The sequence below is a fragment of the Malania oleifera genome, chromosome 5 (assembly GCF_029873635.1).
Source record: "Malania oleifera isolate guangnan ecotype guangnan chromosome 5, ASM2987363v1, whole genome shotgun sequence".
Classification (NCBI taxonomy): domain Eukaryota; kingdom Viridiplantae; phylum Streptophyta; class Magnoliopsida; order Santalales; family Ximeniaceae; genus Malania; species Malania oleifera.
This window is the reverse complement of record NC_080421.1, coordinates 74,709,021-74,853,199: the sequence shown is the minus strand read 5'-3', so window position 1 is coordinate 74,853,199 and position 144,179 is coordinate 74,709,021. Positions and strand designations below refer to the sequence as shown.

At 36.9% G+C, this 144,179-nt stretch overlaps 2 protein-coding genes and 1 non-coding gene across 3 annotated transcripts; 1 reads left to right on the top strand and 2 right to left on the bottom strand.

Moving 5' to 3' along the window:
* Positions 1–27,475: 27,475 nt before the first annotated feature.
* LOC131156007 (scarecrow-like protein 14) lies at positions 27,476–29,476 on the bottom strand. The gene has a single exon (XM_058109462.1). It carries the CDS (start codon positions 29,474–29,476, stop codon positions 27,476–27,478), a length of 2,001 nt encoding a protein of 666 aa, XP_057965445.1.
* A 17,131-nt stretch (positions 29,477–46,607) lies between these two features.
* On the top strand, positions 46,608–46,715 carry LOC131156847 (small nucleolar RNA R71). The gene has a single exon (XR_009137116.1). It is a non-coding gene; the product is annotated as a small nucleolar RNA R71 (small nucleolar RNA).
* A 29,117-nt stretch (positions 46,716–75,832) lies between these two features.
* LOC131156264 (iron-sulfur protein required for NADH dehydrogenase, mitochondrial-like) lies at positions 75,833–134,791 on the bottom strand. The gene is made up of 8 exons (XM_058109804.1): positions 134,609–134,791; positions 134,350–134,470; positions 133,284–133,406; positions 132,618–132,715; positions 120,253–120,379; positions 85,277–85,362; positions 76,289–76,414; positions 75,833–76,159 (listed from the first exon to the last, which is right to left on the bottom strand). Exons 1-8 carry the CDS (start codon positions 134,633–134,635, stop codon positions 75,989–75,991), a joined length of 879 nt encoding a protein of 292 aa, XP_057965787.1. The 5' UTR covers positions 134,636–134,791; the 3' UTR covers positions 75,833–75,988.
* Between the last annotated feature and the right edge of the window lie 9,388 nt (positions 134,792–144,179).

Below are 144,179 nucleotides of genomic sequence, written 5' to 3'. Positions count from 1 at the left end.
TTTTTGTACGCATAGAAAGACCCTAGGTTTTGTAATACTTTTTGTGACTTGGATTCAACCTAGGAAGAATTTTAAAATACCTAATTCACCCCCCCCCCCTTCTTGGGATTACACTAATTACATTAGCTTCTTACCCCGTTAACATGATTTCTAAGCCTTTTTCTACACCATAATCTAACACTTATAATGTAGGTTGGAGAAATTAGCCTTACTTCAGTTGGAGAAATGATCATCCCACGTGTTTAGCACATCCCAGAGCTGATGCACCTCAATATTCAGTTCATACCCAACAAAATGCACCACCTCTAGCCTGAGAATTAAGGTGTACTCCAAAGAGGGGGGTGAATTAGGTTTAAAAATTTTCTTTGTAAACTCTTTAGTTGAGTGTTATCCCTTTTCAAATTAATTCCCAACAATCACATAATCACAATAATATTAATCAACAACCTCACAATAACAAGCAACAATCCATAGTATGTAAGTATATTACCACAAACCAAATTCAATCTCCTATGAATAAACAATGTTCAAGATCAACTATAAATTTCAATGAGAAATATCAAGATAGAATTTCAGAGGATTGATCTCAAATATCTTGCAATATACCTTCAATGGGATATTCAAATTCACAAGGTCTAGTTTAGCTATTTTCTCAAAATTTTCAATATTTAGAATTTTTCAAATCATATAACCAATCAATTACTTGATCCAAATACCAATTAAAATCAAGATTTTAGTAAACTCCCAATATTCAGCAATTTAGTATTCAAGTATAATCTGATTTTTGTTGACTTTTTGGGTCCGTCTTCTGTTTTGATCATGACAAACCACAATATCTCATTTGTGTGCTTTAAATATTTGAACAGGTTTATTTTTCTAAGCACGAATGACAGATGAGAAATGGAAGCCAAGAAGCACTTAAACAAGCATACCCCAGCTTTTTCCATGGAATTGCAATGGAGCAGCGCATGAAGGCCAATCTTTATTTTCAGTTGTATTATTATATTTTCTTTTATTCATGTTGGGTCTCTAATAATTCAAAGGACTGTAATAATGAATGCATGGCATGCATGGTTGGGACTATAAGCTCGAGATTGTAGTTTGACCATAGGGATCACCTTGCCGTCGATCGACACCGGATTTTTTTGGTGTCTTCAAAAAGACCTGAAATGACCCTAGGACACTCATACATGCATAAGAATAATGTGTTTATAAGGATAGAGTGATTTCATAAGAGAAAATAACTGAAATGCATCAAAAATGCATGTTTGATCGATCGTACCTTCACAATGAAAACCTATCGATCGACTGAACCGGTCACCAGGTCAACAATTTGACCACTACATGGTCGATTGAACCCTACCCAGTTCAAATAATCCAGTCGACCGAACTCTCTCTCGGTCAAATGTTTGACCATACAGTCGACCGCACCTAAAGCTTAAGCCACCACCTGGTCGACTGAGTTCCCACGTGTGTTTAGCCAACCACCCGGTCGACCAAACCACTCAATACAAATCTACACGGTCGACTGAACCACGCTAAAATGGAAAAATTGCCTTAGAACCCCTAGTCTGGTCGACTGAACCTTCAGTTCAAATTTCACTTGATCGACTGAACTTGGACACTTGGTCAACCGAATCTCACCTTTGGTCGACTAGTGCTCTCAGGTTGCCATATTATTTTTACCGCAGTTAAAGGTTTTAAACAGGGTTAATTTTCTTAATGATTTTTAAAACAAACCTAATAATACCCTGTGCATCCCCAACGACTATAATTTACCCCTCTCCTATATATATGTCTTCATTTGTCCTGATTAGAGAGAGATTAGGAAAAAGATTAAGAAAAATATTCTCTCAATTCTCCAAGCCTATTTTTCACATACTACTTCCACACACTTTCATACTCTGAATTTCCTGATTAATCAATATTTGTGAGAATTTCTATTATGTCTATTGTAGCTTGCTTAATACTCTCAATATTGTGCTTGTAGTTTTTTGTTGATTTTTTTAGAGTTTAGCAAAGAGTTATCCCACTGATTTAATTCGATAAATCTAGTGTTGGGAAAAACTCATAAGCTTGAGGATCTTTGCATCGTCATTGCAAGACTCCTATAGCTATAATTTTTGGTGTGCAATTATTTTTCCAAGCTATAATATTTTCAAACTACTCTTGTGCTTATTTCATTGAAGGAAAATATTTTGAGTTATTTTGAATGTTTAATTGGCATCTTTGAAACTATGATTTGTTATTGAGATTTATTATAACTTGTTTCAAAGAAATAGCTTGATAGAACACTCTTGAGCATATACATGATTATACATTGGTGAGTGTTTGCTTGCACAAAGATCATTACACACATACTCTCACATACTACTTGATATATTGATATTGTTTAGAGAGTAGTCACATTAAACTTCAATGAGCTTATAGTTCTTATCTCTTGGAAATGCATTGGTTATTGCATGCGTGTATTGGTACAAATCTGCTTATTGGAGATGCACTGAAAATGTACACTAAATTTATATTGAAAATTTTTTGTATTCCACGCGTGGCCTAAGGGGGTGGTAATCTAGCCCAATAATGATTGTGTAAAGGTTGGGTTCAGCCCTATGAATTTGACCTAGGGCATTCTCCGCCCTGCAAGGAGAATTTGTAAAGGTTGAGGTCAGCCCTATGCTAATTAACCTGGTTGTAATAGGTGTCGCTCGACCCGTTAAGTGAGTTTTAGTGGAATCCTCAGGCTTGTGAGTTAGAGGCAGGAACATAGGCACAATTGGCTGAACCACAATAACATTTCTTGTGCATGCTTTTAATTTCCGCATTTTAAATTCCACCACATGAATGTTTATATTTTACTATTGTGAATGATTAGGTTTATAATTGCATAGAGAGACCCTAGGTCACGTAATACTACTAATCTAGTTCAACTTAGAAGGAATAAATTTTAAATACCCAATTCACCTCCCTCTTGGGAAATACACCAAGGCAAACATTTTTCAATCCAACAACAAACAATTAATACAATTCCTTGATCAATATTTCAGCAATTCCCCAATATTCAATAAGTTCTCAACAATCAAATAACCATACACAAAGTTGATATACTTGCAATAATTTAAAGATATTAAGGGAAGAAGAGAGGAACACAAGATTTTTTACAAGGTTCAGCCAATGGCCTACATCCTTGCCTCAAGCAACACACTGTAAGGATTCCTTTCCAACTTCATTACCAGGTGAAGTTACAACCTATCTCCCTTAAAGTTGAAGTTTGCCTCTTTAAGGTGGATAATTCAATCTAGGGTGGTCTTCGTTAGATGTGGCGAGTAGGTCAGAAGGCACTACAGTGAATGACCTGACAACTCATGAATAGGATGGATTCCATTCCTATGAGACTAGTTCACTCCATTTTTAGTGTTAGTTCTTCAAAATATGTGGAATGTTTGATTATGACATTCTTCCTCATATATGAGAGTAAACCTTTCTTCTTGACTGTTTTTGAGAGTATGCCCATGAGGCTGAGTCAAGATGACCATTTTGTAGGTGTCCAAGAGTAACCTTAGTGTTGGAATTGGTGTAATCCCAGGAGTGGGGTGAATTGAAATTTTAAACTTTTTCCTGGGTTAAACCATATATCAGTAATACACAATCTAGGGTCTTTCTAAGCATATACCAATTACACAGATAAAAATAATATGCAGCGATTAAATAATGCGCAACATTCACAGTATACCAAATATAACATACATGTGCATCAATGTAAAGTACTAGAGATTAAAAGTAGACACACAATATGTTATCGGGGTTCGGCCAATACTGCCTACGTCCCCGCCTCAAGCTAACAAGCAAGAAGATTTCACTAAGTTTCTCACTTCATGGGTGGAGCAACACCGTTTGCAACACCTTACCAGGATGGTACACCTAGTTCTCTTAACCGGGTCTGAACTAGTCCGGGACTATTCACAGGGCTAGTCTCCTTCTTCTGACCATACATCAGGAATGTAATAGATAATCAAATAATTTTTTTGTATACATAAATGCTTCTACTACAAGCAGGTATGTACAACAATTACAGCTCAAAATACACTCACGTATGATATGAAAATAAGCTCAGTGTGAGTATGGTGATTTTTCTCAAAATAAATTTTTAGAATCTTTAAGTAAAATATATATAGTGATTATTTCAAAGATTCAACCCCAAAATATCTCTTTCCAAAATATTTTCAGAAGCTTGTTCAAAGGAAGCTAGGATTTTTGCTTTCTAATGATCTTGCAAAATGATATGCATTAATGTGAGCACAGATGCAAGAAGACTTTCCCAGCACAAAATATATGTGCTCAAGTCTTTCAAAGTAACAAATATAAATTTTCCCTAATAATATTTATCAATAAAATATATGGATGATTCAAGATGCTTACTCTAAAAAAGAATGATATTCAAGGTATAAATATTTTGAGTAAATGCTTTGAATAAAAAATGCCCTAAATAAAACCTCTCTTCCAAAATAAATTTTTCAAATGAATAATGAAAAGAGAGTTAAATGATTTGTAAAAATAAATTCCCAAGTGATTCAATGCTTTCTTGTAAGATTTATCAATAGAATAATAAAAGAGAGTAAAAAATTTAGTATAAACTTTGAGAGAATTTTTGGGCTAATCTTATTGCTAATTATGAATAATGAGGGGGTATAAATAGATTGGGTGAAAATGTGACTGTTGGGGATACACTGGGTATTTTGGAAAAAGATTAAACAAGTTTAACAAAAATTAACCCTGTTTAACTGTGGTAAAAATTTTGTCAACCCGAGAGGTTCAGTCAACCAGATTTAAGGTTCGGTTGACTAGATTGCTAAGTTTTGTCGACGAGGTCCTTTTTGAACTAAGGTATTTATTGACCAAATTAAGGCGATTTTGAACCCTCTGAGGTTCAGTCAACCAAGCCAAGTTCAGTTGACCTAATTCTGAGGTTTGGTCGACCAGGTCGAATTTGAACTAAGATTTCGGTCGACTAGAGTGTTGGGAATTCTGCACGTGCCAATTTAGTTGACCAGAGCGTTGGAGTTCGTTTTAAAATGGTCGACCAACCAAAGTCAAAATGTTAACTTCAGTTTGGTTCAGTCAACTGGGGCATTAAAAATGCTAAGGGTTCAGTCAACTGAAGCTTTGACTTTGGTCAACTTCTTAGTTCGGTTGACCAAGGTCAAATGACCTTGTGATGTTTGGTCGACTGAGGCAAGTGAAATTCCAATTTTTCCCCTAAGGTCAGCTATGGTCCTCATTCGGTTCGCTATGGTCAAAGCTTTTGAATTATGCCCAAAAACCTGGCGTTGGTTGACCGAGTTTTTGTAAACTTCGTTTTAGCCCTACTCTTTAACCCTAACCAGTTCGTTATTTAAAAAATGAGTTTTGGTGTAAAGTGTTGGTCCCTAGGGTCTGTCTATGGTCATTCTGAGCTATCCATTCACATTATGCATGCAATGCATTATTACAAATCAAAATATAAAAACAAATGCAAGTACAATAGAAAGTGTACGTCATCTTCTGTCTTGCTCTTTAGTTCAATGGAATGCACCAAATTGATGTGAGTTTTAAGTTCCTACTGGCTTCCGTTTTATAGTATCTTATGTTTGTGCTAAAATGAAAACCTATTCACCCACTAAATGCACACATAAGACACTGGTGGTTTTTCAGCATCAAAACAGAGATCGGACTCAAAAAGCCAACACTTAGTGTGATGAATCATTCACTTTACACAAGCCTTGTGATGTTGCCTATCTATACTTGAATTTAAATGATGATATTAACTCTAAATTGCAATTGCTGGTTGATTTTCTATGAGTTATGCTTTTCATGATGGGTATACACTATTGAGACTTGCATAAGTAATTTGTTGCAGAGTGTCTGTATAATGAAGTTATGTATGGAGGAGCCTACTTGTAACTAGGTTATATTCCTATATGTGAAATGATATAATTGTGTTACATGTGATCTAATTTGATGTTTACTGAAATTGGTGTTTGTGGGTATTGCCCTAGAAACCCTTACGAGACTACAACTCGTCCACTAGGGTCACCTACGGGTTTAAAGCCTTGTTGAAAATGGCAAATACAACTTGTATTTACATATCTCATATGATGTAGTTGGAAGCTCAAAAGACCCTAGACTGGCCTTATGTAGTGGTTCCAAAAAAATAAATAAATAAATAATTAATTAATTAAATTACCATTAATTAAATAATATAATATAATATTATATTATGTTTCATATATATATATATAAAAGGTATCCTGAAGCTTCTTGAAGCTTCAGGAATTAGAATCCCTGAGAGCAGCCTGCGCTGTGATGCCCCAATTTTCATACGAATTTTTTTTTTTTTTATATAAACAATATATATAACCACATATCGGCCACGTCAACCACTGATACCATAATACATAACCCGGCCCAAAAATAGGTACCGAGTATACAATCATACTCATATATACAACCCTAGCAGCGGAAGTCATTTCATATATACATACACATACCATAACGAATACACATACCATAGTACTACCATCCATATATACAAGTCAACCACAGAACTCTAAGGGAATCAAACCTCCCTAACTCAAAATACTCACCCTATCTACTCAGGGTATCTTCTCCCCTCTATCTCGGAGCTTTATCACCAAGTGTAGGTCGGTTTCCTAAAATATTTAAATGATTGGGTAAGACACATCTCAGTAAGACACAGTGTGTGGCAGTATGAGATTCATTATATCATAACATATATTTGTTTCAATAATAACATTTTCTAAGAAAATATACCATTTCCACAATCATAATCATACAAGTATAAAACACAAGCTTTCATAAGATTTCACTTCCATTTCAAAAATCATTCATTCGCAACCCAAGTTTACCAGTGAAGTTCCTGAGAATAGGGAAGCTTACCCGCCCATACAAGTAGCTTCCCTCTGCCCTGATATCGTTTGCATCCTAGACCGAATAACATGGGTTCAACTACAACTAATACTTATCAGAGCAATCACTTTACTCAGTAAGCCCTTAGGCGGTGTGCTTTACTCCGTTTAATTATATATATATATATATATATATTATTAAATCATGCTATTTCATTTCTCATTTTCTTTTTTGTTTCCATTCTTATTTCATTTCCATTTCTATTTCCATTTTCATTTCCTTTTCAATCCAATTTCAATTTCTAGCCTATGAGTGTCACTAGTTTCCAATACGTCCGTGCATGTACTCATGGCTGCCTAGAGGATATCTCTTCATGTCATCATTTCCCCCATAAATAGAGTTGTGCAGCCCGAAGGCTGGACCTAATTGCGGTTGGCCGACCCGGTTAGGTCAAATATCATTATATATCCTGTGTCTATAGTACGATTGGCCGGCCAAAAGCTTTGATCCAGACTTAAGGGGCACAACAACTCTACTATACAACTTAGACTACTATCACGCCACACACTCCACGAGCCCCTGTGGTTGCACTAACTCTACTAGCAATGGTACTGTGTTCTCAATATCACAACCCATCATAAGGATTTCCATATCCATTCATCGTGGTTATCATTGCCACATACCAAGAATCATTATGTGGTGTTGGCATTTTATCAATCACATGTCTGTATTCAATTTCATAATTTCACATTTCAATTCTCACAATTCAATATTCATATTGTAGAATTAACGGTGCAATATTCACATTTCTCATGTCTATATTTCAATATATATATATATTGTATTATTAGCAATACAATACACCCATTCACATATTCTCAATTTCATATTTTCATATTAATATTCACATATCATTATTCCCATTGCAACATTATCCTTGCAATGTTCACATTTTTAGTATACTCATATCATATTCATATTGCAGTATTTACATTGCAATATTTTCATTTCTCTTTTTGACATTTCAAAGTCTGCATTATAATATTAACATTGAAATATTCAAAAAATTAGTATTCTCAACTCAGTTTTCACAATATAGTATTTACAACTCATTTCATCTCATATTACAATATACATTTCTTATATTCATCATTTCTCAAAAAATATACATTTTTAGTACATTTCACTTTCATCATTTTTCCCCCATTTCAAAACTCATATCTCAATGCACATTTCATAATCTCATATTCTCAGGGTAAATCATTTAACCCAGTTTTAAACAATTTTCAATATTAATCATATGCCGCACAAATTTTATCTGATATTTATATCATAAATAAAGTTTAGGTAAAATATCATAATACCATTTCTCATATTTCTCAACTCATAATTTTCAGAAATAGACTACTATAATTACCTGGCTTACTGAGAGGTGCACTAACACCCTAAATTTGACACTCCTCGGCGTTCACATCTCAAAAGCCTAAAAATCATATTTTTACCAAATTAAACAACCCAACTCGCTGAACATTTATCATTCAAAAATCTCTAAACTCTATATACTCCAAGTTAACTTTTAAGCCCTTAAAGTATCCTACTTACCCTAGTTTTGGGATGGTGCCCCAAAACTCCAATCCAAAAATCTACTCCCCCAAAGATGTAGAGAATCTTCCTATGAACCTCATAGCGGTTCCTGATCGTCAAACCGAGCTGTAACAAAGCTGAAAATGAAGAGAGAAGTGAGAGAGAGTTGTGGATCTAGAGAGCGAAAGTGAGAGAGAGAGAGTGAGTGAGAGAGAGAGAGAGAGAGAGAGAGAGAGAGAGAGAGAGAGATAGAGATAATGCACGCTGAAATGACAAATTTGCACATTTATACCCCAACATTCATCGATGAATTCAAGTTGCTCTTCGACGAACCCATAAAGGAACTTCATCGACAAGGAGGCTATTTCATTGACGAACTTGAAATTCCCAAAACTCTCTCAATAATCTCTTTTCAATGAGACACGTGTACCCCGTCACCAAAATCTGTGGGAAATTTGTCGACGAAACCCTATTTTCTCCCTTTTTAAAATTTCCTTCCCTTTACTCTTTCCCTTATTATTATTATTATTATTATTATTATTATTATTATTATTATTATTATTATTATTATTATTATTATCCATGAATAAATTTTCCAGATCTCTACATTCTCCCCTCCTTATAAAATTTCGTCCTAAAAATTTGGCATTCATCACATTTCCAATGTTAAAGAAAAACACCACCATTTTATTAATCACCCTCATTTGTGGCGGAGGAATACCGAGGTTACATAGGGTTCTAGAAGATTACAACCATTGAAAGAAAATTATCCCCAAAACAATTCTTATCAAAACCAAAACTCTAACTATCCTACACTATACAAATTAAAACACATACCTTAACCTTGGTTCTCACCGAACAGGTGTGGGTATCTTGAGCGCATCTACTCCTCTAATTCCCAAGAAGCTTCCTGTACTGCATGGTTGCACCACAAAACTTTAACCAATGGTATGATTTTCATGCGTAAATCCTATTCTTTCCAATTGAGAATCTGCACTAGCATTTCTTCATAAGATAAGGCATCACTGAGCTCTAGTGCCTCATATCTGATCACATGGGAGCGATCTGGGACATATTTCCTCTATATGGAAACATAAAATATGTCTTAAATTCTAGTCAAAACTGGCGGTAATGCCAACCTTTAAGCAACTAGACCCACTTTTTCAAGAATCTCGAATAATCAATTATACGTAGGGCTCCGCTTGCCCTTTCTCCCAAATCTCATAACTCCTTTTAACTGTGCCACCCTAAAAAATATGTGATCTCCAATGTCAAATTCTAACTCTCATCAGCGAGTATCTACATAGCTCTTCTGCTAACTCTGTGCTGTTCTGATCCTGTCCCTGGTGAGTCTGACTTTATCCTCGGTCTTTAGTATCAGCTCTGGCTCTACCTCTCCCCAATCTCATCACAGTACAATGGGGATCAACATTTACACATAACTTAGTATGGAATCTCAAGGCTCCATCCTTTGAGATACTGAAATCCTCTTCCAGACCATTTTGTACTTTCTCTATAAGCTCTACTAGCTCTGCATCGCCCCTTTGTGCTACTTTAATTCTTTTCTATAGAGTCGGTTGTAACACCTTATTGGCTATAAATACCTAATGATTACCCTCTTCAAATTTATCCCCAGCCTCTCCAGATCCATCTGAATTGGATGCTATATTGCCACTGCAGACACTGATGCACGTACTGATTTCTAGCTCAAGGCATCAGCTACCACATTAGCCTTTCCCGAGTGGTAACTAATGGTGCAGCCATAATATTTTATCATCTCTAACCACTTCCTCTGCCTCATGTTCAATTCTTTCGGTGTGGAAAATTATTTCAAACTCTTGTGATTAGTAAAAATATCACACCTACAACCATAAAGATAATGTATCCAAATCTTTAGTGTGTATACCACTACACCTCAAACTTCCTCACTTTCCTCTCCTCATCAAGTACTAAATACAGAGCAAACCAAGACAACTCAATAAATCTAACCATATACTGTTGTATTGTCATCAGTCCCTGCATCAGATGCAGAAACTCTACTACCTTCGCACTCTTGATAATAGTAGGAAAGTACCTCTAGAAAAAGATCTCCCTAAAGTGGCCCCATGTCACCGTTACAACATCCAATCTCTGCTCCTTCAACAGTTTTGTTGATCTCCACCAGTGCTTTGCCTCCCCGGTCAGCTTAAATGCCGCAAATAAAACTTTTTTCTCATTTATACATGGAAGAACTGCCAGCATGTCCTCTATATCTTGGACCCAATTCTCAGCCACAAATGGGTCAGCACCTTTAGAAAAAATGGGGGTCTCATCCGCGTGAACTACTCAATCATGCAGCTCTGCTCCCCTGAACCTCTAGCCATCTCTACCATCACCAGCTGAGTGACACTACATAACACAACATCTGGGTCTCCTCCGCCCATACTAGAAGGCCCTGCATCATCCCTTCCAACTTGTGCACTACTACTCCCTGGATCCATCATGCAAAGGATATAAAACCTTTTTAGAACTCTAATATCATATCTCACTAATACACCCAGTATACTCAAACTCAACAATTATTCGGCTACAAACGTTGCTCTTATCATTCTCAATTCTCATTTAAGATTCAATCCTACCACACAGAAACACGATCCAGCGATAGTATCTATGGTTTTCCAAAGGTTGTCATCCTAGGAAAAACACAGAAACAACCACGAAACTTTTGCTTCCAGGTTGTAAGACAGAACCCTAAATTATAATCTCATCCTCTAACAACAACTAATTCATATCTCATCAATATCCACTCCTATACTCTGGTATTGTATTCCTATGTTTACCAAAATCTGCAGAACCTAGCAAACCTAGTCTCTGATACCAAACTGTGATGCCCCGATTTTCATACTGATTTTTTCCCATGTAAACAACATATATAACCATATATCGGTCACGTCAACCACTGATACCATGATACATAACCCAACCAAAAAGTAGGTACCGGGTATACAACCATACTCATATACAAAACCCTAACTGCGGAAGTGATTTCATATATACATATACATACCACAACAAATACGCACACCAGAGTACTGTCATCCATATGTACAATTCAACCACATAACTCTAGGGGAATCAAACCTCCCTAGCTCAAAATACTCACCTTGTCTACTCAGGGTATATGCTCCCCTCTATCTTGGAGCTCTATCACTAAGTCTAGCTTGGTTTCCTGAAATATTTAAATGATTGGGTGAGACACATCTTAGTAAGATGGAATAAATTATCTACATTGTGTGGCAGTATGATATTCTTTATATCATAACATATATTCATTTCAATAATAATATTTTATGAGAAAATATACCATTTCAACAATCATAATCATATTGGTAGAAAACACAAGCTTTCATAAACTTTCACTTCCATTTAAAAAATCATTCATTTGTAACCCAAGTTTATCGGCGAAGTTCATGAGAATAGGGAAGCTTACCCGCCCATACAAGTAGCTTCCCTCTACCCTGATATTGTTTGCATCCTAGCCCAAATAACTCAGGCTCTGTCATAACTGATATTTATCAGAGCACTCTCCTTACTCAGTAAGCTCAAGTGGTGTGTTTTACTTGGCTTTAATTATATATATATATATATATATATATATATATTTATATTATTAACTCATGCTATTTCATTTCTCATTTTCTTTCTTGTTTCCATTCTCATTTCATTTCCATTTTCATTTCATTTCCATTCCTATTTTCATTTCCTTTTCATTTCCATTTCCATTTCTAGCCCATGAGTGTCACTAGTTACCAATACATCTGTGTCTGTACTCATGGCTGCCCTACGGATATCTCTCCACATCATGCTTCCCCCCACTAATAGGGTTGTGCGGCCTGAAGGCTGAACCTAACAATGGTTAGCCGACCCGGTTAGGTCAAATATCATTATATATCTCATATCTGTAGTAGGACTAGCTGACCAAAAGCCCTGATCCAGACACAGGGAGCACGACAACTCTACTACACAGCTCAATCTTCTATCATGCCACACGCTCCATGAGCCTGTGTGGTTGCACTAACACCACTAGCAATGGTACCGTGTTCTCAATATCACAACCCATCATAAGTGTTCCATATACATCCATCAAGGTTATCACTGTCACATACCAACAATCATTATGTGGTGTTGGCATTTCATCAATCACATGTTTGTATTCATATTCCATAATTTCACATTTCAATTCTCATAGTTCAATATTCATATTGCATAATTAATGGTGCAATATTCACATTTCTCATGTTCATATTTCAATATATGTATTGTAGTATTAACATTACAATACACCCATTCACATATTCTCAATTTCATATTCTCATATCAATATTCACATATCATTATTCCCATTGCATCATTATTCGTGCAATGTTCACATTTTTAGTATACTCATATCATATATGTATTGCAGTATGTACGTTGCAATATTTTCATTTCTCTTTTTCACATTTCAAAGTTAGCATTGCAATATTAACATTGAAATGTTCACAAAATTAGTATTCTCAACTTAGTTTTCACAATATTGTATTTACAACTCATTTCATCTCATATTACCATATAAATTTCTTATATTCATCATTTCTTAGAAAATATACATTTTTCAGTACATTTCACTTTCATCATTCTTCCCCCATTTCAAAACTCATATCTCAATGCACATTTCATAATCTCATATCCTCAGGGTAAATCATTTAACCCAGTTTTAAACAATTCTCAATATTAATCATATGCCACACAAATTTCATCTGAAATTTATATCATAAATAAACTTCAGGTAAAATATCATAATACCATTACTCATATTTCTCAATTCAAAATTTTTAGAAATAGACTGCTATAATTTATTTCCCTTACCTGGCTTACTGAGAGATGCACTAACACCCCAAATCTGACACTCCTCGGCATTCATGGCTCAAAAGCCTAAAAATCATATTTTTACCAAATTAAACAATCCAACTCACAGAACATTTATCATTCAAAAATCTCTAAACTCTATATACTCCAAGTTAACATTAAAACCCTTAAAGTATCCTACTTACCATAGTTTTGGGATGGTGCCCCAAAACTCCAATCTGAAAATCTACTCCCCCTAAGATGTAGAGAATCTTCCTAGGATCCTTGTGGCAGTTCCCGATCATCAAATCAGGCTATAACGAAGCCGAAAACAAAGAGAGAAGTGAGAGAGAGAGTCATGGGTCTAGAGAGTGAAAGAGAGAGAGAGAGAAAGAGAAATGCACGCTGAAATGACAAATTTGTACATTTATATCCCAACATTCGTTGACGAATTCAAGTGGTTCGTCGACGAACCCATAAAGGAACTTCGTCGATGAAGAGGCTATTTTGTCGATGAACCTAAAGTTCCCTAAACTCTCTCAGTAATCTCTCATCAACGAGACACGTGTACCCCGTTGCCAAAATCTATAGGACATTCATCGACGAAGACCCTGGATTCATTGACGAAGCCCTATTTTCTCCCTTTTTAAAATGTCCTTCACTTTACTCTTTCCTTTATTATTATTATTATTATTATCCATGAATATTTTTTTTTTGGTCTCAACATTTGCCATCTCTCCACTCTCTCTAGCCATCTCTTAACTCTCTCTCTCTCTCTCTCTCTCTCTCTCTCCTCACTCTCTCTCTCTCTCTCTCTCTCCCTCCTCAATTTTTCGACGATACATGCCTCGATTGAAGAACGGAAAATGTCCCTAGGTTTCATTTCTAGTCACCAACATTTTAACTGGAGTGGCTTCATCGTTAGAGCGTTGTAGACACCACTCTTGGTATAAGGTAAGGGGAATAGGTTATGTCAGTTTATTTTGAAAATGCTCCCAATTAAATTGTAGGAATTGGTTTCAAGAATAATATACATGATTTTCTGAGTATTTAGGCTTATGAGAATGGTAATTTTGAATTATTATACGTATGTTTTGGGGAATAAATTTTAATTAAATTAAACTGCAGTGTTTCGATCAGATTGGGATTTTTGGGAACATATTCTAATTAAGTTAAATTCCATGGATTTGATCAAATCATTTTTTTTTTTTTGGAATATTTTGGAGTTAAATTAAATTGCAAGGATATGATCATATTCAGGTTTTTTTATAATATATTGGGGATTAAATTTTAAAATGAGGAAATGATCATACCTGCGTTATAATTAAATTTACCAATTATATATTTTGAAAATTCTGCAGGCAATTGATGAAAATATAATTATTAAATAAATTGTGTGGTATGAGATGTAATTATATTTTACTGCATAATTGAATCTGAGTATTTTTGTGGTATTGTCTTGGAAAAAAAAAATGTGATTTGTATTGATTGATGAAAATACTGGAAATGTGGGAAATGGTGAAACTTTGAAAATGACAGTTGAATGCCAAGATTGACTTGATGGCTAAGTGTCGGGTTTTGATATAACAGTTGTATACCGAAGGTTTGATATAATGGCTGAATGCTGGGATTTTATATGACATATTTTATACTGAATGACGAAATGAGTTTAAATAATAGTTTTTATTACTTAAATTGCATTATGTGGTCTGAGAACCCTGAGCACTAGTTGTGATGAGAGCACGGTACCGTAGCTAGTGATTGAGATAGTGCAATCACACTATTCTGGATAGAAGTATTGGTATTAACAAGTTGATTTTGCTATGGAAGGGTTGAGTACCCCCCTGGAGTTTAGACTAGGATGGGTAGACAAATTGAACTTTTAGACATAAGGTTTGACTTAGCCTGGTACCCCAGCTAGGGCTAGGTCCAGTCTTTGGACCGCACAACCCGATCATGGGTGTTTATGCATGATGATATTGTATGTCCAAAAGGGGGTAGCCCAGCTAGGGCTAGGTCCAATCTTCGGACCGCACAACCCGATCATAGGGGTTTATGCATGATGATGTTGTATGTCCAAAAGGGGGTTTCTTCTACGCATATATGTGAATTTATGTAAATGGAGTTATTTAATGAACTATTTTATATTCTGAAAGAAATGTGTTTTTTCAACTGTGTAGGTGTGAGTATGTTGTACAAATACCATATCTGTCAAATAAATTAAATTAAAGAATGTGTTTAAATTCATGAGAACTCATCTCAGCCACACATTAGCAACAATCTATCCGTCTTATTGAGAAGTGTCTCCCCCCATTAAATATATAATTTTTTTAGGACCTTTAAGAAACTGAGTCTAGGAGCTTCAGTGCAGGACCAAGATGAGCTAGCTGAGAGTGAGTAGTGTTGGGACAATATTTTTTTTATATCTAGTTGTTTTGGTTATTCGGTGTTGTAATATGTTTTTGGGGAGATGTTGATATTAAGGTTAAGAGGTAGTACTCTCGTATGCATGGTTGTAAAAGTTTTTTTTTTTTTCTCTGTTTGTCTATTTAAATTAATTATAGGATGGTAGTACTTTGGACCCCACTGGGTCCGAGGATATGGTGTGGGTGTGTGTGTGTGTGTGTGTGTGTGTGTGTGTGGTATCAAAAATAGCATTGATGATGTCATTATTATGATTATTTATGGATAAATTTCAGGCGAGTTATAGTTATGGTATCAGAGCCTATGTTGCTAGGTTCTGCAGACTCTAAAGGAATTATACTACCAGATTATAGGAATGAGTGGTGATAAGAGTAGGAAAGGGGTAGCCTAGGTAAGGTAAAGTGGGTCGTGTATAAGGGGGATAGTGGATCAGAGTACTTGAGATGTTGGGGTTTGTCGTATAGCCTGGAGGCAGAATTCCATTGATGGTCTTCTGTGGTTTTCCTGAGGCAACAATCTCAGAAAAATCATGGCAAACCATCGATGATTTGTTTCTGAGCTGTAAGGCTGACCCTTGGATTGGGTGTTAGAGGTCAAATGATTTATTTGTGTGGGAAAAGTCTATCATGGAAAGTCAAATTATTCTAGTGCAGGATGTAAGGGAAATTTATAGTTATAGTTACTTAATTTTACAAGTAGTGTTTCACCACTAAAATTCTAAGAAACTATTCTTTACTTTGTTTTTAGGATGGATTCCAAGGATAAGGGCATAGACGCCAAAGGTAATAATAATATGGATACTTCTAGCGAGGTGGATGTAGATGCCTCGAGGGTGTTGCGAGGTTTAGCCCGACAAGTTTGGAAGGAAATTCGGCGTGACCCCCGAGGGAGATCGGGGCTGCACTATTGAGCAATTCATCCATATGAGTCTGCCGAAATTTGCAGGAGGAGCAGACCTAATCATGGCTGAGGATTGGGTTCAAAAGATAAAGGAACTTTTGGCTGTTCTACATTGCACCAATGAGCAGAGGGCGCAGTACGCTACTTTCAAGTTGGTTAGGGAGGCTAAGTGGTGGTGGAGAGCAATGAAGCTAGTGGAGGATCGGAGGCCAGGACCTGCAGTTACTACCTATAGTCGATTTAGAGAGATATTCTTCGACAGGTATTTCCCTACTTCCACTAGGGAAGCTAAGGCAGTGGAGTTTTTGAATCTGACATAGGGGCACTTGACCGTACAACAATACGTGACCAAATTCATGGAGCTATCTTGCTTTGCCCCGAGCATGGTCCGGAATGAGCCAAAGAAAGCCCAAAGGTTTGAGAAAGGTCTGAGGCAAGGAAAACGGGCGCAGGCGGTGGTATTGCAGGCCCAAAGTTTCTCTGATCTAGTGGACAAGGTTGTGGTAGTGGAGGCCAGTATACATGAGTGTGAGGGGGTAGTGAACTAGAGGAAGAGACCCTTGCCTCATGGGTTTCAAACCAGCACCAGTCGGAATACATGGAGGGGCCTGGTGACTACACGGGTCAATGACAAGAGGTGGGACCTCGAGCTTGTCAGGGAACTCAGTCACGCCCTCCTTGCCCTAGGTGTCATTGGAAGCATTGGAGCGAGTGCCAGGGTAGATTCTCTGGTTGTTATCGAAGCTGCAAACTTGGCCATATGGCACGAGACTACAATGCACCGTTCAGTGATGCGCCCACACCTCATCAGTTTCAGGGACATAATCAGGCACCCCGTGGTGGCCACCAGAGGGGTACCGCCCAAGCCTGGGTGTATTCACTTACACCAAAATATGCAAAGAACATCGGTGACATGATAAGTACTATTTTATTCTTGTCACATAAAACTATTGTGTTGTTTGATTCAGGGGTGACATATTCATTTGTGGCTCAAGAGTTCATTAAATTGTGTGTGATAGAGGCTCAATCACTAGGCATCGATTTATCAATGGCTACACTGACAGGGACCGTAGTAACGTGTAGAAGGATACTAAAAAAAATTTTGATCGGTATTTAGGGAAAAATGTTGCCTGCAAATCTAGTGGTTTTTGACATGGTTTTGAGGTAATTTTTGGAATGGACTAGCTAGCTTTCAGCTATACCAACATTGACTGCTAAAAGAAGGAGGTGGTGTTTAGACCTCCAAGAGAACAGGAGTACAAATTCTTGGGGTCGTGCAAGTTCACCTCGGCACCGATTGTGTCAGCCATATAGGCTAATAGGTTACTTGTATAAGGATGTCAGGGTTACTTGGCTTATGTGAAAGACGCATCAAAGGAAGAACTAAAGCTGGAAGACATCTTGATAGTGAGGGATTTTCTAGACGTATTTCCGTAAGATTTTCTGGGGTTACCTCCCGAGCACAAGGTGGAGTTTGCTATTGACCTATCTTTGGGAATGGCACCGATCTCTAAGGCTCCATATAGGATGGCTCTAGCAAAGTTGAAAGAATTAAAGGAACATCTACAAGAGTTGTTCGATAAGAGGTTCATCAGGCCTAGTGTATCTTCGTAGGATGCACTAGTAATCCTTTTTAAGAATAAATATGGGTCAATAAGGATGTACATCGACTATCGGGAGATAAATAAAGTGACGTTAAAGAATAGGTACCCACTACTCCGTATTGATGATTTATTTGACCAACTCTAGGGAACGCATTTTTTCTCGAAAATTGATCTCCTGTCCGGGTATCATCAAGTGAACTTTAAATCAAAGGATGTACCGAAAACCACTTTCCAAACCAGGTATGGCCATTATGAATTTTTGGTTATGCCGTTCTGACTAATGAATGCACCTGCTACATTTGTGGACCTGATGAACAAGGTCTTCCATCGGTACCTGGATCAGTTTGTGGTAGTGTTCATTGATGACATATTGGTGTATTCAAAGAGTTCTGAGGAGCATGAGGATCATCTGAGGATAGTGCTTTAGGTGTCAAGGGAAAGGAGGTTGTATGCCAAATTCAAGAAATGTGAGTTATGGCTGGGACATGTGGCATTCCTAGGGTACATGATATCTAGGGATAGTATTTTTTTGGATCCGAGCAAGATAAAGCTTGTAGTGGACTGGGCAAGATCAAAAAATGTCCACGAGGTCAGGAGTTTCTTGGGATTGGTAGGATACTACCACCAATTTGTAAAGGGTATCTCCAAGTTATTAGGTCCTCTAACAAAGTTGACGAGGAAGAATATAAGATATGAGTGGACATATGAGTTCAAGCAGAGTTTTAAAGAGTTAAAGCAGTGACTTATCATTGCGCCAGTACTAACAATCCCTTCAAGAGAAGGGGTTTTTGTGATTTACAGTGATGCATCTCGAAAAGGGCTCGGGTGCATACTGATGCAACAGGGAAAGGTTATTGCATATGCTTATCAGCACCTTAAGGAGTACAAGAAGAAGTATCATATGCATGACTTGGAGTTGGCAGCAGTGATATTTGCAATAAAAGCCTAGAGGCACTATTTGTACAGTGAAAGGTGTGAATTTTCACAAATCATAAAATCCTTAAGTATATTTTCACAAAAAGGAGTTGAATGTGAGATAGAGAAGATGACTTGAACTCATAAAAGACTATGATTGCACCATTAGTTATCACTTAGGGAAAGCTAATATGGTAGCTGATACTTTGAGTTGGATGTCAGTGGATGCGTCAATTTTGGCAGTAGTGGCCCACCATCATATCAGGATGGACCTGCAGAGGTTTGGCATTGAAATGGTGGATGGGAATAACTCGAATTTTATTGCAAGTCTGGTAATCCAGCTGACCTTGTAGGAAAGGATTAAAGCTACTCAGATGAAAGATCCAGAATTGGTGAAAATTGTGGAGAAAGTATGGAGTGGGCAACAAATAGAGTTCAATATCTTAGATGATGGGGTTCTTAGATTTCACACTAGACTATGTGTACCTAATGACACAAAGATAAAAAGGTCGATTTTGGAAGAGGCTCATCGTTTTCTTTATATCGTACATCCAGGGAGTACAAAGATGTATAGAGATTTGCGAAAATCCTTCTAGTGGAACAATATAAAAAGGAGATTGATCAATTTGTGGAACAATGTCTGATATGCCATCGAGTGAAAATGAAACATCAGAGACCAGCGAGATCAATGCAACCACTTCACATTCCTAAGTGGAAGTGGGAGCACTTTTCTATAGACTTTGTCACAAGGTTACCGTCAGCATTGCATGGACAAAATGTTATCTAGGTAATTGTGGATCAGTTGACAAATACTGCACATTTTGTTCTGATTAGAGTCAGTTACTCCATGAATAGGCTGGAAAAACTTTACGTGCAAGTGATAGTTACTCTCTATGGCATGCCTGTGTCCATTGTTTTAGATCGAGATCCACGGTTCACCTCTTGGCTTTGGAAAAGTTTGCAGGAAGCTTTGGGATCTCAACTTACTTTCAGTGTCGCATATCATCTGTAGACTTACAGATAGTTGGAGGGGATAATTCAAATTTTAGAAGATATGTTGCGGGCTTGTGTATTAGATTTTGGAGAAAGTTGGATCTAATTTTCGCCACTAGTGGAATTCGCCTACAATAACAGCTATCAGGCTAGTATTGAGATGGCACCATATGAAGCATTGTATGATCGAAGGTGTCGATCTTCGCTGTATTGAGACGAGGATGGTTAATGATTGGTTTTGGGGTCCAAACTCTTGTAGCAAATTTTCAAGAAGATTAAACTAATCAAGGATAGGATCAAGATAGCTCAGAGTTGGTAGAAGGGTTACGCTGATACTTGCCGACGGAAACTAGAATTTGATGTTGGGGCTATGATTTTCCTAAGGGTTGCCCCAATGAAGGGAGTTATGAGGTTTGGGAAGAAAAGCAAGCTGAGCCCTAGGTACATTGGGTCGTTCGAGAATCTAAAGAGAATTGGTCCAGTTGCCTACCGAGTAGCTTTACCCCCAGCACTATCTAGAATCCATGCCGTATTTCATATGTCTATTCTAAGGAAATACATCCTAGATCCTTTGCACATAATAAGTTATGAATTCTTGGAATTCAGAGATACCTTATCCTATGAGGAAGTGCTGGTTCAGATCCTAGATTGGAAGGAACAAAAACTGCATACTAAAATAATACTATTGGTGAAAGTACTGTGGTGAAATCATGTGGTTGAGGAAGCTTCTTGGGAATTGGAAGAGGAAATACAACGAAAATATCCACAACTATTCAACGACATTCAACGTTAGACAGGTAAGGGTAACAGGTCAGGTAGGTGGCTAATTTTGAATATAATTGTGTTTTGTGCAAGTTGTATGGTTATGTTTGATTGTGCAAGTATACGTGTTGGGATTTTTGTGTTATGCGCAATTTCATGGAAAGGTTTAGTTGGCTATTTGTAATCTCCCAAAGACCGATATTGTAACCATGACATTGAAGGTAATTAATAAATTTAGGATGGGACAGCTATGTGGGTGGCTGCCGGCTCTTTCTAGTGCCAAGTAAACAATTCAACGATTTTTAGAGAAGATTGCAATAAGTAACGATTAGAAAATTTCAAGGAAGAAATTTTTATAAGGAGTGGAGAATGTAGTGGTTCCAAAAAACTAAATAAATTAATTAATTAATTATTAATTGTTACTAATTAAATAATACAATATATTAATATAATATTATAATATGTTATATATATATATATATATATATATATATATATATATATATAAGGTATCCTGAAGATTCAAAAGAAGCTTTAGGAATTTAAATTCCTAAGAGCAGCCTATGCCATCTCTCCACCCTCTCCAACCGTCTCTCAACTCTCTCTCTCTCTCCTTAATTTTTCGGCAATATGTTCGCCGATTCAAGAATAGAAAATATCTTTGGGTTCCATTTCCAGTCACCAATGTTTAAACCGGGGTGATTTCATCGTTACGGCATCATAGGCACCACTCCTGAAATAAGGTAAGGGGAATAGATTATGTCATTTAATTTTGAAAATAATCCCGATTAAATTGTAGTAATTGGTTTTAAGAATAACATACATGATTTTCTGAGTATTTAGGCTTATGGGAATGGTAATTGTGAATTATTATAAGTATGTTTTGGGGAATAAATTTTAATTGAATTAAATTGAATGCTTTTGATCAGATCGGGATTTTTGGGAATATATTCTAATTATGTTAAATTCCATGGATTTGATCAAATCAGATTTTTTGGGGAATATTTTGGAGTTAAATTAAATTGCGGGGATTTGATCATATTCGATTTTTTTTTTAAATATATTGGGGATTAAATTTAAAAAGGAGGAATTGATCATACCTGAGTTATAATTAAATTTACCAATTATATATTTTAAAAATTCTGCAGGCAATTGGTGAAATTATAATTATAGAATAAATCGCGTGGTATGATATTTAATTATATTTTACTAAATAATTGAATATGAGTATTTTTGTGGTATTATCGTGGAAAAAATGGGATTTATACTAATTGATGAAAATACTAGAACTGTTGGAAATGGTGAAACTTGGAAAATGACAGCTGAATACCGAGATTGATTTGATGACTAAGTGTTGGGTTTTGATATGACGGTTGTATGTCGAGGGTTTGATATGACGGCTGAATGCAGGGTTTTTATATGACAGATTTTATACTGAATGATGAAATGAGTTTAAATAACAGTTTTTATTACTTAAATTGCATTATATGGTTTAAGAACCCTAAGGACCAGTTGTGAGAAGAGCACGGTATCGTAGCTAGTGATTGAAATAGTGCAACGACACTGTTTTGGATAGAAGTGTTGGTATTGACAAGTTGATTTGGCCACGGAAGGGTTGTGTATCCCCCCTAGAGTTTAGACCAGGCTGGGTAGGCAAATCGGACATTCGGACTTGAGGTTTGACCTAACATGGTAAGCTAATCAAAGCTAGGTCCAGTCTTCCAACTGCACAACCCGATCATGGGGGTTTATACATGATGATGTCGTATGTCCAAAAGGGGGTTTCTTCTACATATATATGTGAATTTATGCAAATGGGGTTATTTAACGAACTGTTTTATATTCTGAAAGAAATGTGTATTTTCAACTGTATAGGTGTAAGTTATGTTGTACAAATACCATATCTGTCAAATAAATTAAATTGAAGAATGTGTTTAAATTCATGAGAACTCATATTAGCCACATATTGACAATAATCTATTTTATCTTATTGAGAAGTGTCTCGCCCCATTAAATATACAAATTTTTCAGGACCTTTAGGAAACCGAGTCTAGGAGCTTCAGGGTGGGACCTAGACGAGCTAGCTGAAAGTGAGTAGTGTTAGGACAATATTTTGTTTATATCTAGTTGTTTTGGTTATCCTGGGTTGTAATATGATTTTTGGGAGATGTTGATATTAAGGTTGAGAGGTAGTACTCTCGCATGCATGGCTGTAAAAGTATATTTTGTTTCCACTGTTTATTTGTTTAAATTAATTATAGGATGGTATTACTTTTGGACCCCACTGGGTCTGAGGATATGGTGTGTGTGTGTGTGTGTGTGTGGGGTATCAAAAATAGCATTGATGATGTCATTATTATGATTATTTGTGGATGAATTTCAGGGGCGTTACATCTTAGGACTCATGCATTTCATGAAAATTTATTTACATAAGTTCTAGGTTGGATGGACACGTTAGACGCAAAATAACTCTAAAAAATAGAGGTCTTATCAACGATTCCCCTTGTCTCGTTGACGAATGACTAAAGACCACTCGTAGTTGAATGCTTGTTCTCGTCGATGAGAAAATACCGAGAGCTCAAAAATCTCAAACAGTCCACCCGTCGACGAACCAATGTTCTCGTCGATGAACAAGTGTTGAACACTTGTCGACGAGTCTATTGGGCAGACTAACGCTCTAGGACACAAGGGGCTGAATTTTCTTAATTAAAATATATCTTGATTGATCCAATGGTCAAGATGCACCTATCTGCCGAACATGCTTATAAATATTAAACCTAAAAACCCTAAAATAGTTTTAGCACAACTCTTGAACACTCTTGCCTACACTCTATTAGATTAAAAACTCTTTTGGGGTGTTCGCTATGTTGATTTTAAAGATCAAAGGGCATTCATTCATATTGTTGCAGTCAAGATCATGTTCTTGGAGGTTTGTAAACAAAGTATCGTATCTTGATATTCAATCTTTACTCTCAAAGCGTTCATCTTCTCACAAACTTATTGTTAAATATTCTTTGAGAGCAAGAACATAGTTTTTCATATGTATACATTGCTTGAAGATTTTCTTTGAATCTTTGAAAGTTATCACGTCTATTCTTTATTCAAAGATTTCATCTCAGCTTTATTATTGCAAAACATATTAGATTTAAATCTTTGAAGCAAACTTGTCGTTCAAATATTTTTATAAAGATCAAATATTTGATTAGATCTTTGAAGCAAACTTGCCGTTCAAGTATTTTTATAAAGACCATACATTTGATTAGACATTTGGAACATATTTGTCATACATATTTTTATATAATGATTATTCATCATTTATTGCAAAAGATTTCATTGAACATATTACATACACTCAACTGAGCTTCAAGTTATATCATCTGAGTATGTATTAGGATTTTATTGTACTCATTAGTTTTTGAGAAGTATCTGAGTTTTTCAGGAATCTTAATTTGTCTATTGTATTGACAATTCGGGTTGTGAACCGGGGTGAAGAGGAAGCTACGCCTCTTGTAAGTAGCAGACTGTAAAGGGAAGCTCCGTCCCAGTTAAAGGAGTGGATCAGTGGAATCCTTGAGTGCGTTGCTCAAGGCAAAGACGTAGACCGGAGTAGGCCAAACCTCGTAAAAATCTGTGTTTGCATCTTTCTTCCCTCATCTCCTTTTAATTTCCACTTGCATTTAATTGTCAATCTTACATGTATGTATGTTGCTAAATATTAAGTGCATTTGAGGATTAATTGGGTATCACGGAGTTTGTTAAGATATTAATTTTAATTAATTTTATTACAAAGCGTAATAAATTGAAATCTAAGTATTCCCTAACTTGTGATTATTTTGTTAAATCTTAAATTAGGAATTAAGTGATAAAATATTCTTAAGTAATTTTTAATAACCCAATTCATCCCCTCTTAGGATTACACCTAAATTAAGAAGCATAGTTCCTTTGAAAAACTACTCTTGAAGCTGTTCAATCCATTGTTTTGATAAAAATACTCATTCTTTGTTTTCAAGTGGTGTAATTTACGCCACAAAACATTAGAAGTCTTGTAAAGGTTTGTCCTTCACAAAACGGGGATACACCAATATGAGGCATAAGATTTTTATACAAATACTGTTAAGTTTATTGTAAGCGGGCTCTGATACAAATTGTTAGAAATGGTGTAATCCAAAAAAGGGGGGGGGGGGTGAATTGGGTATTTAAAAAATTTTGGCAAATACTTAAACAATTTTAACCACAATCTAATCAATGCAAATCCAATCAATATTCACAACAAATATAAATTCACTTTATGCTTGTGTTCTTAGTATGTGGAGGCAATCCCAAAATGTATAAAAGTAAATGTGCGGAAATAAAAGAGTATAGGGAAGAAAGAATAAAACCCGAATTTTGTAAGGTTCCTTGCCTTAAGAAAACCACTTGATGATTGCACTATCCACTCCTTTCAATAGGCAGAGCCACCTCCCTTCTTCACTTGGTAGAGATACATTTACAATCCCTCCTTATAGGCGGAGATGCCTTTACAATCCCTTCTTGTAGGCGGAGATACCTCTCCAAGCAATATCCCCTTTCTTGGCATGATTCACACTCGAACCATTGTTTGTGGAAAGAAAAATAGAAGTTGTACAATGAATGCTCCTTGATTGAGCAAATGAGTACACTGGAAACACAAATCTAAAACACTCCCAAATGAATATGAATGAACCTAAAAGGAGACTCTAGAAGGTGAGTACTTGAAGGATATACAAAAAAATTTCAAAGTGCTTAAGAAAGATTTTCAACAAAAGATCAAAAACTTGGATTTTTATGATGGATGAGTATCTCTCTTTTTCTTCTTGTTAAAATAAGTTAGAAACGTTATATTTATAACCGAAATGGCATACTAGTCATTTCATGACTGTTGGGGGTTGAAAATAATTGTTTAGTTTGAAAACTAGCGGTTTTTCGGTTGTTACACAGCTTTTTGTGAGAGATATGGTTGCCTAGGCCAAGGGTTCGGTCGACTAGATTCTGGATTTTTTGCTTCAAACACCCTTTTGTATTTCAGGCATAACTTTTTCTATAAAACTTAAAATTGGCCATTCATGGTATCCAAATAAAGTTAAGAGAAACTCCCACAACTTTTGAATTGAATATATTTTAAGATGAGAATCGATTGAGTAAGAAAATTGCTAATCAATGCGAGGGCAGAAACATGAAGGGAATTTTGAAAAACTTGCTTTTGTGTTTTCATTCCCAAGGTGATTTTAACACTTTGAAATAATTTTTACACGTTTATAAAATAATTTTCAACACTTTGAAATAATTTTTTTGAATATCTTAAAAATGATTTTCAATAGAATATATAGTGCCTAGGGTCCAACTAAGGTCACCGATGAGCTTCTTCACATAATTATCAATGAAAGTGTACTTACATAGGTCCTATTTGCAAAATACGTGAAATATGCTCTTTAAAATTTTCAAGCTTGGACATCATGAGCTCCATAAATATCTTTATAGTCTTCAAACTTGGTCTTAATATGCTCCATGTTCGTAACCAAATATCATCGTCTTGTACGCTTCATGACTTTCTAATTTGCATCTGCTATTGTGCTTAATACCTGTGTACACTCTTAGTAGCACAATTAGATGTCATGGTTTGTCTTTATCAAAACGGGATGAAACGTAGAAAAAATCAACAACATAGGTTTGACATCAAAACTGAACCACGTTATATCTTGTGTTCATTGTGCGTTTGTGTTTGCTTCCTTTTTTTTTTTTTTTTTTTTCATTGTTCTTGATTAAATTCGACAATTCAATCTTAACAATCATCATCTTTGAATAAAGAAAAAAAAAAAAAAAAGGAGTCCTCCATAGGATTACATGCGCTACATACCATCATTTTTAACCATGCGCAATGAAGATCATTGTTTTTGTTATCTATCTTAATATGTTAGGAGTTGTGCTTGAATACTAAACATTGAAATATTATATAAAATGCTAAAATGAGCTTTGGGATGATGTTATTGAATTTAATTGGTCATGTACAAACATGGATTAGTATGTTGCGTATTTTTTTTTTGTAAATATTTTTTCCAATTGTGGTAGAGCCATATGAGGAAATTTGTGAATTTTTTTTGTCTAAATTACCAATGCTCGACAGAAATGACAAACAATTCTCTTAATGCCATTACATTGTTTGCAGTAGTTGCCAAATGCAAATTCAAGGCAAAAGGCAATGATAGAGTTAGACTAGTCTTAAGTGGTAAAAGGGTAGATGCTTTATATAAAATAAAAATCAAACTTAGTGTATCCAAGCAACCACAAGGCTACTTCTAGCTACAAAAATCATAATCCCAACTCTATTCTTTATAATGAATACTTCTTTCTAGGTGATGAGAAATTTCTCCACAAAGAGAGCATAAAAACAACAATGTCATATTTTCAACAAAACCACTAGCAACAATGGGACATAAGGCATGAATTCAATCAAGTTTTAGAAAAACTTCTAGCTTAGTTAACTGATTATGAGTTTTTGAAAAACACCATCAAGAATCATTTGAAACCCAACAAGAGAGAGCATTCAAAACTCGTCCTTTCCATCCTTGCAGCACCCATTGGTCATCTTTATCAATCAAGAAATCTTTGTGGTAGTTAGATTTTACCTTTGCCCTCAATGTATTCATAAGTTCTGTGCCTAGTCGGAGCTGCCTAAACCCAGCTTTCATAATTTGAACATTCCATTGCTTGTATGTTTGGGGTCTGCAAAACCTCATTGAACCCTCACATGCTATGATATTCATAATTACCATCCCATAAAACTCTCTTTCAAATATCAATCTGTCTTGACTTTCACGGGGTAAATTTGTTTCCATCATGTCAAACACTGTCAAGTAGTAGAAGAGTGTCTCTCGAAACCTCGTAACAAAGAAAGGGACATTATAATTTCCATTACAAATACCATAAATGAATATATTTGGGTTTATCTTTCGGATTACGTTTAGAATAACATTCCTCGGACTGTTTAATGTAATTGTCTCGTCAAATACATACTCTAGTCGGAACAGACAGTTAACAATGATGACCTCATTTTTGTCAATCTTGAGGTCATTAGCTTGGATAGTTTCCCATTTCTTTACTATAGAATTATATTCAAATGGGACATTAAAGCGCTTACAATAAGTTGCTAGACGGCGGCCAGTGTCCTCAACTATTCTTGCTGAGCAAAAACCTTGTCTAGGAAACTCTATACCTGTAACACGAAGCATGGGAGGCCCACCAACCAAGGTTGAGAGATCTTGGATAATCATGGGCCATTGGAACCCATAATGGATACCATAATCTATAATATGAATCACCCTAGCCTTTTTGGCTAAATTCAAAATGTGGTGATGTGCCAAATAAAAAGAGATCTTTTTAATTGGACTGACCGAAGCAATAGATCGGTAAGCTTTCAGCATGGCCGCAGCTGATGGCATCTTAGATAACAAAGCAGCATAAATTTGATTACCAGTGCCCGCCAAGCGTGCTTCGAGGGCATTGGCAAAATAGTGGGCACACCTCTGAAACCCATTTCCGAAGGGAGAAGAGTGCTGCCGAATCTGCTTCAGTCGTTGGTTTGCGGTTCTCCAATCTTCAGCAGCGATATCCTGAGCACACAGAACAAGATAAGCCCTCAAATCAACTAGCTCTTCATTTCCTGTTCTCCTTGCTCCCTTCCCAAGGTTAAAACCACATGCTTCCACATTCTGCACCAGCAACGACTCGCTTGCACTACTGTCCGGCAACGACTCAACAGTATTCTTAGTTTCTTCAGCTGGAAAGAGAAAAACATTGCCAAGCATCTCTGATAACTCGTCCTCTTCGCCCGAAACCGCCAACTGCTTTCTTCTCCTCCCTTCTTCTTCTTCATCCGTATCCTCCCTTTGATGATTCTTCTTTCCCCTCACGACAGCAGGCGAATAGTCCCTGTCATCCTCCTTTGCATCAGGACTGTCATCGTCCTTGGACGACTTTGGAGTTAACTTGGTGTTAGAGTTTTCCAAATTAACAAGTAGAAGATTTTCACGAGGAAGGAACTTGCTAGCTTCCTCTTGGCCTCTTTGAAACTGCAATTTGTACTCGTCCCCGCTAATAGTATTCAAAAAATTAAGTGTACTTAGAAAAGGCGGATGCATTTCGAAACTCCCACTGAGCCCGCCTTTCATTTCTGAAGTATTGGACTGAGAAACAGAACAATTGCTAGTGGTACCATTACAATCAGGGCAAATATTATTAGGACAGCCGAGAGTGCGTGGGTGGGCAGGGGAGGGAGGATACTTCTTACCCATAGCTTCGTACAACGGTTTCTCGACAGCTCGGCGAGCCACAGGGTCGAGCAACAAGCTCCCCTCCTCGTCCAGGTCGTCTTCCATAAGCATTTGCTCTATGTATTGGAAAACTGAATCAGAAAAGCCATCGTCGACGGCGGAATCTACATCCGGATTCGCAGTCGACGTCGGAGCCAAATACTCCGGGGCTTGCTCCGGTGGAAGGGAAGACAAACCCATGAAGTTGGTATCAAATAGTAGTCACTGAAAGTGAGTCTGTTCGTGAAAAAACCAGGGCAATGGTCAGCCGGCGTAGGCTCTGCCATCATTCATTTTGAACCTGTTTATGCAATTGCAGAAAATAATTAATAAAGCACTCCCCAGAGTTTGATTGCAAACTCTTTCGAAAAGAGTTAGAAGACTTGTTTATGAATCAAAGTAGAGAGAGAAGGAGAAAAATGAGCAAAGAGGAAGACGAACGAACTTCTTTCGAAAAGAGTTAGAAGACTTCTTTCCAAAAGGATGAGAATATGGACGAAGGTTGCGGCAGGGGAGGAGAGAGTTTCAAAATCACAGATCTTGTTTGTCCCCCTGCGCTGCTTTCAAGGTTCAACGGGCCGTAGTGGTTGCCGGGCAAAAGTTAATTGAGTACTTTTGTCGTACTGTAATTAATAAAAGGGTTAAAATTTAGTAAAATGACAATCTACTCTCATATTTTTCTAAAACTATAAAAAAAAAAATCTCTTATAATTTAAATTTAGTAACAAGGTAAACTTTAAGTTAATTAACTATTAGTCTTATGTATATATGAAAAAATAAATAAAATGGTAATTTTATTCTTAGAAATTAAACTTGTAAATAAATTGGACATCTATCTTTAGATATTTTATCAACAGTATTATTTTGTTCTTGATATAAATATGTCAACATAATTCAATTATTATTTTTTAAAAAAGTAAAAATATATGTAAAATAAATAATTTAATAATTCAAAAAAATATATACTTAAATAATTTTATTGTTTCAAAAGTTATATACAATTTACATGCAAATTAAATGACCAAATCTATCTTTAAAATTAAAATATAGTTTTAAAAACAATTCAAATCAACCAGTTAGTCGAATTGTATTATTGTTTCGCTCACCGGATACATGCAGCAGAAACACACAATCACACACAAATCAATAAACAACCACCAATGCAACCAGTCAATGATGAAATATGTTCAAGAATCAAGCAAATAATAATAAGAAGAATAAAAAACACAATTAGAACGCACAAGATTTACATGGTTCGGTAATAGCCTACGTCCACGGGAGTAGTACTTCGATTTTCACTATGAATAATGTCAAGTCTACAATCTTTTGGTTATTGATTAAGTATCAAAGTTGCATAATTAGGTATTTAAATGCGTTAATTTGGTATTATAAAATGAATTAAATGCGTAGGTATGCACATTATTTTAACATTTAGCTTGATTGGTAACATTAGGACCATTATTCTATATTTGTTGTAAAATTACGAGCACTTGTGCTTAATTATTATAGGGTATGAATGGGAATTAAAGGAGAAACAATAACGGAATAAAGATGCAGCCGTGAATACCATTGAAATAAATACATGCAGAATGTGACCCAAAAATAAACACAAATTAAAGGAGAAAAAGTCATCCACTGGAGGTCTTTTGCACACAAAAAAACTCTCTTTGATTTATTGCTTGATTGATTTTTATTAAGAGTTTTAGCTTATAGTTCCCCCTCCCCCGGTTTATTTAATAACTTCATTGTGTGGGGAATACTTTGAAGCTTGTGAGTCTTGACACTTGCATTGCAAGACTCTAAGACTTGTATTTTGATTGTGATAAAATTATTTTTGACAAGCTTATATTTCAAATATCTCTTTGTGCTAAAATCTTGAGAAAATATTTTTAGAGATATTTTGATTACTATTGTTGGAAATCTTTGAAACCCTAATTTGTGATTGAAATATACTTTGGTTTATTGTTTCAAAGATTGTTTGAAAATACACTCTTATGCTTGATTGAATATTGACATATGATTGAGAGTTTAACACACGTATAACACAGAGCTTATAATTCATATCTTGTTGATGTGCATTGATTGATATTGGTACAAATTTGCTTGTGTTTAGAGGTAACTTTGTTTGTACACAAAATTTATATTGAATATTTGTTTTATTCCAAGTGTGGGCCTGAAAAGGGAGGCTAGCCCTGTTGAATAGTCTCGGATTAACTTAGACCCAATTAGGAAAGTAAGGTGCACCATCCTGGTAAAGTGCGATGTAGGTTGAGATCAACCCCGTTAATTGAACTGGTTGTAAACGGTGTCACTCCACCCATTAAGTGAGCATTAGTGACATTCTCGGACTTGAGAGCTAGAGGCGGGGACGTAGGCAGTATTAGCCAAACCCCGATAACATATCGTGTGTGCACTTTACATTTTCGCAATTTATTTACTACACGTGTATGTTATATTGTGAATGCTACGCATGATTTAATTTTCGCATATTATTATTTGCGCAATGGGTATATGAATAGAAAGACCCTAGGTTGTGTTACACTGTTATCTCATTTAACCTAGGAAAAAGTTTAAATTTCCAATTCACCCCGCTCTTGAGAATACACCAATTCCAACACTAGTCTTAAGTGGTGAAAGGTAGATGCTTTATATAAAATAAAAATCAAACTTAGTGTATCCAAGCAACCACAAGCCAACTTCTAACTACAAAAATCATAGTCCCAACTCTCTTCTTTATAGTGAATACTTCTTTCTATGTGAGAATTTTCTCCACAAACAGAGCATAAAAACAACAATGTCATATTTTCAACAAAACCACTAGCAACAATGGGACATAAGGCATGAATTCAATCAAGTTTTAGAAAAATTTCTAGCTTAGTTCATTGATTATGAGTTTTTGAAAAGCGCCCTCAAGAATCATTTGAAACCCAACAAGAGAGAGCATTCAAAACTCGACCTTTCCATCCTTACAGCACCCATTAGCCATCTTTATCAATCAAGAAATCTTTGTGGTAGCTAGATTTTACCTTAACCCTCAATGTGTTCATTGTTAGATTGTAAAGTCATTTGTAGCATTCAAAGTCTAACATAGGGGTTGTACTATTCATACGGTGGCTGTACTATTTATATGGTACTTGCACTATTCATTTGGTGCCTGCACAAGTCCACAAAGGTGGCTGCACTATTCATTTTGTGGTTGCACAAGTCTACAAAGGTGGCTGCACTATTCATTTGACGGCTTTGAAAATGAGGCTTACAAAACCCCTATAAATAGGGAAGTGATGGTGAAGGAAGATATCCATCCCAAGCATCTCCAATTCCACCTTTAGAGAGAGAAACCAAGTACTCTCCTACAAAGTGTCTCTGTTGTAGGCTGTGTTTCTAGTTTCTCCTAATTTGAGAGAAGTTGTATCTTTATTTTTCATAGTAGATTCCTTCTACTCTTGCCCGTGGTTTTTCCCTCAATTTGTTTGGGGGTTTTCCACATAAATCTTGGTGTCAATTCCTATTTCATCATTTCTTATTTTAGCTGTGTGATACTGTTCCTACCCATTCAATTTCCTAACAGTGGTATCAAAGCCTTGGGTTACGGCCTTTGGGTTGGGGTTATTATTCACGATTACTATTCACACGTGTCACCAGATACTTTTACAGTATTGTGAACGTATATGAGATTTGTTCAAGTATACAGTTCTATTCATTTACGATACTATTCACGTATATGGTATTGATCACGGTGAAAAAGTGGGAGTCGGTTTAGTGGAGGAGCAGATCTTATCTACTACAATGGTAGCAAAGTACGAAATTGAGAGTTCAATGGGGGTAATTTCTCCTTATGGAAATTGAAGATGAAGGCGGTCCTAAGAAAGGACAATTGCTTAGCGGAAATTGGAGACAGACCAACAGGGATAATTAACGAAAAATGGAATGATATGGATGACAATGCTGTCGCTAATCTTCATCTAGCATTAGCAGATTCGGTGTTATCAAGCATTCCAGAGAAGAAATCAGCAAAAGAAATTTGGGATGCGCTGACAAAGCTCTATGAGGTAAAGTCACTTCACAATAAGATCTTCTTAAAGAAGCGACTCTACACTCTTCGAATGAATGAGTCCACATCGGTTACGGACCACATCAACAATCTTAATACGTTGTTCTCTTAACTGACAACGTTAGGCCATAAGATTGAGCCAAACGAACAAGCGAAGCTTCTACTCCAAAGTCTGCTAGATTCGTATGATCAACTCATCCTCAACATTACAAATAATATTTAGTCAGATAATCTAGTCTTTGATGATGTTGCGGCGGCTGTTCTGGAAGAGCAATCTAGACACAAAAACAAGGAACACAGATCGTCCAGTTCTTAACAAGTTGAGGCACTACCGATGACGAGAGGAAGATAAATAGAACATGGCCCTAGTGGGAGTCACAATCATGGTAGGTCAAAGTCAAGGAGTAAGAAGAATTTTAAATGCTACAATTGTGGAAGAAGGGGGCACATCTCGAACGATTTTTGGCATAAGAAGAAGAATGCAGGGAAAGCTCCTAAGGAGAACACTTCTCAAGGATGCACTGCGAGTACTTTCAGTGATGGCGAAATCATGTACAGCGAAGCGGAAACTATCTCTAAAGGTGGTAAGAAACTTACTGATGTATGGATCATGGATTCAGGAGCAACTTGGCACATGACCTCTCGCTGAGACTAGTTCCACTCTTATGAACCTATTTCAGGCGGATCTGTATTCATGGGTAATGATCATGCCTTAGAAATCACTGGTGTCAATAATATCAAACTGAAGATGTACGACGGTACAATTTGCACTATTCAAGGGGTACGACATGTGAAGGGCTTGAAGAAAAATTTACTGTCTCTCGGACAGTTAGATGACCTCAACTGTAAGACCCTTATTGAAAATGGGATATTGAAGGTTGTCAAAGGCGCGCTTGTATTGATGAAAGCAGAAAAAATCGTGGAAAATCTATACACATTGCTGGGAAATACTATACAATAGGGTGACGCATCAGTTGTATCAACCCAGGAAGAATCAACGATAATGTGGCATCGTAAACTTGGCCACATGTCTGAACATAATCTGAAGATTCTTTCATAACATAGTCTTCTTCCCGGGCTCAAATCAGTAAGTCTATCTTCTTGTGAGCATTGTGTTACAAGTAAGCAACATAGATTAAAATTTGAAAGATCTATTGCCAAAAGCAAACACATTCTAGACTTGATTCATTTTGATGTATGGGAATCACCAGTTCCATCCCTAGGAGGAGCGCATTATTTTGTATCATTTATTGATGACTACTCCAAGACATTATGGGTGTATCCAATCAAGAGGAAGTCCTATGTGTTGCTAGTGTTCAAAGAATTCAAAGTGCAGGTGGAACTTGAATCTGGAAAAAGAATCAAGTGCTTAAGGATAGATAATGGAGGAGAATATAAAGACAGCAATTTTATTTCATTTTGCAAGCAAGAGGGTATTCAAAGGCAGTTCACTGTTGTGCATACACCTCAGCAAAATGGCATAGCAGAGTGGATGAACAGAACCATATTGGAAAGGACTAAAGCCATGTTAAAGACTGCAGATCTAGCCAAGTCATTCTGGGCTGAAGCAGTCAGAACCGCTTGTTGTGTGATAAATCGATCACCGTCAACAACAATTGGTTTGAAGACATTGATGGAGATGTGGATTGGTAAGCCAGCCTAATATTCTTCTCTTCACATATTTGGATGTCCTGCATATGTAATGTATAATGCCCAGGAAAGAACTAAACTAGACCCAAAGTCCAGGAAATGCATATTCTTGGGTTATGCTGACGGAGTCAAGGGGTATCACCTGTGGGATCCCACTGCCCGCAAGGTAGTAGTCAGCAGGGATGTGATATTTGTAGAAAATGAAATGCAAAATAAAGAAAACAACAGCACTTCGTAAACGACTACTATTCAGATAGAAGAAAATAAGGATTCTTTTGAAGCCGCACCAGAGGATGAGGAACAAGAACCAAATGAGGCCAATGATACAAAAGTTCGACACTCAGTACGTGAAACAAGGAAACCATCATGGCACTCAGATTATGTCATGGCAAGCAATACTTCATATTGTCTTCTAACAAAAGATGGAGAACCATCAACTTTCCATGAGGCTATTAGTAGCACTGATGTTTCTTTGTGGATGGCAGCAATGCAAGAAGAAATTGAAGCCTTATATAGAAATAATACATGGGAGCTTACTCCATTACCACATGGACGTAAAGTCATTAGAAATAAATGGGTCTACAAGATCAAATGAGATGATAACGATCAGGTGGAACAATATCGTGCAAGACTAGTAGTGAAAGGGTATGCTCAAAAAGAAGGTATTGATTTTAAGATACTTTCTCCAGTTGTTAGACTTACTACTATCAGAATTATATTGGTTATGTGTGCTGTGTTTGATTTATATCTAAAGCAGTTAGATGTGAAAATTTCTTTTCTTCATGGAGAACTTGAAGAAGAAATTTACATGCTCCAACTAGAAGGTTTTGAAGAAAAAGGAAAAGAAAACTTGGTTTGCAGGTTAACCAAATCTCAGTATGGCTTAAAGCAGGCACCAAGATATTGGTACAAGAGATTTGATTCCTTCATAATTAGCCTCAGATACAACAAACTTAGTGCAGACCATTGTACGTATTATAAGAGGTTTGGTAATAATGATTTCATTATTTTATTGTTGTATGTGGATGATATGTTGGTTGTAGGCCCCAACAAAGAAAAAGTCCAAGAATTGAAGGCACAATTGGCTAGGGAGTTTGATGTAGAAACCCAAACTGTAATAGCTAGGTTCGTCGACGAAGTGTCACATTCGTCAACGAATTCCTTCAGAACCTCGTCAATGAAATTCAGAGCCTCGTCGACGAGGAAATACCGAGCGGATCAGAGAAATATCCAAAACTTGGACTCGGCGACGAAGGGATGGCCTCGTCGACGAGCTGTGTGGTGGACCCGTCGACGAGGATGCCACCTCATTGACGAGTTGGAATTGGTCAAAGGCCCTATAAATATCCATTCTAGTTGCTTAGGAGCTAAGTTTCTCCCAACAGCTCTCTCTCTCTCTCTCTCTAGCCTGCGATTTTCTCTTTCTCTCTAAGGATCTTCGCCGTTTGACGCCCGTTTGTAAAAGCGGAAGTTCCTGCGGGGATTAGAAGGAGAAGTTTTACAACTTTAGCAAATCGGATTGTTATTTCAGAGATTTTCGGGTTTTCCCAAAAATCGAGGTAAGGATCTGATTTCAATTTTTATTGGATATTTGGATAGTAGTCAAAAATATAGTAAGGTTATGTTTTGTGGTTTTAGGTTTTCAAGATCTCGGGTTGTCGGTTTGGATTGTTTTCATACGAAGTTTCGTTTCGAGTTTGGGTAAGGGGATTTTGATTACAACAACATTTTTTTGGAAAACTAAACCACTAAAAAGCTAGTTTATACTTATATGTATGATTTAACTACTTATTTTCTAAATTCTACCGAGTAGAAATGTCGGTTTTACGATTTTACGATTTTTGGTAAAAACGAGGATTTTGGCGTACGATCTCCAAACTTTACAAAAAATCACTTATTTGCATTTAAACTGTAGTAGGAGATGCCTAAATCTATTACTTTGCATTTAAATGAAGTTTAATGAACTTTTTATCATTTAGCGGATTTTTGGATTAAACTCGTGTGATATATGTTGAAATGGAAATGTATGAATTTTCTATACTATTGATATAGATTATGGGAACGGAGTTCCAATTTGTTATACTGAAAATTTGGAAAACAGAGGTCGGTTATACACCGAGCTGTATATATGTAAAAAGGGGAAACCGAGTGGATAAGCGCCGGTTTGAACCCGATATGATTAATTGAATTTGTGAAAATACTGGAATTGCACATGTTACTATATTTTGCTATAAATTGTATATATGATAAATGGAACCACAAATTGCTACTAAAGGAGTTGAAAGATACTCTAGTAATAGGAGTTGAAAGATACTCCAACGTAAGAAGTTGAAAAAAGCTTCAGTAATGGAGGTGAAAGAAACTCCAATGGCAGGGAATTCCTTAGCTGGAAGGGTACAGTGCAACCACTCATGTTTAAAATCAGTGTGGGTACATAGATAGTCGGCTAGCAGGTGTAATGAAACCACTGGTAAAATAATAAACCAGATGGGGGTAGTCAGACTATATATAGATACTTGACACATGCCTGCACGAACAGGGCATTGTTGGAGATATTAGTGCACAACCTATGCCATAGGGTAAATAGGCAATACATGTATGACAAGCTAGTCGTTGTTCTAATAATCATATGCATGATTTAAATACTTGACGTGTAGATAAATGTTATATGTTACAGTATTATAAACAAATGTTTCAAATGCATGAGTTGTATGAAAATGTGCATATATGTAGTCACACACTATTGTAACACTTTCTTCCTTACTGAGAGGTGTCTCACCCTATTATACAACCTTTATTTTTAGGTCCATCAGTACATAGATCCTAATAGAAAAAAGTATTGGGGAGATTATTTTTTGTTTGCTTATGTAAGCGTTTGAATCTTGTATTAAACTTCGATGATTTTCCTTTTTGGAGGGTTGTAATAACATGATTTATTCTATGTCTGAATTTATGTAAATGGTGTGGATGTATTAGTAAACTCTGGTATAAGAATGATATAAATCCCAATGGATGTTTATGTTTTTTCGCGACATTTACATCGGAATCATGTATGATTTATACTCGTATGTCCCTGGTTAGGGCGAGTTTTACGTATCTTGAATAGGTATAGGTATTTTGTATAAGTGAGTGACTGACTCACTCGAAAAAATGAGCAGCTCGAAAGCTATCCCAAGTATAGGAGTTACGTCGTGTAATATTAAGCCCAAAGGCTAGATCGTCTCCTCAGGGAATGCGGTTTAATCTCAGATTTTACGTTCTTCCAATCGAAATTAAAATGCACTGAACTCAGTTCAGATTCGGGTTTTCAAGATTGTTGAATTCCACTTTGAATTAAATGACATGTAATTTAAACCCCTAAAACTAACATTCACTAAATTAAAAAGCAAGAATGGAAACCCTATCCTACTTAAGGAAACATTAAAAACGAACCTTTAACAAGAAGAACCTTGAATTAAAACTAAATTATTAATGAATTAAACAAAAACAAGACACGATAAAAACACAGACTTTAATAAAAACCGACCCTAAACTAAATCAAGTTTCGAAAAATAAAAATTAAATCTTGAAAAGATGACTATTCTAATTCCGTTAAAAACAAAACACTTCCTTTTTTTTTCTTTTCGTATTTTATTATTATTATTATTATTATTATTTTTTTAAGAAACAAAATCAAAATGTAAAGTAAGCGAAGATAAATAAAACAGGACTAATTTAAATACCTTAGATCTAATACTAACTTTAATTAAGTACAATAAGAGTAAACAAAAAATTACACTTCACCAAAAAAATTAAGTCCCTTAACAAATACTCAAATCCCAAGTCTCAAATAAACTTAAACAAATAAAAAAAAAAAAAACATCATTCGTTGCAACATAAAAAAAAACAAAGAAAAGAAAAGATGAGAGTGAGAGAGAGAGAAAAACAGAGCATGGTTGTTGGAGAATGGCCGGGTTGCAGCAGAGGAACCCAAGAGGGCTGTGTTGGAGCTGTGCAGCTGCTGTGGAGTAGAAGGGGCTGCTGTGAAGTTGCTGGCCGAAGGTACTTCTCACAGGTTGCTGGCGGTGGAGGAGAAGATCTGCTGGTATTGTGGTAGCCGGCTGCTGCTGGACAGTGGTTGGTACAAGGTTCTGCTGTCCTCTACTCGGTTGGTGTGGCCTCTGCTGGAGACGCTGCTGTCCTCTGCTGGAGACGCTGCTGGATGCTGAAAAATTACAGCAAGTTGCAGAGGAAGACTTGCTGCCGCTGGTGTTGGCCAAGAGAGAGGAGGAGCCTCTGCTGTGTTGGGTTTGGTGTGTTGCCGGTTGGGAAACAAAAGGGACAGAGGGACACAGGGGAAGAGGAAGAAGGAAAGGGAAAAGAACAGAGGGAGAAAGAAGGAAGGAGAAGAGAGAACGAGAAGGAGAAGAACAACAACTAAAAAAAACCAAACCAAAGAAGAAGAAGAAGAAGAAGAAGAAGAAGAAGAAGAAGAAGAAGAAGAAGAAGGAGAAGAAGAACAAGGCAGCATGAGAGGGCTTGATGGAAGCAGCGCTCGGGGGTTTAAAACGAGAAAAAAAAAAAGAAGAAGCCCTACCCAATTAGCCAACCCGACCCGGCTATGCATGGCCGGGTCACATCAACTATCCAATTCTTTTAATTTTTTTTTTCAGTTTATTTATTCTCTGTTCGTCACAAATTCTGCTCTTCTGGAGCCTGTATCTCACAAAGCTCAAAACACAAAAGTTGTCTATGATCCTTTTCTCTTTCTCTAGAAATTTGAATTGTCTCAATCGGAGCTCGGACGAAAAAGTTATGCATGAAATACAAACAGGTGTCGGTTTTGATTCCCGAGAATTTTCCTGCGACAAAAAATTACCAAAACTATATGAATAGTGCAATAAAGTTCAAGATTGATAATTTTGGCACTTTATTAAAATATTGAACAATTTTAGACATTTAATTAAAAATATAAACCGTAAAGCCTGAGTTAAACGCCCAATTACGCAGTTTTGGTGCGTAATCACACCCCCCAACTAACGTTTTGCTAGTCTCTAGCAAATGACGTGAATGAATCTCTGGGCAGTGCCTACAACTACAAACTCCAGTAATCATGAAATCAATGCACATGTGACAATATTATACCACTTCACATACAAACATAACTGAATTTCACACAAGCTCGTTCATATTGAATGCACATGACTCCAAAGCACGTCACTCATGCAAGTTTCATCATTTATATGTCATTTAAGAGTAGTATACTCACATGAAGTTAATCAGTGGCACATTCAGAGTTAATACAATCATATAAGTTCGAGTATAAATAGGTAAACTCTCGAGGTGTGTGTGATGTGTGTGACTCAGTACACCTAGGACGCCAGTGGACACCTACAGAACGGTCGCTTTGACTCGGCCTAACTGGTATACCATCAAAAACAGTCAAAGAAAATGGGTTCACTCATCATATGTGAGGAGGAGTGTTGCAATCAAACATCCCACATATTAAAAGGAACAACGCTGAGTATATGGAGTGGACTAGTCAGGAAAGGATCTAGCCTATCTATGAGGTGTCGGGTCCTTCACCCTAGCATCTTCTCACCTACTCGCCATATCCAACTGAGACCACCCTAGATCAACTTACTCACAAACTTGTCGTGAATACATCTGAGGCATTAACCGGTTGAAGCATCTTCATATGTGGAAAATATGTGTCGTCCTTGACTTTTTGTGATATGTATTTGGGCCGGCATTACTTTTCATTTCATGCGCATGTGTATTGTTTATTCTTTCTTCTACTCATTCTTCATTTTTTTTTTTTTTTTTTTGAGCAATAAGGACAATCATAACACTTCTTTTGTAATCTTCATACCATCAATGGGAATTGAGCTCGAATAGGAGTTCATGAACTAAGTCTATCTCTAGGGGTGGCTCAGCCTTCACATCTTAAGTAGGCTACAAGACCTAGGTTTCTATCTCCCCACTAGGTGTCACCTCTAGGCTAGCAAATCAAAAACAGAGACTAGTGTACAAAGGAATCATCCAAAAAAAGAGAATTGAGTTCTATGAACTCTGATTTGATATTAAGGCTCAAAAGGACGATAAATAGCTCAAGGATATCTCACAAGGTGTCATAGTCTCCATGGATGTTCTCTCAATGCTCACAGGAAACCCTAAGTGCAATGAATCACGTGAATGTGTTTATTCAGCCTCGTGAGATGCCGTGTAAATACAGGAAATTATATAGTCAAATTAACACGAATGTATTACCAATCGATTCTTCATGGAGTCATAAGATTATATAAAGAGAAAACTATGCATGATTGACTCAAGTGTGTCATTCTTAAGTTATACGCAAGTATGTAAAGGGTATACAAAGTGTTAAGCATGACATAGTGCAGTGTAATTCCTCAGTGCTCCTCCTTTCTTTTTCTTTCTTTTTGAATTTTTTTTCTTTTTTGTTTTTTTGTTTTTTTGTTTTTTTTTTTAAATTAAAAACCCAGTACGTGTACGTGCACAGTGTCACATGCAAATGCTCACCCCCCCCCCCAACTAAAGTGGAACATTGTCCTAAATGTGAAAGCGCAGGGGAAATAAAATTGTGCACGGTAAACAACTAATGGAAAAGTACTATTGACTAAGGTAACAAGAAAGAAAAGGGAAAAACACAACTAAAACAAATAAACGAAAAAATAAAAATAAAAATAAAATAAAATAAAAACAGTAGCATAGAAAGGTCAGAGGACTCCTCTAGGGTCTTGCAGAGGCAAGACCTCTTTGTCAACATCGAATGGGGTCATGAAAGGCTTTAGGCGCTGTCCATTGACTGTGAAACGGTTGCCATTCTTCGGATTTACAATCTCTACCGCACCATGAGAATGAACTTTTTCAACAATATATGGACCACCCCATCGGGATTTCAATTTCCCAGGAAACACATGCAGTCGGGAGTCATAGAGTAGCACTTGTTGAGAAGGGAAAAGTTGCTTTTCCTTGATGTTCCTATCATGTAGCAACTTCATCCGCTCCTTAGCCAAACGAGCATTATCATAAGCGTCCCTGCGAGATTCTTCAAGCTCGCATACCTGCAATTTTCTTAAACTTGTGGCATCATCAAGTGAAAGGTTAATCTGTTTGATAGCCCATAATGCACGATGCTGAATTTCAACAGGTAAATGACATGCCTTACCGTATACTAACTTGTAGGGAGACATCCCTAAGTTTGTCTTGAAAGCTGTTCGGTAGGCCCAAAGTGCGTCAACAAGTTTTTCTGACCAGTCCTTACGGTTAGGACGCACGGTTTTCTCAAGTATCGTTTTGATCTCTCTATTGGCCAATTCAGCTTGACCATTGGTCTGAGGGTGGTAAGGGGCAGAGACTTTGTGGGTTACACCATATTTTTGCATGAGTTTTTCAAAAGGTTTGTTACAGAAATGGGACCCTCCATCACTAATGATTGCCTTGGGCATGCCAAAGCGTGCAAATAACTCTTTAAGAAAGCGTATGACAACCTTGTGGTCATTGGTTCGACAAGGTATTGCCTCCACCCATTTAGACACATAGTCCACAGCGACCAAAATGTAAGAATGCCCAAAAGAAATGGGAAAAGGTCCCATAAAATCAATACCCCAACAATCAAAAATCTCAAGAGTCAATATGGGGGACATAGGCATTTCATTCTTGGCAGTAATTTTTCCTAATTTTTGATAGGCCTCACATGCTTTACAAAAATTTTCAACATCTTTAAACATGGTGGGCCAGTAGAGTCCACTTTGTAATATTTTTGAAACAGTTTTCTTAGCAGCAAAGTGGCCTCCACATATCCCACTATGGCAAAAATGTATCACAGAATTAAATTCATCATCTGGAACACATCTACGCACTAATTGGTCAGAACAATATTTGAACAGGTATGGATTATCAAAATAATAATGCCCTACCTCGGCTAGGAACTTACGCTTGTCCTGGGTGAGCCAATGGTCTGGCATCCGGTCGGTGATGAAATAATTCACAATGTCGGCGAACCATGGAGCGCGTGACACAGCAAAGAGACGTTCATCAGGAAATTCGTCATTCAAGGGAGGGGACACCAGTACCTCGGGTAGCTGCAACCGAGAAAGATGGTCAGCTACAACGTTTTCCACGCCCTTTTTATCCCGTATGGTGATATTGAATTCCTGGAGGAGTAGAATCCACCTGATCAATCTGGGCTTGGAGTCCTTCTTTGCTAATAAATATTTCAAAGTAGAGTGATCAGTAAAAATAATGACAGGTGCACCAATGACATAAGAACGAAATTTTTCTAAAGCAAAAACAACAGCTAGCAATTCCTTCTCAGTGGTAGTATAATTTCGCTGAGCATCATTCAAAGTTCGACTAGCATAATAAATAACCGACGGCTTGTTATCAATTCGTTGACCTAGAACAGCACCAAGAGCGTAGTCACTAGCGTCGGTCATGATCTCAAACGGCAAGTCCCACCGAGGAGGTTGCATGATAGGCGCAATAGTCAAATGTCGCTTGAGCATTTCAAAGGCCTGTTGACAATCATCAGTCCACACAAATTCAGTTTCATTTTGCAACAAGGTACATAATGGTTTAGCAATACTACTGAAACCCTCAATAAAATGTCTATAGAACCCAGTATGACCAAGGAAGGAGCGAATATCCCGGACTGTCTTAGGGATAGGTAACTGAGAAATCAGCTCTACCTTGGCCCTGTCAACTTCTATACCACGCAAGTACTAAACCACTACGTACCATAAATTGACATTTTTCCCAGTTTAGAAGTAAATTCTTTTCCTCACATCTTTTCAAAATTGCAATTAAATGTGTCAAACAATGTTCAAAAGACTTACCGAACACAGAAAAGTCATCCATAAAAATTTCGCACATATCATCTAACATATCAGAGAAAATACCCATCATACAGCGTTGGAAAGTAGCAGGGGCATTACATAGACCGAATGGCATTCTGCGGAAAGCAAAGGTACCAAAGGGACATGTGAAGGTAGTCTTCTCTTGGTCCTCAGGTGCTACGGCAATTTGATAGTAACCAGAAAATCCATCCAAGAAACAATAAAAAGAATTACCAGCTACTTTCTCTAATATTTGATCTAGGAAGGGTAACGGGAAATGATCTTTTCGGCTAGCCGAATTCAATTTACGATAATCAATGCACATTCTCCAACCCGTTACTTTCCTAGATGGGATCAATTCTCCATTAGCATTTTCAATTACAGTCAAACCAGATTTTTTTGGAACTACCTGTGTTGGGCTTACCCATTTGCTGTCAGAGATTGGATAGATGATGTCTGCAGCTAATAATTTCAGCACTTCGTTTTTTACCACCTCTTTCATGGCTAGATTCAGCCTCCTTTGTGCATCTCGAACTGGTTTAGCGTCTCCTTCGAGGAAGATGTTATGAGTGCAAATGGAAGGGTCGATACCCTTGATGTCAGCAATGGTCCATCCAATCGCTCCTCGATGCTCTCGAAGTACCTGCAATAATTTAGTTTCCTGTTCATGAGTAAGGTGTGAAGAAATTACCACAGGGAATGTGCTGTCTACTGGACCCAAGAAAGCATATTTCAGCTCGGCAGGCAATGGTTTCAACTCAAGGGTTGGAATTTCTTCTGCGGATGACTTCAGAATTTCTGGTAGGTCAATGGCCTCAAATGTAGGCTTACGCCAACTACTTGTATAACTCGCATCAAACATATGAGGACCACTATCTGGGATCTGCTCCTCTGATTCTAGCAATAATTCATCAGTCCCTTCAAACTGCGCAAAAGAGTCATTTTCAAGTGCGACATCGACATCGAGTACCGACAGTAGCTCTGAAGTGTCTAAGTCATCTATCACATCGACTGCATGAGTATCTGTGTCATCACACCCACTTGACATCCTATGAGCATTAAAAACATTCATTTCCAGTGTCATGTTCCCAAATGTGAGCTTCAGGACTCCGCTCCGACAGTTAATTAGGGCATTTGAAGTAGCAAGGAATCGTCGCCCCAAAATGACAGGAGCCTGATAAATGGTGGAAAAAGGCTGCTGCATATCCAAAACAACGAAATCCACGGGATAGTAAAATCTGTCAACCTGAACCAAAACATCCTCAACAATACCTCGTGGAGCCTTTACAGATCTGTCTGCCAACTGTAGCATCATAGTAGTACTCTTCAATTCACCTAAACCCAGCTGGTCATATAATGAAAATGGAAGCAGATTCACACTACTCCCTAGGTCAAGTAGAGCCCTCCCAATACGAGATTCACCAATCATAATGGGTATTGTGGGGGAGCCAGGATCTCTAAGTTTCTATGGAGTCTGACTAAGAATCAATGCACTGGCCTGCTCAGTTAAAAAAGCCTTTTTCTTCACGTTTAGTTTCCTTTTTACGGTGCATAGGTCTTTCAGAAATTTTGCATATGCAGGGATCTGCTGTATGGCATCTAAGAGTGGTATATTGATTTTTACCTGCTTGAATATCTCTTGAATCTCTGTATGATACTTGTTCTTTTGTCCAGATGTCAAACGCTGAGGGTATGGGACCACCGGCTGGTATTCCTTAACTGGCTCATCCTCTTTATTATCTGTCTTTTTTAAACTTGAGCTGGCCTCGTCTGATTTTTCTTTTCCTTTATCTGTCTCATTTGTCACCTCAAGTGTCGGTGTGGTTGTTTGTTGGTCTGTTGCCATTTCAGGATGGGAACTTCCTTTCCACTTCGCAAAGTAATAACTGCTTTTGCTGACTCAAATGTATCCCCTGAAACAGTGTGCACTGACTGTTGTGACTGTCTATATACCTGGGGATTAGGTTGAGGTTGTGCAGGGAATTTTCCTTTTTCCAGGGTATTAAGCTGTGTACTCATCTTGCTTACGGCATCTTTAAGTTCTCCATTGGTCGTAACTTGCATTTGCATGAATTGCTGGAGCATGGTTGCCACCTGCGCTACACTATCATTTGAAGCTTTCTTTACTGGAATGGGGACTAACGGTGGTTGGAATCCTGGTGGTGTATAGCTCCGAGAAAACTGTTGCAATTGATACTGCGGTGGAGGAGCTACGACTGGATTGTATGTTGGTTGCGGAGGCGGTGCATATGATTGAGGTGCCTGCTGATATCGTGAAGATGATGGACCCGGCTGATCATTTCTCCATTGGAGGTTTGGATGATTTCGCCACCCCGGATTGTAAGTATTTGAGATCGACTGATTCTGCGTCTTGTTAACCCAATTTGCCGATGACACCTGATCAGATCTGCTTTCTTGCAACACAGGTAAGAATTGACAATCCTGAGGTCTGTGGTCTGAAGTCTCACAAATCGTGCAAATCTCAGCTTTCGACTTTTCGGATTCCATGACTTCCAATTTTTTAGATAACGCAGCTACAAGGGCCTGTAAGCTAGTATCCTCTTTAAGCTCATATCTTCCCCCGCCACTGATTGCTTGAATAGGTTGGGCAGCTATCGGCACCCGTTCAGGTCGTGCGTTCCACTGCTGGGCACTCTCAGCGAGATAGTCTAAAAATGATAAGCCCTCGTCTGGTTCCTTACGGAAGAACATCCCATTGCACATAGACTGGACAAATTGTTTGCACACAGGGGTTAAAGCAGTAAAAAAATAATTCGCTAACCTCCACGATTCGAAACCATGGTGCGGGCATATGTTCATCAAGTCCTTGAATCTCTCCCAACATGCTTGGAATGTCTCGCCATCTTTTTGCATGAATTGATTGATCTGCTCCTGTAGGTACTGAGTTCTCTGAAGAGGAAAAAATTTATGTAAGAACTCACGCTGCATTTCAGCCCAACTAGTAATAGAGTTAGGGCGCAAAGAATTAAACCAGATTTTTGCCCTGTCTTTCAGAGAAAAGGGGAACAAACGCAGTTTAATGTATTCATCAATCCCAGCCCTATTAATGAAAGTGGTGCAAACCATCTCAAAGTCTGTCAAGTGTTGGTACGGACTCTCAGAGTCCATCCCGTGAAATTGGGGAATCACAGATAACATGCCATGCTTAAGAGTGAAATTCGGGACATCCTAGGGCAACACAATGCATGAAGGTGTAGATGTGCGTGCAGGCTGTAGAAAATCTTGAAGTGTACGTGGTACATGTGCAGCCATAGCTTCTTCAAAATAATTGCCAAACAAATTATTCAGTTCAAATTCAGAATCACTCGTAGGACTAACAGGTGAATAGTCAAACTCAGTGCTATGTGTATCCCTACTAGTGCTAGGTGAAAGTCTACACAATCGATTCGAATTATCTCGAACCCAGGGCATCAAACATCACAATCGCCAATAGAAATCCACTAACACGGCAACAGACAAAAAAAATTTTTTCTTCAATTTCTCAATTTTCAATTTTTTTCTTTTTTTTTTCTACTTAATAAAAGAAAAGCAAAAAATAATTGGGAAAACGCAAAATTTGAAATTAAAACTGGCAAATCCCGGGCAACAGCCCCAAAAACTTGACTCACTCGAAAAAATGAGCAGCTCGAAAGCTATCCCAAGTATACGAGTTACGTCGTGTAATATTAAGCCCAAAGGCTAGATCATCTCCTCAGGGAATGCGGTTTAATCTCAGATTTTACGTTCTTCCAATCGAAATTAAAATGCACTGAACTCAGTTCAGATTTGGGTTTTCAAGATTGTTGAATTCCACTTTGAATTAAATGACATGTAATTTAAACCCCTAAAACTAACATTCACTAAATTAAAAAGCAAGAATGGAAACCCTATCCTACTTAAGAAAACATTAAAAACGAACCTTTAATAAGAAGAACCTTGAATTAAAACTAAATTATTAATGAATTAAACAAAAACAAGACACGATAAAAACACAGACTTTAATAAAAACCGACCCTAAACTAAATCAAGTTTCGAAAAATAAAAATTAAATCTTGAAAAGATGACTATTCTAATTCCGTTAAAAACAAAACACTTCCTTTTTTTTTCTTTTCATATTTTATTATTATTTTTTTATCTTTTATTTTTTTTTTTAAGAAACAAAATCAAAATGTAAAGTAAGCGAAGATAAATAAAACAGGACTAATTTAAATACCTTAGATCTAATACTAACTTTAATTAAGAACAATAAGAGTAAACAAAAAATTACACTTCACTAAAAAAATTAAGTCCCTTAACAAATACTCAAATCCCAAGTCTCAAATAAACTTAAACAAATAAAAAAAAAAAAACATCATTCGTTGCAACATAAAAAAAAAACAAAGAAAAGAAAAGATGAGAGTGAGAGAGAGAGAAAAACAGAGCATGGTTGTTGGAGAATGGCCGGGTTGCAGCAGAGGAACCCAAGAGGGCTGTGTTGGAGCTGTGCAGCTGCTGTGGAGTAGAAGGGGCTGCTGTGAAGTTGCTGGTCGAAGGTACTTCTCACAGGTTGCTGGCGGTGGAGGAGAAGATCTGCTGGTATTGTGGTAGCCGGCTGCTGCTGGAGAGTGGTTGGTACAAGGTTCTGCTGTCCTCTGCTCGGTTGGTGTGGCCTCTGCTGGAGACGCTGCTGTCCTCTGCTGGAGACGCTGCTGGATGCTGAAAAATTACAACAAGTTGCAGAGGAAGACTTGCTGCTGCTGGTGTTGGCCAAGAGAGAGGAGGAGCCTCTGCTGTGTTGGGTTTGGTGTGTTGCCGGTTGGGAAACAAGAGGGACAGAGGGACACAGGGGAAGAGGAAGAAGGAAAGGGAAAAGAACAGAGGGAGAAAGAAGGAAGGAGAAGAGAGAACGAGAAGGAGAAGAACAACAACTAAAAAAAACCAAACCAAAGAAGAAGAAGAAGAAGAAGAAGAAGAAGAAGAAGAAGAAGAAGAAGGAGAAGAAGAACAAGGCAGCGTGAGAGGGCTTGATGGAAGCAGCGCTGGGGGGTTTAAAAAGAGAAAAAAAAAAAAGAAGCCCTACCCAATTAGCCAACCCGACCCGGCTATGCATGGCCGGGTCACATCAACTATCCAATTCTTTTAATTTTTTTTTTCAATTTATTTGTTCTCTGTTCATCACAAATTCTGCTCTTCTGGAGCCCGTATCTCACAAAACTCAAAACACAAAAGTTGTCGATGATCCTTTTCTCTTTCTCTAGAAATTTGAATCCTCTCAATTTGAGCTCGGACGAAAAAGTTATGCATGAAATACGAACAGGTATCGGTTTTGATTCCCGAGAATTTTCCTGCGACAAAAAATTACCAAAACTATATGAATAGTGCAATAAAGTTCAAGATTGATAATTTTGGCACTTTATTAAAATATTGAACAATTTTGGACATTTAATTAAAAATATAAACCGTAAAGCCTGAGTTAAACGCCCAATTACGCAGTTTTGGTGCGTAATCAGTGACACCTGGGTCCGTATAAAGGGCAGGGTTGTTTCATTTGATATGAAGGATTTGGGACTAGCAAACAAGATTTTAGGGATGCAAATTAACCGAGACAGAAAAGATAAGAAGATTTGGCTTTCTCAAAAGAATTATTTGAAGAAAGTCTTGCGACGCTTCAACATGCAAGATTGTAAGCCAATTCCTACCCCACTTACTGTCAATTATAAATTATCCTTAAGTATGTGTCCTAGCAATGAAGCAGAGAAGATGGAATTGTCTCGTGTTCCAAATGCATCAGCAATGGGAAGCCTAACGTACGCTATGATTTGTACAAGACAAGATATTGCTCAAGCAGTTGGTACGGTCAGTCGGTTCATGGTGAATCCTGGTAGAGAGCATTGGAATGCTGTGAAAAGGGTCCTAAAATACATCAAAGGGACCTCAGATGCTGCATTATATTACGAAGGATTAGAATTTATTGTCAGGGGATATGTTGATTCAAATTTTGCAGGTGATCTTAACAAAAGAAAATCCACTACAGGTTTTCTGTTGACTCTTGCAGGAGGAGCAGTAAATTAGGTATCAAAGTTGCAGACTATTGTGGCATTGTCTATGACTGAAGTTTAAATATATGGCAGCTACGCAAGCTTGCAAGGAGGCAATATGGATTAAAAGACTATTGGAAGAACTCGGGCACAATCAAGAGAAAATTTCTCTATATTGTGACAGATAGAGTGCCTTACATATTGCAAGGAATCTGGTTTTTCATTCCAAGAAAAAACACATCAGAGTACAGTATCACTTCGTTCGAGAAGTTGTGGAAGAAGGAAGTGTGGACCTGCAAAAGATTCACACCAAAGACAACCTAATAGATGTTATGACAAAACCAATCAACACTGACATGTTCATATGGTGTTGATCCTCTTATGGCCTAAAAGAAACGTAAGTGGCTTGAAACTGGCAAGATTAGAAAGGGTGAAAGAAAAAAAAAGAAAAAAAAAGGGTTTGAAAATGACTTTAAGGGGGAGAATGTTAAATTGTAAAGTCATTTCTAGCATTCAAAGTCTAACATAGGGGTTGTACTATTCATATGGTGGCTGTACTATTTATATGGTGGTTGCACTATTCATTTGGTGCCTGCACAAGTCTACAAAGGTGGCTGGACTATTCATTTGGTGGTTGCACAAGTCTACAAAGGTGGTTGTACTATTCATTTGATGGCTTTGAAAAGGAGGTTTACAAAACCCCTATAAATAGGGAAGTGGTGGTGAAGGAAAATATCCATCCCAAGCATCTCCAACTCCACCTTTAGAGAGAGAAACCAGGTACTCTCTTGTAAAGTGTCTCTGTTGTAGCCTGTGTTTCTAGTTTCTCCTAGTTTGAGAGAAGTTGTATCATTATTTTTCATAATGGATTCCTTCTACTTTTGCCCGTGGTTTTTCCTTCGATTTGTTTGGGGGTTTTCCACGCAAGTCTTGGTGTCAATTCCTATTTTATCATTTCTTATTTTAGCTGTGTGATAATGTTCCTACCCATTCAATTTCCTAACATTCATAAGTTTTGTGCCTAGTCGGAGTTGCCTAAACTCGGCTTTCATATTTTGAAACTTCCATTGCTTGTATGTTTGGGGTCTAAAAAATCTCATCGAACCTTCACATGATAGAGTATTCATAATTACCATCCCATAGAATTCTCTTTCAAATATCAATCTATCTTGACTTTTACGGGTTATATTTATATCCATCATGTCAAACACTGTCAAGTAGTAGAAGAGTGTCTTCGAAAACCTTGAAACAAAGAAAGGTCCATTATGATTTCCATTACAAACACCATAAATGAATATATATTTGGGTTTATCTTCCGAATTAAGTTTAGGATAACATTTCTCAGACTATCAAATGTAATAGTCTCGTCAAATACATACTCTAGTTGGAACGGACAGTTAACAATGATGACCTCAACCATTTTGAGCGAAAACCATGTCTGGGAAACTCTATACCCATAACACGAAGCATGGGAGGCCCACCAACCAAGGCTGAGAGATCTTGGATGATCACGGGCCATTGGAACCAATAATGGATACTCATTTCTGCTAATAGTATTCCAAAAATTAAGTGTACTTGGAAAAGGCGGATGCATTTTGAAACTACCACTGAGCCCGCCTTTCATTTCTAAAGTGTTGGACTGAGAAACAGAACAATTGCTAGTGGTACCATTATAATTAGGGGAAATATTATTAGGACAGCCGAGAGTGCGTGGGTGGGCAAGGGAGGGAGGATACTTCTTACCCATAGCTTTGTACAACGGTTTCTCAATAGCTCGGCAAGCCGCAGGGTCGAGCAACAAGCTCCCCTCCTCGTCCAGGTGGCTTGCTCCGATGGATGTTGACTAAGTTTTACAACTTGAGTTTCGGCTCAATTTATGTTGCTTTTCATGATTAGTTAGGCTTCCTTGGATGTTGATTTTATGCCTTTATTTAGCTAAAACCGAAAATTGAAGACAATCGTTAATAAATATTTTGCTCTTATTTCTTATTTTTTGTTGACATTAGGCAAAACAAAATCTTGAATTAATCTAACATTTTCATCAACTAAGTATTACATGAATTTCAGTTGATGCATAGTGAGGGTATTTGTAATAACCCAGGGAAAAAATACAATAAAATAAAATAAAATAAAATAAATTAATTAAATAAATATTATTATTTAAATTATATAATATAATATATTAATATAATATAATATATTATAATATAAGATTATATATATATATATATATATATATATATAGTTATAGTTATAGTTAAGTGCTTCATGAAGAAGAAATTTTTTTCTTAAAATAGAGGAGTTGCCCCCCCCCCCCCCGAAAATATCTCACGCCTCCTCCATCTCTGTCTCTCTCTCTCTCCTTAATTTCTTGGCAGTCGATTGAAAAACCAAAGATACCGTTGGGTTCCTATCTCTGCCACCGACATTTCTATCGGAGCGGATTTGTCGTAGGAGCGGCGTAGGTATCACTTCTGGGGAAAGGTAAACCCTCTCTTTTTACTCAATTTCTCCTTAGATCTTTAGTTAAATCGATGATAGGGAACCACCACAGGGTTCTAATCTCGATCATTGTCATTTTGGCTGGTGTAAATTTTTAATTTGGGTTTTCTAGGCACCACTCTAAAGCGAGAGTGAGATTTGCGGAATTAAGTAAATTAGTTATATTTGAGAGTATAATTATTTATTTGGAATTTATGGGTTTAGGAAATGTTAAAATAGTATTTTATTTACGATTGATCTAATGGAATTAGGATTTTTTATTCAGGCTTCGGGTGAGCACTGCAGATATCTTTTCGGGGTCCTTGTTGGCGTATTTCAAGAAGCTAGGTAAGGGGGAATATATATTAAACTAGATTTTTATGAATTAATTAGAAAATGAAATATGTTATGAATATACGTGTATATGTTTTTGTATGGGTTTAAAATGCCAGTAATTTAAATTACATTTTCTTAGCCTAGGGCTGTATATTTAGATACATATATGTGAAAATGAACTGATGTAAATGAAGAATATTTTCTGGATAAAAATGTAAAAAGGAAAGGTATATTTTCAGTATATAAATGTTAAATGTAGGTTGACTTATTTTATAGGAAATATATATATAACATCTATATATATATATATATATATATCTGTGTGTGTGTGTGTGTGTGTGTGTGTGTGTGTGTGTGTGTCTCACCCAAATGCAAATTTGTCTTTTTCAAGACCTCCACGAGATCGAGCTTAGAGAGCTCAAGATTATTAAAGCATTTTTGGGTTATAGAAAAGGGAAAAGGTATAATTTTGATGATATTTTCAGGATGTAAATATTTTATGATTTATGTTTTATGTTTTAAGTCTTATGAGTTGTGAATAGTGGAAGTTGTTGGTTATGTTTTTTGAGATAAATATATATATATATATATGGATGCAGATGGTTGAATGGATTATTATAAAATGTAGTTAGAAGTAGAAAACTTTGGTATATTATTAATAGAGGATTGTAGTTATGTTTTCCAATGCGTAATTATTAGTGGAATAATAGGTACAGGAAAATGAATGACGTGGCACTCGGGTCCTACAAGGTGGGTTCGGGGTGCCACAAAGCACGGTTAATTAGGTATAACGCAATAGACTGGGTTTACGGGTTTGGGGCATTACATCTTGGTATCAGAGAAATAGATTTTGGGTTATGCAAAATTAGAGATGATTTATACCAGAGTATAAGAATTAGTTAGGGTGAGGATACTAGATGGATAGGTTAGGTGTTGAGAAGTATAAGATTTTGTTTTGTAGTTTAGAGGTGGAAATATGTCGACAATATCCTGTGATTTTTTTGAAGTAGTTGACGGCCTCAAAAAACCCATGGTAAACCTTAGATGATTTTGTTTCTAAGCTATGAGACTGATCCTTATGTGGAGAATTTGGATGTATATTGTATTTAAATTTAATGATTGTGTTGTTAAAGTTATGATATGAAATTCTTATCTTTTTCCTATCCTATTTTTAGGATGGATCCTAGAGATGAGAACGTAGAGGCAGAAGGAAGGGATGATTCAGAGACTTTGAGTGAAGATGATATTGATACCTCTGTGATGTTGAGGGGTATAGCCCGATAGGTCAGGGTAGAAATGAGAAAAGATTCTAGAGAACAGAACTGCCCAACTACAGATAAAGGCAGTAGTATCAAGGAGTTTATGAGGTTGAACCCTCCTACTTTTGAGGCAGGACCTGATTCGGTGATTACAGAGAACTGGGTTCAGTAGATAGAAGAGATATTAGAGGTACTCGGCTGCAGGGATAAGCAGAAGGTCCGTTATGCCGCATTTAAGATGATCGGAGATGCAAAATGTTGGTGGATTTTTGTGAAGCTACAAAGGGAATAGAGATTGGTAAAGATAGCTCTGACCTGGGAGAGATTTAAGGAGCTGTTCTTTGATAGGTATTTTCCTTCATCTGTTAAAGAGGAAAAGATTGAAGAGTTCACTAACTCGACCCAAGGAAATATGACAGTCGGAGAATATGCGGCCAAGTTTGTTGAATTGTCGTGTTTTGCTCCGTTCCTGATTCCAAATGGGGTAAGGAAGGCCAGGAAATTTGAAAAAGGCCTAAGACACAAAATTTATGAATTGGAGGTGGGATTCTAGGTTCAGAATTTCTCAATTTTGGTAGATAAGGCTTCAATGTTGGAGAAAAGCATCTAGAGCAGCATAGAGCTTGCAGAGTATAAGAAGAGGCTTGCACCATCCAATTTTCAAGCTGAGGTCAGTCAAGGATTAGGAAAGAAAGGGAAAGATGTAATCGGCTCGAGGCAGGAGGCAAGAGATCAGGGTTATCTCAGTTATCAGGATAGTCAATCTTACCCCGTATGCTAGACATGTAATAAGAGGCATAGGGGTGAATGCTAGTTTCAGACTCCTAACTATTTCAGGTGCGGTAAATCAGGGCATATTAAGAAGGGATGTCAGGGACTGTTACTTGTTGTACCTGCATAGAATCACGATCAAGGAAAGAAGCCAACACCACTTGGCAGAGGTGGTCCAGCATGAGTTTACTCGTTGATCCAACCTGAGCCAGATAATGCCAAAGGAGCAGGTATGGGTTTATATTTAAGATAATTATGATTTAATTTAGGTATGGATGATTTGGAAGTTTATATGATAATTTTTTTTAATTATGGATAATGTATAAATTTATATAATGATATGTACTGGATTGTGTGAGATAGTTGATAAATTTTAGAAATGTGAAAAAAGATCGGGTAGCAAATTTCGAGGACGAAATTCTTTTAAGGAGGAAAGAATGTAATAACCCGGGAAAAAAATAAAATTAATTAAATTATTATTATTTAAATTATATAATATAATATATTATATTATAATATAAGATTATATATATATATAGTTAAGTAACTTCCTGAAGCTTTTAGCTTCTAGAAGATGAAATTTTTTTTCAAATAGAGGAGCTGCCCCCCCCCCCTCTTCTGAAATATCTCACATCTGCTTTGTCTCTATCTCTTTCTCTCCTCAATTTCTTGGCAGATTCTTGGTCGATCGGAAAACTGAAGATACCATTAGGTTCTTATCTCCGTCACTGACATTTCTACCGGAGCGGATTTGTCATGAGAACGGCGTAGGCACCGCTGGAAAAGGTAAACTCTCACTTTTTACTCAATTTATCCTTAAATCTTCAATTAAATCGACGTTCGGGTACCACCATGGGGTCCTAGTCTCGATCGTCTTCATTTTGGTTGGAGTAAAATTTCAATTTGGGTTTCCCAGACACCACTCCAAAGCAAGAGTGGGATTTGAGGAATTAAGTAAATTGGTTATATTTGAGAGGATAATTATTTACTTAAAATTTATGGGCCTAGGAAATGTTAGAATAGTATTTTATTTATGATTGATTTAATGGAACTAGGATTTTTGATTCAAGGTTTGGGTGAGCGCCGCAAGTATCTTTACGGGGTCCCTATTGGTGTAATTCAAGAAACTAGGCAAGGGGGAATATATATTAAACCAGATTTTAATGAATTAATTGGAAAATGAAATATGTTATAAATATACGTGTATATGTTTTTGTATGAGTTTAAAACGCCAATCGTTTAAATTACGTTTTCTGAGCATAGGGTTGTTTATTTAGATACGTATATGTGAAAATAAATTGATGTAAGTGAAGGATTTTTTAGGATAACAATGTAAAAAAGAAAGGTATATTTTTAGTATATAAATGTTAAATGTAGGTTGACTTATTTTAAAGGAAATATATATATATATATATATATATATATATATATATGAATTTTACTGTTAAATAGTGTGGCATGAATAAAATAGAAATCTTTGTGGAATTATGTTATATGCATGAGATGCAGGATATACAAGAAATGAACTGAGTATGAAAATGATATATGAAATATGCTGCATGTGAGTGTTAATGCAAGCATGAATGCTGGGGAGCAGACTAGCACATTTCTATGTGGATTAACACAAAAATAGCTGAAAGATGCTGAGACTAACACAAAAACACCTGAAAGATGCTGGGTAGATTATAAAATGAAATGAAAATGAGAATGAAATAGAAATGAATAAAATGGAAATGAAATGTGAAATATGAACGATGTGAAATGGGAAAGAGCCACGTAAAGTGAAATGTTATGAAATGTCAAAGCTGAGAACAAGAACAGATGAGAATTATAGAATAATGATAGACAAAACAATGTATTATGATAGTATCATTATTTATGCTTGTGGAACATGTTACATTTGGGCGGAGCAAACTTTTCACTCGAGGGTTTGTTGAGAAAGGCGAGTGCCTTGGTTAGTATCAAGTGCAGCAGTAGGTCGCATAACGTACTAGGGCAGAGGGAAACTACTTGTATGGGTGGGTAAATTTCCTTATTCTCGGGAGCCTTCGCTAGTAAACCTTTGGATGAATTATGTGAGTACGAAATTACTTCTTCACCTGAGGGCTAACTGTGTAAGGTGAGTGCCCTGGTATGCTTCAGTTGTGACCTTCAAGTTGCATAAAGTATCAGATCAGAGGGGTGCTACTTGTATGGGTGAGTAATCGCCTCTATCCTTAGGTTTTTCTCGTGGGTAAAATATCTTGCATGTGATTGATTAGGTTCAAAAATAATTTAAAAAATATGTTAAAGATTTGAAAATATTGAATATTATGTTGATTATAATTTCATGTTGGCCACACATTGATTTAATATATTGTTTATTTCCTTACTGAGATGTGTCTCACCTGAATACAAATTTTTCTTTTTTAGGACATGCATGAGATCGAGCTTAGAGAGCTCGAGGTTATTACAACATTTTTGGGTTATAGAAAAGGGAAAGGGTAAAATTTTGATGATATTTTTGGGATGTAAATATTTTATGATTTATGTTTTATGTTTTAAGTCTTCTGAGTTGTTAATACTCAAAGTTGTTGGTTATGTTTTTGGAGATATGTATATATATGGATGTAGATGGTTGAATGGATTATTATAAAATGTAGTTAGAAGTAGAAAACTCTGGTATATTATTGATAGAGGACTGTAGTTATGTTTTTCGCTGCGTAATTATTAATGGAATAACAGGTATAGGAAAATGAATGACGTGGCACTCGGGTCTCATAAGGTGGGTTCGGGGCGCCACAAAGCATGGTTAATCAGGTATAACACACCAGATCGGGTTTACAGGTTTTGGTCTAACAGGGCTTAATCTTATTTCGATGATAAAAAATCGAGGTTACTAATTGTGTTTTCAAGTTAAGTTTAATGACTCAAGTGATTACAAAGTCAAGTAACCCTACTTGAAGAAGTTTGAATGAACCTTAAACTTAAAGTTACAAGTCATAAGGAATATAAAGCCTATTGAAGAGTTGATTAGAGCTCTGACAAATTATTGAAGCCTATACGACATGAAGACTTAGGAATCATTTTGTATTTATCATTTGGGAGTCTCATGTAAGTACTTCTATTTTCAATATTGAAGTTGAAGCTCTTAGGATTTATTCGGGACTTAGAGACCTGATCTAGAGCATGGAAAATATTTTTGTAAGGTCTAAAAATCTTTTCAAAGATAAAAAAAAAAGGTTTTGGAATCAAAATGTGAAAAATACTAAGTAATGTAGTGGTTAAGCGACTGATGATTATCCATTAGGCGACTAATATGCTACTACAGTGTTAATAAGGAAATAGAAGAGGGTCAGGCGACTAAACCATCGAGGTTAGGCGGCTGAACTGCTACTGTAAAGTCTCGAAAAAAAATTAATTAAAATAAATAAATAAATAAATAAAAGGAGTAGTAAACAAATACTAATTGGAATAAAGATATATATATATATATATAAGATTAATATATTATATATAAGTTAGTGGATATATGTACACATATTACCTTAAAGCTTCTTCAGGAAGATAGATCCAATTCAATATTAGGCATACAGAAGCCAGAAGCCTCACATTCTCTCTCTCTCTCTCTCTCTTTCTCTCTCTCTCTCTCTCTCTCTCTCTCTCTCTCTCTCTCTCTCTCTCTATCCAACTCTCAGTTCTCTTCTCCGTCCTCCTCCTCTTTCTTCTCATTTTCTCGGCCCATATTCGGCCGATCATAAAATCGAAGATACCGCTAGGTTCCTATCTCCGCCAACGATATTTCTACTAGAGCGGATTTGTCGTGGGAACGACGTAGGCACCACTCATGGAGAAAGGTAAACCCTCACTTTTTACTTAATTTCTCTTTAGATCTTCAGCTAAATCGATGATCGGGCACCACCATGGGGTCTTAGTCATGATGGTTATCATTTTGGCCGGAGTAAATTTTCAATTTGAGTTTCCTGAGCACCACTCCAAAGCAAGAGTGAGATTTGAGGAATTAAGTAAATTGGTTATATTTGAGAGGGTAATTATTTATTTGGAATTTATAGACCTAGGAAATGTTATAATAGTATTTTATTTAGGATTGATTTAATTGAACTAGGATTATTGAATCAGGGTTCGGGTGAGCACCGCAGGCATCTTTTCAGGGTTCTTGTTGGTGTAGTTCAAAAAACCAGGAAGAGAAGATACCAAGAAGGCTGTTTCTCATTGACGGGGACACGTGTCTCATTAATGAAAAGATATCGAGAAGACTATTTTTGGACCTGAAATTCATCAAGAAAGAGTAAGTCTTCATTGACGAAATTCCTTCATAGCCTCGTTGACGAAGTGATGTGTCTCTTCGATGAAGACACGTGGCTAAGAATTCTATATAAGGTCAAGATCACCTTTTCTGCGAGAGAATTGTTTTCTCTTCTCTCTCTCTCTTTCTCTCTCTATCTCTATCTCTCTCCTGTACGACTCCTCTCCCTTTATCTTTAGAAATCTGGGGCGATTCTTTGCTGGTTCGTTATTTTGAAGCCACCACGCAACTCCAAGGAAGTTTCTCTTCATTTCTGCTAAAGTAGATCATTGGTAGGGCCAACTTGGACACCATCCCAGATTCAGGGTAAGTTGGTTATCTTAGGCTTTTTAATAAATATTTGGTATTTCTGGAGTTGTATAAAAGTAATATTTGGAGAAATATTGGATTTCTGTTAGGGGAAATATCATTTTTAGGGTGTTGAGCTAAGAACCCTACGAGTGTAGGACTAGTTATTTTTGGTACTTTCCAGTAGTTAGGTAAGAGAATAAACTAAAGCGGTAATTTTTCCATGAAAATTATTATTATTTAATAGCAGATTAATTTTCAGTAAATGTGTACTATGTATGAGTATATTTGGGAAAATTGCTATTGAACAGGAATATGTTTTAATGTAGAATGTCAGAAAATGAAATGTTAGAAGAGATTTTATGATTTTATTCAGCTTGTGTGGCATGAATATTATTTCATGAATATTGTATTATGTTAAGTCAGATTTACAGTTAAGGCATGTTTATAGTTATTTTCAGAAAAATCACAGATATTATAGGAAATTATGATTTTAGAACCTATGATAAACAGTACATATATTCAGTTCAGTATAAATGTAATGCTCAGCACAAGGCCATGTTTGATAGCCGGCGCAAGTCTGTAATTATGCATGTTATCTGGCACAAGACCGTGATTATTACGATATGTCAGAACTTAGAAAAATTCTATCAATCTAGTTCACTTTAAACTGGTATATGTATATGTACTATATGTTATCAGAACCTGAATGGTAGTTTAGATCAGTATTCAGGGCTCGATATTGTGGCTATTTAGTTCAGTTTAGACTTATGCTACCACCCCTGCCAGTAGAGGGGGTGGGAGATGGATAGTCAATGTTGCTTCAGTGTAGAGTTGTAGATGTTCCCTTGGTAGTCTGGACTAGGGTGGGGTGGGCCCATCGTACTTACAGACATATTTGACTTGGTAGTGGTTTGCTAGCTATTGTGAGGTCCCACCTTTGGGCTGCACAACCCGTCATGGGGGGTAATACATGACATCAGCTAGCTATCCATCCTGGATATATTTCAATACTATCATTTATAGTAGATGATTTAATAATAATGGAAACTCAATATGATTTAATATGTTTATGATTATACATCCATTTCTTAGTTATTATATTGCCAATTTTTACTAGGCATGTATCACATACGGTTTATTTGCTATAATACGAAAATATTAATGTTGTCACACAACTGTATTTAATTTATTTCCCTTAATGAGAGGTGTCTCACCCAAGCTTAAAATATTTTGGGAAACCCAGACAAACAGGCGAACCGAGCTCCGCACCGTTACGGGCAATTTATGCTACCCTACTAAGAGGGTGAGTTTTGAACTAGGATCAGGTGGTTTTTGATGTATGATCCTACTTTTATCTTTTAGTTTCTTTGGGGATTGTATATATATTTACAAAAATATTGTGGTTTGTGAATAGCTTTGGTACTATAGTTATGGATGAATTTTATATTTTCTGCTACTTAGACGTCCTCTGTGTATGACAGGTGTGTCCCTGTTACCCACAGGTTCAGATTGACTTCGTTATATCTTCAGTTAATGGTATGAGAGTTTTTAATGTGATTAATTATATAGTAAATTAAGCAGGTCATTACAGTTTGGTATCAAAGCCTAGGTTGCTAGGTTCTGTAGACTCTAGAATGCAGTGGAAACAATACGAGAGTATAGGATAAAGGAATTGAGGTCTCGTTTTTTAGTCTAGATACAAGACTTCCGTGATGATTTATGTGTCTTTCCTGGAGTGACGATTTTAGGAAAGCCATGGTGAACTATGTGTCGGGTTGGGTATCTAGGTTGTAGGATTGAACCTTGAATTAAGATTAAGAATGATAAACTAGCTAAGGATATAATATACTAGTTAGATTATTTATGTGGGGTATGTTGTGGTAATAAGGTCCTAAGTTATGTTTATTATCCTTTCAGGATGGACCTTGGGAGTGGTAGCACCCATGGTAGTGGTAATGAGGGTGTTGAGCCCTGAGGTGTAGCTGGTGGCGACTTAGACACAGTACCGCCCAGTGTGGCTCAACAAGTCATGGCTGAAATTGCAAGGAGCTCTAGGGAGCAGGGAGGTCCATCTGCAAGCCACAGTAGTTCGATTGAGAAGTTATCAAGATGAATCCTTCGGCTTTATCAAGAGGAACTGATCCTATGGTCGTCGAGAACTGGGTGTAGGAAATTGAAAAAGTGCTGGTGGTACTCCAGTGTATGGAGGAGTAGAGGGTGTTATTTGCTACGTATAAATTGATAGAAGAGGGCGAGAGATGGTGGACAACAGTGAAGCTCCTGGACCAGTAGAGGACAGTGCCTATAGAGATGACATGGGATCGATTTAAGGAGGTATTTTTCGACAGATACTTTCTAGTCTCGTCCAGAGAAGCTAAGATATAGGAGTTTTTGAACCTAGAGCAGGGACAGCAGACAGTGCAGTAGTACATGGTAAGGTTTATTGAATTATCTTGCTTTCCCCCATACATTATTTTGGATGAGACGAAGAAGGTAAGATAGTTTGAAAGAGGCCTGAGGCGGGAATTACATAAGCAGGTATCAATACTGAAATTGCAAGATTTTGCCAAGTTGGTAGACAGAGTAGCTATGGCAGAAGCCAAAGAGCGGTTGAAGGCTGAAGAGTAGAAATAGAGAAAGAGATTCATGCCTTCTGGTTCCCAGTTGGGGTTCGTGGAAGAGAGGTGGCGATTACAGGGATCGGAGGTAGGAGTCAGGGAGTCATGGGTTTCAGGGTATGCAATCATTCCTAACTTGTCATACTTGTGGGAAGAGGCACCCGGGGGAGTGTCATGCTGGGCGAGGTATCTGCTACCGATGTGGGGAGCCAAGGCACATGATGAGAAATTGTTAGGCTCAGATTTGAGCTTCTCCCACTCCTAGACCTGCTCAGGGAGGTTATCAGGCGCCACGTGGAGGTTAGCAAAGGAATAGGGCTCTAGCGAGAGTTTACGCCTTGACGTCGGGTGATGCTAAGATAGCCAGCGACGTGGTGACAAGTATGGTTAGCATGCTTTCATTTAAAGTTATTGTATTATTTGATTCAGCGTCCACACACTTGTTCATGTCTATGGAGTGTATTAAATTATGTGGGGCAGAAACACAGTTATTAGACACTGAACTATTAGTAACTACACTGATCGGGTCAGTAGTGAGGTGTAGTAGGGTGCTCCGAGGCTATCCAGTTGATATTTAGGGGAAAGTTTTGTCTGCTGATTTGATAGTGCTAGACAAGCATAAGTTTGATGTAATATTCGACATGGATTGGTTGGTAGCTAACTTTTCCAGTATAGATTGTTGGTTGAAAGAAGTGATTTTCATACCTCCGTTAAATGTGGTTTGCGAAATGCATGTCTCTAAGAATATGTTAGCAAAAATAAGTCAGTTACAATCAGTTATACAAGCAATTATGTTGTTATCATAAAACAAATACTAAGGTAAACCTTTTTATGAATCCATAATAAGAAATAGAGAAAAAATAACTATTTTCAAATTTTATCATGAGAATGCTTATTTTGTTCTTATTACATAATGGATTACATAATAAGGAATATATAAAGAGAACAGTTATTCCTTCTTATCAAAATTTCAATTTATCTCATCTGATTCTTGTAATAGTACCTCAACCATGAAACCAAATCCAGTTGTAAGGAACATTTACTTAACATGAGATTTGGAACTTAGAAATTAATTATATGCATTACTTCCTTAATTGAACTCACATTGATAAGAAATATGTATTGAATGGATATTATAAAACCAACTATTGAGCACATATATGCCTTGAATGGATTTTAGTACCTTAGTCTATTGCATATTTAATGGCCTATACTAATATGACACTCTTTGGTAAGTTTTCTACTATTCACCGCATTGGATTTTGTGAATCAAGAAATCCAAATTGATGGACCAAATATGCATCTAGCTTCCTATTAAAATTTTTTTAACACCTATTGTCACGCCCCGAATCTCGAAATGGGACCCAAGGGTGAAAATGTAACTAACTTGTTCCTATATCTAATAAAATATCCATAGATACAGTACAATGGATGAGGGTCCGACCCCGTGGGATACCCAGGCACCCTAAACACATCCAATCACAATCACATACGTAGCGGAAAAAGGTCATTATACATGAATATATACAGTACCACACCAGAGTCTATACAAGAGCAGAACATGGCTCTGTCAAAAACGTACAAACGGGTGCCCCAATACATCTCAAAATGGCAACCCACCAAAAATACAGTCCTAACACTTACCCAAGCGCTAAACGTAGTACACCAGCCACTACACTCCCTATACTAGGATGCTAGTTTCGGTTACTCGAAGGACCTGTAAAAATGTACATACAGCAGGGGTGAGACACCTCTTAGTAAGGAAGAACACAGGTTATATCGGTGTGTGGCATTTGAGTGTTATCATGATACACTAACATGCATGGATCAATAGTCAAAACAATAAAAATAGTTCCAGTATTTTCCCAAACCAAGCAATACAATGGTGTCGTCACACTCTTCGGCTCGAAGCCAGACTTTCTGGTGGTATTTCACACCCTTTGGTAAAAACCAGTGATATGGTGATATTTCATACCCTTCGGCTAACGCCGATAGTTTGGTGATATTTCACACCCTTCGACAAACGCCGATGCCCCCGGTAACCTGGCATAACATCAGCGTTGAACCGGTGCAGATCTGATGTTCGCACACCCTTCGGCTCGAAAGCTAGCCAATCTAGTGGTATTTCGCACTCTTCGGCAAAAGCCGGATTTTCAAACCTAGAACAATTCGGAACCCCGTTCCTATTTCACCAAGATACAACATATGCATGCTCATATAACCAAACAAACCACACCCATTTGATAATCTAAATCATGGTTTTCCAAACAAATACAATTTAAACAAGTCAAGGCACGACCATCCCACAGTATAAATCAACATATACCCACGGTTTTCAACAAAACCAGGGATGCAGCCTGCCGCCCCCTTTTCCTAAAACTATAATAATAAAAATCCATAGTTTTCCGCATTAGATCCCCCCTAAATGAGTAGCCAAAACACACACAGGAGTGTGAACCACAGTTCCATTGAGTCCGATTTCAAAAATAATCAATATAAACGTAGTTCCCCTTACCTTTTCCCCAAATAACAAATCTCGAACTCCAAGGCCCCTAAATAGCGAACCGAGTTCCAAAACCAACAAATCACAGTATATAATATACTCACAAGATAATTACCTACAAAACTACCGAATCAGAATTGAAAACCGAGCCTTACCTCAAATTTTCACCAAAATCTGAAAATCTTAGAAACGAGATTCTAATCCATAGAAATTGTAGAGAATCCTTCCACGATCCTCGTGGTAACTTCAAATTTTTGATTCCATCAATGATCAACAAAGAAATTTAGAGAGAAGGAGAGTAGGGAGAGTTCTAGAGAGAAAGAGAGATAGGATTGAAGTTTCTTAATGAAGAAGTAATGAAATTTCCTATTTATAGCCCTTTGACTCAACCCAATTCGTCGACGAAATGGTGCCTTTGTCGACGAATCTTCCCCTGATTTCGTCGACGAATCTTCCACTGATTTAGTCGACAAATCGGTGGTCTCGTCGACAAATCCTGATATTCCCGATTTTTGAAACTCCTTGGCTTCTCTTCATCAACGATTCTCTAAATTTCGTTGACGAGAAGAACAAAGGCTTCGTCGACAAAATCTGCCAAATTCCCAATTTGCCCCTCTCTTATTTATTTAAACCCAATTATCATGGTTCGGGTTCTTACAATCTCCCCCTGCCTTACAAAGGTCCTCGAAATTTACCATCTCTCATTCACAAATTCATACCTATAATCAAACACATATATACCACTCTCGAGAAAAACTGGCAACCACTACAGCGTAGTCCTATTATACACATACACATACATACCCTCACTTATAGCAGAGGAATATCGTGGTTACATATACAGCGGTCTCACAAAATCACAGTACACACACACTCCCGACAACTAACCATCTATCCCAACCCATAGTAGGATCATGTACAAGTGCTCAAAACAACTGCGGATACTTTTGACGTATTTTCATTTCCAGTTCTCAAGAAGCTTCCTCAACCTCATGGTTTCGCCACAATACCTTCACTAACGGTATCTCTTTGGTGCGAAGCTTCTGAACTTTACGGTCCAGAACTTGAACAGGTATCTCCTCATATGCTAAAGTATCCCCAATTTCCAACTCATCATAACTAAGAACATGTGAAGGATCCAACACGTACCTCCTCAACATGGATATGTGAAACACATCATGGAACCTCGAAAGTGCTGGAGGTAAAGCAACTTTGTAGGCTACTGGACCCACTCGCTCAAGCACCTCGAATGGTCTAATATACCTCGGGCTCAACTTGCCCTTCCTCCCAAATCTCATCACCCCTTTCATCGGAGCGATACGCAGAAATACCTTACTTCCCACTTCGAACACTAAATCATAGCGGCGAACATCTGCATAACTCTTCTGTCGACTATGAGCTGATCTAATCCTCTCCCGGATCAAACCCACCTTCTCAGATGCCCATTGCACGAGTTTAGGTCCTAACACCTGACGTTCACCAACCTCATCCCAACACAAAGGAGATCGACACCTCCAACAATACAAAGCCTTGAACGGTGCCATCCCAATACTAGACTAGAAGCTGTTGTCATAAGCGAACTCTACAAGTGGCATAAACTGTATCCAGCTACCACCGAAGTCTAACACACAAGCTTGCAACATATCCTCCAAAATCTGTATCGTCCTCTCCGACTGTCCTTTAGTCTAGGGGTGGAACGTTGTATTGAAAGTAAGCTTTGTCCCCAGTGCTTCCTGCAAGCTCACCCAGAATCGAGAAGTAAACCTCGGATCTTGATCCGATACTATAGACACCGGTACTCCATGCATTCTCACAATCTCATGCACATACAAATCTTCTAACCTACTCAAAGGATAACCAACTTTCATCGGTATGAAATGAGCAAATTTCGTCAATTTATCCACGATCACTCAAATAGAATTCTTCCTGTGAAGCACTAGTGGCAATCCGGTCACAAAATTCATAGAAATATGCTTCCATTTCCACACTGGAATAGGCAAAGGCTGCAACGGCCCTGCCGGCCTCTGATGTTCAACTTTCACTTGCTAACACGTCAGACACTGCTCCATGAACTGGGCAATCTACCTCTTCATACCAGACCACTAGAAGGTCTCGCACAAGTCCCGATACATCTTTGTACTACCAGGATGTACCGTCAACATAGAACGATGCACCTCCTCTAGAATCGTCCTTTTGATCTCATCATCATTCGGAACACACAATCTGGTCCCAAACCTCAACACACCTCCCTCGGAGATGTTAAACTCTGTAACCAATCCCTACTGTACCTTTTCCCTAACCTCTACCAACTCTGCATCACTAGCCTGCGCGACCTTTATATGCTCAAACAAGGTTGGTCAGATCACCAAACCAGCAAGATAAACCTGATGATCACCAACCACCAACTCTATACCTGAGCTTTCCAAATCCCGTTTGATGTGACACTGAGTTACAACTGCAGATACAGTCGTAGGCCCTGACTTCTGACTCAACGCAACAGCCACCACATTAGCCTTCCTCGGGTGATAACTGATCGTGCAATCGTAGTCCTTAATCAACTCTAGCCACCGCCTCTGCCTCATGTTCAACTCCTTTTGTGTGAAGAAATACCTGAGGCTCTTATGGTCAGTGAAGATCTCACACTGCACCCCATACAGATAATGTCTCTATATCTTCAATGCATATACCACAGCAACCAATTCCAGATCATGCATAGAGTAATTCTTCTCATACTCTTTCAATTGTCGAGAGGTATACACTACTACCTTACCCTGCTGCATGAGCACACATCCCAGGCCTTTCAGAGACACGTCGCTATAAATCACAAACCCACCATCCCCCGAAGGAATGGTCAACATGAAGCAGTAAACAACTGGTGCTTCAACTCTTGAAAGCACTGCTCGTAAACACCGATCCACTCAAACTGTACTCCTTTCCTTGTCAATTGTGTCAGAGGCCCAGATAGTTTAGAGAAACCCTCTACGAATCGAAGATAGTATCTCGCCAGTCCTAGAAAACTCCGAACCTCTTGCACATTCTTCGACCTTATCCAATTGACCACAGCTTCAATCTTGCTAAGATCAACTGTTATACCATCCCCAGTAACCACATGCCCTAAGAACAAAATCTAACTCAACCAGAACTCACACTTCTTTAGCTTAGCATACAACTTCTTCTCCTGCAGAATCTATAACACTAACCTCAAATGTTCCACATGCTCTTCCGTACTCCTCGAGTACACTAGAATGTCATCAATGAATACCACAACAAATCGATCTAGGTACTCATGGAAAACCCTGTTCATCAAATCCATGAACACCTCCGGAGCATTTTTCAACCCAAACGGCATGACTAAGAACTCATAATGGCCATATCTAGTTCGGAAGGCTGTCTTCCCTACATCCTCCACTCTAACCCTCACCTGATGATACTCTGACCGCAAATCGATCTTTGAAAAGACTTGCGTGCCCTGTAGCTAGTCAAAAAGATAATCTATATGAGGTAAAGGATAGTGATTTTTCACAGTTACCTTGTTAATCTCACGGTAATCAATGCACATCCACATCGGCCCGTCCTTCTTCTTCACGAATAATACTGGAGCTTCCCAAGGCGAAACACTAGGTCGAATGAAACCCCTGTCCAATAACTCCTGCAACTGCTCCTTCAACTCCCGAAATTCTGTTGGAGCCATCCGATACAGAGCTTTAGAGATTGGTGCTTTACCGGGCAGCAACTATATCGCAAACTCCACCTCCCGATCTAGAGGTAAACCGGGTAAATCATCTGGAAACACATCTGAGAACTCGCTGACTACTCGAATATCCTCAAGTCTCAACTCATCCTGCGACGGTTCCTTTATACAAGCTAGGTACCCCTAACATCCGTCCAAGAGTAGCCTTCTCACCTGTAGTGCCGACAAAATTTGTGGTGCTGGACGCACACACGATCCCACGAATTCGTACTCCTATTCCCTAGGAGGTATGAAAACTACCACCTTCCTGCGACAGTCAATCACAGCATAACTAGAGAACAACCAATCCATCCCCAGAATGACGTCGAACCCCGATATGTCGTATACTACAAGATTTTTTGGTATCAGTTTCTCCTGAATTTTCACTGGGAAGTCTACCAACATCTTCCTACAGAAAGATACACTCCCAGATGGCGTAGTAATAGATAACACCTCATTCATGTCTCTGGTCTCAACCCTACACCGTCCCACAAAATTCACAGATACAAAGGAATGGGTTGCACCTGAATCAAACAAAACAGAAGCTTTATTCGAAAGCAATAATAAGGTACCTATCACCACGTTACCTGCATGCTCAATTTCCACTAGAGTAAGAGAGTATACTCTAGCCGGAGCTGCATTCATCTGAACAGTTACCCAAGGTATCTGATCGCTCCCTCGGCTCCCACTGATTACAGGCACATCTCGCTTTGGTGCATGACAATCATGAAACATGTGACTTGGCTGGCCACAGTTATAGCAGTTACCTCCAAATGATTGGCACTCACCCTCATGCCATTTGTGGCATCTGGAACAACGTCCACGAGTCTAGCTCCCCTGAGAATCCCGGCGCTCGGTATTATGACAATAAGCCGAGCCCTTGCTCCTCTTTTTCCACGATCTCTGACGAGATCCTGTTTGAGAACCAAAAGGTACTGTCCTTTTCCTCGATTCCTGATCCATCTCATCCTCTCAGATATCGATATCAATCACTGTAGCTTTATCCACCAACACCGAGAACTCGCGAATATGCAGCATACCCACTAGTCTGTGGATATCCTTCCTCAAACCCTTCTCGAACCTCCGAGTCTTCTTGTACTCAATCGAGATCATACATGGTGCAAAGCGGGACAACTCTATGTATCGAACCGTATACTCCTACATCGTCAAACTCCCCTGAGTCAGCGCAGAAAATGCATATGCATTCGCATCATGTACTAAAGCAGGGAAGTATCTATCGAAGAACACCTCCTTGAAACGGCTCCACGTCATCTCCTCAGGACCGACTCTCTGCTTCTCCAGCAGACTCACCACAGTTCACCATCGACCCGCCTCCCCAAATAGCTGGAAAGTAGCATAGAGGACTTGTTGCCTATCCGTGCAGTGCAAGACTTCCAGAATCCTCTCAGTCTTATCCATCCAGTCCTCTACTGTCGTCGGGTCACGTCCTCCAGAGAACGTCGGAGGATGCATGCGTGTGAACCTCTCAATGATGCACCCCGCAGCAGAAGGAGAGTGCTCACGTCTCCTCACACTCCGCCCAATCTCTCATAATAATTGCCTCATCAAACCTTGAGGCATAGAAGGAGACTCATCACTCGCAGTCTCCTCGGAGCCACTTCCTAGGTTATTATCCTTGGGCTCCATTTTGCAGCACAATAGGAATCTATCAGTATCCCTACAACATATACAGTTAACACAATGATTTACACTAATTGTGTTAACTACTCCCTGCTAGGACTAGGTTTATCCTATCACACCGACATGAAAGTCATCAATGATCTGCCCTACTTTTACTGGAATTGTCATTCCAGGAAAAGCACGGAATATCGTCGATGATTCCCGATCTAGCAACCGAACAACCCTCAACCAACTCTACCCATATCAACATCCTATACTCTGGTATGTACTCACAACTAAGCCTAACCAAGCCTATAAGACCTAGTAACTTGGTTAACTCTGATACCAAGCTGTCACGCCCCGAATCCCGAAATGGGACCCAAGGGTGAAAATGTAACTAACTTGTCCCTGTATCTGATAAAATATCCATAGATACAGTACAATGGATGAGTGTCCGACCCCATGAGGTTCCCAAACACCTTAAACACATCCAATCACAATCATATACACAATGGAAAAAGGTCATTCTACATGAATATATACAGTACCATACCAGAGTCTATATAAGAGCAGAACATGGCTCTGTCAAAAATGTACAAACGGGTGCCCCAATACATCTTAAAATGGCAACCCACCAAAAATACAGTCCTAGCACTTATCCAAGAGCTAAACGCAGTGCATCGGCCACTACACTCCCTACACTAGGACGCTAGTTCCGGTTACTCGAAGGACTTGTAAAAATATACGTTCAGCAGGACTGAGACACCTCTCAGTAAGGAAGAATATAGGTTATATCGGTGTGTGGCATTTGAGTGTTATCATGATACACTAGCATGCATGGATCAATAGTCAAAACAATCAAAATAGTTCCCGTATTTTTGCAAACTAAGCAATACAATCTGGTGTTGTCACACCCTTCGGTTCGAAGTCGGACTGTCTGGTGGTATTTCACACCCTTCGGTAAAAACCGTTGATCAGGTGATATTTCACATCCTTTGGCCAACGCCGATAGTTTGGTGATATTTCACACCCTTCAACGAACACCAGTGCCCCCGGTAACCTGGCATAACATCAGCGTTGAACCGGTATAGATCTGGTGTTCGCACAATCTTCAGCTCAAAAGCTGGCTAATCTAGTGGTATTGCGCACTCTTCGGAAAAAGCCGAATTTTCAAACCTGGAACAATTCGAAACCCTGTTCCTATTTCACCAAGATACAACATATGCATGCTCATATAATCAAACAAACTACACCCATTTGGTAATCTAAATCATGGTTTTCCAAACAAATACATTTTAAACAAGTCAAGGCACGACCATCCTAATATCACAGTATAAATCAACATATACCCACGGTTTTCAACAAAACCAGGGATGTAGCCCGTTGCCCCCTTTTCCCAAAATTGTAATAATGAAAAACTCATAGTTTTTCCCGTTAGATCCCCCCCAAATGAGTAGCCAAAACACACACAGAACCGTGAACCATAGTTCCACTGAGTTCGATTTCAAAAATAACCAATATAAACATAGTTCCCCTTACCTTTTCCCCGAATAACAAATTCCGAACTCCAAGGGCCCCTAAACAACGAACCGAGTTCCAAAACCTACAAATCACAGTACATAATATACTCACAAGATAGTTACTTACAAAACGACCGGATTAGAATTGAAAACCGAGTCTTACCTCAATTTTTCTCCAAAACCCGAAAATCTCCAAAACGAGATTCCGATCCGTAGAAATTGTAGAGAATCCTTCCACAATCCTTGTGATAACTTCAGATTTCCAATTCCATCAACGATCGGCGAATAAATCTAGAGAGAAGGAGAGTAAGGAGAGTTCTAGAGAGAGAGAGACAGGATTGAAGTTTCTTAATGAAGAAGTAATAAAATTTCCCATTTATAGCCCTTTGACCCGGCCCAATTTGTCGATGAAATGGTGCCTTCGTCGACGAATCTTCCGCTGACTTCCTCGACGAATCTTGATATTCTCGATTTTCGAAACTTCTCGACTTCTCCTCGTCGACGAGTCTCTGAATTTCGTCGACGAGAAGAACAAAGGCTTCGTTGATGAAATCTGCCAAATTCTAAATTTGCCCCTCTCTTATTTATTTAAACCCGGTTATCATGGTTCAGGTTCTTAGACCTATACTAATATTGTAGGCACCTCATTTTGTCCGAGAAAATTTTGATTAAAATTTGAGAAATTTTCAATTAATTGGACAAATAATATTGGACAAAAAATAAGCTCAAAGCATTTAATTGAGGGTCTTATCTCCTCATATGTTCTTCCAAGAATATATTGCTGTGCATTCTGAGTTTGATTTTTAATGCTCGTGTCGGATGGGCATGGCTTCTAAAGTAGATGATCAAACTAAAGAAAATCCAAAATCAAGGATATTTACCCCTTCATGTCTTGTGATTTAAAATGAAAAAATGAAATTTTTTTTTGCTAATTGCTTGTTGATGCCTCAAGCCAATAGGTGATGTTAACTATTTATAAATATCTTGGATTATGTTTTGACACTTTAGAATATGGGTCGATGCATTTCATTGTTGCTTTGTAATGTAAATATTTATTGTAGCTGTGGTAGCTTAATTCATTTATTTATTTATATTAACATAAAAATAAAGTACTATATATTTTCACCCGTATGGATTTTGGATTGTTTCAATTAAATTTATATTTTGTTGGTTCACTAGATAGATGTAAAATATTTCATATATCAAGTAAGCACAATAATGATTTTAGATTCATGAAATGTGGGAAGTATGGTTTCATCCATATTTGAACACGAAGGATTTTAGATTCAATGTAATTAAGTTGAATATTCTTTGTGTGTGTTTAATTAGGTATTAAATTTGACATATATATAATTAATATCAAGTTATACACGTCCATTTGTGTGCCCCTTCCACTAGTGTGTTTTTTTTTCATCATATTCATTTCAATTTTACTCGGATAATTTTTCATATTTAGAAGTCACCCTCAAACCTTTATTTCAATTATGTTCGAACAACTTACCGAGTTAGTTCTTTCTCCAAATTTATTCTCAAATAATTCCATTTTAGAATGTTTTACACAAAATCATCTATTGTATCCCATAAACCATTAAAATTATAAAATCTTTATATTTAACTAATTAAAACTTAATTAATTCATTCCGAATTTATCTTAGGGTCAAAATATTAACATTCTAAACATAATAATAATGTTGAGAACAATACATCCCCATACTGTAGAAATAAGATAGAGAAATTAGTTGTAAAATAGAAAATGCTTTAAGGCACGTTACAATGTCGTTTTTCTTAAAACGTTATTTGTCCCAACCAGATTAGTGTGTATTGAGTTAGCAAATACATTTTCAGGATACAATGAAGCCTAAAATATAATTATGATATCAGCTTGCGTTATACACTAATGAAAACTGATCACAAACACCCTTAAAAGAATCTGAAATAAATTTCTGGTATTCTATTTGTGTAGAAAACAGAACTCAGATTTGAAAAAGATATAAGTTGTGGAAATTTTATGTGAGAAAGATAATGAGAAAATGATAAAATTTCTAAGACAGAATTATGCATATTCCCAAAAGTTACAAAGGTCAGAACAGTTGTATCTGTTCAAAGCATTATGTGTGTCGACCTGGTCAAACCTCCATAATATCTTGGTCATGCTCTGGTCGACACATTCTGTAATATTTCTGTGTACCCTTTGTGTCTCCTTGGTCTCACCACACGATCTTATAAAAATATAAGATTAATTTTAAGTCATCCGATCATGATCAACGATCACGATTTCGCAACGATGTAAGCGTGCAAAGTGCTAAATCCTTGTGCGCCATATAAATGTGTCACGCGCGCGTGTATGCGTGTGCGGACGATGCCTAGAGTACATACTAGCACTATCTCTTAACCAATTTGAAGAAAATATTTCACCTTATCATTTATTAATGACTTTTCTTTTTTCATTTTTGCAATATGGGACAAGCCCACATAACATTAAATATATTTTAGAAAATATTTCAACACATACAATTAAATATTTTAAACACTTTTTTGCTTTTCTTTTTAAAAAAAAAAATATTTTTAACTTTAATAAATTTCAAATAAATAATTTGCAGCAAATAAATTGATCCAAATAATTTGGGACACTTCTTTAAAAAGTTTGTCTTTTTGTCAAATATGAGGGAAAATCTGTCTTTTTGACAAATCTCAAGGGAGGTTTATGGAATTTTTAAAACAATAACACCCTGTTTGGATCAACGACTTTGTTTGAGAAGGAAAAGGAAAAGAAGATAAGTACGAAATGTATTTTCATTATATTTTCTTTCTACATCAAACAATATTAAAGTAAAGGTCTATTTTAACATGATTCAGAAATAAAAATATTAAGTGTTGATCATGTGTACAATCTAAACTTTTTATTGATTTACTATACATTTTAGTTTCTTTTTCACCTTCCTATTACCAAATACAAAACCATCTAAAGACTGCTTAAACAATGACCATTGTCAGCTAATTTCACCCATTTATTATGTAATTGTCGAATTAAAAAAGTATATAGACTGTCTAGTTGCCATTTTCCTTTGCTACTTTGTTTGGATAACTAGAAGAGAAAATACTGTTCCTATTGAGAGGCCGTCACCTTACCGTAAGACACTCAACATAAAAGAAGCATTTTCCATCTGCGTTTTGTCGCTTGTTGATAAAAAATGTAATGGGCTTGCTCATTGTGAAGGTGGTTCAAGTAGCGAATGTCCTAGAGATGGCCAATTTCCAAGAAGTTCATGCTTGTAGCAGATGAAGGTATTTTAATGGTAAAAAGGATTTCTTGAACCAGTGGAAATTCGAGGTGGAGGATGAGAGATTGAGAAAGAGTGACTTGGTGGTGGTTTTGGTGTCCAAAGAGATTTCCTGTGAAAAGTAATCAAGGGCTATTTATAAAGAAGAGAAAATGTCGCAATGTGTCATCTTTCAATAATACATTGACACATCACGTGTCTATTAATGAAAAAAAATACATTATTTGAGCAAATTCAGCAATGACATTCACAGACGCTTGAATGAATGACACACGAAAAAGAACCACGAATGACACACGACGCTTGAACAACTTAAAAGGATTTATGGGTAGAAATTCACTTAACGAAACTTGACTCAAGTCCACAAAATCAAAACTCTTTAAAACATAACAAGACCGAGATTGGTAAAATCCCTTCCATATGTTTCTATGGCAATATTAACCTCCTTCAGGAATACAAACATAATATAATTAATATTGAATTTAATTATTATGTATATGTGAGTAATTCTATGCATTTACACTCATTATGCTGCTAAAATAGCTTTCTGACAGCTTTGAATAGTTTGATTAAATCTTCTCCTTTTATCTCTTTGGCAACCTTAATAACTTCATATTACCTTGTGACCTAAACCATAACTAATGGACATGTTTAGGTTTTCGGGTAAATGTAAGTTATCATTTTCCCTAAAAAAATTAGGAGAGCAAAGAAAAGAAATGATAACACCTTTTTTGGTAATCAAAGATGAGCAAAGAGTGATTTTTTTTTTTTAAATGACTACAAAAGAAAGAAAGGAATTTTTTCTCGCTCAAGTTGTTTCGCTAATAATATAAGAGAAGAGAAGATGAAATATTTAATATTATTTTATTAGATTAACCTTTTAGTTGTTAACTAAGCTAATTTACTCTATTTATATTACTTTCCTTCTTTTTGTTCAATGGTGGCATTTTTTGACATTTAAAAAAAGGAAAAATAAGAACTCTCTCAATCTCTCTACTTTTAGAGAGTCTCAAAAATGAGTATTTGTCTCCCTCCTTTTCTCTCCATTCATTTTATGAAATTCAACCCCAAACAAGTACTTTAGAAAAAAAATAAAAATAAACGGGACCATTCTATACGACCTCCATCTTCAAGCCCTTTCATTGTGTATTAACTAAAAGCCTGTTTCTTTTCCTGCATGGAAGAAACCGCTTGCACTAAGAATCTGCTCTTCAGATCCAACGAATTTAGATTCTCGTGTAGAAAATCTATACCTAGTCCATGCAATACCTGTGTCTTAGTAGCTCTAATTCCGAAATTGTTTTAAATATAAAGAAAGATTTTCTTTGTACAGTCAAAAAATTTCAAGGGAAAAAAAATTTAGATATACAAAATCAACTGCTTAGGGAAGCCACAGAAGCAAACCCCATTAAACGATTACAACAGCAAAAAATGGTGCAGTTTCAAAATGAGATCTTCGGAGAAGCTGGTTGCTGCTTTGAAATTTCTGCAAGTTTGTTGACAACTTTTAGAGCTACATCACAGTATGCTTTTGAGACTGTAGAATTGGGTGCTGAGACTACCATAGGGACACCTTCGTCTGATCTCTTTCTAATATCCTCCTCCAATGGAATCTGAACTAGCCAAACAAACCATTCAGAAAAGAAGCAAATCTGATGGATACATTGTAATATTTTGATCTATTGCTTCTTACAAGCATTAGCGTAATTAGCTCCCAATAAATATCAAGTTGATTAACATACCCCACCAAGATATTCCAAGCCCATCTCGTCTGCTGTTTTTTGAACCCCTCCTTCCCCAAAAATATAGGAAGCCTCACCACAGTGAGGACATTTAAAGTAGCTCATGTTTTCGATTATACCCAAAATCTGCAAAAGACAGGAAAAAATTAAAAAATTAAAACATTCCCAGCAGTATTGAATTAACTTATAGCCACTACTGAGGCAGAAGTCCCACTAGGCACAGCTATTCATCATCCAATTGACTTGCAGTATCAAAAAACAAACATGCTATTATAGCAATTTTTAATTTAGGGGAGTAATTTAGCAACAGTTCAAGTAGAAACTAGTGCAGACAATAAATGAATAGCTGTTCAATTTTGCAATTTTATTCATAATAATGGAGCAGCATGTTCTCCTTTTCTCCTTGGTACATGTGGTGTGACCTGATCGGAGTCTTTTGAAATCACTAGTAAGTTAGTAACCACCATTCATGGAAGTTTTTCCCTTGAAAATTTCTTCTGTGGAAAGTCTGCATGGGACTCGACATCATTACAAAAACACAATGGGACAGAATAAAAGAGCAACATTACAGTTTGTCAACATTTAGGAGCCAATGGAGCGATCATTCATGTTGCTGATTTTACTTGTAAATTATAATTATGAATGGCAAACAAACAACCTACTACCAAGAATTGTAACTGTCTGTAACTATCAAACAACCATGCCTTTTTTCATTGCCCCCATGTGTGTTCCTAAAGCTTTTCATCTCCTTCTTGGGCATCTTCAGCTGAGCTTGGTCACTGCTTAGTGCATGCTTGCTCATAGGAACCTCACTCAGACTTCGTTATGCTTATGCACAACTGTACAACATTATCTCAATTGGTGCTTCCAGTGAAGTTGATTCTTATTATGTTCTTTTCAGACTAATCACTAATTCATGATCCATCTTAACAACTGCCTAATAAAATTTTCTTCAAACTAAATAGATACCAAAGTGAAATAAAGTTTCATGGACAAGTGTCCACTTCATCCATCAGTACTAATTTGTTTGGTAGCGTATGACATCATTTCTGTACTCATTTCGATTCCAATATTTTGTCTTTGTATGCTTATTCTAAATCCTCTCTTCGTAAGTCTGAACTTAAAATTAACCCTAGCCTAGTTTTTCTCGCTAAAACATTATCTTCATTGAACATAACAAGAAACCTCTTCTAGAACATTCCATAAAAATACATTTACACCAACTGAACAACATTCCATCGGCGTACATGAACACCACCTGAAATAGGTATATTGAGTGTAATGTAATAGCCAAAAACCTAGATCTCTTCTAAATAGAGATTATTTTATAATTATACAATATAATCCATTTACATTATCTTTATTATTATATGAGTTTTTTTTTGTCGTTTTTTTTTTTTTTTGTGCAAATAGCTCCTTATTACATGAAAGATACACTCTTTCATCCCTTCAAATCGCAGTGTAATCAAGGTTATTTCATTTCTCATTTTTACGTGGTTTGCGACATGCCCTACATGATTAATTTTGAAGAAATATGAGAAACTTTGGCTTAGACAGTTAACAAGATTAACCAAATTGCCACGAAAATCAGAATCATACCATTTTACTTTTATGCATTTCACACAAGCTCCCATGTGAACAATAAAATATTCTAATATAAAACCCGATGTTTGGACCCCCACTTCCTCTTGGAGGACCCATTTGACACTTCTCGATCCAGTTGTGGAACACTTCTTTACAATAGGTGGGGAGGAGACGTGATATGAACCCACAAGCTCCAATTCCACATGATGATCTGCACGTGCCAAGCGGACCCATCACAAGAGCTAGAGCCAAGAAGGTCAAGGAGGCTATGCAAGGACTAATTGAGAAGTTGTTTGAGCAAGAGTCAATGAGGGCCATGGACACTAAAGAAAAGGACTTTCTTGAAGAGCCCAAGGTGCTAAATTGTCTAAAGGCGTGTGAAGCTGGAACCTTAAGTCAATAAGGGCTGTTTGGGGAATTTTTATGGATTAAATAGTGGGCCAATTGTGTCAATTAAGCATGACATGTGACTCGCACATGTTTCATTAAATGACATGACACATGGCATGTGACTTGCACATGTTTCATTAAATGACACATGGCATATGACTTGCACATGTTTCATTAAATGACATGGCATGCTTAAGGTTATATGGGATTATTTTATTGGCCAGATTGATGTCATAGCTTAATTCTATTGGCTGAACTGATGTCATGGGTTTCTTTTATTTTCTATAAGTAGTCAACTCTATATTGTATTAAAGGATATTGATTTTTGCTGAATAGAATTCAAGTGAGGTTATTTCTCTTCAAGTTCTTCATTGAACTTTCACCGAACTTATCAAAGGTGCTACCTTTGTGGCGTTCATCCATTAATTTGATATTCTTGGTTTGTGCTTCACGTCAAGCAATAGGTCAAGGATCCTATACCATGTCGAATCTTATTTTGGGTTTGGGGTTTTGATAAATCTGATTTGGGGTCTCCGGACGTTTATTCTTGGGGTTCCGTATCATTTGGTATCAGAGCTTTGGTTCAAATCAGGTTCTATCTATCTTATTTTTCTTGATTGCTTTAGAAAATTCTTTTATCTTATAATCATTTATCCTTATTTCATATTCTTCTATCTTCCGATCTACCTATCTTGTTTTCTTGTTTTTGAAATTTTCCAACTCTTCTTTAATATTGTCCATCATCAAGATTGAATCTTTTGTGGCTAGAAATTGCAAGAAATACAGCAAGGCTGATTAGAGCACATTAAAAAAAAAAAAAACCATTTTGTGCATCAAAAAAAAAAGAAAAAGAAAGAGAAAGGGCAATATTTTGCAGTCATAAAAAAAAAAAGAAAAAAAAAAAGAGGAGGCAGCAACTTATTATTCTGATGTGTTTGAATATATCCTTGGTCGAGTTGGTCCATTGAATTTCTTTTTATTTCGTTTGCGTCATTATTGTTTTTCTTGACTTCTTTTTGTCTTTCCTTCGTTGTTTCGTGTCTTGATTTAGTTGTTTTCATTGATTTAGTTGCGTTTGATTTGTTAGTTCATTAAAGAACTAAAAGAGAAATCCTGAGTGGTAAGAGGCACGAGTGTGTGAGCGCATCAGAGGGAAAAAGCCAAAAAAAAAAAAAAATTGAGTCAAAAACACGAGCGTTGAGTGTCATTGTTTGGAGGGTAAACACGTAAGGGAGTGAGTGAGGAATTTTTTTTTTCTCTCTAATATCCTTTTTGCAGGTTTGAAATTATGAGTAGAAAGGTGGTTGGCGCTGAAACTTCCAGCAAAGGTAGCGAGAATGAGAACCCTCCACAAGACTCATTCTTCACCTTGCAAGCCATTCAACAACAGTTTGAAAGACTCAATACGGTTTTTGGGGAGTTCAGAGATAGATTGGATAGACAAGACGCTGCAATTGATGGACTGAGAAGAGGGCAATCCAATGAAAGGCGGCAAAGGCCACATACTCCTCCGATTGCTGAATTTGAATATGATATAGGTAGCAACGAAGCAAGTGATGATGAACATGGAGGTATGGGAAGATTTGCTTATCGAGGTGCTAGGCAAGAGCGACAACCTCGATGGGAGCCAAGGGGTCGAGATAACATTGATAGAAACATCGGAAGCATCAAAATGAAGATTCCTCCTTTTCAGGGGAAAAATAACCCGGATGTATACCTTGAATGGGAGAGGAAGGTTGAGCTCATTTTTGAGTGTCATAACTACTCCGAAGAAAAGAAGGTGAAATTGGCAGCTGTGGAGTTTACTGACTACGCACTGGTATGGTGGGATCAAATTCTTCTTAGTAGGCGTAGAAACATGGAAAGACCTATCCAGACATGGGCTGAAATGAAGGCGGTGATGAGGAAGCGATTTGTACCAAACCACTACTACCGAGACTTACACCAACGTCTTCAAAGCCTTACCCAAGGTACCAAAAGTGTGGAGGACTACCACAAGGAGATGGAGATAGCTATGATTCGGGCAAATATTGAGGAAGATAGAGAAGCTACAATGGCACGATTCATATGTGGGTTGAACCGGGAAATTGCTAACATAGTGGAGCTGCAGCACTATGTGGAGTTAGAGGACATGGTGCATATGGCAATGAAAGTAGAGAGGCAACTCAAACACAAGGGTGGAAACAAGCATGCTACAACAACTTCGGCTTCCCATTCCACATGGAAACCGAATTGGGGGAAATCAAAAGAAGAAATGGTTGTTTCCAAATCCAAGGAAGAGAAGGAGAAAGGCAAAGACAAAGTGGGCAGCCATGAAAAAGGTATAACTTCTTCTCAATCTAGTAGGTACAGAAATACCAAGTGTTTTAGGTGTTTGGGGACTGGCCATATTGCATCACAATGCCCAAACAAAAGAACAATGATTATGAGAGATGATGGTACTATTGAGACTGATGATGAAGAGAGCGATCATGAGTCCATGCCTTCACTAGAAGATTCTAGCGATGTTGAGTATGCTGTCCATGGTGAGGCATTAGTAACTAGGAGAGCTTTAAACATGCATGTGGTGAAAGATGAAAATGAGGAGCAGCGTGAGAATATATTTCATACTCGATGTTACATCAATGATAAGGTGTGTAGCATGATCATCGATGGAGGGAGCTGCACTAACGTAGCTAGTGCCACATTAGTAGAGAAGTTGGGGTTGCAATGCATAAAACATCCTAGGCCTTACAAACTTCAATGGTTGAATGAGTGTGGGGAGGTTAGGGTGAATAAGCAAGTGTTGATTGTATTTTCAATTGGAAAATATTCTGATGAGATTCTATGTGATGTGGTCCCTATGCATGCTAGTCACATCTTATTGGGCAGGCCATGGCAATATGATCGACGTGTCACTCATGATGGGTTCAAGAATAGGTATTCTTTTCTAAAAGATGGGAGAAGTGTGACCCTTGTACCATTGACTCCTAAGCAAGTGTATGAAGATCAAGTGAGATTGAAAAGAGCAAATGATGAGAAAAACAAAAAAGAGGCTGAGAATAAAACAAAAGGAGAGGCAGAGAGCATTGAAATTAGAAAAAAAAAGAGTGGTAAAAATGAGAGAAAAACAACGAGAGAGGAAAAAGTGAGTTTGTATGCAAAAGAAAAAGAGTGTATGAAAGCTTTTTATGCACAAAGACCTCTAGTTGTACTCATGTACAAGGAGGCATATTTGAGCACTAACGAACTCACCTCTTCCTTGCCTAGTGCTCTTGTTTCTTTGCTGCAGGAATACAAGGATGTCTTTCCTGTGGACGTGCCCAATGGTTTGCCACCAATTAGAGGAATTGAGCATCAGATTGACTTCATTCCCGGGGCTACGATTCCCAACCGTCCAGCCTATAGGAGCAGCCCCGAGGAGACTAAGGAACTTCAAAGACAAGTTGAGGAGCTGCTTGCTAAGGGGCATGTGAGGGAGAGCATGAGTCCATGTGCGGTACCCGTGCTACTGGTACCGAAGAAAGATGGATCATGGAGGATGTGCGTCGATTGTAGAGCCATCAATAAAATCACTGTAAAGTATCGCCATCCTATCCCTAGACTAGATGACATGTTAGATGAACTGCATGGCTCTTGCATCTTTTCTAAAATTGATTTAAAAAGTGGCTACCATCAAATAAGAATGAAACCGGGTGATGAATGGAAAACTGCATTTAAGACAAAGTACGGTTTGTATGAATGGATGGTTATGCCCTTTGGTCTGACCAATGCACCTAGTACTTTCATGCGCTTGATGAATCATGTGTTGCGTGCATTTATAGGCAGATTTGTTGTTGTCTACTTTGACGACATCCTAGTGTATAGCAAGAATCTTGATGATCACTTGGATCATTTGAAAGGTGTACTAGATGTTCTTAAAAAAGAAAATTTGTTTGCTAACCTAAAGAAATGTGATTTCTGCATGGAAAAGGTTATTTTCTTGGGTTATATGGTGAGTGCTAAAGGCGTAGAAGTGGATGAGGAAAAAGTGAAAGCAATAAAAGATTGGCCAACACCTAAATCTGTGACTGATGTACGTAGTTTTCATGGGTTGGCTAGTTTTTATAGGCGGTTTGTGAGAGATTTTAGCACCATTGCTGCACCTTTAACTGAAGTAATAAAAAAGAACGTGGGGTTTAAATGGGGTACTGCACAAGAACATTCCTTTAAAATGCTTAAAGATAAGTTGTGTTCTGCTCCATTGTTGCTTTTACCTGATTTCACTAAAACTTTTGAGATTGAATGTGATGCCTCCGGGATTGGTATTGGAGCTGTTTTGATGCAGGATAAGCGTCCCATTGCATATTTTAGTGAAAAGCTCAATGGGGCAGCATTGAACTACTCCACGTATGATAAAGAACTGTATGCCTTGGTGCGGGCATTGGAGACGTGGCAACACTACTTGTGGCCTAAAGAATTCGTGATCCACTCTGATCATGAATCTTTAAAGCATTTGAAGGGGCAAGGTAAGCTAAATCGCCGCCACGCCAAATGGGTAGAGTTCATCGAAACCTTCCCATATGTCATTCAGTACAAGCAGGGGAAAGAAAATGTCGTGGCTGATGCGCTTTCTCGCAGGTATGCCTTAATTACTACACTTAGCACTAAGCTATTGGGTTTTGAGTACATAAAGGATTTATATGCTAAAGATTCTGATTTTGCTAATGTGTATGAGGCATGTGATAAAGTTGCGTTTCATAAATTCTATAGGAATGATGGATATTTGTTTAGGGAGAATAGACTTTGTGTGCCTAACTGCTCCCTAAGAGAATTGCTTGTGCGAGAGTCACATAGTGGGGGTTTGATGGGACATTTTGGGGTACAAAAGACTTTAGATATTCTGCATGAACACTTCTTTTGGCCACATATGCGTAGAGATGTAGAGAGAGTGTGTTCTAGATGCATTTCATGTAAACAAGCTAAGTCTAAGGTCTTACCTCATGGCCTTTATACTCCTTTGCCTGTACCTAGTGAACCTTGGGTAGACATTTCAATGGATTTCATATTAGGTTTGCCTAGGTCCAAAGGCGGTAGGGACTCTATATTTGTGGTGGTTGATAGATTTTCTAAAATGGCACATTTTATTCCTTGCCATAAAACTGATGATGCCACAAATATAGCCAATTTATTTTTTAGGGACATTGTGCGATTGCATGGCATTCCAAGGACAATTGTGAGTGATAGGGATGTTAAATTCCTTAGCTACTTTTGGAAGGTTTTATGGGGAAAATTAGGAACTAAGCTATTGTTTTCTACTACTTGTCATCCTCAAACCGACGGTCAAACCGAAGTAGTTAATCGGACTTTAGCAACCTTATTGCGTGCGGTCATTCAAGGGAATTTAAAATCATGGGAAGAATGTATACCACTTGTTGAGTTTGCTTATAATAGAACTGTGCATGCTTCTACTAATTTTTCTCCCTTTGAAATTGTTTATGGTTTTAATCCTTTGACTCCATTGGATTTGATGCCGCTACCTGTGAATGAGATAGCTAGCTTAGACGGCCGACACAAGGCTGACTTGGTGAAGAGGATCCATGAACAAGCACGGCAGCACATCGAAAAGAAGAACCGACAATATTCATCTCAAGCTAATAAGGGGCGCAAGTTCGTTACTTTTGAACCAGGAGATTGGGTATGGGTGCATATGAGAAAAGAGAGGTTTCCTACTAAAAGGAAAACAAAGCTACACCCGAGGGGTGATGGACCTTTTCAAGTGGTAGAAAAGATCAACGATAATGCATACAAGTTGGATCTCCCGGGTGAGTATAAGGTCAATGCAACTTTCAACGTTTCTGATTTATCCTTTTTTGATGTAGGTGATGATTCGAGGACGAATCTTTTTGAAGAGAGGGGGAATGATATGAACCCACAAGCTCCAATTCCACATGATGATCTGCACGTGCCAAGCGGACCCATCACAAGAGCTAGAGCCAAGAAGGTCAAGGAGGCTATGCAAGGACTAATTGAGAAGTTGTTTGAGCAAGAGTCAATGAGGGCCATGGACACTAAAGAAAAGGACTTTCTTGAAGAGCCCAAGATGCTAAATTGTCTAAAGGCGTGTGAAGCTGGAACCTTAAGTCAATAAGGGCTGTTTGGGGAATTTTTATGGATTAAATAGTGGGCCAATTGTGTCAATTAAGCATGACATGTGACTCGCACATGTTTCATTAAATGACATGACACATGGCATGTGACTTGCACATGTTTCATTAAATGACACATGGCATGTGACTTGCACATGTTTCATTAAATGACATGGCATGCTTAAGGTTATGTGGGATTATTTTATTGGCCAGATTGATGTCATAGCTTAATTCTATTGGCTGAACTGATGTCATGGGTTTCTTTTATTTTCTATAAGTAGTCAACTCTCTATTGTATTAAAGGATATTGATTTTTGCTGAATAGAATTCAAGTGAGGTTATTTCTCTTCAAGTTCTTCATTGAACTTTCACCGAACTTATCAAAGGTGCTACCTTTGTGGCGTTCATCCATTAATTTGATATTCTTGGTTCGTGCTTCACGTCAAGCAATAGGTCAAGGATCCTATACCATTTCGAATCTTATTTTGGGTTTGGGGTTTTGATAAATCTGATTTGGGGTCTCCGGACGTTTATTCTTGGGGTTCCGTATCAAGACGGGCCAACTATTGCTGGGTAGCTGTGCCTGATGCTTACATCCAAGTTACAGCAATATAGGAAATAGAAGTAGTAATATTCAGCTTGTTCATAGAGAGATAAGCTGCTATTCTGTGCCTAATGCAAAGACAAAACCTCACTGAACAAGCATAAAGAAGAACATCCTTTGGAGATTTTTGCTTCTGATGGTAATACAATATCTGATTAATATACTTTCTAATTCAGTTTCTCAATAGTGTTGGTTTGCAGTGGTCCAATTGATACAATTTCACCAAGAAGGTGGCGCAGTAGGTATTTTGTTTAGATGGATAAAAGCATATTTAGTGATACAATGCAAAAGAGTTGAACGTACAGGAATATCAACTTTGGAGAACATTTTAGCTCCTCTTCGTGCATCAATCAAAGCAACATCTTGAGATGTTGAAACAATTAAAGCACCTGCAAACATACCAAAAATTGTTTTTGTTACAAGAAAGAAAGAGAGAGAGGAGAAAATTTCTGCATGTAAGAGAAGGAACCAGCACAGCACACATGGGCCGACGACTCTTTTATTTACTGTCAAATGCAAATATACTGACAAATATTCCCCAAATTCACTCATCACCCCCTCAAGCAGCAGTGTATATATCATATGTTCCCATCTTTTTACATATATAATTAATTCTAAAACTCTCCAAAGGTCTGGTAAAAAAACTAATTGATCCTCTGTTCTCACTGTCACTTTGTGAATTGCACTTTTGTAGGAGCTTCCCTATTAAAATGACAGCCAAGCTCAATATGCTTGGTTAGTTCATGGAATACTGGATTAGATGTAATATAGACAGCTGCCTGATTATCAAACATAAGATTTGTGGACTCTTGACAGCTTAAAACAAAGTTATTCTAGCATGTGTTTCAACCAAATCAGCTTTTCAACTTACATTTAGTATGCAGCCAAGGATTTTAACTGTCTCAAATAATGGAAATTCAATTTCAATATAAAGAATTAAAGAAACGATTGAAATTATGGTAAATGAAGGAAATTGACAATGAAACATTGGAAAATATTCAAATAGACATTCATGCATAATTTGGAATCAAAATGAATTAAAAGAAAATGCACACATGACAATTTTTTATTATGTAGGGCATATAAGTTGCACATAATTAAGCAAGTAAAGAAAATTCAAATCACTACTGTTAGAGGTTATACATGTCGTTTAGTATTATTATTATTGAGTGTGTTAGTATGTTAATTAGTGAGAGTTAGTAAGGGTATTATTGTCATTAGAATGTGTTAAATTTGTACTATAAATAGAGGGAGAGACCTATCTTCAAGTCAGGTCATTCATTTTTAATCACATCTTAACATGGTATCAGAGCATGATCCTATCTAAACCCTATTTCCCTCAGCTGTCGCTGGAAAACACTATTCCTGTCGCTGTTCTTCCCTACTCCACCTCCATCCCATACTAAATCACAAAACCAACCGTATACCCATTATCAGACCCTCCCGACGACCCACCCCACAAAAATCCCATCGCCGGAGGGCCTCCCCCCACTCCCACACACTGGCCATATGCCAGCAGGGCAGACCCCATGCGCCGGTGCATGAGAGCAGTTCTGGCCACTTTTTTTCTTTTTTTTCTCCCATGCTCCGATTCCTTCTTTAGACCATATTATCAAGCTATTAGGCCAGTTGTTTGCTCAAAAATTCAACCTTCTTGGGCCATCCACTCGCGGTATTGCGTTAATTTCTGTTCAGGGTTTGTGAAGGCTTCCTCGTGAATTTTTTGGAGCCATGGCTGCGGCAGTGCTATATCCGTCGGTGAGTTGTTCCCCTTGTCCGTGGTTGCGTCAGTACTTCGCATGGATTGTGATTGTTCCGATTCTTGATTGTTCTTCTTGTTTTTGCTGTGGTTGCTGTTTGTGAGTGCTGTGGCAGTGCCATATCCACCGGTGAGTTGTTCACCTTGTCCGTCATTGTGTCGGTGCTTCACATAGTTTGTAATTGTCCTGATTAGTTTTGATTGTTCTTCTTGTTTTTGGTGTGATTGCTGATTTGCGAGTGTTGGGATGGAATCTATGAATCCAAAAAATTCGTTTCTTACATTGCTACTGCAAATAATAACTCAAAAGTTGGATGGAAAGAACTATGTTCAATGATCTAAAGCTGTTCAAATTTATTTAGCAGGATTAGGGAAAGTTGACCACTTGCTCCAATCTAAGTCTTCTGATGAGAAGAGAAAAGACGTGTGAGTTCACGAAGATGCCTTGATTGTTTCCCTCTTATGGAATTCGATGGAACCATAGACTGCATAGATGTGTATGCATCTAGATACGTGCAAGGAGATTTGGGATAATGTCAAACTTCTTTACTTGAGTAACATTACACGTATGTATGATTTATCCCTAGGAGTACTTTCAGTTACAACAAGGAGCTAGGAGCACTGCCGATTATTTTGGAGAGATGAAGCATATTCATGAGGAGCTTAACGCCGTGCAACCTATAACTACTAAAGTTCGTGACATGCAGAAGTAGAGGGAGTAGATGACAATTCCTCATGTTCTAGCAGAATTGAGACCTAAGTTTGAGGCAGTTCGGTCCAAGATACTCAGTAGTGCCGAGCTGCCATCATTTGCTGATGTTTATTCTCATGTCATTCGTGTTTCCTTTAGAACGCATTCTCTTGTTCTTGCATCTAGTTTTAAGAGGACAGCCTTTTGCTACACAAAGTCATTCTAGTTCTCTACCAAACAACCTCAAAAGCTATCACAATGGTTCGAGTAGTCATAGGGATAGAGACGGACGAGGCAAAGATACTCCTCACAAGTGCACTCTTTGTGGAGGGAATAATCATAGTGTTAAGCAGTGTTAGGATCTTCACGGCGGACGAGGCAAAGATACTCCTCACAAGTGCACTCATTGTGGAGGGAATAATCATAGTGTTAAGCAGTGTTAGGACCTTCATGTGTTGCCAATACAGCCACCACTGACTTCACACCTTTGGGGGCAACCAATGCAGCTACCACTAAATCCTCACCTTTGGGGTCCAGTGGGGGGCAACATACTGTCTCTATATCAAAGGAGGAATATTCCAAGTTCCAGCAGTATCAAGCATCACAATAAAGCTTCTCTTCCCATTGCATCTCTTGCCTAGTCAGGTAAGCACGCAGTATGCCTATCATCTAGTACTTCTCGTCCTAGTCCTTGGGTCATAGACTCCGCTACCACTGATCATATCACAGCTATACCTAGTTTTTTCTCCACTCTTCAATATTCAGTAAATTTACCTTGTGTTACTATTGCTGATGGATCCACTATTGCAGTCAAGGGAATTGGGACTATAAATCTCACTTCTTCTATTTATCTTCCTTCAGTTTTATATATTCCCAAACTTCCTTTCAATCGTATGTCTACTAGCAAAATTACTAAATCCATGAATTGTTTAGTGACATTCTTCCCTAATTCTATGGTTATTCAGGATTTGAAGACGAGGAAGACAATTGGTGAAGGGCATAAAGCTGGTGGACTCTATCACTTAGAGCTGCTATCTCTTTCTACCACTAGCACTACTGTTGCCACACCTTTACAACTTCATTGTCACTTGGGTCATCCTTCTTGGAAGAGTTAAAATGTCTTGTTCCTAGTTTAAGTTCTGCGTCTAGTCTCGATTATGAGTCTTGTCAGTTGGGAAAGCACCATCATGTTTCTTTTGCTTCTTGGGTCAATAAACGGGCTGCAAGCGCTTTTATGTTAGTTCATTTAGATGTATTGGGTCCTAGTGTCCAAGTTGGGTTTCTAGTACTTTGTAACCTTTGTGGATGATTATTCAAGAATGACTTGGTTATATATAAAGATCGTTATGAGTAATTTCATGTATTTTGTGCCTATTGTTCTAAACTAAAGACTCAATTTGGTTTGCCAATTCGAATACTTCGAATAGATAATGCTAAAGAACTTTTCAGTGCGCAATTCACTACTTATATGACTCAGTTTGTTATTGTTCATCAATCATCCTGTGCCCACACTCCTCAACAAAATGGGGTTGCAGAGTGGAAAAATAGACATCTTTTTGAAATCATTCGCACTTCAATTTATCAAATGAATGTACCTACAGTGTTTTGGAGTGATGTTGTACTTACTGCTTGTTATCTGATCAACAGAATGCCATCCTCTATTCTTAGTGGTAAAATTCCCTATTCCATTCTCTTTCCTAATTCACCTTTATTTTCTCTTCCTCCTCGTATATTTGGGTGTGTCCTTTGTTCATCAACTAACTCCTGGGGTGGATAAGTTGGATCCCCATGGTATAAAATGTGTTTTTCTGGGCTACTCCTATACTCAAAAGGGATATCGTTGTTATAGTATTGTGTTGCATCACTTCTTTGTTTCTACCGATGTTACCTTCTTTAAGTCTACACCTTACTACACCCCGTCACTGAGTGCTTTTGAGATCAATGAGTCTCTTCCTTTGCCTAATCGTCTAGATTCTACGTTGCTATCCTTGCCCAACCAACCATCTGATTCTCCATCTAGTTCGAGTCCTTCTCATCACCTTGATCATCCTAATTTGCAGGTGTATTCATGATGGCGGCTCCAAGGACGAGAGTCACCTCTAGCTTCTACTACCACGCCTTTGGTTTCCTCATCTAATGATCATACTTCCCATGATGTTGATCCTCCTATTGCTGTTCGGAAAGGTAAATGCACATGTACTCAACATCCCATTTCCAACTATGTTTCTTATGACTCTTTATCACCATCCTATTATTGTTTTGTTACCACTCTATCATCTACTACCCTTCCTAAATCTATTTCGAAAGCCTCAGCCCATTCTGGGTGGAGGGCTTCTATGGTTGAAGAGATGAATGTTTTATATGACAATGGTACTTGGGACTTGGTACCTCGTCCTCTTGACAAGTATGTGGTTGGTTGTTGTTGGGTTTTACACTGTGAAAGTCAACCCTGATGGTTCTATGGCTCGTCTTGTTGCTAAGGGATACACTCAGGTGTATAGTCTAGAATATTCTTATACTTTTTCTCCGATTGCCAAACTCACATCAATATGTGTGTTCATCTCCTTGGCTACTACTTGTCACTGGCCTTTGCATTAGTTAGATGTAAAAAATGTCTTCTTGCATGGTGACTGAAGGGTTTTTTAGAAGAAGAATAACCATTCTTATTATATTTCAAGAGACACGATTACAAGATAAAGAGTAGAGGAAGACCATCAAATTAGGAAGGCCACAAAATAAACGAATCAAATCACCACAAAATTAGCAAATCAAATCAGCATATTTCTAAGCTAGAAAACAAGAAGCTGAAACTACTAGAATCTGAAATAGTAATTTTATATTTTATATTTTATTCAAAAAATGGAATTTCCTAATTTATTCCCTAGAAATCCGACACCCCCCTTCAAGTTGGAGCATAGATATCTATCATGCCCAACTTGCTTACAAAGAACTCAGAATAGGTCTAAAAAGTCCTTTGGTGAAGATATCGGCCATTTGTTGAGTAGTAGGAACAAAAAGCATGCAAAGAGCTCCACTATCAATCTTCTTTTTTATGAAGTGTGTCAATCTCTACATGCTTCGTGCAATCATGTTGTATTGGATTTTGAGTAATACTTATGGCAGCTTTGTTGTCACAATACAACTTCATTGGCATGTTCACCGGCATCCGGAGCTCTTCAAAAATTCTCTTCAACCATAGCATCTCACAAACTCCGTTAGCCATAGCCCAATATTCTGCCTCCGCACTGCTCCTTGCAACGAGATTCTATTTCTTGCTTCGCCATGTGACCACATTTCCCTAGACATAAGTACAGTATCCTGATGTGGATCTCCTGTCAATAACTGAGCTTGCCCAATCTGCATTAGTGTATGCCTCTATGTTCAGCTGTGTGGTCTTCAAGTAGAGTAAACCCCTGCCTGGTGTACTTTTCAAGTATTTGAGAATCCAATAAACTGCTTCAAGATGTTTCTCGTAGGGAAAATGCATAAACTGGCTTACCAAACTCATAGCAAAAACAATATCGGGCCGTGTATGTGATAAGTAAATTAATTTTCCCACCAACTTTTGATACCGAGTTGTATTCACTAGATCACCTTCCTTGTCATCTCCAAGTTTTTGATTGGGATCTATTGTAGTGTCAGCTGGCCTACAACCACTCATTCCAGTCTCCTTAAGGAGGTCAAGGACATACTTCCTTTGGTAGACAACAATCCCTTTCTTCCACCGAGCAACCTCCATTCCAAGGAAATACCTCAGAGATCCTAAGTCCTTGATCTCAAATGTTGATGAGAGGGAAGTCTTCAATCGGTTCTACTCAAATACGTCATCTCCAGTGAGAATTATATTGTCTACATACACAATTAGTATCGCTATCTTCCCATCTTATGAATGTCTTATAAACATCGTATGATCACCTTGCCCTTGAGTATACCCCTGACTTTTAACAAACTAAGTAAATTTCTCAAACTAGGCTCTTGGTGACTGTTTTAACCCATATAAGGACTTCTTTAGTTTACACACCTTTGTGCCAAACTTTTCACCATATCCTAGAGCTACATCCACGTACACTTCTTCCTCCAGGTCTCCATTAAGAAATGCATTTTTTACGTCCAACTGCTGCAGAGGCTAGTCACGATTAGCTGCAAGTGACAAAAGAACTCTTACAGAGTTTATCCTTGCGACTGGGGCGAATGTCTCCAAGTAATCAATGCCATAGGTTTGAGTGAATCCCTTGGTGACCAATCGAGCTTTATACCGTTCTAGAGAACCATCAGATTTATACTTGATTGTAAACACCCATTTGCACCCTACAATTGTATTTCCTCTTGGTAGATCAACTAAGTACCACGTGCCATTTTTTCCAAGAGGTTTCATCTCCTCAAAGACAGCCTCCTTCCACTCAAACTTTCAGAGCATCCTGCATAGTATTAGGAATCTCCATACAAGACAATTGTGAGGTAAAAGCATGAAAAACAGGTGAGATATTTTCATATGACACATAATTGGACAATGGATGTTGGGTGCAAGACCTCACACCCTTCTGGACAGCAATGGGAAGTTCAGAATCATCGAACTCAAGATTGGAACCAAACTCGAGTTCAGAACTAGAACACTCAGAACTCGAAGATGAAATGGACTGAACATGAGGTAAAGGCTTGATGAGGACATTACCTGGAGGGTTTACGGATTCTGGACAATGTAAAGGATTGGAAGACCCTTTCTTTCAAGTTGTCCTCTGTCGCGAGTAGACAAAACATCAAATGGTACCAACACTGTGGATTTTTTTTTCTGTTTCTCCTTTGTTAGTCATTGTAGGATCATGAACATCATGAAATGACACTGTAGGAAGACCTACCTTTTTAGTATCTAAAAAACTCGACTCACTTTCTCCTGGTATAATAAAGCTTGGGTTTTTAGGTTGAATAATCAAAGTTGGAGAAGGATCATTTTGCGATTCTTCAATTTGGAAAAAATCATGAAACACAGCCGAATCTTTGTTTTGGTTCCCCCCCCCTCCCCCCTCCGAAGATAAGGCATAAAATAGGGATGTAATTCAAAGAATGTAACATCCATAGTAACAAACATTTGTTTTGGAAATGGGTTCAAAACATTTATACCCCTTTTGAGTGGAAGCATAACCAACAAACACACATTTTGTGGCTTTGGGTTCAAGTTTTCCTCGATTATGACTATGAATATGAACAAAAGCGGCACAACCAAATATCTTTAGTGGTAAAGAAGAAGGCAGCTGATTTGTTGGATTAAACTTATGAAAAACATCAAAAGGTGTTTCAAAGCTTAAAACCTTATTAGGCATTCTATTTATAAGATATGTAGCAGTAAGAACAGCTTCACCCCAAAGATATTTAGGTACCTGATAGGTAAAAAGCAATACTCGAGCTACTTCCAATAAGTGTTTGTTTTTTCTTTCAACCAAACCATTTTGTTGCCGGGCCATTTTGTTGCCGGGTGTCAACACAAGAGCTTTGATGAACAATTCCTTTTTCAAGAAAAAATTGGCCCAAAATGTTTTTGAAATATTCTCAACCATTATCACTCCACAATATTTGAAATTTTTTTTTTTGGAATTGTGTTTGTACAATGGTGTAAAAGTTTTTGAAAATTGTTTCCACTTCAAATTTTTCCTTTATCAAATAAATCCAACTTAATCTCGTGTGATCATCAATAAAGGTCACAAACCATTTTTAGCCAAAATATGTAGATGTTCTACATGGGCCCCAGATGTCCCTATGAATTACAGTAAATGGTATAGTTGGTTTGTAGGGTTGGGTGGATAAGGATGCGCAATGATGTTTAGCAAATTGAAAAGATTCACATTGAAAAGAAGATGAACTTTTATTCCAAAATAAATTAGGAAACAAGTATTTTAAATATTGAAAACTAGGATGACCTGGCCTATAATGTCATAACATGATATCATTATCTTTGAAAACAGAAACATAATTTAAGCAAGTACATTGACATTGTCTACTCGAGTTAGGTCTATCGTCAAAGTAATAGAGTCCATATTTTTCCTTAGAAGTGCCACTCATCCTCCCCGTGGTCAATTCCGAAAACTCACAATAAGAAGAGTAGAAATTAGCTTGACATTAATGATCATAGGTAATTTTACTGATGGACAACAAATTGCAAGACAAATTTGGAACGTGGAGCACATCATGGAGAGTTAACAACGAAGTGAGTTTGATAGTTCCTATCTTGGCAATTACCGAGAGTGAACCATCTGCAATTTTGACCTTTTTATTGCCTGCACACAAACTATAGGATGGGAACAATTAGAAGCAACCAATCATATGATCAGCTGCACCAAAATCAATTATCCAAGAATGAAGAAAATTAGGAATAACACCTAAAACCGCAGTAGCAAGAGAGTTACCCTTTTATAACAAAGAAGAAGATGGTATTAAGGACAGTTTTGGAGATTGAAACAATTTGTTCAGGTGCTATAATTGCTCCTCGGTAAAAGGGAGTACATCTGAGTTGGTAGAAGGCTCCTGAGTCTCTTCAGTAGCAGCTTGGTTGGCATAACTGTCACGTTTGGATTTTGGCTTCCAATTTGTTGGTTTACCATGAAGCTTCCAACATGTCTCCTTCGTATGCCACAGTTTTTTGCAATGCTCGCACCATGGTTTATTACGCCCATTGAGTTTTGTAACCATGAGATAGAGGGCTGAATTTTGGGAATAGTAATCAGCAGATACAAACTTGGAAGGAATAATGGGACTGGGTGGAATGGTTTCGGAAGTACCGGAAGAGCTGGTAGGATTTCTTTGGACGCTAGTCATCGCCGACAGCACATGGCTCTGATACCATGAAGGATTTTTTTGAAGAAGAATAACTATTCTTATTAAATTTCAAGAGACATGATTACAAGATAAATAGTAGAAGAAGACCACAAAATTAGGAAGGCCACAAAATCAGCAAATCAAATCAGCAAATTTCTAGGCTAGAAAACAGGAAACTGAAACTACTAGAATCTGAAATAGTAATTTCTGATTTTATTCAAAAAATAGAATTTCCTAATTTATTCACTAGAAATCCAACAGTGCCCTTGAGGAGGAGGCTTATATGGATTAACCACCTGGGTTTGTTGCTCAGGGGGAGTCAAGCTTAGTGTGTCGGCTCAAGAAGGCTTTATATGGTTTAAAACAATCTCCCAGAGCATGGGTTGGTCGTTTTAGTTTTGTAGTACTTGAGTTTGGTCTTCGACGGTAATGTATGGATCATTCCATGTTTTATCGTCGTACTTCATTAGGTAGGATCCTTCTTATTGTTTATGTGAATGATATTATTATTACAGGTTATGATGATAAAGGTATTCAAAGTCTGAAAATTTTTCTATAGACTAAGTTTTAGACTAAAGATTTGGAACCGTTGAAATACTTCTTGGGTACAGAAGTATCAAGATCTTGTATCACAACTGTTGTGTCACAAAGGAAGTATGTTCTTGATTTGTTAGATGAAACTAGCTTGTTGGGATCTAAACCGGTTGATACACCTATGGATCCTAACAAGAAGTTAATGCTAGATATGGGTGATTTGCTACCTAATCCAGGATAATATTAGAGACTTGTTGGAAAGTTGAATTATCTCATAGTTACTCGGCTGGATATATCTTTTGCAATAGGTGTTGTGAGTCAATTTCTAGATTCTCCAAGGACAAGTCATTGGGACGCAGTAATTCGCATCTTGAGATATCTCAAAGGTGCACCTAGGAGAGGTCTTTTATATCATGATCAAGGTCACACTTATATCCATGGATATACAAATGCAGATTGGGCTGGATCGCCTTCCAATCGGATCCATCACTGGGTACTGTATCTTGGTTGGTGGTAATTTGGTTTCTTGGAAAAGTAAGAAACAAACTATGGTGGCAGGGTAAAGTGTTGAATGAAAATATATAGCTATGGCTCATACTACTTGTGAACTTTTCTGGTTGAAGAACATGTTGAAAGAATTGGTTTTTCAGCATTCTTAGCCTATGAAGTTGATGTGTGATAATCAAGTTGCTATTCCTATTGCCTCCAACCCGGTCTTTCATGAGTGGATGAAGCACATTGAAGTTGATTGCCGCTTTGTTCGGCAGAAAGTTGTGCAGAACCTTATTACAATCTATGGACTCTATGAGTCCGATCTCATTTTGATAATGATAAATCACTTTGTATCTTACCTGTGCACTGAGCATTTGAACAGGATTAACTCTTAGCACGCACGAATGGTAATGACACAATGGAAGCCATACGGAATTCAAAGTTCTCATCACATGATGGCATTTGAAGAACAAAAGGAATGAAGACCAAATTAGTCAATTGTAATTGCCTTAAATTTTTCAGTCTCTAATAATTATATGGTCTATAATAATGCATTGCATGCATGAGAGGATTTAATGCTCAAAGACCATACACTAACCATAGGATCCAAAACCCTTCAAATTAAAATGCCATTACTTATTCACACAGGGTTGAAAAAGATTTAAGGACAAAATAGGGGAAAATCTTTAATTTTAAAGAGCCCCGATCGACCAACCCTTGTGTGTTCAAATCTCATCAGTCGACCGGCCATTATTTGAGCAATATTATATTGCCTCGGCCAACCGGCCGTTTTAACAAGTGATAAGCTCAACCGACCGGCCTTCATTTGTGGCCTAAGTTCTATCTCCTCAGTCGACCGGAACTGTTCACTTGGCAGACCGCCGCTTAGGACAACCGACCGAACTCATGTAGTTTTGGAAATCGCCTTAGCCAGCCGACTGGCACCTTTCACGGCCAACCGAACCCCTAAATACATTTCAAATTTCTATGTGAGGTCAGCCAACCGGCACCTTTTCCAATTGACCAAACCCCTCGGGTTCTCGAATTTTTACTGCGCTAATCCGGGTAAAATTTTAATTAAACAATTTCCAAAATCCCCTCCGTGTCCTCAATGGTCAAAAATCTTGGAAAGTCTATAAATAGCCCATTTGTAAGCATAATTAGGAATCTCAATTGGCAAAAATCCTCTCTAATTTTTTGTGCTATTATTGCTTACTCATTTTCATATTCAAGCATATTATACATTCTCTCCTTCATTCTTTCTTGCTAAAATCATTCTTTCAGGAGAGCATTAATCTCATCATCTTCATTTGCAAACTCATTGCAAAGTGAAGAGTGATCGATATTCATTCTTGTGGGCTTATTTATCACATTTCTCTAAAGCTTACACTCTCTCATTCATTGGATTTTAAATACCTCTTTGAGAGTGTGCTTTGAGTACTTCCCATTTTATTTCATTGGTAAATATTGTTGGGAAATCTCTTCATAGCTTGTGAGTCTTTGCAAGATTCTAGGGCTTGGTTTGTGGTTAGTGCAAAATCTTTGTGAAACTAATCTCTATATCTCCTATACTACGTATCTGAGAAATACTTTCGGAGATAACATTTGGATGTTTAGATTTTTGATACATACTTAGTGAATATTATATTTATTTTGAATCAAAGATCATTTTGAACCTTCATCTCTCACATTATTTCAAAATATATATTATTTGAGAGATTAAATTTTGAATACTCTATAGAGCATCAATTCCTATCATATTAGAGTGCATTGGTTGAATTGTTGTACATATCTGCTTGTGTAAGAAGCATCTCTATTGTACACATTTGTTATTAATTGTTGTACTCCAGGCGTGGCCAGAGGAGGGTATTCTCCGCCCTGTGAAGGAGAGGTTGTATAGGTTGGGCTCAGTCCTGTGAATGTGAGCTGGGGTATTCCTTGCCCAATAAGGAGAGGACGTTGTAAACGATGACACTCCACCTATAAGTGAGCATTAGTGGAATCATCAAGCTAGTTAGCTAGAGGCGGGGATGTAGGCACAGTTGCCGAACCTTGATAACATATCTGGTGTAACTTTTATTTTATTTGCTTTACATTTTTGCATTTGCTTAAATATATTTATCTACAAAACTTTCCTCGCCTAGTAAGGAGAGGAGGTTGTAAACGATGACGCTCCACCCGTAAGTGAGCATTAGTGGAATCATCAAACTGGTTAGCTAGAGGCGGAGACATAGGCATAGTTGCCAAACCTCGATAACATATCTGGTGTCACTTTTATTTTATTTTATTTGATTTACATTTTTGCATTTTCTTGAATATATTTATCAGCAAAACTTACTGCACTAATCTTTAGATACTTACTTGCGATTGTTTGGAAAATACTGGAAGTAAATACCTGTGCAAATTATTTGCATGTTCATCTATCTGCTAATTTAATACTTGTTTTAGACAGACACTAGTTTGTGACAATACTGTTGTGGAATATTTGACCTAGATTTTTTAAAATCTCCAATTCACCCCTCTCTTGGGATTACACCAATTACATCAATTGGTATCAGAGCCTCATTGCATAGACTTAAATGTTTTTATAAAAAATCGCAATGACTCATGTTGGTGTAACCCCATTTGCGGAGGGACACTCTTCCACACGACCTCCTATTTTTTGTGGTGTTAATTACTCCTACTGGAAACAAAGAATGCGTATTTTTCTTCAAAATGCTAATTGGAGGGTGTGGAGGGTTGTCTCCAAAGGAGATTATGTCCCTATGAAAGTTGTAAAAAAAGAAAATGTACCTAAGACTGAATACAATTATAAAGATGATGACATGAAAGCAACTCAAGTGAATGCTATTGCCATGAATCTTTTATACTGTGCTCTTGATGCTAATGAATTTAATAGGATCATGGCATGCACCTCAGCTAAAGAAATATGGGATAAATTAGAAGTTACATATGAGGGCACTAGAGATGTAAAGGATTGTAGAATTGACATGTGAACTAGTGAATATAAGGCACTTAGGATGAGCTCTGGTGAATCCATACAAAGCATGTACACTCGATTCACGCACATCACTAACTCATTACATGCACTTGGCAAGACTTACCTACTTATGAAATGATTAGGAAAATACTTGGGGTTCTTCCTCCAATCTGGGAAGCTAAGGCTACTGCCATAGCCGAAGGCTGAAATTTGAAAGCTATGACACTGGATGGACTTATAGGGTCACTCATCACATATGAAATGGCTATAAAAGAGAGAATAAGTGACCACAATAGAGAAAAGAAAGTGACAGCTCTTAAAGCTTCTACTAGCTGCTCAAGTGAGGACAACGATGAGGAGCCAGATGAGGACATGGCACTGCTGACCAAGAAGTTCAGTAGATTCTTTAGAAAGAATGCGAGAACATCTGGAAAATTCCGGAACTCAAAATTTGGGAAGGGAGAGTCGAGCAGGAAAAATAAAAAATCAGATCCTCTCATTTACTATAACTATAACAAAGTCAGGCATATCAGACTCGAATGCCCATTGCTGGAAAAGGATTCAAAAAAGAAAAAAAGGGCAATGAAAGCCGGCGCATCTTGGGATAAACATTGTACCAGTAGCTCAGAAACTGAATCCAGCGACACTGCGGTTGCAAACTTGTATTTAATGGCGCACAGTGATGATTCTAATGATGATAGCACGCCTACATATAAAAAACTGCAACTTGAGTATATTCGTGTTTGTAAATCGCTCGGAAAAATGACTAAGAAAAATAATGATTTGGAAAATAAATGTAAAAATTGGAGGAAAACATTCCCACTCTGCTTCACTAAAGGAAAAAGATTAGAAAATTGATTGTCTAGAAAGAAAATTGGAGGATTGCTCCAAAATCATTTATAAATTCACGAAGGGCCAAAATAATTTTGAAAAACTCCTTGGGGCCCAAAGAAACTCTCTTGACAAAGAAGGCCTTGGATTTAATGGGATAGAAATTAGGAGGCAGAAAAATCTGTATATGGGATACTCTGTAGAAGAATCAAAATCATTTATCCCATCTAAAGACTCCTATAGGCATGTCACTTGTTATAAATGTAAAAGGAAAGGCCATATAAAATTTGACTACCCATTTAAGAATAGGGATGTTAAAATTAAAATGGTTTGGCAAGTTAAAGAAAATTCAGGCACTAACTTCTATGGAACTAAGAAAATTTGGGTACCAAAATCAATTACTTGATCTTCTATTGCGGGTGTGCTTGAGGTCGTCCTCCTCCAAGGACAAATGTATATGGATAGCGGCTGCTCACGACACACGACGGGCTATAAGGCCAAGTTCTCTTCCATTACACCCAAAGATGGAGGATTCATAACCTTCGGCGACAATGCAAAGGGAAAGATCATCAGAGTAGGTAAGATAGGTAAGAAACCTTCTCTTGTTATAGATAATGTCTTGCTTGTAGATGGTTTGAAACATTATTTATTAAGCATTAGTCAACTTTGTAATAGAGATTATAGGGTATCCTTCGAACATGACAAATGCATTGTAGAGAATAAATTTGAAAACAAAATTTTGTTTACTGCTGATCATCGTAAAAATGTCTATACCACTAGTTTTGATAATCTTGCTTCTCAACACGTAACATGTTTTACTGCTATAAATGAGGCTAGTTGGCTTTAGCATAGGAGACTAGGGCATGCTAGCATGGATTTATTGTCAAAGCTAGTCAAAAAGGAATTAGTTAGAGGCTTACCAAAGACATAGTTTGTGAAAGATAAAATTTGTGATGCATGTCTATTAGATAAGCAAACTAAATCTCGCTTTAAGAAAAAGAAAGTCATCTCCACTACTAGGCCACTTCAAATGCTGCATCTAGATTTATTTGGTCCTAATCAAATTCAAAGTCTAGGAGGAAAATCATATGCTTTTGTAATTGTTGATGACTATTCTAGATTCACATGGGTATTATTCCTAGCGCATAAAGATGAAGCATGTGAAAATCTTGCTAGATTATGCAGAAAAATCCAAAATGATAAAGGGTATAAAATCTCACATATCAAGAGTGATAGAGGAAGAGAATTTAAGAATAGAGATATGGACGAATTTTGTGATCTTCATGGTATATCTCATAATTTCTATGCCCCTAGGACTCCACAACAGAACGGTGTAGTCGAGAGAAAGAATAGGTCTCTATAAGAAATGGGTAGAATAATAATTAATGAACATAAATTATCTAAATACTTCTGGACTGAAGCTGTTAGCATTGCATGCTATGTTATGAACAGAGTTTTAATTAGACCCACTCTTAACAAAATCTCATACGAATTATGGAATGACCATAGACCTAATATTTCCTACTTTCATGTTTTTCGCTGTAAATGTTTTGTTCTAAGGGATAATGAGAACCTAGGAAAATTTGATTTGAAATCTGATGAGGGTATATTTCTAGGTTATGCATTAAATAGTAAAGCCTACAGGGTATATAATAAGAGAACGTTGACTATGATAAGAGTCCATCCATGTAGTGTTTGATGAGTCCAATCCCTTCTCCAGGAAGACTGATGAGGATGATTTAGAGATAAGAAAGGAATTAGAAAATCTATCCATTGAAAATAATGCTGAAAAGAGTCCAGAAAACAAAGAAACATCTACTGAGGACAATCAGGTAGTAAGTGAGGTTCATGAACTACCCAGGGAATGGAAATTTGTAAGGAATCACCCCATGGATCAAATCATAGGTGAACCCTCATGTGGAATAGCTACCTGATCATCCCTCAGAAATTTGGTTAGCCACTTTACATTCTTATCTCAAGAGGAACCTAAAAATGTAAATGAAGCCATAGAAGATGAATCATGGGTATTGTCCATGTAGGACGAGCTTAATCAATTTAAGAGGAATAAAGTCTGGACCTTGGTTCCTAGACCTGATGATCACATTATTATTGGAACCAAATGGGTCTACAAGAACAAAAAGGATGAAAATGGAATAGTGGTTAGAAACAAAGCTAGACTAGTAGCACAAGACTGTAACCAGGAGGAAGGTATAGACTTTAAGGAAACATATGTTCCTATGGCTAGGATGGAAGCCATTCGTATGTTATTAGCGTATGCTGCTTTTAAGAACTTCAAATTATATCAAATGAATGTCAAAAGCGCCTTTTTAAATGGCTACATCAATGAGGAGGTGTATGTGGAACAACCTCCAGAATTCGAAAACCATAAATTCCCCAATCATGTCTATCGTTTGACCAAAGTCATGTATGGATTGAAGCAAGCTCCTAGAGCTTGGTATGAGAGACTTAGTGGTTTTCTATTAGAAAATGGGTTTGCTAGAGGAAAGATAGACACAACACTTTTTATAAAGGCTAAAAATGATAACATGCTCCTAGTACAGATTTACGTAGATGACATCATTTTTGGAGCTACAAATGATGAGTTGTGTAATTAGTTTGTCAAATGTATGCAAAACGAATTTGAAATGAGCATGATGGGTGAACTTAATTTCTTCCTAGGTCTTCAAATAAAACAGGCCAAACATGGAACATTCACATGCCAATCAAAATACATTATAGACTTGCTTAAGAAATTTAACATGGAAGATGGTAAAATTTTAGGAACACCTATGAGCTCTTCCACAAAACTACACAAAGATGAGCAAAGTATACCGGTAGATGTTAAGCTCTACCGTGGCATGATTGGTAGCCTATTGTACCTAACTGCTAGCAGGCCTGATATTATGTTTAGTGTATGCATGTGTGCAAGGTTTCAGGCTACACCTAAAGAATCACGTTTATTAGCAGTCAAACAAATACTTAGATACCTTATTGGGACTATTGAGCTACGATTGTGGTATCTTAAGCACACTTCCTTTGAGATTGTCAATTACCCTGATGCTGACTTTGCCAATAGTAGAGTAGATAGAAAAAGTACAAACGGCACTTGTCATTATTTAGGACAATCTCTAGTTTCTTGGTTCTCTAAGAAACAGAATTTAGTTGCACTATCCACAGCGGAGGCAGAATACATAGCGGCTGGGAGTTGTTGTGCTCAAACGCTATACATGAAGCAAGAACTCATGGACTATGGATTGCACTATGACATAGTGCCCATAAAATGCGATAATACTAGTGCAATAAATATCTCAAAGAACCCTATCTCACACTCACGAACTAAAGGCACTATTGAGATTGGATATCAGTTTTAATTCATGGACCATGTGCAAAAGGAAGGATGTGCGCACTTGAGATTTGTGTGCACTAATGAACACTGCCGACATTTTTCACGAAAACCTCTTCAGGAGGACGATTTAGACAGATTAGAGTGAATGAGGCCTACTGCATAGTAGAGGAATTGCCTAGATATGATGAAGTGCATAAACTGGGGGGAGCAACTTAACTTAAAATCTACGGCTCTGAAAAAGAAGCACCTTCACAATATTGTCTTACACGTATATACTTTATGCCCTTGTTGAAGGGAATGCCTGCTATCCATACCGAACTGCAGTTAAACTTTTTATGGATATTTGATGTAGTTACTTATCATGATGCCTTGGCCTATACTGAAATTGCTTGTCGTGCTTGTATGGAGTGTTCTCTGCAAAGAAATGTTGGAGCAATTGATGAATGCCATGATGAGTAAATAACCTAGGGCATTGGATTTTGTTTGAATATACTGTTTTGTGAGCAAATGACAATTTTTCTCAAAAACAATTAATTTTATATACAGGAAACTATTCTTGCTTAGGTTCTTTTTTACAATAGATCGATTTCTTTTACCTTAGACCCTTTCCTGATGCCAAAAGGGGGATAAGTAACGTTCGAAAATGGGAAAAAAGACAAACGAACCATTGATATTGAAGCTATACTGACTGCCCAAAATTGAATGTGATGATTGCTTGTTTCAGGTCTTCTTCCATGATTGCTTGGAACTACAACGTGTGTTTTTTATTAATGCTATTTTTAGGGGGCATGGTCTTTTATGGTTTTACCCAATTTTGCTCTGTGTATTTATAACTCCGCCGTGACTTGTTACATCTTAAAATGTCCTAATTTTTTCACACAACATGGTGAGCACCACCGGTCCCAAAGCCCGGGTTAAGGAAGGCGGGTTATAGGTTGGCATAGGTAGCTGACAGCCAGCGGTAAAATTTGTCAGCTCATTATGGATATGAGATCCTACCGAATATTTTACTGGGGGGAGGGGGCGTCCCTACGAGCGACGCGTTGCCACCTGTGAACCACCTGGATTGTAGCAAAAAGTAGGCGGGAGGGGGGGCTAGGTAGTCGCCCCGAAGCGACGCACCGTGTCGGCGCCCGGGGGTATGGTGTCAAATATGGCGAGGGGGTTCCTGCATTATTCCGGACGGATAGGGCGAGGTAAAAAGGGGGACGGGTTAGTCAGGAACTAGGATTATGATATTATGACCTGAGAAAGCATTGATAGGATACCTAGGAAAGTTCTATGGTTGGGTTTTAGGAAAAAAAGGGGTGTATGTTGTAGGTTTACCGAGTTCTTAAGGATATGGACGATGGAGTAAGATAGTTGTTAAAGGACTATAAATGAGAAACTAGAGAATTTCCATTACCATAGGTGACATCAAGGATCGCTTTGTGTCCTTATCTTTTTGCTTTAGTGATGGACCAATTGACTAAGCGTATTCAAAAGGAGGTTCGATGGTGTATGTTTTTGTAGATGATATTGTAGTAATTGACGAAACTAGGGAGGGGAGTAGAGTAGAGGACTGTGAGTTAGAATTATGGAGAGAAGCTTTGGAATCTAGAGGCTTTAAGATAAGTGAAATAAAAAATAATATATGAAATGTTATTTTCGTAATGATAGGAGGAATTTGGAGGACAAAGTTAAACTGATGATGAAGAAATAAATGCATTGTAGTTTCGATTACTTGGATCTATTATGCAAGTTGAAGGAAGAAATTGAAGATGATGTAATGTATAGATAACGCAGGTGGGTAAAATAGAGAAGTTCTTCAAGTGTTCTATGTGATCGAGATTATCCTTAAAATTGAAAAGGGAAGTTTTATAGGACAGCTATAAGACCAGCTATGCTTATATGGTCAAAATGTTGGGCGACGAAGAAAGAACATAAATCCAAAAAGTAAAAGTTACGAGTGAGGATGCTTTGATGGATGAGTGGTAAAATTGAAAAGCTAAAATTAAGGAATGAAGTATGTGGTAAGTAGGTGTAGCTCCTATAGAAGATTTAAGAAGGGCCGGACGACTCAGGATGGTATGGACATTGCCACGTAGGCCTTATAGTGCTGTGCGGAAGAGTGGACTTCGTTACTATGGGGGGGAAGTAGAAGGGGTAGGGTAGACTAAAATAACTTGGGAGGAGATAGGGAGGATAGTGAGTAAGGATTTAATTTGAATCGTCAAAAAGAAATGGTCCATGATGCATAAAAGTGGCGGAAAAGGATTCATTAGCCGAACCCCCACTTAGGGGATAAGGCTGGTTTTGTTGTGTGTTGTTGTTGCTATTTGTCATCATCAAAAAGGGAGATTGTGACTCTATGACTCGATCCGATTTGATAATGACAACTTCAATTTATATTGCTGTGGACTGAAGCATTACGAATAATAGAATTACTCTTAGCACGATGGATGCTAGGACACAATGGAAAGCCATACGGAAATCAAAGCTCTCCTCACATGAGGGCATTTGAATAGCAAGACGGAATGAAGACCCCAAAATTTGTCAATTGTAATGCCATTAAATTTTTTCGTCTATAATAATTATATGGTCTTGTAATAATAATGCAGTGCCGCAGATTTGATTTTTAATGTCAAAGACATTAAAGACCCATGGATTTAAAACCCTTCAAATTAAAATGCCATTACTTATTCACAGAGGGTTGAAAAAGATTAAGGACAAAACAAGGGAAAATCTTTAATTTTAAACAGCACTGGTCGATCAACCCTTGTGTGTTCAAATTTCATTAGTCAACCAGCCATTATTCGAGCAATATTATATTGCCTTAGCCAACCAACCGTTTTAACAAGTGATAAGCTCAGCCGACCGACCTTCATTTGTGGGTTGAGTTCCATCTCCTCAATCGACCAGCCTTTGTGCCTTAAGAGCGTTCAGCCGACCAGCACTGTTCACTCGGAAAACCGCCGCTTAGGACAAAAAAAAAAAGGCCGACGAACTCATTAGGTTGGAAATGCCTTAGACAGTGACCAGCACCTTTCATGCCCAACCGAACCCCTAAATACATTTAAAATTTCTGAATGAGGTCCAGCGGGCCGGTGCCTGTGCCAGTCGACCAAAACTCTCAGGTCTCAAATTTTTTACTGACGCTAATCCGGGTTTTAAATTGTAATTAAACAATTTCTAAAATCCCCTCCAGGTCCTCAATAAGTCAAAATCTAGGAAGTTACAATAGCCCATGAAGCATAATTAGGAATCTCAATTAGCAAAATTCCTTCTAAATTTGAGCTATTATGCTTACTCATTTTATATCAAGAATTATACATTCTCTCCTTCATTCTTTCTTGTAAAATCATCTTAGAGGAGGAGCATTAATTTCATCTCTTCATTTGCACACTCATGGCAAAAGTGAAGAGTGATGATAAATTGTTTTTTCAAAAAAATTCTTGTGGGCTTATTATCACATTCTCGAGCTTACACTTCTCATTCATGTTATTAAATACCTCTTTGAGAGAGCTTGAGTTACTTCCATTTTATTCATTCGTAATATTGTGGGAAATCTCTTCATAGCTTGTGAGTCTTGCAAGAGTTAGGGCTTGGTTTGTGGTTAGAGGCAAAATCTTGTTGAAACTATCTCAATATCTCATTCATATCTGAGATATACTTTTCGAGATCACATGTTGGGTGTTTAGAGTTTTGATACATACTTATGGAATATTATATTATTTTGAATCAAAAATCATGTGAACTCATCTTTCACATTTTTCAAAATATCTATTATTTGAGAGCTTAAATTTTGAATACTCTACAAGATCATAAACCTCCTATCATACTAGAGTGAATTAGTTGACTTTGTACATCTTGCTTGTGTAAGAAGCATCTCTATTGTACACATTTTTTATTAATTGTTGTATTCCAGGCATAGCCTGAGGAGGATATTCTCCGCCCTCTGAAGGAGAGGTTATATAGATTGGGCTCAGCCCTGTGAATGTGAGCTGGGGTATTCCTCGCTCAGTAAGGAGAGGAGGTTGTAAACGGTGACGTTCCACCTATAAGTGAGCATTAGTGGAATCCTCGAACTGGTTAGCTAGAGGCGGGGACGTAGGCACAGTTGCTGAACCTCGATAACATATCTGGTGTTCATCCATCTATCTGCTAATTTAATACTTGTTTTAGACAAACCCTAAGTTGTGACATACTGTTGTGAAATATTGAACTAGATTCTTTACATCATAATTCATCCCACCTCTTGGGGATTCCACCAATACTCACAACCGCTTCTGTGAGTCGGACATGCAACTTGCTATTTTGATTACCAAAAGCATTGGGGGGATGCTCATGTTAGATTCATTTGTAACAGCTAGGAGCTTATGACATTTATGCTCCCAAGCTCCAGCTTAAGGGGGAGTCCGTGCTAGAGGTTATATACGTTTTTTCGTATATTATATTAAGTGGGTTGAACGTTAATTATGAGAGTTAGTAAAGTTACTATTGTCCATCAGAATGTATTTGATATGTCTTATAAAATAGAGGGGGGGAGAGACCTATCTTCACGTGGGGGTTCATCATTTTTAATCAAATCTTAACAATTAGAAAGTTTATGGCATCCATCTAATGATTAATCATTAAGCATACAAAAATCACCATATAAGTTACATACATTACCAAAATTAATAATACATTTATTTAATGTCACAAGGGAGTTTCAGTAGTGACTCAAATCATGTCCCCTATCCCTGTCACAGGGATTTGAGATAACATATATGTACAGTAACGGTCCAGGTCATATAATTTCCAAAATACAAGACTAAGTATAGGTGTAGATGGGTTGCTTATACTCCCCTCCATGCTGCGAAGGAATTTTTACTTCACTAGGTCTTTCTGAGATCTTGTTGGTTGTTTATTCCCATACAATTGCTCTTGTTGTCCACATCATCGGGTTGGCATGTCCAATTAATAGCAAACCTGTGTTGCCAATTTTCATATTGTTCTCATATGCATATGAAAAACAATTTGGCCCATTTGATGGTGAAAAATTAATTTTGGAGAGTGAGACCACTATTGACTGTGGAGTCAATCTTCATTCCTATCTCAGGATTCAAACTAAGGGAAGGGATTGTATTTTCATCTTTTCTCATCCATCTCTCTCTTCTTTTTCTTTAGGTTTCATTCTTTCAATGCACAAACTTCCCATGTAAACCCCCGTTCTCGTCCCCTCCATTACCACTTTGTCCACTATTACCATAAGATCAGTCCAACACCAGTGGCATCCTATCACCTAACTCCTTAGCCATTATTTGATTAACGTCAATGTCAAGTCAACTTGCCACATGCTTCGTGGGGGAGGGACTTTCATTCTTCAAAGTGAATGGTCTATTGCCATTGGGAAACTTGAACAGTCATCACCTAATCCTGCGCTATGTTAAGAAGGTCCTAACAAGAAATTGTCAGTGATGTTGTCCAGTTCAGCCTCCCATGGTTACTCAGTCAAAGCTTCATGTTATAATAGAAAATACTAGCGACAATAGATTGTTCTAGGTTATAGTGAAATATGCTCCAATGTTCATTTGATTAACTTTGAACTTTTTATAGTAAAAGAAGAATTTCTTAATAGAATAAGAGATACAAACTACGATAATAAGACATCTATTAACATGTCTGGAAATCCGATAGAACACACAAAGGAAAACAAACTTGAAAACTACAAAAACAAAAGAGGAGAAAAAACCAAACACGGGAATTAACACTCCAAACATAACACCAATTGCGCTGAGTGTCAGAAAGCCTCACCCTTTAAAAATTCCCTGCCCCACAACTAAGGAGAAGTCCCTAGTGTATCTTTTTCCAAACCAGCAAAAGAGATGACTCTTCCACAGAAAATATGCACATACACTCCTCTAGCGCCCCAAAGACCGCCAAAAGGGAAAGAAAAAAAAAAAAACCGATGCAAACACCACCCACATTTCCAGAGCACTGCCCTTTCCTTTTTCTGCCAAAAAACAAGCGAAAGACACTGTCAAAAATCCTCATGTCTCAGAACTCCCCCAAACATTCGCCAAAAATACCAAACAACTTGTCCACACCTCCAAGATAGTCCACCAAGGAATGAATAAAGTGAAGAGATTCTGAAATTAGAACAAAGAAAACAGATGTCTGGAGAAATAGCCTTCAAGGGTCTGCTAACTGTTGTAGCAAGTTTACTGGTATTAATTATATCACGTGCCACCAACTAGATAAACACCTTGATTTTACAGGGGACTTGGCCTTTCAAAATGGAGATATAGAGTGAAAAAGGTTTAACATTGACCTATTCCAAAATATCACAAAAAAGATTTGCAAGAGTGTAACACCAATGCATCCAAAGACCAAGACACCGATCCTCTCTAAGGACCAAACGAAGTTAGTCAACAAGGACTAGCAAAGAGGATAGCTCTACCATCTCCCCTATCGTTTAACGATCTACAAAAGTGAAAAATCACAAAGAAGGCAAAGGCCACTTTGAATCAACAACAAAAGAAGAAATGGAACCAGATCATGCGAAAAAGGCGGGAAAAGAGGTGGACAAAACAACTTTCCCCAAACCATGGTCTTTCCAAAACCATGGATATACGACCTCTATACAATAGAATTTACTTAATATGGGGAATGGGGAGGGATAACTCTAAGGATGCTTTTCAATAGGCTCTCTGGAAAAACATTCTAAATCTCAAATTAGTATCACCCATTCTATCTAATCAGACTTACTTTTAAAACACCTAAATGCCACAAGGAAGAATCTATAGCAGAAACTGCCAAAAGCCACTTAGGCAAAAGAGTTGTGTTTTTAAGACACTCAATTTCCAATACCCAAACGACCTCTGTTTAGACCTGCCCACCCACCTTCAATCAATTACCAAATGATCCCTAAAACACCGCCCTATAACCCAACCACAGACTTCCCCTTCATAATCTTCTCCATTTATAGAACCCCCACCAGAATCTTGAAAAATTGAAAGAAAATATAAAGGAATAGCTAGAAAGACAACTCTAGATAAGAAATTATTCTACCACCAAAGGAATAAAAAAAATCGGCCCCTCTCCACCTAGCCACTGCTCTTGGAAAACCTTTCACAACAGGATCCCAAAAGCTAGCAGATCTAGGGTTACCCTCCGCAAAGAAAACACCAAGTAGGACAGCAGCATACAAAACTGACACCCACCTTGAGAGAAACTCTACCCTCTCAATTACATATTGGATGAGCCGCCAATACTGGTCTTCTCCCATATAATCTTAGGCCAGATTCCTTCTCGAAAATGTCAAGGATATCAAAATATTCGTTAAAGGAGGGTTTATGATCCACGAAAAAGAAGATAGCTCCATCCGGCAAACGGAAGAAGGACTTCCTAGTCCCCTCTATTCCCCACCTCACAAACCTTTCACTGAACCTCTTCCCAACCTACCCTCCCCGCCCCCCCCCACCATCCTCCTCAAAATATAGCATTAAACACAACAAAAACAAGCAAAGAGGGGACACCTTGCCTCTAATTCGTCTCACAGCCCTAAACCAAGATTGGACTTGCCATTCACTAAACTGAGTAGCTCACATTATGCAAAATACATCTATCCAACACCTCCATCTCTCACCTAACCACCAAAAAACGTTTCCAGTCCAATCTATCATAAGCTTTCTCAAAATCCATTGCTACCTTCTTCATTCCTGCGCCTAAATATCCTGACACCTCATTAGCAAACTAGAATGGGATCCAAGGACGTTCCTAATCCCCCACAAAAGCACTTAGCCTTAGAAATAATATCCTATAAGCACCGTACTCAGCTAATTAGCTTAAAACTTTAGTGGTGCTTTTATAGCAATTGGAAACATGATAATAGTCTAAAATCAAATATCTTGATGGATTTATTCTTTTTAGGCACTAGCTATGAGATGTGGAAGTGTAGTTTTGCTTAAACATTCCCATAAAATTCATTAAATACCTTAAGCAAGTTAGCCTTAACCACCTTCCAACAATGCTTGGAAGAAGCATGTTAAAATCATCAGGTCTGGCGCTTATACCTCTCCCAACCAAACACGTGGCACTCACTTCTTCTTCCTCAAAAGGTCTCTCTAAACCAATCACCTCCTCACTAGACAAAGGGGTCATAGGATCCATCTACCATAAGTCTACACCATCCTCCTTGAAATACATATTAGAAAGAAAAACGTAGTGATTTAGAAGTTCATGACTCTAACCAAACATAATGAACACTCTTCACTTCCAACATTCGAATCAAATTCTTCCTATTTTCCCATTAGCCATTCCCATGAGAGAAATATAAGAATAAAATCACCATTTTGATCCATTTTTAAAGTTCGTCTTTACCTCACCATTTCCTTGAAAAAATCACCCTCCTCCCGTTCATTCTTCAAAAGATACCACTTTCAATGCTTCCTATTTGATAGAATATTATTATCTACTTCCTACCTTACATCAAACAAACTCACCTAAAAATAACGATTTCTAACCTTAAAACCCATGGTTTGGTTGGTAGATCCAGGTGGAATGAATCAATCTCAGGAATGGAATAGAATCTTGATTGGTTTGTGGAATAAGAATGTAATCATATTTTACGATCGAAATACAATTCCTGCAATTTGGGAAATCACGATGTCAATGCAGAGCTGACTCAATCTTTATTCCATGGAATCTGACTCATTTTTATAATTAAAAAATCCTAAAAAACAAAAAATGAGAATAATACTAATTATTATTACTATTATATAAAAATAATACTATGATAATTACAAAATAATAATAACACGAACAAAGATAATAATAAAGAAGATTCAAAATAGAAAAAAATTATTGTAAGGAAAATAATAATTGTATAAAAATAAGAAAACTACTAATAATAACTACAATTAAAAATAATATTTATATGTCCAAATATTAATCACAACAATAGAAAATAATAAAAAAAGGAAAAAAAATAAAATTCTTTTAAGGATAATTAATTATTGTAAAAATAATAAAAATAGTAATAGCAATAAATAAACATAATAATTACGACTATAGAATCACTATTATTAAAATGATAAAAAATAATAATCAACAAAAACAAAACAATAATAATATTAATACTATATTCTATAATTTATAATAAATAATAATAATTATTATTAGTTTATTATTAGTATTATTATTATTTACACACTAATAATAATTATAATAACACTAATAAGTAATAATACTATTTATTATAATTAAAAGAATAAGAACATCATTAGTAAATAATATAAATTTTTAAGGAGAATCATTATTATAAAAAAATAATAACTAATCCTAATTATGATAAGACTCATATTGATATCTAACATAATAACCAAAAACAATAAATAATAAAAAATAAAAAAATAACTAATCTTTTCAGATAAATACCTGTATTATAAATAACGAATAACAAATAAGAACAATTAAAAATAATAACGCGCGACATATCCCAAATCACTATATCTAAAATAATAAAAATGATAATACTTTTCCCAACCCAAACCAACAACAATATATAATACTAATTCATTGTTTATTATGAAAACAATAACAAGTGTAATCAGATTTAACAAGCGCAAGAACAATAAATAAGAAGTTACAATAACAATATAAAAAAGGAATAATAATATTATTATATAAAATAGTAAAACGAGGAAAAATAATAATAGGAAATTGTAAAAAATTCTAAAATTATTACTATTTTAAGGAAAAATTTAATATTAAAAAATAATCATAATTGAATGGCATAATATTATTACAACAAATCATAATATGAAAAGAACAATAATAGTAATAAAAAGAAAAATAATAATTTTTTATTTTATAATAATAATAGTAACAACAAAAACAACTTAATAAATAATATTAAAACATTAATAAAAAAACTTTAATAAAATAAAAAGAATAATACTAAATAATTATTTATTTTTAATTAAAAAAATGCCTTATTTTATTCATTATAGACGCCATTGAGCATACCAAATGTTGGAAAGAAATTGCAAACAAAATGCCTACAGTCATTCATGTTACCCCCTCCTCCCCCAACCAAACACACTAATTGCATTCCAAAAGCTCATTCCTACCACAATTCAATTCCTCCCTCAATTCCTTTCTGTTTTCAATTTCCTCTGCAAACCAAACAAGGGGTAGTCTCTGAAACACCTCCCTATTCCAATCTTTCAATTTCTATTCTTAACCTCTTCAGTTTTCATGAATCTAAACCTTCACAAAAAACCTTTCCCCACCCCTCTCCACTCCTCATTCCAATATTCATGACTAAGGCTGGAAAGGACTTTCATGATCCAACTACAGATTGTTCAAATCCTAAAAAGGATTACAACCCCAAGAAACCTCCTTATTCCAACATGATGGGAAATTGTCAAAAGTGGACCTTGGTAAAGATAGATTGAGAGAGATTAGGGAACTATCCTCCCAATTGATCATAAAAGTAAATATATCAGCCTATCTCCTCCCTACTCTAGCACCGCACCCACCAACCATCGTAAAAATTGCAATTCTCAAGAGGAATCTCTCAAACCACACTCCTAATAAAGGAGTAAAAACTCAACATAGTAATATTAACTCTTATCCCCACCTCTTTTTTTCTTCTCTCGAGGAAACCCTCACCCGCATTAAATCACCATCCGACAATCCAATTAGGAGCCAGCAGCCAAACACAAAACAAAGCTCTTCCCACAATGGCCTTAGCCATACTCACTTCTCACTAAGAGGAAAGAGACACCAAGCTACAGACTATCCCACTTCCACAATAGATCGGGTCCCACCCATCACCAGATACCACAATAACGAGAGTAGGCCGCGGTGCCGAGAGGGGTGCAGAATAAAGAAAGATAAGACGCTAACCCTTGAGAAGGCACAAGGCCCTAATCCTAATTACACCCTTCTACCCCCTGTAACAACACCAACCCCCCCCCCCCCCGCCCCAAAATCAACATTCTCAATTTGTCTCTGATCAAAACAATATAAGGGGAATATCTAAGAAGGACCTTTTTAATTAACCCCCTCTTTCTAAGAAGATCAATCTCCCAGCCCTCTAACATTCCAACTGACAATTTTTAGAATTTCACTCGATTTGCCCCATCCCAACCCCATAGGTTATAGAAGAAACTAGGTTCTTCAGTTCTTTTTGCACCTTCTTCCTTTTCCACTAATAATTCTACTTTTCCACTAATAATTCTAGGGCTTATTGGCAATTTCACCTCGATCCCTATTAAGCTTACTAATTTCAAACCCAGGTCCTCTAGGAGTTTATTTGGATCTAGATTGTCTCTCTCACTACCCCCAGCCAATACTAGAAGCGCTACTCCCAGATGAACCCTCCCTTTGGCATAAAGTGTTAGAAGAAATAAAAAATTGAACAAGAAGGGGAAGAATACCTTTTCTAGATTTGGACAAATTTGGACTGACCATAGAAATAGCTTCCTTCTCAATAATCCCCCACCCCCAATTTACTAAAGGAATATAAAAAAAGTCCAACATGTCATAGTTATGCTAAGAGGCAAGGGACTAAGACCCTTATCTATCAATTCCCTTGTCTGGTTTAAATTGCGTTAGTTATAATTTATATCCCTTTGTACATTTTCCAAAAACTATTGAATACACTCTTCCCCATACAACTATACAATTTGTTTGTTGCTCTGCCCCAATTCTTCCACTCCCTCTCCTTCAAAGCTTTCCTCAGTAAGTTGTGCCAAGCCTTCCTCTTCAAACAAAGTCCAAAACAAAGATTTGAGGTGAAGTAATTCTGCAAAAATGAGGTAGTTGAATCTCTTAGGGAATTGTGTTCTCATAGAAAAAATGTCTTTGATTCGTTGTACGAGATGAGTTTGTTTTGAGATCCAAACCTATTGTTACTCCTATGGATCCTAATGGTAAATTAATGTTGGACGAGGGTGAATTATGTTGAATCTAAATGATACTGGAGACTAGTTGGGAAGTCAAAGTATCTTCTAGCCAATAGACTAGATATTTCTTTTGCAGAAAGTGTTTCTAGTCATTTTCTGGACTCTCCCCAAATTAGGCATTATGGTGTTATCCATATCTTGAAATTTCTCAAAAATGCACACGGTTGAGGTCCTTTTTTATCAATTAAATTTATAGCAAAAAAGGAGGACAATTACAAACTAAAAGAGGACAAGAAATCCTAAAGGAAAATAAATTAAAATATATAAAAATTAAATAAACAATAAAAGAAATAAAAAGAATAACAACAACAAAAAGAACAAAATCAAGACTTAAGTCATACTAGGTGGGGTCAGCTATATGAATCCTTTTCCGTCAATTTATGCGATCATGGACCATTTCTTTTGGCAAATTCAGTGCTATTAAATCCTTACTCACTATCTCCTTCAAAGTTATTTTAGGTCTACCCCTACCCCTTCTAATGCCTCCAACTCTTCCTTATTGGTGCACTATGCGGCCTACGTTGCAAGTGTCCATACCATCTGAGTCATCCCTCCTTTATCTTATCCTCTATAGGAGAGCTACACCTAACTTATCGTGAATATGTTCATTCCTTAATTTATCTTTCAGTGATATACTACTCATCCATCTAAGCATTCTCATCTCGGCAACTTTTATTTTTTGGATATTTTTGTTTCTTCGGCACCCAACATTCTGATCCCTATAGCATAGCTGGTCTTATAGCTGTCCTATAAAACTTTCCTTTTAATTTTAAGGGTATTCTACAATCACAAAGCACACTTGAAGCACTTCTTCATTTTACCCAACCTGCTTTAACTCTATGCATTACATCATCTTCAATTTCTCCTTCTGCTTGCATAATTGATCCAAGGTATCAAAATCTACAAGTGATATTTATTTCTTCATCATCAAGTTTAATTTTGTCTCCAATATTCCTCCTACTATTACTAAAATTACATTTCATATATTATGTCTTATTTCTGCTTATCCTAAAGCCTCTAGATTCCAAAACTTCTCTCCATAATTCTAACTCAGCCTCTACTCCACCCCTAGTTTTATCAATTAATACAATATCATCTACAAACAACGTACACCATGGAACCTCATTTTGAACACTCTTAGTCATTTGGTCCATCACTAAAGCAGGGCTCAAAGCAGATCCTTGATGTACCTATGATGATTGGAAATTCTCTAGTTTCTCTATCTATAGCCCTTACACTAGTCATTACTCCATCATACATATCCTTAATGACATCAGTATTCCTACTACACATGGTTTTAAATAAAGGCCGCGACCGTTACGTAACGCCGTTACGTAAAGGTTTTTTGGGTTACTGATACCGTTACACACCGTGAAATCGGTGGGAAGAAAAATCACGGCCGTAGCGGCTGTTACGGACCGCGACCGTTATGTAAAGGCAGCTATGGCCGTTACGTAACCGCTACAGGACTGTTACACCAAAAAAATATTTTATTTTTTACTTTTTCTTCTCACTTTTTCTCTCTCTTTCATATATCATTATCAATATACCAAGTGACAAGAGGTGGAAAAGATTATAATGAGGATGACAATGATACAAAATTTACTTTTTCTTTAAATACTCACAATAGATGCATTAATTAACAATTTTAAAATACTAACTTGTTAAGGAATTTTTTTTTTAATAATATTAGTAATGTGATATTTATGTTCTTTATTTTTCAACTTCAACCTTCTTTCTTTTCTAGCTATTTTATATTTATATTATTCGTATGTCTTATGTGTCTAATAGATTAATGGAGTGTATAATGTATTTTATTTTATTAATTCATTTAGCACACATAAGAATTTATCACAGATAAGAACAATGAGAAGTATAAATACGCGCACACACGTAATTTTCTATCAATGATGGTTTAAAACAAATGTAAATTTGTTGCCCTTACCAAATAACTTAGTTACTCGAACTAAAGGGTCCAAAATACACTAAAACCCTTTCTAAGAATGGTCAAAAGCTTAAAACATGCAAGTACGCTAATATGCACAAGGTTGTGCGTGCTTAAAAAAAATTCACGGCCGTTACACCCGCTTCCCGTTATGTAACATCCGCTACTCCTGCTTCCCGTTACACCAGTTACCGTTACGTTACGCTACCCGCTACCGCGATTTAAAACCATGCTACTACATACTCCCTTTTTTTCTAAAACCCACCATAGAACTTCCGTAGGTATCTTATCATATGCTTTCTCTAGCTCAATAAATACCTTATGCAAGTCCTTCTTTTCGCTAAAATTTTTCATTAGTCTTCTTAAAAGATATATAGCTTCTATGGTAGATCTCTCAGGGATAAAACCAAATTGATTTTCTGAGACCTTCGTTTCTAACCTTAATCTTTGCTCAACTACCCTTTCCTATATTTTCATTGTATGACTCATAAGTTTAATTTCACGATAATTTTTACAATTTTGAATATCTCCTTTACTTTTGTATATTAAAGTGTTTTTCCTCCATTAATCAAGTATTTTTTTGTTTTTATAATATTTTTAAATAAATTAGTTAACCATATAATTCTGTCATCACTTAAGCATTTCCAAACTTCGATTGGGATGTTATCCAATGGGGGATAAGGTTTTGGGAGATGAGGAACCCCTTTCCATCATAATTTACGAAACACTGTAGTTTAGCTAATTCCCAGTGGCCTTTCTTCGTCTTCTTTTTACCCCCATCTACCTGAATTTCATTACCTCACGGAACAAACATCCACAGGCCCATCTTGTCCAGCAATTGCTTAGCTTCTAGGTCCTTCCCATTATCTCCTCCCCTAGAGAAGGCAAGCTCCCATCCATACATAGTTGTTTATTGCCCATCCCATCATCCTCGAAAATAGGAATACCCTCAAGACCTTTCATCAATGATAGAAGTACATGCAATAAATGCGCAAGTAAATTAGATGAACAGGACCATAGCCATATTGTTCCCGATATTCATAAAGGAGCAGACCACCATCATGATCAAACTGACTAGTGTCAACACCATTGCTCTCCAATAACATCACCCCCATCTTTTCTTGTCCTTTCCTTTACTAACCCTCCCATTTATATCCCTCTCCTAACCTGACCACTCAAAGACTCCAAATGCAAACTTCCTTCGGTATTTCTACTTAAGATTTTTTCGTTCCCCAATCAGAATCCCATCGCTAGGAATCAGTACCTTTTCCCATACCCACAGCAGCCTCCTCAACATGCCTGCAGACATAAACCTTATCACTACTAACATTTTTGTCAAAGCTTGATATATGTTGATGGCTCAACTTAACAGTTTAAGCTTTTAGGTAAAGTGGTAATTTAACATGGTATCAAAGCTGGTTACCAGAGGTCCTGGGTTCCAGTCATGTTGCCCGCGTTTATTATGTGATGTTTTAAAAAATTATTGTTACCTGTAATGGGCAGTATCTATCATTTTTTTATCTCTCTGCATGCTGTCAGGTTGCACACGTAGGGAAGTGTTAAAGCTTGATATACATTGTTGGCCCATAACCTAACAGCTTAAGCTTTTAGGTAATGAGGTAATCTAATAATTTTCAAACACCCTTCCCAAAACCTTATCCCCCACCTCATCTCCTTTATTCTTAAAATCCTTCTCCCATCCTTCACGAGTCTTAGTCACCCCACCCCTTCCTTCAAAAGCATCATTAATTATGGTTGTTTCCAGGTCTCGTCATGGCTACATCCCTCTCCCACTGAATACACAGACTTCAGCCATCTTCCCAAACTCGCCATTAACCCTGTTACTTACCTAAGTCTGCACAGATGAAGTTATCGTGCTCTTCTTCCCCAATTTGATGCTCTTTCAAAAATATTCCCTAACCCCTACATTGCATCCTCTTTCTCCTTAGTAAGGTCACAACTTTCGATTTTGACTCAAATTTTGAAGCTCCAAAAGTATCAAGGTTTCAATAAACTTTGATTTCGATTTGAAAAATAATGGAAATCAATAGTAAAGAATGAAATTCTTTTATGAAACTTCAGAAGTGGTTAATGGACGCAATAATATAAGTTTTAGAACTAATATATTACAAGTTAAATACATCTATGTTGTGTATGAGGTGGAAAAGTTGTGATATAACATGTGTATCAAACATATTTTAAAGATAATGTGCATTAAAAACATTTAGTTAATACAAATGAAATACCTAAATCATTTAGATATTATTTATTATACAAATAACAATAATTTAGACATGAATGGTTAGATAAATATTGTTGTAAGCTTATTTTTTTCATATAACTTCATAAGCCCTCGTAATAATATTTTCATTTCAATAAAAAAAAGATAGAAATTTCACTTCGCTCCTAAATCTCTCATTTGAATTCCGAGGAAATTTCATTCCATAGTTAAAATTTCAACATGTTTTACTAAAATTTCGAGATTTCGATAAATTTCGGATGATTCATTGAAATTTTGACAGAAATTATGTAAAACGGAAATCAATTGCCATTTCGATTTCAAGGGTGACGGAAATCGAGAATTTTTTAAATCGAGAATTTTTGAAATCGAGAATTTCAATGAAAATTTCGACAATTTTATGGAAATATAAGACCATACTCCTTACTTACCCTATTCACATGCCCAACATTCTTCTTTAACAAACAAGAGTATTAGGCCTTATTAGGACGCCCATCAATATATTGGGCTCCTTCCCTAGCCCTTGAATGTGCTTCCATTTTTTAACCTTTCAGGCTGATCCTCTTCCCCTCAGACAGTCAAACTTATTCTAGGGCCTGCCACAAAATGGGTACAAAGTACCCTGCCTTTTACTCAAAATCCATCGAGCAAGAGCGTGCGCCTAATCATAACTTGAGGCGTTTAGAAATTAGGCCTGCTCACAGCTTAAAGGCATTTGGAAGAATTGGAATTTGGTCCACTCAGCCGGCCTACATCAATACCTTTATTGTCTAATATAATCATCAAATGTCCCAGACCACTCCACCCCATCTTCAATGCACTCCCTTCTCCCAATGAAATTTCCATCAAGAATTTGAGCTACAGTGTCGAGGAGACTGCTTAAAACCATAAATGGCTCTATGCAACCTATATGCTTTACCATCCTCCTCTGAGCAACATACCTAGGAGGTTGCTCCATGTGTACCTCTTCCTGCAAATCTCCATACAAGAAGCCATCCTTCACATCCAACTAGTATGACAGCCAATCAAAATTAACTGCCAACAAGATCAGTACACGAATAGAATTTAATTGAGCAACAAGAGGTATCAAAATAGTCAATACCATATGTTTGGGTGTAACCCCTGGCAACCACGCGAACCTTAAGCTGCTCCATAGAGCCATCAGGAAGATATTTGATGGTGTATGTTACTGGTTAGTTTGATCATTTAGCATTATTAATATGTGCTATTGCTATGTTAGTAAGTGTGAGTTGGTAAAGATGTTATAAATAGAGGGAGAGACTTATCGTTGTGATTGGGTCTTCCAACTTACCCCAATACGTCGACATGGTATTAAAGCAATGGTTGCCTGGAGTTCTTAGGTTCTGGTCTTGTTGCCAACATTTATTGTTTGCTAAGAATTATCCTATTCCGTGAAATGAGTGTTGTTTATTGTTTGTTTATCTTTCCACATGCAATCAGGCTGCATGTGTGGGGGTGTGTTAAGGCTTGATATACATTGTTGGCTCACAACCTAACAGCTGAAGTTTTTAGGTAAAGTGGTAATCCAACAGTTATGCCATGATTGTCCAGTGTTAGAGGAATGAATCTTAAGCTGAGCCCCTAAGCCGTGACATGCTTTGAGGCATTTTCCTTGACGAGTATAAACAAGTAGCAACCCCTGAGGTGACACCTCCAAAAGCCTCTAAATCTAGGCTTACAGAAAATTGTAACAACCTGCTAGTTGCAGCCTCTGGGAAATAGATATTTGAGCATCACCAGTGCCAGGTGGCATATCCACCACAAGAATATCAAGTTTTCCCCAGTCAACTCCCCTTGTCATTTTCTCAAGAGCGCTCATTACCTATAAAAGTAAAATTCAATCAAATTCAGATTAAATCAAAGCAAAATTTATATGAGGGAAATGCAAATGTTTTACTTCATAATTAATTATTTTATCTCAAAGCTGAAATCATCAGAGTCGAATCACTTCAAGAGAATTAAACATTTGGAAAATCTAAAAGCCATATGACAGATTTAGGATAGAGTACACAACAGCTGAAAATGCCAAAAATCAGCTGCCCCAAACTAACGAGGGCCAAGGATAACTGCCAGAAGCGACAACCAACAAGCAACAGACATCATATCAGAGAGTAACAATACATAATAACATGCATCACATATATTGAAAAGTTGCATAACCCAGCATGCAGCAATGCTGAATATCATCATTATATGAGAATAATTATGCCATTAAGCCAAGGGGAAAATATGTGCAAATTTCAATAACATTTGAACAGTATAATAATAAAAAAACCAAGTGAATATCAGGTTCTACTGGATTCAAAAGCGCAAACATAAATGATCAGTTCAAACATTTTTCTTGATACCTGCAATGCTAAAGACATTATGAAATGTGTATCATAAATAAAAGCTGCGAAGGCAAAATATAAGATGCAAAATAATTACGGAAAAGTGGGGAAGCCTATAAAGAAACATGAACCCACCAACTTCATACAACTCCATACAAATATTGTCCAACATCATTGAAAGAGCTAGGAACAGAGTAACATTAGTGAAGACTAGAAGCAGCAAAGAAGTGCATTTAGAAGGGTATATATTATTTTAGTAATTGGCTGGTGTGAGCAGGGGAATTTTTGTCCTTTACATCTTTTTATTATTAATATATAACAAGGGCAGACCTGGAGCTGTACATAAGTCCTCCAGTACAGCCAACCGCTGCTTCTCCCTCTCACCTCTTCATCTTTCTTCTCACCTCTTCTCTTTCTCTAAGCCTATAAATGCGGTATTTTCTTCAGTAAATATCAATTTAGTTCAGATTTGTAACATGGTATCTTAAAATTGATCTCCTCAAATATCTGATTTTATCATTGGTTTTAGACACTGCATTTTTCTTTTTATAATCATCCCCAATTGGTTCTCAAATCTGGTTGCCTGTTTGGTTTGAGTCGTTTAGGGACACTCTTCATCTTGGTTAGGCTGTGCAGCATCCTTGGTTGGATACAGTCTATTTGTCATGGTTTACTAAAGCGAAGGCAGTCACACACTGTTTCCAGTAAATTGCTGCTGTTGTTCTGATGTTCCATTGGATGGTTGTGGTGATGCTGTGTTGGTGCTCCATGTGTTTGTGATTGACTAGTTGCCATCTTGTATCAGTTTCTGGTTAAGTTCTAATTGGGGTTCAATGACTATTTCCTACACTTTCCGGCAGCCACTTCTAGTTGCTGCCAACCATAATGCGCTGTAGGCTGTAGCTGTCTTATTTTTTTTCTGTTGTTCTTTTTATTTCCTCTAGTGTGTGGTTCCTACTGTTCCTTGTGAGTACTGGCATGTGATGGATTGTGTTGTATTGGACACATGTGCTGGTTCCTTGCTATAGCTGAGTCGTCTTTTTATTTTGTTCCTTTCATTTTCTCTAGTGCGTGTGGTTCCTAATGTCCCTTGCTGGTACTGGTGTTTGCTGTATTCTGTTGTATTGGGTGCTGTTCAAATGGACTTACAGAGAAAGCTTCTGCTGAGACTGGTAACGTGCAAATCACAGCCATAAACTGGCTGGATCTTCCAATTTTGTTCTGTTCTGAAGCAGTATGAGTGACTAATAAGACTAAAGGTAAATCCCAGGGCCTTTTTGGTTATGAAAAACAATTTTCATTTTCTATTTTAGTTTTCCACAGAATTACAAAAATAGTTAGTTAATTTTTCAGTTTTACAACGTTTGTATTGTATAAAATAAATGAACAATAAAATGTTTTGGCACTATTTGCTTGTGGAAATAGTTTTATTTTTCATTTTCAATTTTCCAAACAATTACAAAAATGTTGCCTTATTTTCCAATTTCCTAAAATTATATAGAAAATTTGGAAACATCTTATTGTCATATTCTAGATTTCTGACTACCTACTTCGAATATGGGAGCATGAAACTCGGATCTTGGACTTCGATTTTGTTAATATACATTGTTAGCCCACAGCCTAACAGCTTAAGCTTTTAGGTAAAGTGATAATGTAGCATGGTATTAGAGCCAGGTTGCCAAGAGGTCCAGGGTTCTGGAATTCTAGTCTTTTTGCCCGCATATATTGTTTGCTTGTTAGGAATTATGTTATAATAGCTTAAGCTTTTATATAAATGCTAATCTAATAGTGTATTAGTGTGACTATGTATTAAGTTCTTCCAAATCCACACGTATCCAAACCTAGGCTCCAAATCCATGACCCAACTAGCACCTTATATATTTTTTGGAAAATTGGAAAACAAGTTATTTTTATAATTATTTTGATGCACAACTAAATAAACTATTTATTTTCTACCTTTCTAATACAAATCCTGGAAAACTTAAAAATAAGCTTAATTTTATAATTCTTTGGAAAACTAAAAAGTGGAAAATGAAAAATGTTCCCCAGGTATCTGCTGCATTCTCCACCATCACCAGACTCCAAGCTTTATGAAGATTAGGTGAAAGAAAATGATACAAAGATTGTGGGGCTGTGCAATTGTATGGAGGCACAAATTGCTATGAACATTATGTTTATAGAACCCCAAAAAGCCATATGGGTCCTAGGGAATGATTTTAGTGAAAGCTTCTGACAAGATTAAATTCAAACCCATGTTTTTATCCGATATGAGAAGTTTACACTCAACATTCAAAGAGTATGTGGGAGGAACTAAATATCTACCCACAAGTTTGTTCTGATGTAAAGACGCCTCAGAAGCAATGAGCAGATTTCTTGGCTGCCAAATTTTTCTGAGTTGAATCCTAAGATTTTCAACCTGTCCATGATCACATTCTTGAATCCGCACCATCCATGAATGAAGCATATGCTAGAATCCAACACATCACCGGAGATAGGTATTCAGTCCTCTTCTCAAGCTTCTTCCCATGATAGTTCACTATGGTTGGTACTGCCTCTAACCATGGTAGGGGAAGTGTTGGAGGATGAGGACAAGGCCAAAGTCTGCAGGTCGTAAAGTCAGAGTTAGTGTACCAGCACCATAGTGTTAAGTTTCCACAAAATTCTCAAAATTTCTATTGAAATTTCCACTTTGCACTACCCTCAAAAACAAAATAGCAGTCAATTTCCCTCAAAATTTTCATAAATCATCCAAAATCTATCAAAATCTAGAAATTTCAGCTGAATTTGACAAAATTTTAACGATGAATGAGACTTCCTTGAAATTCAAATTTGAGATTCAAAACCCAAATTGAAATTTCTCTCTAATTTATCTTCCTTTTTTATTGAAACTAATGATAAAAATTATATGAAAAATTATTGGTTTCACCATTTTATTTTGACCATTTATGCCTACATAATCAATATTTGTATAGTAAATAATATTTAATTGATTTTCAAATTTTGTTTACATTTATTGAATATGTTTAATATGATTATTATATTACAGTTATTGTACCTTATACACATAAGACTTGTCCTTGATGTATTTTACTCATAATATTTTAGTTGTAAATCTTTCAATATTAAGTCTATTGATAAAAAATGCCCAAAGAAGACACCCAGCCCCTCTGCTGCTGTAGTCCAGCCACGCATGACACTGGCCTGCAACCCACTTGCTACACCACCACTCTAAAGGTGAGGGCACTTTTCTAAACCCGCAAGCCTCAATGCTGGTTCCAGAGAAGAGTAGTCCTCCTGAAGGCATCTGTAACCAAGACCCCCCCCCCCTCTCTCTCTCTCTCTCTCTCTCTCACACACACACACACACACACAGAATCACAGAGAACCAAAAGGGTAGGAGGATCTCTATACTCCTTGAGGTGGGGGAAATTGTGTGGCTCCTTGCAGCATTGGATGATTTTGGAGCTACTTCAACGCCAGGCTCCTTTCCCCCTCTTGGCTGCATCACTTGGGGTTGACGAAGAAGATGCTGTTGCTTCAACTTATGAGAACAAGTTTGGCAAATTCCTTTGCCCTAACAGAGATCAAAGCCAATGGCTGGAGGGTTGTCGACATCCCAGAGGGTCTCGACTCAAAAGGATGGGCCAAAATCATTCAGCGCCACAAGGAAGCTAGGTTGTAGAGTGATCTCGAGCTTATCCCCTTACCCCTTTCCCCTCACCTCTTTCACTTCCAGCTCAGGCCCTTTTGTTTTCATGGACTTGCAGATCCGATTTGGAGCTCCAGTTACACAGCAGGTTCAGCTTGAGCAGGCTGAGTTTGTTTTGGCTGATGAACTTCCTACTGGGGAGTCTTCAAAGCCAGTATTGGTGGATGAGAACCTGGTAATTATTTCTACAGCAATTCCACACATGCTAACCATTGAGGATTGCTCCCTCTCTCTGTCTTTGAGGGAACTCAATGAGCTGGAATTTGACACTATGGGCTTCAAACTGAAGGATTTCAAATGGGTGCTTCACAAAATGAACTTGGTTAGTCAGACTATTAGGGTCTCTTTCGAAGGATTCAAGGAAAGGGCAATGCAGTTACTTAAGGAAATTGAAAAGAGGAGCAGAATATAGAATGACTAATAAAAAACCTCGAGGCAGCAGCAGTAAGAAGGCATGAGTAGGGAACTGAAGAGATTGGAATGCTCTATGAATTATGACAAGCTGAGAGGCATTTTAGATTTGGGAGAATCTGCATGCAGCCAGCTTGGTAACTTGATCCTATGTTGAGGAAACTAACCACGTGGAATGTGAGGGGACTTAAAACAAAAAGGTCCATCTTTTCTCATTGATTGTAAAGGAGTTGTCATCCGTTTTCAGGAAACAAAGTTGAACTCTGTTGATAGCTGGATGGTCAATAGTTTATGGGAGATTAAGAGCTATAAATGGATTGCCTTGAATGCAGCACATAATGCAAGAGGTATTCTCATTATGTGGGATGATCATCCAACATAGTCCATTTCGGTTTCCGCAATCAATGCTGATCAAACCAAAACAAATTATCTTCCGGTCTATTTAACAACCAAACACTTAGAATTCAGAGTTTGATAAAACATCCATGCAATTTGTAATATTTGCTGAAAAGTAAAGAGTAGGGAAGAGAGAGAAGAACACAAGGTTTTACGAGGTTCGGCAACACAGCCTACGTCCTCGCCCTTAGCAAAACCACCAAAGGATTCACTATCACCGTTCCTTTACCAAGCAGAACAATACCGATTACAACACTCCTTGGTTAAGGCTAGAGCCCGCCTTCTCCAAACAATATTCCCTTGCTTGGTCCAATGATTCAACACTCGAATCGTCTATCAATCTACTATAAAAATTTGAAATAAGACGTACAAGAATTGCTCTTCAAAGAGCTGATTAGTACAGATCAAAAACTATGTACTTCAATAAAATTCACAATACGAAATTTAGATTGAAGCTCTAGAAATTTTTGACCGTAGGATCCTTTCAATAGATGAAAGATTTTAGTATTTGAAGCACAATCTCAGTGAGAAAATCAGCAAGACTTTAGTAACTTCGTGGAAGTTGTGAGCAACAAAGAGCTTTCAGAAATTTAGAATGCTTAAGAGAGAGTTTGATTGTTGAATTGATTTCTTGGTGTTCAAATTAATGTAACTTGATGGTATTTATAGATGTAGAAAGGTTTCTAACTTGTTTCCCAAGTTTACTTGGAGTAGGGTCCAAGTTTTATATTAATTTGAGCCTCAAGTAATTGAAATTTCAAAAATATATCCGTTGAGTATTTTAAAATCTTCCGCGAGCCAGACGACTGTGTGGTCACTGGCAGTCGTCTGCCCATGCATTTCAATTATATATTTCACAAACAGTAAGGTGGCAATCGCCTGTCATTAGGGTGGCAGTCGTCTGTCACTGAACAACTAAGTTTTTAAAACATACAGAGGAGTGGCAGTCGGCTGACAAAACCTACGCAGTCGTCTCAATTTGCACTGACAGTCATCTGTCATGCTTCTGTCTCCTTGTTTAAAATCCTTTGTCAGTCGTCTATCCATAGACAGACTATCGTCTACCAAGTAGTTGTTTCTCATTTTTTGATTTCTCTCTCCTTTGTTTATTTTGACTTAGAATCTCAATTTGGTTTTCCTTGAAAAATAAGTTCCAAGTCTTAAAACTAAGGTCTCTTAGTCTCTTTGCCTAATGAGCTTCAAAATGAATATTCATACTTGAATCAATTTGAAGTACTTGCAAAGCTTATTCTAAAAACAATTTTGACACTTCTTTGCTTTGAGTTCTTTTTGTCACTGATCTTGGATCTTTCAGACTTCTCTGAGCTTTCATTATGGATCACTTGCATCTATGTAAGGCCTTCCATGTTCCTTGATCCTTGTGAGCTTTCAAGATATGGCATTTCAAGTCTGAGCTTTCGGAATTATCCTTTTTATTACTGAAATCATCTTTTCCTGAAATAGTATCACTTGGAAACAAATTAGATAACCTTACTTTGTTATCATCAAAATCAAGAGTTGTAAGCCAAGCTAGGCCAACAAAACCTTTAAAATACCAAATATTCCCATTGCAGGCATTGAAGCTCATATTGCATCAAAAACCGGTTTTGGGAAACAAGTAGACACTCCTATGGATGATCATGCTAGCGTGAAGTTGTCTAGGGATGTTGACTTTGAAGATAAACATCGGTATAAGCAAGTGGTTTTCAACTACTTGATTGTCACTAGACTTAAAATATCATTTAATGTGTGTGGTGATTTGGTATATATGAAAAATCTCAAGCAACCGGGGTCCTTCGATATCTCAAGACCTCCCTGGGCAAGGATTCATATGTAAATGTAACAAAAACTGCGAGATCGTGGTTTACTCTTATGTCCAACTCTATTGAAGATTAAAGGTCTACTACTTGATGCTGTGAATTTGTGGGTGGTAATCTTTATTACCTGGTGTAGGAAGAAACAAACTATTGTACAAGCAAAATACCGAGCTATGGCTCGTATTATCTGTGAGCTTGCGCCTTATGTCACATACGAGCTTCTTGATAACAAAGCCTAAAGATATGCTTTGTGAGAGATACACTGATATTTATATTGCTACCAATTCAATGTTGCATCAAAAGGGCAAAGTATACTAAAGTTAACTGTCATTTTGTGAGGAATGTTGTGCAAAACAAGGCTGTGAGGACTCCATTAATGAAATTTATAAACCCCAGTCGAAACAAGTCAAGGTTAGGTGATATTTATACTCCTCCAGCTCAAGAGGTTTAGAAGAAAATATATAATTTTAGTAATTAGGTTGTGGGAGTGGGGGTAATTTTATTTTTAATATATAATAACTAATATAAAAGGAGGGCAGATTTTGAGCTATATGTAACTCCTCCAAGACTGCCGAGGACTCTTCTTCCTCCACCTTTTCATCTCTCTTCTTCTCTCCTCTTCTCTTCTCCTTTTCTAACCTTAAGCATTGTATACTCTTCATTAAATCTTCAACTAATTTCAGATTTTAACAGAGTATAATAAATAAAAGCTGCCAAAGGCAAAATATAAGATGTAAAATAATTACAGAAGAGTGAGGAAGCCTGTTAAGAAAGAAAAACCATACCAGCTTGATACAGCTCAATACAAATGTTCACTACCATCATTGTAGAAGCTACGGACAGAGTAACATTAGTGAAGCCTAGAAGCAAACACAGAAGGGCATCTGCATTATTTTTGTGGACTCTGACAGCATCAGTGTTGTAAACTTTGGAACCTAAAAAGCACTGATACAAGAGACTATACAAGGCAAAGTTTCTACGCTTTGGAGTTAAAACAATTAATTCTAGAACCTATCTACAAATTTTGGACAATGTACCATGACAGGATAACACAATCTATAGTGACAAATTGACAAAATTTGGTATTATGAAAACTGCAACATGAGCATAAGAAGGCAAATATAAAATCTATTTGGATGTCTCATGAAACTAGAAACTAGACAAATGGACCATATTTGAATTGTTGTAAATATAAAATAAATTGAAGAATCAAAGAAGAAAAAAACAGCACATAGGATTAGCAATGAAGAGAAGATGAAGAAACTTATCAGCAGTTTTTCCTGGAGCCTTACGTACAGCTCCAAGTCTGCCATCTTATATATTAGTAAAAATAAAATGATTTACGGACAAACATACGCCCACTCACACAACCTAATTACTAAAATAACATATTTTCTTCTAACACTCCCCCTCAAGCTGAGGGTGTATAAATATCACCTAACCCCAGCTTGTCACAATCATTAAACAAGGTGGTCTTAAATAAAAGCTTTGTGAAGACATCACTTAACTGATCCATAGATTTCACAAACAGAGTCCTCACTACCCTCAACATGAATGGCAGCTCAATTACCACAAAACATATCTATTGGCTTTGCTACCAGGAACCCCACGTATGACATAAGAGATTTAAGCCACATAAGTTCACTAACACCATAGCTTGATATTCTTCAGCATTAGATCTCACTAAACTAGTTAGCTTCTTGCTAGGCCACATAACAAGATACATCCCACAAATGTTCAGTCTCCAGCAGCAGACCTTCAGTCATCAACAAAGACAGCTCAATATGCATTAAAGCATCCCATGATCTCACAGTTTTTATTACATTTATATAACAAACCTTTTCCAGGAGAGCCTTTATGATACCACAAAATCCTAAAAACAGCATCCCAATGTGGTTATTTGGGATTTTTCTATTAACTGGCTTACCAACCCCACTGCAAAAGATATGTTATAGATCAACTTGCCACCCAAGCTCCCATATCAACATTTGTCTTCAAAGCCCGATCCGATATCCCTAGACTATTTGTTGGGATCCATAACAGTATCTATGTATCTTCCAACAAACTCATTTAGCAAGTGCAAGGTATATTTTCCCTGGGATAGATCCACCCCTTTCCTACACCATAAAATCTCAATAACAAGAAAGTGATGCAGAATACCCTAGTCTTTGATTTGAAATTTAGCTTGAAGCCACCATTTAACATCTGCAATCCCACTCTGATCACTGCCAGAAATGATGATATCACGAACATAAACTACAAGAAGTACCACTTTTGTCTCTGTTTTGCAGACAAGGATCATACGATCAGGGTAGCATTGCATAAAGCCAAATGTAGAGACCACCACACTATACTTGTCAAACCAGGCTTGAGGAGACTTGTTGAAACCATAAATGGTCTTATGCAACCTAAGTACTTTACCATCCTCCCCTTGAGCAACATATCCAGGAGGCTGCCCCATGTATACCTCCTCCTACAAATCGCCATACAATAAGGCATTCTTCACATCCAACTGGTACAAGGGCCGGTCAACATTTACTGCCTACATGATTTTAAATAATGGCTGCATTTGTTACATAACAGTGCATTATGTAGTGGTTATTTGGGTTCCTGACACCATTACACACTGCTAAATCACTTGGAAGAAAAATCAGAATCATAGCAGCCATTACAAACTGCTACCATTGCAGAACAGCTGCTATGGCCGTTACTAACTGCTACAAGACTGCAATTTATATATATATATATATAGCATACTTTTTAACTTTTTCTTCTCCTTTTTCTTGCTATTAAGTTCTTGATTATTAAGTTTAATCTTATCTCCAATATGTACTTTTTGTGGTTAACATTACATTTCATATATTCTGTCTTATTTCTACCTCCTAAAACCTTTGGACTCTAAAGTTGTTCTCCATAGTTCTAACTTAGATTCTACAACACTCCTACTTTCATCAATGAAAACAATATCATCTGCAAACAACATACACCATGGGTTTTTGTTTAGGATATTCCTAGTGAGCTCATCAATCCTAAAGAAACCTTGATGTACATTTATTGTGATTGGAAATTCTCCACACTCTCCTCCTACAGTCTTAATTCTAATCATTACTCTATAATGCATATCCTTAATGATCTCAATATATCTACTGCATACTCTCTTCTTTTCTAAAACCACCAAAGAACTTCCTCAAGCACTCTATCATAGGCTTCTCTAGGTTGTAGAAACATAATGAGATTTAGTTAATTGATTAACTAATAATAGGTCCAGGGAAAATTTAGGCACATATAACACAAAGAAGAGCATAGAAGGAAACAAAGAATATTGCTAGTTGCTACGACAACTAAACCATTAGCAAGAGTACCTTCCAATGTAAAGTAGTCGATTTTAAGGAATGAAATAAATTAGGACTACTTGTCATGTGGGAGGCAGCACTAGAATTAATAACCCAAGTTGAGAAGGATGAAGAGGTAACAAGCTCAGTTGTACCCAAATGTGTCATAATAGCATTAAATGTCAAAGATAGAGTTTGGAGTTGTTGAACTATGCAGAGAAGAATGTTATTCTCCTCTTGAGACATGATAGATGATGTACTCAACTCTTCAGTGGAGTGGCAAGGTGCACTTGAAGTTTCAACAAAGAAAATGTGGTAATTGCCACGACAAACTCCCTGTCTCGATACACTACCTTTGCCACAACTGCTTTCAAAACCTCGTCCTCATCCTCCAACACTTCCATTACCACAATTGTAGGCAATGCTAACTATGGCTTAGGAAGAAGCTTGAGAAGAAGATTGAGAGGCAACTTTGATGATACATTGGATTCTAGCATATCCTTCATTCATGTATGATATGGATTCACTAGCAAGAACCTGATCACGGATGGGATGAAGCTCATGACTCAACCCAGACAATAACTTGGCAGACAAAAACTCTATCCTTTTCCTCTTAATCGTCTCAACACCTGAACTAGTTGATAGACGTTGAGTTCCACCCACATACCCTTCAAAGTGCTATAGTAATTTTCTAATGGACCTACCTTCTTGGCTATATTGGAAAAACTTCCCAAATAGGTCAAAAACACAAGAAGCTTTCACAAAATCATCCCATACAACTTTAGTCGTTCTATGAAACATCATGTTCACAGTAATAAGTGGCTCCATGCTATTCCACAACCATACAAGTATATGCCATTCTCTTTCATCCGATCTTCATAACCCATGGAGTTCAGAGACGGAAGAGAATGCAACAAACACTTAGAATTCCCTTTCGTATTAATATAAACACACACTACATAAGACCACAGGGTAGTTGGAGGATCCAACCAATTTGATGGCTGTCATCTATACAATAACAATATCAGATAAACCTCTCACCATAGAAGCCATCAAGACCACCCTCTATACACTACAATCAGTGCATACTAGTATTGGGAATCAATAACACACCAACTCTGCAAAATCAGACAGCACAGACAGGTACAGAACAGCACTCATACACAAGCACACTCCAGATCTTAAAAGTTCTGCAACTTCAACTACAAGCTAAGACCACAGAACTGACGTTACAATATCCTAGGAGGAATCACAAACATTAATAGTCTCTCATTCATCCTGTCAAAGTTGGATTTGACCACACAGAGCAGAGAAGACCACAATTTGACCACATAGAACAGAGCAGACCACAACAAAGCACCACAGACACTTAAAACAGCAGTGCAGAGACTCCACAACCAACCTGACTAGCAATCAGAGGAAACATCAAAACAACAACAGCTGCAAGAAACAGTAAGGTGCTGTCTTTATAAGAATGAACTACCACGAGCCACACAAGAGTGGCTTACAACTGGGAGGAGAAGGAGAAAAAACCCTAAATGACTCTCAAACCCAGGAAAAGAAAAGCCCACTTTAAGGGCTGACAAGGGAGAGAAAAAGGACGGGAAAAGAGGGCTATCACTACCTCAGATTAAGCAGGTTCAAACAAACCGCTTACCATGTTGTAAATCTGAAATAAATTGAAGAATCACAGAAGAAAATACAGAACTTAGGATTAGAGATGAAGAGAAGAAGAAAAAACTAGTCGGCAGTTTTCCCTAGAGCCTTGCATACAGCTCCAGGTCTACCCTTTTATGTATTAATAATAATAAAAAGATTTACAGAAAAAAATACCCCCACTAAAACGAACTAATTACTAAAATAACATATTTTCTTCTAACATGATTTTACATAGCAGCAAGTTGCTAGTGTAAATAGACTCCTATAAGGGAAACAAATGCAAGGGGAAAAAACGATTCCTATTCTTTTAAAGATACACTGTTATCCATGAACAGCTATTTGACATAAAAATTATGATATGAATGCACAAAAGGACATTTGGAGAGAAAGGAAGGCAGAAACATACCATAGGACCTCTCCACACGATTGGGTTATCCTTCTCCACAAGAAATCCCATAGACATACACTTGACTCCATAGTTTTCAACTGGAACCATCTTCATACCTACTTGAGAGGGAAAAATGTAATTCAATATCTTCAAGGCTTTGCTCAACTAGCAAGTAGAGAGAGAGAGAGAGAGAGAGGGAGAGAGAGAGAGAGAGAGAGAGAGAGAGAGAAAAGAGAGAAGCCCACAGAAGCTGTGCAACTATGTTCAACACAATGCTGATGTTGATAGGGGAGGGCTAAGCATATACACTCAAAAAGAAGGGAAAATGTACATGAGATTCAAAAGATAGAACTTGAATTTCAAAGGAAATAAAATTATTGATAACAAAATATTGTAGGGGAGCAAGTTACATGAAAATGTGGGAAGTGTAACAACGCAAATTTCCACCAAATGGATTATTCATCTATAAGCAGTGGAGGCAAAAGCATGAAGAACAAAAGATAAAAAAGGAAAAACCCTAGGCATTGTGTTCAAATAGTTATATACATATATATAAGAAAGTTTGCAAGACACAGTTGATATGACAAAAAGGTTCTTGTGTTATATAAGACGACTAACTTGTGCATTTGAACAATATATAGAACACTAAAAAAATATTTAAGAAAATTACACTGTTGACATCACCTTCAGTCACTTCAGGCTTTCCATGGAGCTTCATCATTGTAGGAACAGACGGTCCATAGACATCAGCATCAAGCAAACCTACTGTAAGTCGAAATTTGCTAGCAAGTGCAACAGCCAAATTAACTGCAAATTTCATAGGTATGAACAAGCGCAAATGAGAGAACCACTCAAAGCACCCACAAAATCTAATTTGAAGATCAATTAAGTTCATATAACTAACAACTTTCCAAACAATGTGTTGGGGTGGGGATGTAATGTTAGGAGTTAGGACTCTAATCAAGCCAATCTATTCAACATCGAGTTATATATTAAATGAGTTCCAAAATATAACTTGAGCTTGACTTGTTATAAATGAGCGCCTTACTCAATTTCTCATCATCTATAAGGCTAAAGAAACAAGCTCAAATAGAGACAAACCCCCAAACTGGAGCTTTAGAAAAATCTAACATTTAGTTGAGAAACTTCAACAAAAGTAAGTATATATATTTCTTTCGTAGTGTTATCTATAACAAAACATGCAACATTCAGGAGCCATATAGATATATATATGAGTTTACAAAGTGATTTGGATATTCAAAATAATTTAAAAATTTTTGTAGTATATTTCTGTCTGTAAATAATTTCAGCAAATCCTTTTATAAATCATCCAGCTAAGCCATTAGAAAACCCCATATTAACCTATTGATCACCCTCCACAAAAGCATATGAACTAACATATAAGCCTGTTTGTGAGTCACCACCGTCGTCCACCATTGAAGCCATCACCATTTCATTATTTTTTCAACACTCACAAAAAGCACAACTAAAGCAGCAGTGTCAGTAGTAGGAGTTCATGAATAGAGTCATTAACGCACCCTACAACGACACTACATCAAAAGGGGCCTAATTTCACAATTTCAGCCCGACCCATTAAGCGTAATTAACATAACTATCATTAACCATATGATCAATAATTTCATTTCGTAGTCTAAATAACCTATCCACCTAGGCTAAAATTCAAATTCAATATGCAAATCCAAAGTTACGATTGAAAAGAAAATTAAAGAATAACAAGAACCCAAATTACCTGCAGTGGTTGACTTGCCCACACCACCTTTACCAGAAGCAACGGCTATAATATCCTTAACCCCATCAATCTTGAGTCCTTTGCCACTGGACCCAGCAAAACCTCTCACAGCTCCGAGACTCTAAACATTTTCATCATAGCACAAAATACTGAAATAGCGAGCCCTTATGGGGAGGTGGGGAACAACAAGAACAACAGCAACAACAAAGAAAAGGTGGGAAAAACTATAAGCAGATCCCATAAGTTCGTAATGACTCACTGCGAAAAATTTCAACCGGCCCTTCATGAATTTAGATTCTTCGGGAACTGAAACAGAGTGCAGAATCAGAAGTGCCGGGCCTTGCCAAGAGAGACCCGTCAATGTTTCAGTATGTAATGCTTCTTGTATCCCACGTCCGACAAGCGGGGAAGAAGGTGAAACAGAGCCACTTACAAACGCAAGTATCACTGTGCAAAGTTATAAAGTCAGAAATAAAAGTAGAAAATAAAACAACGAACAATATATTTGTTAATATTTTTAAAATTAAAATAAACTAAATTTTTTAATTAAAAAAATACTCATATTTATTTTTGAATTTAATAACAATCAAAATTGCAATAAAGATAATAAAAATAAAAAATATAAATTTTAAAATATTATAATAAAAAATTACTATAATTATTTTATGTAATTATTATATTTTAAAACTTATTGTTTAGTGCTAGAACAGTTCTATTTTATATTACAATTGAAAATCGTAAAAATATATTTTAATTCTTTTTTTCATATTTTAATAAATTTTATGAATGTATTTATTATAATTATATTTTAAATTCTTACAAACATTTAATTTTAAATTTAATAAATAATATATAAAATAAATAGTTTAATCCACAAATAATCTAACAATAAGTTTTCAAAATAATTGAAAAAATAAAATATAGTCTTTAGATTTTCAATAATAGTTGAAAAACTAATGAAAAAATAGAAAATTGTCAACATAAATAAACGTATTATTGTAATTTTTTTCTTCATCACATAAAAATAAGAACAAGAAACTAATACAAAAATTATATCAAACAAACCCTTAGTTTTCACTTATCTATACTATCTATACTAGTAGTTTAAATATGAGGGTCTTTTTTATCAATTTCATTAGAGACATATAGGTCTAGGCCTCCCAATGACACCTAAGTGGTTTCACAATGAAAAATAATTAGCCTAACATCTTATATCCTTTGTCCCTGGAAGGGGCTACTTTCAAACATCATTTTTCCTTTTATACACTCTAAAAATGTTCTTTTTTGTCACTTAATGGCCCAATTTTTGTTTGTATTTTTTCTATTGTCACTTAATGGCCCAATTTTTGTTTGTATTTTTTCTATTGTATTTCTTCTTTGTTTGCAAGTTTAAAATTAAACTAAGTTTTAAAAAAACTACCACTTTGGCCATTCCATGACTCCCTATAACTTCTCCACAACTTCCCCAAATATAAGAACATGGAGCATATGTAGTGCACAACCAAAACTAGTCAAAAGAGAGAAAAATATATATATTTGATTACCACTTCACCTAAAAGCTTATGTTATTAGGTTGTGGGTCAATAATATATATCAAGTTTTAACACTCTCCCACACATGCTGCTCGACAGCACGTGGAGAGATAAACATTCGATAAATAGCACCCATGGTAGGGAACACAATAATATTTTTTTTAAATACCACAATAAATGCGAACAACAAGAGTAGAACCCAGGACCTCCTGGTCCCCAACTCTAATACCAACATCAAAGTAGAAAATTGTTTCACGTATCCCCTGATTGACCCCGTATGTTTAAGGTCTCTAAGCTTTTTCCTGATATTATACTCAACATTCTCAAGAAATAATTGGGCCTTAAGCTCTCTCTTCAAGTCTGCCCAACAATCCACAACACAGCAGCCATTTTCAATTTCATTGCACTTAGTACGCCAGCACTGTTTGGCACCACCAATCAAGTACATAGTCACAGTATCTACTTTCACCTGTTCTAAGTCTATCCTCCTAGCGCGAAAGTACTACTCCATATCAAACAAGAAGTTCTCCAATTCCTTGGCATCACGAGCACCCCCATACGTCCTAGGTTCTGGTACCTTAGTCCTACTAAACCCCTGAGTGTTAGAGTTTCCCATAATAAGAACCATCATATTCATCTTTGCATCCAAATTAGCTATCCGAGATTGCAAAGTTTCCACAGTATGATGAAAGTCCTTTGACATTTCACCTATCAAACTTGCTTGATGCTTTCATGATTCCATCACTTCATCAACAAGTCCCCTCAATTGGGCAAATATCTCTATGGCCACATTGTTAGTTGTTGTCTTAGCTTGTGCTTCCAGCACACTGATTCTCTCAGCATTGGTTGGTGCCATGGTCATTTACCATAGCTTTCCTGATCCTACAAAGAAGGCAATTGAATTCACAAAACAACTAACTGAGCTCTGATACCAGATGTTAGATGACCACTTTACCTAAAAGCTTAAGCTATTAGGTTGTGGGGCAACAATGTATATCAAACTTTAACCCAAAAAAAAATTGTGCATGGTATAACATTTTTAAATGTTTTTTAAGGTTATTGCTAACAATTTAACAATTTAAGTGTTTGATAATTCCTCACAATTTGCAAAATATTTTACATTTTATTTACAGAATGTCTATCCTCAAAAATAGGTTAACTTTAATATGTTAATTACAATTTGTTATATAAGAAATTATACAACAACTATGAAGCAAATAACAATGTATGTGAAACTTTTTATAAACACTGTATGATAAGGAATAGAGAAGGAATAAAAATTCCATATTTCACCATGAGAATATTTAGGGCATAACAAGCAACCCAACAACTTAGAGAAAGGAGAAAGGGGTGTTGGTTAACCGTGTTCTTTATATGGGACGAGCCCATTCTGTAGTGACCACAAAAATAATATGCATGGAAGTGTAAAAAATAATAATAAATAAATAAATAAATATTATTAATTCATTCATTCATTAAATATTATTTAATTAAATTAATTAAATAAATAGTATTATAAATATATATATAATGATAAAAGTAATATGTCTATATATATATATATATGTATGTATATAATAATAATGCAATATAATATTATATATATGTATATATACTTATTAGGGATGCTTCTCATGTAAGCAATCCAAAAGCAAATTGATTTCAGGAATCAAATTGATTTGAGAACAAAAGGTCCTCCCCCCCCCCCCCCACACCCCAAAAAAAATATGCATGCAATCTCTCTCTCTCTCCTCACAACCTCTCTCTCTCTCTCTCTAAAATTATTCTCCACTTGTAAGCCAAATTGAAAAACGAACACCACCACTAGGTCCCGACTTCAATTCTGAGCAAGTTAATCGGAGCGAATTTTTGATTTAGGGATCTTAGGCACCACTTCAAGGCTAAGGTAAGGAGTACAAATTATGTCAGTTATTTTAGAAATTCAACCGGTTATATTATAAAAGGTGATTATTAAATTGTAGTATTTGATTATATTGGATATTTGGAAATATTCTTGGGATTAAATTAAACTGCAGGATTAGATTATGTTAAATTTTTGGAAATATTCCTAGATTAGATTAAACTGCGGGAATTTGATCATATTGGTGTTTTTAATATGTTAGAAATTAAATTTAAATATGGGAAGTGGATCAAACCCACGTTTTTAAAATTTAACCAGTTAATGGGAGTGTGTGAACGTAGGAATATTAAGATAATTGTAATTCTGGGGTTGAGCTGATTAAATTGAGAAAAATATGATTTCAGGGTTTTGAGCTCCGAATGTCATGAGTTAGGGTTTAGGATCTTAGCAGGCACCCTCTCAGTAAGCAGGTAAGAGGAATAAATTATAATAAATATTTTTGGGAATTAATTGGTTGACTTAAAGTATGTGAAATTGAGAATACTGTATATGGTTTTGGAAAAAGTATGTTATGGATATTTTCCTTATGATTATTATATTATGATTGTCAATCTAAAATTGTGTGGCATGAGAAATATGAAATAACAATTTTATACTGGGAATGTGATTGATACTGAAATATATGATTTGCACTGACAAATGATGTATGAGAAACACAAATATGATTTTATACAGTAATGAAGTTATGATATATATAGATATGTTTTTATATAGATATGATAATATGAGATATACTGATATGTTTTATACAACTATGAAGTTATGAGAAACCCAGATATGTTTTATATAGATATGATGATATGAGATTTATACACATATATGTTTTTATACATAAATGATGATACGTGATACACACAGATGTGTTTATATAGAAATGATGATATGTGACATACACAGAGATGTTTTATATAGAAATGATAAGATGATATATATATATATATATATATATATATATACATATATGATAAGAATTATACAGATATGATGAGATATACAGATGTGATGAAAAATGAATACAGAAATGTGGAAATGAGAACCCTGATGAACCAGAGATATACATAGAGCATGGTACCGTTGCTAGCAAATGTGTTAGTGCAACCATACGTCTTAGATAGAGTGTGGCAGTAACAGTTGATTGGGCATGTGAAGAGCAGAGTTACCCCCTAGGGTCCTGACCCAGGATTGGGTAGGCTAATTGTACTATAGACACATTTAGTTTTGATCTAACCTAGTAGGCCAGCCATGGTTAAGTCCCACCTTCAGGCCGCGCAACCCGGTCATGTGGGGTGAATACATGACGATGTGATATAAATATCTTTAGGATGGTTTCTCATTACAAATGCGATAATTGTATGTTATAATATGATGAACAACCATGAGTTATAGATGTGTTGTGCTATATGTTGGTCGATACTCATGGGCTAGAATATGAATATGAGAAATGAAATGAAATGAAATGAAAAATGAACAACCATGAGTTACAGACGCATTGTGTTATATATTGGTGGATACTCATGAGTTAGAATATGATTGTGAGAAATGAAAGCTTATGGAAACATGTTGATATATGATTATGAAAAATGATATGAAAGTTTATGAAATCATGATTTGTATATAAATATGATTATGAGTACATATCTGTATGTTTTTCTTAATTGATATAATTATTTAAATGAATGTGTTATGATATAACAAAACTCATGTTGCCACACACTGTCAATAATTTATTCCGTCTTACTGAGAGGTGTCTTACCTAGAATTTAAACATTTCAAGAAATTAGGACAGACAAGCAGAGTGACCTCTAAGGTAGAGGAGATCTTGTTACCCTAGTTTTTAGGGTAAGTGTTTAGAGTTAGATATATGTTTTGTATAACCCCTAGAGTATTTTGTGAATTTTTGGGATAGTATATGTATATGTATGGAGGTTATAGCACTCCGGTATTGTACATGGGACTTAGACACTTTATGTATTCCACCGCATGGATTGTATGTATTGATGGATAGACTACCTGGTAGTCTGCCACTTTGGGTTGGGTCATGTTGATATATGGTATCAGAGATGTTTGTTAGATGATTGATTATTATTTTTTATTACTGTGTTGAAAAAAAATGGTAGAAAATTGGGTGGTCACAGTCTGCTGTAGAAAATTGGGTCGTGACAGTTAGAAAATCGGGTTGTCACACTTCAGTACACTGATTTTTATTTTTATATTACATCTTGAATGAAATAATTAGGAATATATAAGCAATAGTTATTCACTTGATTCTCAAATTTTAAACTATATTTTATCTTATTTCAAGAATAGCTATTCTGTTGAACCAAATGAGCCGTGTTCTTTTTTCAACTATTTTGTAAAAATCTAACTTTTTGAACCAATTTTCTATTAAAAAAATTATTTGCAAAAGCTCCAAATTTTAGCTTCTTTAAATCCTAACATGTTGTATATAGAATCGTATTGCATAGCGGAATATCAATGCAACAATGAATTAAGAACCAAATATGGAACACACCCACACAATATATATATATATATATATATATATATATATATATATATATTGTGTGGGTGTGTTCTATATATGAAAACAAATAAAATCAACACAAGGAATTACGTGGTTCAGTAATGCCTACATCCACGGGAGCAATCGACAAAGTTTCACTATCTTGGTGACAAAAGACACAATACAATGATCTTCTTACTATAAGAATACACCCATAATGATGTATATATAAACATTATGGAGGTTACCCTCATAACACCCAACCAACTTAACGTTCACATTCAAATTTCAAAACCAACCTCGTTGCCTAGAACAAAACCATCTACATTTTGAGATAATATTCTGATAATTCCATTGATGATTCCATCGATAGATAAAAGTCGAGAGCAACCATTCTGAAATTCAGTCAAATCGTATTCAGTTAAAGCAAAACTGAAAAACAAGGAGTATTCCCAAAAGGAGGGTGAATTGGGATTTTAAAATTTCTTTATACCTTTTTTATTTTACTCTTTCTTAACTCTTTTTGGTTTCAGCAAACGCACATACAAAGTTGATTTACAAACACAAATTCAGTGAAAATTTACTTGGTTATAAACCTTTATGAATAAGGATTCCAAATTGAATACTTCTTTCAACAATTTAGTTTAATCCAACCAAGATAACCAAGACGCTATTCACAATATATAATGAATTCAGCACTACTTCCAAAATTCAACAATTGAGTAACTTAAAGTAGAGTTTAAGTATATAGCTGATAAAAGCCCTATATTAGTGAACTTGATTTCTCAATATTAAGCACAATGTAAATTTCCAACACTCTTCCAACTCTTCCAAAAACTCAAAATTTAAATAAACTTTCATTTAATGAGTCATGGGTGTTAACCAATCAACATACTCCCTTACGGTTTCCGCAATAAGTATTGATCAACCGACATACTTCCTTTTGATTTCAGCAATCCCAAAGTCAAATTAATTTTTAGTTTATTTAAAACTCAATCCACGTAATTTATATGAGTAGAAGCTTAAAATCCAACTAGGTAGTGTATATGAATAGAAAAATTAAATGAGAGTAAGGAAGAGAGTGAGAATGAGTTTTTATGAGGTTCAACTATACCCGCCTATGTCTTCGCCTTAGGCAACACACCTAAGGATTACACTATACCACTTCTCTATGGGTAGGAGCAACCTTACACACTCCTTTGCAGGTAGGAGCAACCTTACAATCTCTCCTTCAATAGGCTAGAGTTCGCCTCTCCAAATGATACCCCATGCTTGGTCCAACAACGATTCAAAGAGCTGAACTGCCTACAAAAGCAAGAGCAAATTTTGTGTACAAGGACACTCTCAACAAGAGCTAATTAGTACAATAATAAAGCACTATAATATGCTTCAATTCAAAATAACAAAAGAAAGAATTTGAAGCCTTAGAAGTATATCACCGTGAGCTTTCTTTCTTGATTGAAAGAATTCAGAGTATGCTCATTAATTTGTGAGCATTTTATAGCAAAACTCAGTAGTGATCTTCAGAAAGTTTGAGAGCAAGAGAGCTTTAAGAGTTTTGAGAGCAAGAGAGCTTTGATTGTTATGTAATTGCTTGGTGTCTTAAATCCTTGGCCTTGGGGGGGGGGTATTTATAGATGTTTAAACAAGAGTATGTCGTGTTCCCCAAGTGACTTTGAATGTTTCCCAAGTTTTCATAACGTTTAGCATTCAAAAACTCAAATTTGGAAACTTCCCATTATTTTTTAAAATTTGAAATCTCGAAGAGTCGGTCGACTAGGAACTGAGAGTCAGTAGCCTGGATTCATTAAAACATTAAGAATTTCAAAGGCAGTAAGGAGTCAGTTGACCGAGTCGTTATGAGTCAATCATTTGGGTTCTCTCAGGTTCTCTTAAAACCAGTCTATTTTCATGTCAGTCACCTAGGTCAACTTTGTCAGGTACCTAGATAGACCAAAATCTAAATTTTCATTTTTGCTTCCAAAAACTTTTTGCTCTTTTACTTTCCCCTATGTAATTTAAGACTTTTGAAAAATATTTTTCAGGTTTTTTTAAAACATGGTCTCTAACTCAATGAGTTTCCTAATAAGCTTCAAATTCAATCATATCATCATTTGAATGAAGTACTTACATAGAGACTCTCTTAAGATTTAAATCTATTCTTAGCTTGGAGTCTTCATACTTGTCATTTGCTTAGTCCATCTTGCCTCTGAGCTTCAATTCTCTAAGTTTTCATCAAGTTATCTTTGAAATACATGCGTTAATGTCCTTTAAGCTTTTATTCCCTTTTTGTAGTCTTGCAATGACATGTTTACTTGAACTTGAGATTTAAAAACCTAATTCCTGAAGTATCATCATTTTCAACAAAACATGTTAAATTACCTTTGATTTGTTATCATCAAAACAAGATTAGTAAGTCATGTTAGGCCAACAATCTCCTCCTTTTTGATGATGACAAATAAGGAGCAAAAGTGAGTGAACCTTGACAAGGCTCCCCCTTACAATAAGCACATTTTTAACAATGTTTTGAAAGTACAATAATCATTCAATAGTATCAACTTTAGTTTTATGTAAGTTCATATTGCAAGATCTTATGTCATATCATATTCATTTCATATATCAACATTTCATCATATATCAACATACATCACTCTCAATTGTATCAACCTTCTCAATTTTCCTTTGCAACTTTTATGCTTAATTTTGTTCAATCTCCTTCTCCCCCTTTTGACATCAATCAAAAAGAAAGAAGTAAATAGCAATCAAAGTCCAAGGTAGACACAAATTCATACACAAAAAGATATTCATATAGAATCATAGGTGTACATAGTGTCATTAGCAATCTAAGATACATACCAAAAACAGCAAACTAAAATACAACCCGAAACATAAGCAAACTGATTATATATAAATATAGCAATGAGATGCACAACAAAAAGTGATATAGCACTGAATTACATCATAGCAACAAAAACATCAAGCATCAGCAGCAGCTGCATCATCATTTCCAGAACTTTCAGCATCTTCTTCATCTTTCTCTTCCTCAGATTCCTTATTAGATACATCATCACTAGGATAACGTGAGGAACTAGCTTGATATTGTGCCAAACGACTAAGTCTTTGATCAATAGAGGAAATACTAGATTGAAGGAAGGTATTACTCTCCTTAAGAGATTGAAGTCCTAAGCGTATGTCACTACTAAAAGTAGTAAACTAATGATGAAATGGTATGAACCATGAAGGAGCATCAATCTGAGGTTTTGGCTGTTGATTAGGAGGTGGAGCTTGCTCAGGAGTTGGCCTAGGTGATCTTCTGCCTCTCAGAAACCAACCTTGCTCATGTTTCTCATAGCTCATCAGTTTCAGAGTTGTGGAGTTGAAAAGATCATATTGAGTTCTTTTGATGAACAACTCATTTGTACTGATGACACTAAGATGAGAAAATAAGATATTGAGAATGCCTCCATATGGAAGAATGTTGGCCTAGTTAGGCTTACAAACTCTTGATTTTGATGATAACAAAGTAAAGTCATCTCATGTGTTTCCAAGTGATAATATTTCAGGTAAAGATGATTTGCTCAAATTTCACATACCCTGACATGAAAGCTTACAAAGATCACGGAACAAGGAAAGTCACACAGATCCATAATGAAAGCTCATAGAAGTCTAGAAGATTAAAGAGCAGCAACAAAAGGACTCAAAGCAAAGAAGTGTTAAATTTGTTTTTTAGAACAAAGCTTTGTAAGTACTCTAAGTTTATTCAAATATGAATTTTCATATTGAAGCTCATTAGGCAAAGACACACTCAGAAATTTGAAGTCTTAAAATCTTGGAACATGTTTTTCAAAGTTAAACAAGTTTATACTCCAAGAAT

Coding starts and splice junctions, on each gene's coding strand:
- LOC131156007 (XM_058109462.1), bottom strand. CDS start 29,476: ATGGGTTTGTCTTCCCTTCCACCGGAGCAAGCCCCGGAGTATTTGGCT.
- LOC131156264 (XM_058109804.1), bottom strand. CDS start 134,635: ATGAAGGGCCGGTTGAAATTTTTCGCA. Junction 132,716..133,283: donor AAAGCCTGAAGTGACTGAAG/GTGATGTCAACA, acceptor CCTCTCAAGTAG/GTATGAAGATGGTTCCAGTT. Junction 76,415..85,276: donor TCTCCAAAGTTGATATTCCT/GTACGTTCAACT, acceptor TGTCTTTTGCAG/ATTTTGGGTATAATCGAAAA.